The 139,755-nt window shown below is 56.8% G+C and overlaps 4 protein-coding genes and 1 pseudogene across 6 annotated transcripts in view; 1 reads left to right on the forward strand and 4 right to left on the reverse strand.

Annotated features, from left to right (window-relative positions):
* EEF2 (eukaryotic translation elongation factor 2) overlaps positions 1-1,691 on the reverse strand; it is an 18,385-nt gene extending 16,694 nt beyond the window's left edge. Inside the window, exon 1 of the mRNA XM_004059743.4 lies at positions 1,514-1,691. The gene's annotated coding sequence lies outside the window, so the exon portion shown is untranslated. The remainder of the gene's footprint in view (positions 1-1,513) is intronic.
* Positions 1,692-18,828: 17,137 nt separating this feature from the next.
* On the forward strand, positions 18,829-52,659 carry PIAS4 (protein inhibitor of activated STAT 4). The gene is made up of 11 exons (XM_055371267.2): positions 18,829-19,004; positions 23,745-24,171; positions 34,865-34,949; positions 39,195-39,236; positions 39,558-39,648; positions 39,768-39,896; positions 39,979-40,084; positions 44,138-44,211; positions 44,458-44,618; positions 50,647-50,777; positions 50,889-52,659. The coding sequence occupies exons 1-11, from the start codon at positions 18,978-18,980 to the stop codon at positions 51,146-51,148; spliced, it is 1,533 nt and encodes a 510-aa protein (XP_055227242.1). The 5' UTR covers positions 18,829-18,977; the 3' UTR covers positions 51,149-52,659.
* A 3,918-nt stretch (positions 52,660-56,577) lies between these two features.
* ZBTB7A (zinc finger and BTB domain containing 7A) lies at positions 56,578-80,694 on the reverse strand. 3 transcript variants are annotated; one of them, XM_055371250.2, is made up of 3 exons: positions 79,820-80,694; positions 67,109-68,385; positions 56,578-61,513 (listed from the first exon to the last, which is right to left on the reverse strand). In XM_055371250.2, the coding sequence occupies exons 2-3, from the start codon at positions 68,368-68,370 to the stop codon at positions 61,021-61,023; spliced, it is 1,755 nt and encodes a 584-aa protein (XP_055227225.1). In that variant the 5' UTR covers positions 68,371-68,385; positions 79,820-80,694; the 3' UTR covers positions 56,578-61,020. The 3 variants fall into 3 exon arrangements, with proteins under 3 accessions (XP_055227225.1, XP_055227224.1, XP_055227227.1); XM_055371249.2 differs by lacking the exon at positions 79,820-80,694 and adding an exon at positions 78,569-79,031; XM_055371252.2 differs by lacking the exon at positions 79,820-80,694 and adding an exon at positions 77,387-78,547.
* A 24,086-nt stretch (positions 80,695-104,780) lies between these two features.
* Positions 104,781-138,771, reverse strand: MAP2K2 (mitogen-activated protein kinase kinase 2). The gene is made up of 11 exons (XM_004059746.4): positions 138,393-138,771; positions 131,994-132,204; positions 125,059-125,205; positions 116,910-116,987; positions 115,761-115,812; positions 115,551-115,675; positions 113,700-113,913; positions 111,765-111,829; positions 109,867-109,928; positions 108,911-108,956; positions 104,781-105,168 (listed from the first exon to the last, which is right to left on the reverse strand). The coding sequence occupies exons 1-11, from the start codon at positions 138,482-138,484 to the stop codon at positions 105,058-105,060; spliced, it is 1,203 nt and encodes a 400-aa protein (XP_004059794.1). The 5' UTR covers positions 138,485-138,771; the 3' UTR covers positions 104,781-105,057.
* LOC109024231 (uncharacterized) lies at positions 108,963-109,855 on the reverse strand (annotated as a pseudogene).
* Positions 138,772-139,755: the final 984 nt, after the last annotated feature.

The following is a 139,755-nucleotide window of genomic DNA, read 5'->3' on the forward strand; positions in this document are numbered from 1 at the left end:
AGGGAGACCCCAGCTCCCAGGATTCTCCTCCTCTCTCCCTCCCTACTCAGGGTGTGAATTTCAATGTGCACAGCCTCCTGGGACCTCCGCAGGGCAGAGGATCAAGAGACACACAATCTCTTGGAGGTCCTTGGAATCCCCTAACCCAGGGGGTCTCGGCCAAGGTCGATCCTGCCTCCCCAGGGGACACTGGCAATGTCTGGGGACATTTGTGCTTGCCCTGGCAGAATGGGTGCTGTTCAGCACCCTGCTCCAGATGGCCCCACCCAAGAGAATTATCTAGCCCAATTGTCAATAGTGCTGTGCTTTAGTAGCGCTGAACATAATTGTTTAAAATTATGAAATGCAGAAACTATTTCAGAGTTGCTACGCAGGTTGTATTCATTCATTCCACACATACTTATAGAGCACTTTGTTTCTGCCAGGCATTAACTGAGGGACTGGGGACACAGACCTGGTGGGGCTGACATTCTAGTGAAGGTGACAGCAGGGAGGTGATGGGGCAGGTTGTGCACGGCCTTGTGGGCCTCAGGGAAGACGCGCTTTTATCCAGAGGAAGGTGGGAGCCATAGAGGGCGGTGGGCAGAGAAGGGACAGGGTTTGACTCAGGTGCTCACACACGCCCTCTGCTGGCTGCTTTGGGGAGAACAGACTGTAGGTGGGAAGGGCTGAAATCAGCTGAAAAAAAGCGGCAGGTTCCCGCAGCTCAGGGTACCTTAGGGCACTGGAAACCCACTGTGTGAGCAGCTTGCACCTGGGCCCTTTGCACTGCCCCATGGGACTTGGAGGACTTGGGGAACAGATGCCAACATGATGTTCATTTGGCCTGCTGTGGTGTGAGTTTGTTTGTTTAGACAGAGTCTCGCTCTGTCGCCAGGCTGGAGGGCAGTGGCACAATCTCAGCTCACTGCAACTTCAACCTCCTGGGTTCAGGCGATTCTCCTGAATCAGCCTCCCAAGTAGCTGGGATTGGGGCCGGCTAATTTTGTATTTTTAGGAGAGATGGGGTTTCTCCGTGTTGGTCAGGCTGGTCTCGAACTCCCGAACTCAGGTAATCTCCCCGCCTCAGCCTCCCAAAGTGCTGGGCTTAGAGGCGTGAGTCACCGCACCCTTCGGAGTCTATCTTTTCAAATCTCTTGGGTATATGCCCAGGAGTGGGATTGCTGCCTTGTTAATGTTTCTCAAACAGCCGGGAGCGGTGGCTCACGCCTGTAATCCCAGCACTTTGGGAGACCGAGGAGGGCGGATCACAATGTCAGGAGTTAAGACAACAGCCTGGCCAGCATGGTGAAGCCCCGTCTCTACTAAAAATACACAAATTAGCTGGGCATGGTGGCGCGCCTGTAGTCCCAGCTACTTGGGAGGCTAAGGTAGGAGAATCGCTTGTCCCCGGGAGGCAGAGGTTGCAATGCGCCTAGATCGCGCCACTGCACTCCAGCCTGGACGACAGAGCGAGACTCCGTCTCAAAAAAAAAAAAAAAAAAAAGAAAAAGAAGATAATTGAAACAATTACCCTCCCAGGTAGAAAGTCCCTGCTGATGGGGTGCATCTGTTCAGCAGCGGTGTTGAGAGCTCAAGCTCTTTTTAACGCTTTGCCTCGCTGTCTCCAAAGTATTGCCTTCATCCTCATAGTCCAAAGCGTCCACCATCACATTCACGTTTCGGCCAATAGGAAGAAGGAAAGAGAAAAACAGGAAAAGAGTTTACATGCCACTCCTGCTATTGGTCAGAAGGTGTCACGTGACCATACTCAGCTGCAAGGGTTGGTGGGAAATGTAGTCTTTTTTTCTGGAAGGCCATGTGTTCGGCTTAAAATTGTCTTTTTTTCTTTTTCTTTATTTCTTTTTTCTTTTCTTTTTTTTTTTTAGACGGAGTTTTTCTCTCTTGTTGCCCAGGCTGAAGTACAGTGACGAGATCTCGGCTCACTGCAACCTCCGACTCCCGGGTTCAAGCGATTCTCCTGCCTCAGCCTCCTGAGTAGCTGGGATTACAGGCGCACACCACCACGCCCAGCTAATTTTTTAGAGACGGGGTTTCATCATTTTAGCCAGGCTGGTATCGAACTCCTGACCTCAGATGATCCACCTGCCTCGGCCTCCCAAAGTGCAGGGATTACCAGCGTGAGCCACCACGCCCAGCCTTTTTCTTTCCTTCCTTCCTTCCCTCCTTCCCTCCTTCCTTCCTTCCTTCTCTTCCTTTCTTCCTTCGTTCCGTCCTTCCTTCCTTTTTTTGTTCCTTCTCTCCTTTCTTCCTTTTTTTTCTTTCCTTACTTGTTGTTTCTTTTTTCTTTTCTTTTTGTTTTTCTGAGACACAGTCTTACTGTGTCACCCAAGCTGCAGGGTGCAGTGGTGCATTCATAGCTCATTCTAGCTTTGAACTCCTGCGTTCAAGCAATCCTTCTGTCTCAGCCTCCATATTGGCAGGCATGCACCACCACATCCAGGTAATTTTTAAATTTTTTAGAGTTAGAATCTCACTATGTCCCCGAGGCTGGTTTTGAGCTCCTAACCTCCAGGAACCCTCCTGCCTCTGTCGATTTCTTTTATTTTATTTTTTGTAGAGACAGGGTCTTGCTGTGTTGCCCAAGCTGGTCTTGAACTCCTGGGTCCAAGGGATCCTCCCACTTCACCTTCCCAAGGTGCCGGATGACAGGCATGAACCATCACACTCAGCCAGTTTTTTTGTTTTCCTTTTCACAAAGCACCAAAGAAGAAGCACAGTTGTGTTGTTTGTTGTTTTTTTGTTTGTTTGGGGGTTTTTGGGTTTTTTTGAGATGGGGTTTTGCTCTTGCTGCCCAGGCTGGGGTGCAATGGCGCGATCTCGGCTCACAACAACTTCTTCCTGGGTTCAAGCGATTCTCCTGCCTCAGCCTCCCAAGTAGCTGAGATTACAGGCATGTGCCACCGCGCCCAGCTAATTTTTTATTTTTTGTAGAAACGGGGTTTTTCCATGTTGATCAGGCTGGTCTCAAACTCCGGACCTCAGGTGATCCACCTGCCTCGGCCTCCCTAAGTGCTGGGAATACAGGCATGAGCCAATGCACCGGGCCTAATTTTTGTATTTTTAGTAGAGACGGGGTTTCACCATGTTGGCCAGGATGGTCTCAATCTCTTGACCTTGTGATTCGCCTGCCTTGGGCTCCCAAAGTGCTGGGATTACAGGCGTGAGCCACTGCTCCCGGCCTTTTTTTTTTTTTTTTTTAATTGAGATAGCGTAATCTCAGCTCACTGCAACCTCCCTTTCCCAGGCTCAAGCGATTCTCCTGCCTCAGCCTGTTGAGTAGCTGGAATTACAGGTGGCCGCCACCACGCCTGGCTAATTTTTGTATTTTTAGTAGAGATGTGGTTTTGCCATGTCAGCCAGGCTGGCCTTGAACTCCTGACTTCAGGAGATGGGCCCACCTTGGCCTCCCAATGTGTTGGGATTACAGGCGTCAGCCACCATACCCGGCCTTTTTTTTTTTTTTTTTTTTTTTTTTTTTTGAGATGAAGTCTCACTCTTGTACCCCAGGCTGGGGTGTAATGGCATGATCTCGGCTCACTGCAACCTCTGTCTCCTAGAATCAAACGATTCTCCTGCCTCAGCCTCCCAAGTAGCTGGGATTACAGGCGCCTGCCACCACACCCAGCTAATTTTTGTATTTTTAGTAAGGACAGGGTTTTATCATGTTGGCCAGGCTGGTCTCGAACTCCTAACCTCAGGTGATCCGCCTGCCTCGGCCTCCCAAAGTGCTGGGATTATAGGCGTAAGCACCGCACCTGGCCAGTTTTCATCTTTAAACTTTTTTTCTTCTTTCAACTTATTTTAAGCTCTGGGGTACATGTACAGGATGTGTAGGTTTGTCATACAGGTAAATGTGTGCCATGATTGTTTGCTGCACAGATCAACCCATCACCTAGGTATTAAGCCCCACATCCCTTAACTATTCATCCTGATGCTCTCCCCGCCCCCACCCCAAAGTCCTAAAATTTTTTTTTTTTTTTTTTTTTTGAGAAGGAGTCTTGCTTTGTCGCCCAGGCTGGAGTGCAGTGGCGCCATCTCAGCTCACTGCAAGCTCCGCCTCCTGGGTTCACGCCATTCTCCTGCCTCAGCCTCCCGAGCAGCTGGGACGACAGGCGCCCGCCACCACACCTGGCTAATTTTTTTTATTTTTAGTAGAGACGGGGTTTCACCATGTTAGCCAGGATGGTCTCGATCTCCTGACCTCTTGATCCACCCGCTTTGGTCTCCCAAAGTGCTGGGATTACAGGTGTGAGCCACCACGCCCGGCCAATTTTTTATTTTTTGTAGAGACAGGGCCTCCCTACGTTGCCCAGGTTAGTCTTAAACTCCTGGACTTCAGCAATCCTCCAGCCTCAGCTGCCCAAAGTAAGGGTATACAGGTGTGAGCCACTGGGCCTGGCCAACATTTCTTATTCTGAAATAATTGTAGATTCAAAGGGAGCTGCACATATAGGACAAACAGGTCCTACGTGCCTGTCACCAAGCTTCCCTCAGTGGTCACATCTTATGTACAACATCCGAACAAGAAATATGACATTAGTACAATGTGTGTATACATTTCCAAGTTATTGTAGCTGGACACTGTGGCTCATACCTGGAACCCAGCACTTTGGGAGGCCAAGGAAGGAGGATCCCTTAAAACCAGGAGTTTGAGACCAGCCTGGGCAACATACTGAGACCCTATCTCTAAAAAAAAAGAAAATTAGCTGGGGGTGGTGGCACATGCCTGCAGTCTCACCTCCTAGGGAGGCTTGAGCCCAGGAGGTCAGGGCTGCAATGAGCTATGATCATGTCACTGCACTCCAGCCTGGGCGACAGAGCGTGACTCTGTGAAAACAAAAACAAAGGCTGGGTGCAGTGGCTCACATCTGTAATCCCAGCACTTTGGGAGGCTGGGGCGGGTGGATCACCTGAGGTCAGGGGTTTGAGACCAGCCTGGCCAACATGGTGAAACCCCATCTCTACTAAAAATACAAAAATTGGCCACGCGTGGTGGTGGGCACCTGTAATCCCAGCTACACGGGAGGCTGAGGCAGGAGAAGCGCTTGAACCCGGGAGGCGGAAGTTGCAGTGAGCCGAGATCACGCCACTGCACTCCAGCCTGGGCAACCAGAGCAAAAGTTTGTCTCAAAACGTATGTATAAATAAATAAAACAAAAACATACAGAACTATTTCATCACCACAAAGATCACTCTTCTGTTACCTCCCTATTGTCACAACTATTCCCCTCCCCATGGCCCTGCCCTGATCCCTGGAAACAACTGACCTGTGTTCCAGCTCTATAATCCTGTCATTTCAAGAACCTTTTTGTTGTTGTTCTTGTTGTCGTTGTTTCCAGACGGAGTCTCACTCTGTCGCCCAGGCTGGAGTGCAGTGGTGCAATCTCAACTCACTGCAACGTCTGCCTCCCGGGTTCAAGTGATTCTCCTGCCTCAGCCTCCCGAGTAACTGAAATTACAGATACCCGCCACCACATCCAGCTAATTTTTGTATTTTTAGTAGAGACAGGCTTTCATCATGTTGGCCAGGCTAGTTTTGAACTCCTAGCCTCGAGTGATCCACCCGCCTTGGCCTCCCAAAGTGCTGAGATTATAGGCGTGAGCCACTGTGCCCAGCCCAGATTGGCTTTTGCCCCCCACTCAGCAGAATGCCCTTGAGACTCTCTTGTCCTTTCCAAATGAATGGCAATATAATAATATTTCACAATTCTTCAGGGCTTACTGTGTACCAGACACTGAGCTAAATGCTTTATGGCCCTACAATCACCCTGTAAAATAGATACAATTTGTGGTGCCCAGCCTGCACGACTGTCCCAACGAATCTGCCCTCCTGACATCCAGGTATGACCTGCTCACATTGAACAGGGCTGAACTTTATAGGATGTTTTGAAAATGGGAGTGTGCTGTTTCAGGTTAGGCTATACAAGACATCATGGCAGGTCCCAGTAGCTCACATCGTAATCCCAGCCTTTTGGAAAAGGGGAGGATTGCTCGAGGCTAGCAGTTTAAGCCCAGATTTGGCAACATAGGGAGACCCCGTATCTACCAAAAAACCTTTTTTTTTTTTTTTTTTTTTTTTTTGAGACAGTGTCTCACTCTGCAGCCAGGCTGGAGTGCAGTGGCACAATCTTGGCTCACTGCAACCTCTGCCTCCCAGGTTCAAGTGATTCTCTTGCCTCAGCCTCCCGAGTAGCTGGGACTACTGGTGACCAGAACCATGCCCAGCTATTTTTTTTTTTTTTTTGTATTTTTAGTAGAGATGGGGTTTCGCCATGTTGGCCAGGATGGTCTCGATGTCTTGACCTCGTGATCCACCCGCCTCAGCCTCCCAAAGTGGTGGGATTACAGGTGTGAGCCACCGCGCCCGGCTCTCCAGAAACCTTTTTTAATAAGCTGGGCATGATGGTGCACCCCTGTAGTCTCAACTACTTGGGAGGCTGAGGCAGGAGGGTCACCTGAGCCCAGGACTTTTTTTTTTTTTTTTTTTTTTTGAGACGGAGTCTCGCTGTCGCCAGGCTGGAGTGCAGTGGCACAATCTCAGCTGACTGCAACCCTCCACCTTCTAGGTTAAAGCAATTCTCCTCATCTCTACAAAAACTGCAAAAAAATTAGCTGGGCATGGTGGCGTGTGGCTATAAAACCAGCTACTCAGGAGGCTGAGGTGGGAGGATTGCTTGAGCCTAGGAGGCGGAGGTTGCAGAGAGCCAAGATTGTGCCACTGCACTCCAGCCTGGGTGATAGAGTGAGACTCAGTCTCAAAAAGAAAAAAAAATAGTAGGCGGGTGGTTATTCCTATGAAAGAGACTTCTGTGTCCCTGAGAAAATGCCCTGAGGGTGGGGTGGTGGGAGAGAGAACAAATTCCTTAACTCCCAATTCAATTATTTACTTATCTTTAGACAGCATCTCACTGTTACCCAGGCTGGAGTGCACTGGTGTGATCATAGCTCACTGCAGCCTCGACCTCCCAGGCTCAAGCAGTTCTCTCACCTCAGCCTCCCGATTAGCTGGGACTACAAGTTCACGCCACCATATCTGGGTTTTTTGTTGGTTTTTTTTAAATTGAGATGGAGTCTCGCTCTGTTGCCCAGGCTGGAGTGCAGTGGCGCCATCTCGGCTCACTGCAAGCTCCGTCTCCCGGGTTCACACCATTCTCCTGCCACAGCCTCCCCAGCATCTGGGACTACAGGCACCTGCCACCACGCCCGGCTAATTTTTTTGTATTTTTAGTAGAGACAGGGTTTCACTGTGTTAGCCAGGATGGTCTCAATCTCCTGACCTTGTGATCCGCCCGCCTCGGCCTCCCAAAGTGCTGGGATTACAGGTGTGAGTCACCGTGCCCGGCCATACCTGGGTATTTTTAAGATTGTTGAAGAGATGGGGTCTGACTATGTTGCCCAGGCTGGTCTTGAACTCCTGAGCTCAAGCAATCCTCCTGCCTCAGCCTCCTAAAGTGCTGGGATTCTAGGCCTAAGCCCCGGCGCCCAACCTATCCCCCAATTAGATTATATTTGTTTATACAATCTGTTTTATTTATTTATTTACTTATTTATTTTATTTTTTTGAGATGGAGTCTCGCGTGTTGCCCAGGCTGGAGTGCAGCAGCACGATCTCAGCTCACTGCAACCTCTGCCTTTCGGGTTAAAGCGATTCTCCTGTCTCAGCCTCCTGAGTAGCTGGAATTACAGGTGTGTGCCACTATGCTCAGCTAATTTTTGTATTTTTAGTGGAGACAGGAGTTTCACCATGTTGCATGGGCTGGTCTCAAACTTCTGACCTCAGGTGATCCTCCTGCCTCGGCCTCCCAAAATGCTGGGATTACAGGAGTGAGCCACTGTGCCTGGCCTACAATCTGTTTTAGAGCCAGAAAATGCAATCAATTGTGATAATACATTGCTATGTTTTGAAATACATATATACAAACGTGCACACAACTTTATTTAAATTTAAGATGCTTTTAATATTCAGCTAACACCAAATTCACAATTTGATAAGTTTTTTTTTTTTTTTGTAAAGATGGAGTCTCCTTCTGTCACCGAGGCTGGAGTGCAGTGTCGTCATCTCGGCTCACTGCAACCTCCGTCTCCCAGGTTCAAGAGATTCTCCTGCCTCAGCATCCTGAGTAGCTGGGATTACAGGTGCGTGCCACCACGCCCCGGTGATTTTTTTTGTATTTCTAGTAGAGACGGGGTTTCACCATGTTGGCCAGGCTGGTCTCGAACTCCTGACCTCGTGATCGACCCGCCTCAGCCTCCTAAAGTGCTGGGATTACAAGCGTGAGCCACCGCACCCAGCTCACAGGTATTTTTGCCCAGGAAACAACCCCATTTATTTAAGTGCAAAACGGGAGTAACTATCTGTATCTATATCTACCTCTCTCCATCTATCTCTATGTATCTTACATAACAGTGGAGGTGGTTTGTGAATTTTGTCAGAATTGCAAAGGATCTGATTTAGAACTGATGAATTCTGTCCTAAAACAGGCTGTAAAGCTTTAAATTGGTCGTGCGGGGATTTTCCATAGCCTCCCTCTCCTCTTTCTTGTCTGTCTACCTCCCATCAGTGTCTGAACATGTTCTGTATTTAGCCTTTTTTTTTTTTTTTTTTTTTTGAGATGGAGTCTCCCTCTGTTGCCCAGGCTGGAGTACAGTGGTGCCATCTCGGCTCACTGCAAGCTCCACCTTCCGGGTTCAAGTGATTCTCCTGCCTCAGCCTCCCAAGTAGCTGGGACTACAGGCGTGTGCCACCACGCCCAGCTAATTTTTGTGTTTTTGGTAGAGATGGGTTTTCACCATCTTGGCCAGGCTGGTCTCGAACTCTGGGCCTCAGGTGATCCGCCCATGTCAGCCTCCCAAAGTGCTGGGATTACAGGCGTGACCCACCACGCCTGGACCTTTAATTAGCTTTTGATTTTGTTCGTTGTTGATCTCCCTCCTGGAATGCCAATTCCACAAGGACAGGGAATTTTGCCTGTTGTGGTCACCACTGTGTCTGAGCATCTCTAACAAAGACTAGCAAGCTACAGCCCTCAGCCCTCAGCCCTAATCTTTTTTTTTTTTTTTTTTTGAGACGGAGTCTCACTCTGTAACTAGGCTGGAGTTCAGTGGCACCATCTCGGCTCACTGCAAGGTCCGCCTCCGGGGTTCACGCCGTTTTCCTGCCTCAGCCTCCCGAGTAGCTGGGACTACAGGCACCCGCCACCACGCCCGGCTAATTTTTTGTATTTTTAGTAGAGACGGGGTTTCACCATGTTAGCCAGGATGGTCTCGATCTCCTGATCTCGTGATCTGCCTGCCTCGGCCTCCCAAAGTGCTGGGATTACAGGCATGAGCCACTGCGCCCAACGTATTATTATTATTATTATTATTATTATTATTATTATTACTTTTGAGACAGAGTCTCTCTCTGTCACCCAGGCTGGAGTGCAGTGGCACAATCACGGTTCGCTGCTGCCTGGAACTCCCGGGCTCAAGCCATCCACCTGAGTAGGTAAGACTGTAGGCGTGCACCACCATGCCTAGTTAATTTTTTATTTTTTGCAGAGAGAGGATCTCATTATGTTGCTCAGTCTGGTGTAGAAATCCTGTGTTCAAGCAGTCCTCCTGCCTGGATCTCCAAAAGTGCTGGGATTACAGGCCAGACTCACAGCACCCGGCCTTCTTTCTCTTTTAAATGTTCAAACAAAAGCATAATAATATGACATGTGAAAATACATAAGATTGAAATTTCTGTGTTTATGAAGTTTTACTAGCATACAGGCCTGGCTCAGTGGTTCACACCCGTAATCCCAGCATTTTGGGAGGTCCAGGAGGGCAGATCACTTGAGGTCAGGAGTTCAAGACCAGCCTGGCCGGGGGCAGCCCCCGCCCGGCCAGCCGCCCCGTCCGGGAGGTGGGGGGCGCCTCTGCCCGGCCGCCCCGTCTGGGAAGTGAGGAGCCCCTCTGCCCGGCCGCCACCCCGTCTGGGAGGTATACCCAGCAGCTCATTGAGAGCGGGCCATGATGATGATGGTGGTTTTGTCGAATAGAAAAAGGGGGAAATGTGGGGAAAAGAAAGAGAGGTCAGATTGTTACGGTGTCTGTGTGGAAAGAAGTGGACATGGGAGACTCCATTTTGTTCTGTACTGAGAAAAATTTTTCTGCCTTGGGATGCTGTTAATCTATAACCTTACCCCCAACCCCGTGCTCTCTGAAACATGTGCTGTGTCCACTCAGGGTTAAATGGATTAAGGGCGGTGCAAGATGTGCTTTGTTAAACAGATGCTTGAAGGCAGCATGCTCCTTAAGAGTCGTCACCACTCCCTAATCGCAAGTACCCAGGGACACAAAACACTGCGGAAGGCCGCAGGGTCCTCTGCCTAGGAAAGCCAGAGACCCTTGTTCACATGTTTATCTGCTGACCTTCCCTCCACTAGTGTCCTATGACCCTGCCAAATCCCCCTCTCCAAGAAACACCCAAGAATGATCAACGAATACTGAAAAAAAAAAAAAAAAAAAAAAAAGACCAGCCTGGCCGACATGGTGAAACCCCGTCTCTACTAAAAATACAAAAATTAGCTGGGCCTGGTGGTGTGCGCCTGTAGACTCAGCTACTCAGGAGGCTGAGGCAGGAAAATCGTTTGAACCCGGGAGGCGGAGGTTGCAGTGCACCGAGATCAGGCCCCTGCACTCCAGCTTGGGCAACAGAGCAAGACTTTGTCATAAATAAATAAATAAAATAAAGTTTTACTAGCACACAGCCATGCTCATTTGTTTTTCTTTTTTCTTTTCTTTTCTTTTTTTTTTTTTTTTGAGACGGAGCCTCATTCTGTCGGCCAGGCTGGAGTGCAGTGGTGTGATCTCAGCTCACCACAACCTCCGCCTCCCGGGTTCAGGCGATTCTCCTGCCTCAGCCTCCCAGGTAGCTGGGACTACAGGCATGCACCACCACGCCCTGCTAATTTTCATATTTTTAGTAGAGATGGGGTTTCACCATATTGGCCAGGCTGGTCTCAAACTCCTGACCTCATGGTCCGCCTGCCTTGGCCTCCCAAAGTGCTGGGATTACAGGCGTGAGCCACCGCTCCCGGCCAGCCATGCTCATGTTTATTTATAGTCTACGGTTTCTTTTGCCCTTAGATAGCAGAGTTGAGTAATTGCTCTAGACATTATATGTGGTCCAAAAGCAGAAAATAGTTATTTCCTGGATCTCTACAGAAAACGTTTGCAGATCCCTGAACCAAAACAGTGCCTTGTATACAGTAGGTGCTTGATAATACAGAAAGATTATTGTTTGCATGTCTTTTTAATTTTTTATTTTTGAGACAAGGTCTTGCTCTGTTGCCCTGGCTGGAGTGCAGTGCCACTATCACAACTCACTGCAGCCTCGACCTCCTGGGCTCAAGCAATCCTCCTGCCTTGGCCTCCCAAAGTGCTGGGATTATGAGCGTTAAGCCACTGTGCCTGGTCATTACTTGTATGTCTGATGTAAGAAGGGGAGGTATTTTAGCCTTTGGAGACAGCTGGATGCAGATTAAGACAGTGGTTTAGGCTGGGCATGGCAGCTCAAGCCCGTAATCTCAGCAGTTTGGGAGGTCAATGTAGGAAGATGGTTTGAGGCCAGGAGTTTGAGACCAGCCTAGGCAGCAGAGTAAAACTCCCCCTCCCAAATCTACAAACAAACAAACAAACAAACAAAAAAAAAAACAAAAAAAGGCCAGATGTGGTGGCTCATGCCTATAATCTCAGCATTTTGGGAGGCCAAGGCAGGTAGATCACTTGAGGTCAAGAGTTCGAGACCAGCCTGGCCAACATGGCAAAACCCCATCTCTATTAGAAATACAAAAATTAGCTGGGTGTGTTGGCACGAGCCTCTAATCCCAGCTACTCAGGAGGCTGAGGCAGGAGAACAGCTTGAACCCAGGAGGCGGAGGTTGCAGTGAGCCAAGATTGCACCCAGCCTGGGTGACGGAGTGAGACTCTGAATCCAAAAAAAAAAAAAAAAAAAAAAGATAGTGGCTTAGCCAATGCCTGGGCAGGTGTTCCCACCTGATACTGGCTTTCATCATCACAGAATGGGGGTTGATACAGACACAGCTAACATGGAAACACCTTATTCTGACAGTTTCTAGGACAGGGCTTAGCAATTTTTTTGTTGTTGTTGTTGAGATGGAGTCTTGCTCTGTTGCCCAGGCTGGAGTGCAGTGGTGCGATCTCAGCTCACTATAACCTCTGCCTTCAGGGTTCAAGAAATTCTCCTGCCTCAGCCTCCTGAGTAGCTGGGATTACAGGTGCCCACCATCACGCCCAGCTAATTTTTGTATTTTTAGTAGAAACGGGGTTTCACCATGTTGGCCAGGCTGTTCTCAAACTCCTGGCCTCTAGCAATCCGCCGGCCTCAGCCTCCCAAAGTGCTGGGATTACAGGTATGAGCCACTGCACCAGGCCACGGCTCAGCAATTTTAGGTACAGAGCATCCTGAGTCCCTCCTGATCCACCCTTCAGGTTCAACAATTGGCAACACATATATTCCATTTTGTTTTATTTTTCTCCCTCAATACTCTTCCCATTATTTCTTTTCTTTTTTTTTTTTTTTTTTTTTTGAGACAGAGTTTCGCTCTTGTTGCCCAGGCTGGAGTGCAATCTTGGCTCACCACAACCTCTGCGTCCCGGGTTCAAGCGATACTCCTGCCTCTGCCTCCTGAGTAGCTGGGATTACAGGCATGTGCCACTACGCCCAGCTAATTTTGTATTTTTAGTAGAGACAGGGTTTCTCCACGTTGGTCAGGCTGGTCTCAAACTCCTGACTTCAGGTGATTCGCCCGTCTCGGGCTCCCAAAGTGCTGGGATTACAGGCATGAGCCACAGTGGCCAGCCTCTTCCTGTTATTTCAATGCAAATCCTATACCATTTCTTCTGTAAATATGCTTGGCAGTTATTTGTAACTGATAAAGACTCTTCATTGATTTATTATAATTATTTTTGAGACAGGGTCTAGCTATCACTCAAGCCAGAGTACAGTGGTGCTATCATAGCTCACTGCAGCCTCAAAGTCCTGGGCTCCAGTGATCCTCCTGCCTCAGCCTCTGGAGTAGCTGGCACTAAAGGTATGTGCCTCCATGGCCAGCTAATTTAAGAAAAAATTTGGGGGGTCAGGCGCGGTGGCTCACGCCTGTAATCCCAGCACTTTGGGAGGCCGAGGCGGGCGGATCACGAGGTCAGGAGATTGAGACCATCCTGGCTAACACGGTGAAACCCCTTCTCTACTAAAAATACAAAAAATTAGCCAGGCGTGCTGGCAGGTGCCTGTAGTCCCAGCTACTCAGGAGGCTGAGGCAGGAGAATGGCGTGAACCCTGGAAGTGGAGCTTGCAGTGAGCCGAGATCGTGCCACCCAGCCTGGGCAACAGAGCAAGACTCTCTCAAAAAAAAAAAAAAAAAAAAATGGGGGGGAGCCGGGTGCAGTGGCTCACACCTGTAATCCCAGCACTTTGGGTGGCTGAGGCAGTCAGATCACCTGAGGTCCAGAGTTGGAGACCAGTCTGGCCAACATGGTGAAACCCCGTTTCTGCTAAAAATGCAAAAATTAGCCAGGTGTGGTAGCACACGGCTGTAGTCTCAGTTAGTTGGGAGGCTGAGGCAGAAGAATTGCTGGAACCGAGGAGACGGAGGTTGCAGTGAGCTGAGATCACGCCATTGCACTGCAGCCTGGGTGACAGAGCCAGACTCCATCTCAAAAAAAAAAAATAATAATAATTTTTTTATAGAGATGGGGATCTCGTGTTATTTTGCCCTAGCTGGTCTCAAACTCTTGGGCTTAAGCAATCCTCCTGCCTCAGCCTCCTAAAGGGCTGGGATTATAGGCTTGAAGCAGGCACCCAGCCCAAAACATATTTTAAAACACAGACACAGTACCATGATTACACAGAAACTTCAAACCACAAAGGTTGCAGGAATCTACAAGTGAGACAAAATTTCTCACAACTGCCAAGCACGCTGTCTCATGCCTGTAATCTCAGCACTTTTGGGAGATTGAGGCAGGTAGATCATTTAAGGTCAGGAGTTCAAGACCAGCCTGGGCAACATGGCGAAACCTAGTCTCTACTAAAAATACCAAAATTAGCTGAGTGTGGTGGCCCCCGCCTGTAATGGCAGCTACTCAGGAGGCTGAGGCACGAGAATTGCTTGAACCTGGGAAGCGGAGGTTGTAGTGAGCTGAGATCGCGCCACTGCACTCCAAACTCGGCAATAGAGCGAGACTCTGTCTCAAAAAAAAATAACAGAACCAAACACACACACAGAGGAAGGTGCATGTAAAAACAGGTGAAATCGAAATAATGTCTGCACTCGAGCTGATTCCATTATACTAACATCAACGCCCAGGTTTTGACAACACAACATGGCTATGTAAAACTTTTTTTGAATCTTTTTTTTTTTTTTTTTTTTGAGATGGAGTCTCGCTCTGTCACCCAGGCTGGAGTGCAATGGTGCAATCTCAGTTAACTGCAACCTCCGCCTCCTGGGTTCAAGCTTTTTGTTTGTTTGTTTGTTTGTTTGTTTTACATGGAGCGTTGCTCTTGTCATCTGGGCTGGAGTGTGATGGCACAATCTCGGCTCATTGCAACCTCTGTCTCCTGGGGTCAAGCGATTCTCCTGCCTCAGCCTCCTAAGTAGCTGAGCTTACAGGCTCCCGCCATCATGCCCAGCTAATTTTTGTATTTTTAGTAGAGACAGGAGTTTCACCATGTTGGCCAGGCTGGTCTCAAACTCCTGACCTCAGTTGATCCGCCTGCCTTGGCCTCCCAAAGTGCAGGGATTACAGGTGTGAGCCATGGAGCCCAGCCAGTTATAAAAATACTATCACTGGGGAAAGCTGGGAGAAAGGTGCACAAATCTCTCTGTACTATTTTTGCAACTTCTTGTGAATCTGAATCTTCACCAAAACAAATACAAATTATACTTAAAAACAAAACCTGGCCAGGTATGGTGGCTCACACCTGTAATCCCAGCACTTTGGGAGGCTGAGGCTGGCAGATCCCTTAAGGTCAGGAGTTCGAGACCAGCCTGGCCAACACGGTCAAACCTCGTCTCTACTAAAAATACCAAAAATTAGCCAGTGTGATATGTGCACCTGTAATCCCCACTGCCCGGGAGGCTGAGGCAGGAGAATCACTTGATCCTGATAGGTGGAGGTTGAAGTGAGCCAAGATCCCACCACTGCACTCCAGCCTGAGTGACAGAGACCCTGTCTCAAGAAAATTAATAAATAAAATAAAATTACAAAAATGAGCCGGGTATGGTGGCACACACCTGTAATCCCAGCTATTCGGGAGGCTGAAGCAGAAGAATCGCTTGAACCTGAGAGGCCGAGGTTGCGGTGAGTCGAGATCGCACCACCACACTCCAGCCTGGGTGACAGAGCAAGACCCTGTCTAAAACAAAACAAAACAAAACAAAAACAAAAAAACCCAATCCCCCGCAGAATCAGCAGGGCCGGAATGAAGGTAAGACTCATACGTGCAATGGCAGAGCTGGGGTTTTGCTGTCAATGGACAACATTTCAACAAATCTAAGGACCTTAACCGGTTTCATTGCAATTTGCTACACTTCATTCCATAAAATAGGATAACTGTTCCAATCAGTTGGGCAGAGGAGGTTGGCTCTACAGGAAGAGAGGGGTTGTAGAGAGCAAAATCAAAGAACAGGCTGGGTGGGGTGGCTCATGTCTGTAATCCCAGCACTTTGGGAGGATCCCCGAACTCAGAAGTTCGAGAGCAGCCTGGGCAATGTGGCAGAACCCCATCTCGACAAAAAATACAAAAATTAGCCAGGCGTGGTGGTGTGCACCTGTAGTCCCAGCTACTCAGGAGGCTGAGGTGGGAAGATCACCTGAGCCCGGGCGGTTGAGGCTGTAGTGAGCCATGACTGAGCCACTGCCCAACAACCTGGGAGACAGAAACCTATCTCAAAAGCAACAGCAACAGCAACAACAAAAACCCAACAGCAAAGAATGTGTTAACTCATTAGTTACCATCAGGTTGTTTCAGGCTAGTTTTTTTTTTTGTTTTTTTTTTTTTTGAGACGGAGTCTCCCTCTGTCGCCTAGGCTGGAGTGCAGTGGCGCGATCTCGGCTCACTGCAAGCTCCGACTTCCGGGTTCATGCCATTCTCCTGCCTCAGCTTCCCAAGTAGCTGGGACTAGAGGCGCCCGCCACCAAGCCCGGCTAATTTTTTGTATTTTTAGTAGAGACGGGGTTTCACTGTATTAGCCAGGGTGGTCTCGATCTCCTGACCTCGTGATCCGCCCGCCTTGGCCTCCCAAAGTGCTGGGATTACAGGCGTGAGCCACCACGCCTGGCCAGGCTAGTTTTTTTGTGTAAGGATTAAAGAAATTAAGCAGAGGGAATTTTAGGACATTGCCCACTGAAGGCTGAAACTGGCCTGTTTGGAAAATTGGCTGGCCGGGCGCGGTGTCTCACGCCTGTAATCCCAGCATTTGGGAGGCCGAGGCGGGCGGATCATCTAAGGTCGGAAGTTCGAGACCAGTCTGGCCAACATGGCGAAACCCCGTCTCTACTAAAAACACAAAAAAATTAGCCGGGTGTGGTGGCGGGCACCTGTAATCCCAGCTACTCGGGAGGCTGAGGCAGGAGAATCGCTTGAACCTAGAAGGCAGAGGCTGCAGTGAGCCGAGACTGCGCCATTGCATTTCAGCCTAGGCGACAAATGTGAGACTCCTCCTGGAAAGAAAGGGAGAGAGAGAGAGAGAAACAGAGAGAGAGAGACAGAACGAAAGAAAGAAAGGAAGGAAGGAAGGAAGGAAGGAAGGAAGGAAAGAAAGAAAGAAAGAAAGAAAGAAAGAAAGAAAGAAAGAAAGAAAGAAAGAAAGAAAAGAAAAGAAAAGAAAGAAAAAGAAAATGGGCTGATAGGGCTCCCTCCTGGTTTTCCCAAAGGTCAGATAACCACTTAGCTTCGTCATTGTGACTTAGAATCTGAGTGTGAGTAGCTGCGTTTTGTTTATTCCTGTGTCTTGGTGCCTAGCACAAGAGTTTAGTCTAAAACAACCGCCTCCTATAATTTTGTCGCCCAGGCTGGAGTGTAGTGGCATGATCAAAGCTCACTGCAGCCTCCAACTCCTGGGCTCAAGCGATCCTCCTGCCTCAGCCTCCTAAGTAGCTGGGACCACAGGCGCACACTCCTATGTCTGGCTCTTTACTTAAAATTTTGGTATTTCAGGCCGGGCGCGGTGGCTAACACCCATGATCCCAGCACTTTGGGAGGCCGAGGCTGGTGGATCACCTGAGGTCAGGAGTTCGTAGACCAGCTTGACCAACACAGTGAAACTCCATCTCTACTAAAAATACAAAAATCAGCTGAGCGTGGTGGCGCCCACCTGTAGTCCCAGCTACTCGGGAGGCTGAGGCAGGAGAATCACTTGAACCCGGGAGGCAGAGGATGCACCGAGCCGAAATTGCGCCACTGCACTCCAGCCTGGTGACAAAGCAAGACTCCATCTCAAAAAAAAAAAAAAAAAAAATTAGCTGTGTATGGTGGTGCATACCTGTAATCCCAGCTACTCGGGAGGCTGAGGCAGGGGAATCGCTTGAACCCAGGAGGCAGAGGTTGCAGTGAGTGGAGATCGCTCCATTGCACTCCAGCCTGGGCAACACAGCAAGACTCTCAAAAAAAAAAAAAAAAAAAAGGCCGGGCATGATGGCTCATGCCTGTAATCCTAGCACTTTGGGAGGTTGAAGCGGGCAGATCACTTGAGGTCAGGGGTTGCAGAAAAGCCTGGCCAAAAAAAAAATTAGCTGGGCGTGGTGGCAGTCGCCTGTAATCCCACCTACTTGGGAGGCTGAGGCAGGAGAATCCCTTGAACCCGGGAGATGGAGGTTGCAGTGAGCTGAGATCGCGCCATTGCACTCCAGCCTGGGCAACAAGAGTAAAACTCCGTCTCGAAAATAAATAAATAAATAACAATTTGGTATTTCATCCATCATGGACTCTTTTGCACTGATTTTTTTATGTTTAAAGTGTTGGACTAGCCAGGTGTGGTGACTCACGCCTATAATCCCAGCACTGTGGGAGGCCCAGACAGAAGGATCATTTAAGCCCAGACATTCGAGACCACCCTGGATAACATAGTGAGATCCTTGTCTCTACAAAAATAAAAATAAAAAATAAATTGCACTAAAATACTTGATTACTGAAGTTTGAAATCCACTTCTACGGGCACGAAGCCACTTAGCTCCAAAGCCAAGGAGCGCTTTGGAGAAGAGGTCCCAACTGGTGCAGATCGAAGGTTTCCCATGGGTGGGGAAGCAGGATGGGGGGGCGCCTGCAAAGAGGTGAGGGCTGTACGATCTCCGAGGAATTTGGGAGCAGGGGTCCCGCTTTTCTCCGCCGGGCGCCCCCAGCCAGCCGGTTGCCGAGCTCACGCCCCATCTGCACACCAGGACCCGGATGTGCAGCGCGCGGGGCGTCTGGGCCCGTGGAGCCTGCACCGCGCTGCGCTGCAAGGCGCCTCACTGTACGCACTGGCGGCCGTTGCGGCGGAGCAACCATCCCCTGCCCGACGCCGCCGGGAGTCTGGAGACGCACCTGGCGGCCGCCGCGCGCAGGAAGCCACGGCACCTAGCTGCATTGTTGTCGCTGCCACCGCCCCCTCTCGCCTTCCCTCCCTAGAGGCAACCCAGCACCCGTCCCCACCTGCGCAGGGCTAGTACCACTTTAAGGAGTCAGGCACCGCCAGGGGTAGGCGTGGTCGCCGCGAGCGAGAGGCGAAGGCGGGGGGGGGGGCCTGGTGTAGGACGGACCTGATTGGCCGGAGGCCCGGGCGGTGGCCGCGCGCGCCTGCGCAGGAGGCAGCAGCGCGCACCGGCGGCGGGAGGAGCGCGCGCGGGTGCTAATTGGCCCGGGCGGCGGCCCCGCCCGCGAGTGGTGAGCGGTCACGTGACGCGACGGCTGGGGGCTCCCGGCGCGGGGGACGCTGGTGGCCAAGATGGCGGCGGAGCTGGTGGAGGCCAAAGTGAGTGAGCGGTGGCGGCGCCGGCCGGGGCAAGTGGGCGAGAGGGCGGGGGCCGGGCCGCGGGTCGAGGTCTGCGCCTTCTGTCCGGGGCCCCACAGCGCGGCCGGCCCGCGGTTCGCCGTCCCGGCCCCCAGACCCCGACCCCCGGTCTCAGGGTGAGGGCGGGGGGCGGGGAGGCCGGGGGCGGGGCCCTCCTGCCTCACCCGGGTCTTCGCGCCGGGGGTCGCTCCCCCGGCTTCAGGCAGGGTCCCCCCACCCAGCCCGAGCCCTTAGGGTCCCGGTCCCTGAGCGCCAGGCCAGGGCCGCGCCTCCCGGTTGAGGCACCGTCCCGCCGGGATGCGGGACGTGTTGAGCTACTCGTTGCCCTCTTGGTTCCGAGCCGGGGTCCTTGCTCTTTGGCTGGTGTGTTGGGGGGAGTGTCTGCGCCTCCCCGCCCACAGGGCTCCAAGGACTGCTATCTGGGTCTCGTCCCCGCCCAACAGGCCAGGCTGGGGTTTGCGAGTCTCCTGCTCGGAAGGGTCCCCCGAGTCCTGGATAGTGTCCTGCCACCGTCCAGGTGGAGGAGTCAGGGCCCTGAGACCACCCCCAAGACACAGCACGTCCTCTTGGGGTCTGGAGTCCAGGCTCGGGCTTGAGCCCCTCTTCAGCTCCTGCATTGGTCCCAGAACCCCGCCCCCTTCCCGACACCGTCTCTCACACGCCGGACTGGGCGCTTGGGGGAAGGCTGGGCCCTCCCTTTCCCTCCCCATAGGATGGAGTCCGGACCACTCTTCTTGGTCACAGACCTTCCTTATTCTCCTTTTTTTTATCTTAAATCCTGGACTGTGCTTTGGTCCTACCTCGTTCCTCTCGGGACAGAATCTGAGGTTACTGATTCTGCTTCAGGGGGCTCTAAACCTCACCTGTGCAGCATCAGATACTGTCCTCAAACCTTGGCTGCTTCTCCTATTTTCTGCTCTTGAGCGAGTCTACTTCTTAGGTCAGACACCCACCCTCCCCCTACACAGCCCCCAGAACTTTTATGCACCCCAACTTTGGTTTCTAAGGTCCCCTCTCTTTCTGCCTATTCTCTTTTGTTGATCTCTGGAGGGTCCCCACTGGGTCCAAGGCTGGCCTCTTTAGAACAACTGCTGCTGCTGCTCTATTATACTCTGGGTCCTGTCCAGGTGCCATGTCCCATAGATACCATCTCCTAGCTTGGAACCACTTTTAATCATCCTGGGATTGAGCTCAGAGTACCCCATTCCAGGGGATGTACCTTCTTGTAGGTGCCTACCTAGAGCTGAAGGTCTAAAACCCTTAGAAGTGCCCGCAAGGCCACGGCTTCCGGGGAGGTTAGGGGACCTCTCCCTCCCCCATCCCCTTTCACATCTTCCGTCCCCACGGTCCTGAGCTGTACGTATTTTCTTCTCCGTCCTCTCACATTACCCCCTGGGATCTGAAAACACAGCACTCAGGGCTCTGTGATTATAGCATATACCTCTCTTCGCCTCCCAACCCTACACCCCTGCGCACACTTCTGCCCCTCTCTAGAGTTTTGAAAAGTGGAGACTCGCCCTGGAGATGTGGAGGCCTGAACTCTGTAAACCCAAAGTGGCAGGCTCTGGGCTTGAAGTGTCCTGGAGTCCTGAAATGTAACCTCCCGTTTCGGGGCTTGGAGCTGTGACCCTGGACCCCACCCCCCACCCTGGCTGAGGGCAGGGTCTGCACTCTTTTGTACCATCCAGGCCTTGAAATATGATCTGATGAACTTTCCTTGACCCTCTGGTGGCTGGGCCCCCCCACCCCAATTAAATCAAGTTGACCCTTCTTTCAGGTTCTCTAAACCGTGAGCCTCCATTCAAGGGGGCCTGGACCCTGGGGAACCTTCTTTCTCCTTGAGTCTGTTGCTACCCCTCCAAGTACCTTAAATGTGATTGAAACATCCCCTTCTTTACAGGGGCCTTCCCCAGCCTGTCATATTCATGGCTGCAGATTCTGTCTTTTGGGGTGCATCACAGACTGCTCGGAGGGGCGAATGTTGGGGGTTTGTTGGTGAACCTTGAAATCTGAGACTCTCGGCTTGAGGCCTGCAGGCGGGTTTGGGGCAGGGGTGTCTGTGAGCTCCCTGAAATAGTCCACAGCGTTTCACACAGATCTCCGCTTTCCTGGAGAGAGGCGCCTTCCTGAGCTACCCCCGGTGCTCTGAGGGGCCTATGCTGGAGGAAAGGTTCAGCGCAGCTGCTGTGTCTCGGCTGATGTCTCCCCACGCGACTTCCAGGCAAGCCTGGAGTTGAAACTCTGGAAGCTGCCGGGGCCTGGCGCTGTTTATAAACACAGCTCTGACGGCAAGCAGGTCAGCTTGAAGCCAGGGCAGGAAGTGATCTTGGGGCATTTGGGGCTTCTTCCTGAATGCTTGTCCCCCCCGCACTCCCTCCAGTGTCAAGGGCAGGCTCCTCCGAGGTGGCAGCTGCCGGGAAATCTGAGTCGTGAACATGTGGCCACCTAAGGGGTGTGCTCCGGGAAGCGGGAGCTGCGGCTCCACTGTCCAGCCTGGGTGGGGCGGGGGCTCCCGGGGTGCGAGGATGTCAGCAGGTTCCCCAGCCCACCTGCCTTCGGCCAGTCTGCCAGTGTGAAGTGTCCACATGACATCGTCTCTCCCTGCTAAGGCTTTGGGCCGCTTCCAGAAGAAACATCTTGTCCGCAAGCCTTTTTGTTTTGTGCACAAGGTAGGAAGTCAGGCCAAGGGAGATGAGGCATTTTTGTTTTCAAAGCATCCCTGACTCTCAGGCCCAGCAGACCATGCAGGTCCCCATAGCCAGTGTGCTGGTGAGTGAGGGTCCCCCAGGCAGCGGACGGGAACACCCTTGGGAGGCCAGAGGCCGAGGGGCCGATGCCAGTCCCACACATGTACTAGGGAGGCTCTGGGCCAGCCGCTTCCCTCTGTGAGCCTCGGTTTCCTCACCTACACGATGGGTGTCATCATTGTGAAATTAGCGACTCAGGCCTTGCTGGTGCCTGGTAGGGAGCAGACGCTGGCATCCCAATTCTTTACAGTCACGGGGCCCCACAGCCCTGATATGGGAAGAGGCTTCTCCCAAGGCTCTTTGGGCAGGGCTGGGCCGCCTGCACGTGTGTCCCTGTCATTTTGAGCCTGGACAGCCTCTCTGTCTCCAACAGGACCCTGGCCCGATACAGCTGGAGGAAATCAGAGCTGACAGATGAGGACCCGACAGCGGGCCCCGGCTGCTGCAGCTTTGGTGCTGAAATGTGCGGCTAGGCTCCTGGTCTCACCCTGGGGCAGCCGGGAGCCGGAAGCCCCAGTGCCTCCTGGCACGGAGGCTGCAGTTTACACACCCCACTGGGACTGCCTCTGGCTTCGACCCTCGGGGTCCTTTGAGTGGAGTGTGAATGGTTTATTGGTTTCTTCGGGTACCCGCCAGCTTTCCTTAACACCCTTGACGCTTGAGCTTTCTCCCCATTCCTCCTGGAAGCTGCTGTTTCCCACCCCATCTCATTCATCCCAGGCCAGCTTCAGGGCTGAGGGTGGGTGGCCCCGAAACCCTGCCAGCCCATCCCTCGAGGACACCTGGCTTCTGCAGCCTGTTGAGGAGCCTTCCTTCCCCTTCAGGGTCCTACCCCTCATGGAGGCAGGCCACTGCCGCCTGGGTCACATCAAACACCCGGGTCAGCTGGGCTCTGCTGTTTGGTTTTGATTTCGCTGGAGAGGCCCGGCCAGGCGATGAGGGCCAGGTCCTGCCAAGCCTCATTTGTCGCTTTGACCCAGGTCCTGCAACAGCCCCTGTGGCTGCTGTCTTCCCCTTGGACTGGTCCCCCAGGGACTCAGGGCGACGTGTGGAGGTGTGTTTGGTGTGGAGGTGTGTTGGGTGTGGAGGTGTGTTGGGTGTGGAGGTGTGTTTGGTTGTCGTGAGCTGTGGGTGTTTAGCATCACACAGAGCCCAGGACGGCCCCAGTGTCCACAGGGCTGAGGGGGAGAAACCCCGCCTGGGATGATCAGCAGATGTTTCGGAGGCCCCCAGAGGCCCAGCCCTGTGTTGACATCCAGAGGGTAGTGTGGCAGCAAGAACCGCCCCTGGCTTCAGAGCCAGGCCTGGGTTCGAATCTTGGCGCTGCCACCTCTGAGCCGACAATTCCTCATTTGTGACAGAGCTCACACACCAGCCTAGCAGGGGTGTTTTAAGGATCAGAGTTAAATACATAATCACATGACCGGCTTGGTTCCCGGCAGGTGATTAGTACTAAGTAAACTGTGGCTACCGTTGGCGAGGCTGAAGGGAAAACATATCTGTGGCTGACATGGGTTGAGCGCCCGCCCAGCCAGCGCTTTATGTCATTATCCTCCCGACGAAGAGACTGAGGGTCAGAGAGGCATTTGGTGTTTGCTGGTAAGGCACTGGCAGAGGCTGTTTACAAGTAAAGCACAATTGCCAGTTCCTGCCCTGGGGATGCTTTCAGGCTGAAGACAGGGAAAGAGAACCTAAAATAGAAGGGGGGGCCTAGTCAGAGGCGCTTTTGCTGCGTTGGCGATGCTGGGGAAAGTTTGATGAGGAGGAGGGAGGAGGCAGGGCTTTGCTGGGAGGGGGCACCGTAGGGGCAGGGCACTCCACCAGCCCCAGCCAAGGCTGGCGCTTCCTGGCGAGTGGGTGTCTTTCACGGCCCCCACATCGGGGCCTGGCCTCCATGGAGTCCCCTGCCTCGCAGCTGTGTCCTCTGAGTGTGTGTGTGCTTGCTCCTCCTCAGAACATGGTGATGAGTTTTCGAGTCTCCGACCTTCAGATGCTCCTGGGTTTCGTGGGCCGGAGTAAGAGTGGACTGAAGCACGAGCTCGTCACCAGGGCCCTCCAGCTGGTGCAGTTTGACTGTAGCCCTGAGCTGTTCAAGAAGATCAAGGAGCTGTACGAGACCCGCTACGCCAAGAAGAACTCGGAGCCTGCCCCACAGCCGCACCGGCCCCTGGACCCCCTGACCATGCACTCCACCTACGACCGGGCCGGCGCTGTGCCCAGGACTCCGCTGGCAGGCCCCAATATTGACTACCCCGTGCTCTACGGAAAGTACTTAAACGGACTGGGGCGGTTGCCCGCCAAGACCCTCAAGCCAGAAGTCCGACTGGTGAAGCTGCCGTTCTTTAATATGCTGGACGAGCTGCTGAAGCCCACCGAATTAGGTGAGTGGTCACCCTGGGGAGGCTGCGACTGGAGGCTTCACCTAGGCCCCGTCGCCCAGCCCAGCCCAGCCACACAGCCCACTTCGAGTGATGTTCTCTGTGGCGCAGCCAGGGCGGGGAGCCACAGTGGCCAGGGGTGTCCTTCCTCGGAAGCAAAGGGACCATCTTTGATATTGGTCACCCCTTGCTGTGTTACAAGTTACCCCGAAATGGAGCCACTGGAAGCAGTGGGCGTCTGTTAGCTCTCAGGAACCTGTGAGCTGTGTTGCGGGGCATTGGGGCTTGGGGGCTCTCATGAGGCTCAGTCAGGCTGGAGCCACCTCATCTGGAGGCTCGACCAGGGCTGGAGCAGCCACATCCTTGTGTGGTGGCTGGCAGGCCTCAGCTCCTCGCCAGCTCTTGGCCACGGTCCCCAGGTCCTCATGGTGCGGACTCCTGCACGGGTTGCCTGGGCGTCCTCAGCCTGGTGGCTCCCTCACCCTAGGGTAGCGAGTGTGCACCTCCAAGCTGGGAGCTGGAGCCCTTTTTATAACCCAACTTCGGACACGCCTCTCCATCTCCCCCACAGAGTCCGTTGCTCACACAGACTCTGTGGCGCATGCAGGGACCACACCAGCCTGTGACTGCCAGGGCCAGGGGTGACCAGGGCCACCTGGGAGCCTGGTTTCCTTGCTTATTCCCCATGGAAAGGGGGCTGGCCAGTGGCATCCTTCCCCCAGGCTCTGGTTCCTCGCTGGCAGCCTGCAGGAGTGTCCTTGGTCAGTGGGCTCAGGTCACTGCCAGGCTGTGTGCACCGGGCGTGCTGGGGGTTCAGGGCGATCCCAGGCGGAGGAGAGGTGCTGGGCTCCACGCTTCTCTCTCTCGTGTCTTTGTCTGCAAGCACTGACTGAGCAGGAACTGTGTGTCAGGACCTCATAGCCCACAGCAGTGTGGACAGGCCCCTGGTGCCTCCCCGGCAGCCGTGGCCATTCAGGCTGCAGGTGGGCGTTGAGCCCAGTCTCTGCCTCAGCCATAGCCCTGAGCTCAGGGCCAGGGAGGCCTCAGCAGCCCCGGCCCCCAGGGCAGAGAGAGTGTGCAGCTTCTGGGACTCCCAGATACGGAGCAGAACGTCCTGGGCCTTTGCGGACCTGTGCCTTGAGGCGCTCAGATTTCACCAGGTCCTCTGTGTGCCTGGAGGTCTCTCCGTCTCTTCTTCCTGCCTCCCCTCCTCTGCCCCCACTCTTTCCTTCGCACAGTAAACGTCGGAGCGCCTGCTGGGTGGGTGCGTGATGGGCACCAGGCGTGGGCACGCAGCAGGGAACAGGACCAAGGCCACGAGGTTCAGAAGCCCTGTGCATGCCCCCTCCCACCCTGCTGACCCAGCAACCTGCCTGGCCCCTGCTGTGGCCTGAGGGCCTTTCTCTGGCACGCTTCAGTCCACTGGGTGCCAGCTGGCCCCCTTACCCCTGCCCAGGGAGGCAGCGTTGATGGGGGTAGGGGGAAGGGGAGCTGGCTGCCTTTCCTCTCCCACCTACAGCCCTGGGACTTAGTGAGGTTAGGCTGGAGGGGCTGTGCTTCCAGGTGAGGATGGAGGAAGTGGAGGAGGGAGGAAGGTGCTGTCGGTGGTTCCTGCGGCAGCTGAGGCTCCTCACTCCAGCCTGAGGCTCCGCCTTCCAAGTGAGGCTCCGCCTTCCAAGTGAGGCTCCACCTCCGCCTTTTTTCTCTTGCAGGAGGTGTCTAGCAGCAGCCTCCTGGGGAGCAGGTTGGCCCAGTGGCACCTGTCCTGGGGGACTCAGGGTCTTGGCCTGAGTTCCATCGGACTGACTTTCCCAGCCTTTGCTCTCTCATGAGGGAAGCTGTTCCCCCTGCCAGGTTCTTGGGCAGAGCTGGCTGTCTCTGAAGGTTGGGCCTTGGGAAGGACCTGCATCACAGGGAGGCTGGGCTTTCCTGGGAGCGGCAGGGCAGGCTTGGTCCAGGGCGGGGGACGGGGCTGACCAGCTTCCTTCCTGCACGGGGACCAGTAGCTCCGTCCCACAATACATCGCTGTGCCCTGAGCCACCAGGGACCCCGGTCACCTGATCTCCGGGAGAGCCTGCTCCCCTGTCTACACCAGTGTGACTGTGCTGGCGGCTCAGAACAAAGAGGCCATCCCCAGCCTGCCTCTCTCTCCCACTGGTTCCCTCTCCATCTCAGGCCACCAGGTGAACCTCCTTCCCGGGATTCCTGTGCTCTTGGGGGACCCCCTGGGGGCCACCTCGGTCCTCAGAGGTTTCCTGGAGCATAGACCCTGGCCCTGAAGCAGTGGTCCCCATGGTTTTAGGACCTGAGATGCCATCTGTCCGCCCTGACCCTGGGCTGTGTCCCTCCCCAGGGTGCACTCTGTGGTGCTGGCCTTGCCCGGGGGCCGCCTCCGGAGGACCCAGTTCCACTGGCTTCTCCCTCACTCCCGCCTCTGGCTGTGACCCACCGTCCAGTGTGAGGCCCACTGCTCTGGTCTGTTTCCCCGGAATAGCCGCCGGCCGGCTCCAGGATGGAGACTGCGCCAGGCGGACAGGAGCCATAAATCACGCGGCGCGGAATGCTGGGCTGGGGGAGGGGGTGACAGAGCCGCAGAGCAGGCTGCAGGGGCCTCAGGCTGTAGGTGATCGGCTCCAGTGGGAGGTGCTGTGTGTGGGGACGGGGCTGGCACCCAGAACAGTGCGGAGAACGGCCCAAGGTCGCACAGCGGCCTGCCTTCCCTCCTCCCGAGCCGACTGGCTCCTGCTCCTGAGCAGAGGCTCTGGCCTGGACCTCGTGTAGGCTGGGAACCCTGTCCTGCCTGTCAGCAAGGAAGCCGGCTCCACCCCTTTCCAGCCTGCGCCACCTGGGGAGTCCGGCTAGGGAGCCTGACCCTCCTGTCAGGGTACTTGGGAAGAGAGGCTGTCAGGAGATGTGGGACAGAAGGAAGGATACATGCTGGCCGGGCACAGAGCTGCTCCTCCAGGGCCTTGGCCCGCAGCGGGCACCCCGAGGAATCTGCCTGCCCGCCCATCTGCTGTGCAGAGTGGAGCCCCTGTCACCACGACTCCAGATGCCCCCAGAGGCAGATAGCCCTGGTACCAGCCAAGAGCCGCCAGTCTGGCATGTGCTGTGCTGTGTGTAGGCACCTGTGCCCTTCAGCCTCTGAAGCCCTTGGGCCAGCATTGCCCAAGCCACAGCAAGGTAGCGTGGTCCCTGCTCAGGTGCAGCACAGAAGTGCCAGGTGATAAGTCTCATGGCACACGGAGGGCTTTCAGGGGCAGCTGTCAGTAGCAGGAGCCATTTACTCTACATTTGTGAGGAGGTAGCAGTCAGGAAGGCTTCCTGGAGGCAGCAGCGTTTCAGTCCAGACCCGAGGGTGACTCTCAAGAAGCTAGGCAGAGAGGAGGGAGCAGGGGAGCGTATTCCAGGCAGAGGGCAGTGAGGGCAGAGGCCGATGGCCAGAGAGGGCTCATTCATGGGGCTGAATGGAGTTCATTGTGGCCAGAACGTGGTGCGCCCAGGAGGAGGGACGCAGTAGCCTGGGTGCGGGCGGCAGAGGCTGGAACCCGAGAATGGTGGGCCCGGGGAAGCCTGGGGGCTACCCTGCTTGCCCCGAGGGCTGCAGTGCCCCTGAGGTTCTGGTATGATTTTTGGGGTCAGTGAGGAAACTGAAGTGCAGGAGGCAAGTGGCCGTCTGCCTTCCACAGCCAGGCCTGCTGCCCGCCCAGGCCCACCATCTGTCCGTCTGCACACTGGGGGCCTGGATGGGCACGGAGCGTCCTGTGTCGCTGTCCCACGTGTGGGGTAGTCTGACCCACTCAGCCTGCTGGCACTTCCCATACCTGTGGTTGGGGAACAGGGGGACTCCGCCAGCTCTGCCCCAGGTCTTGGCCTTCAGGTTGAAGAGGAGGGATGGGCCCATCGCTACCAGATGGGGGGCTGCCGGCAGCCACCCCCATGTCCCGCTAGTCCTTCTCCCATCCCCTGTGGCCCCCTGCCCTGCCCAACCCAGCTCCCCAACCTGCCTGCTGGCCGCAGCCTCCTGCTCTGCTTCCTGCCCACTGGTCCCCCTCCCATGGCAGCCTGTGAATGTTCTCACTGATGGGTAGAGTGGTCGGCATCACCCCTGTGCCTAGCCAGGGGCACCTGTTCCCCGCCCCTCCAGGACAGTGCCCCCTGTGTCCCTCATACCTGACTGTGCTGCCTCTACTCTTGATCTGGGGGACCTGGGGTGGGGAATCAGTGCTGGTAGCTCTTAGCTGGACAGGGTGGGTCCGGGAGTTAGAGAACTTGTATGTGCTGGGGAGGGGACAGCCTGGGAAGGGGGCCAGCACATGGGCCAGCTGGAGGGGGAATGGTCCCATCCGATCAGCTTTTTTTTTTTTGAGATGGAGTCTGACTGTCGCCCGTGCTGGAGTGCAGTGGTGCGATCTTGGCTTACTACAGCCTCCTGGCTTCAAGCGATTCTCCTGCCTCAGCCTCCCAAGTAACTGAGATTACAGGCACGCACCACCACACCCAGTTAATTTTATGTACTTTTAGTAGAGGCAAGGTTTCACCATCTTGACCAGGCTAGTCTTGAACTCCTGACTTCAGGTGATCCACCCACCTTGGCCTCCCAAAGTGCTGGGGTTACAGGCGTGAGCCACTGCGCCCAGTCTAATTTTTTGTATTTTTAATGGAGACGGGGTTTCGTCATGTTGACCAGGCTTGTCTTGAATTCCTAACGTCAAGTGATCCACCTGCCTCAGCCTCCCAAAGTGCTGGGATTATAGGCGTGAGCCACCGGGCCCGGCCCCAATCAGCCTTTTAAAAACTCCCTGGGTTTCATTTCTATTTAAACTTGTACAATTATGCGCTTGTCCTAGAAAACTGGAGTCAATAGCAGAGCAGTCCGGCCGGCGCCCTGCTGCCCGAGTGGGCCGCCTCGGTACACCGGGCCGGTGCTTGCCGCCTTCTCCCTTTGCATGTGTGATTGTAGGAACGTGTGGCTGTGTCCTGGCTGCTATTTTATAACCACCCCCCGTACTGTGAGCATCTGCTCACAGTGTTAAATATTCATCGTCAGCAGCATCTCGTGAGGCTCCCTGGCAGCCTTGGGTGGAGCCAACGGCTGGGCCCTTCTTCTTGGGCTCTCGGATCGGGCCCAGGGGCTGCTTTTTGTGCCCGGGCTGGAGGGCCTGGCTGAGCACCTCGTCCCAGAACCGGCTCTGCCTGGCAGGGCCCCCGTGGTCACCTGATCTTGCACCTGGCCCCAAAGGTACATCTGGTTCAGTGGTGCCTGTGCCTTGGTCCCGTGGCCCTTGGATGCTGGGCAGCCCACGAAACCATCTCCCCCTCGGGGAACTTCATGCTTCAGTGGCCCAACAAGAAGGAGCAGCAGAGTGATGCAGGGAAACTGAGTCGCTCCTTAGGAGGAGAAGGTTTGGAGAAAAGTGAGGTGGCGGGGGGTGCGGTTTTTAAATTGGGGTGCTCAGCGAAGGCTTTCCTTCTGGTGACATTTGTACAAAGACAAATATAGGGCCATGAGGCTGGTCGGGGGAGGAAGGTTCCAGAAGAGGGAATGGCAGGTGCGGAGGCCCTGAGGCAGCATGGCTGGTGGGGCCCAAGCAGGAGGCCAGGGTGGTGGCCGTGTGTGCGCCGGGGTGTGTGTGGCCCTGAGCAGGGGTACTGAGGGTCAGGGGTCTCCTGCGGAGCCATCCCAGGGAGCTGGCTCTGGCTGCTGAGACCGGCAGAGCTGGGGGCAGTCGTCTGCACCGGGCGGGATTTGAAAACAGAGCTGACAGGACTGGCTGAGGGAGTGGATGTTTGCAGGACAGCAGAGACGGGGGCTTCATGGATGCCACCTGGGTTTCTGGCCCCAAACAGCTGACCCCGAGGGCAGAAGGGCAGGTTTGAGGGAGACCCCACAGCCCCTTCCCCAGCATAGGGGGGCCGGGTGTTTGGGGGGATCCGTGAGCGGCCTGGGGCCAGTGGCACAGCAGTGAGAGCACAGGGCACCTCCCAGGCCCCAAGCAGAGAAGCACAGCCCGGTCTCCCCCAGAGGGAGGAGCCCTCCCAGGGCAGGGACCCCAGAGTCTTGTTCTTCAGTGACTGGGCCCTGTCTGCCCCAGGCATGGGCTGGTAACAATCCCTGGCCAGCTGGGTGGCTCTCTTGCTGCCAGCTGGGGACCCATCTTTCTCGCCTACCTCCTCCTGAGACACTGAGGGGTGGGGTGTCCGTGTTTTCACCTCCGACCCAGCCTGGAAGCTCAAGGCCCAGCTCAGGTGTAGGCTCCCGTGCAGCCTCCCTGCCCCTGAACCATTGCTCCCCTGGCACTCAGGGCAGACCTGGGCGCATCTGCAGGTGGCCTGTGTGCCCCCCTCCCAATTAGGCGGCCTTCCTCAGGGGCCCAGCCGGGACTCCACAGCCCATCACCTCTGCAGAGACTGGCTGCGCCCTCAGCATATAAACGGGAACCGGCTGTGGCAGCCCCCTCTTCCTGAGAGCCAGCCACAGACCCGGCACCGGTCCCCGAAGAAACAGGTCATCATGGGCGGGACATGCAGGCTCAGGCCACAGAGGCCCTGGCAGGGCTGGGAGCCGAGCCCAGGGAGTCTGGCTTTTTTCTTTTTTTGAAATGGAGTCTCGCTGTCGCCCAGGCTGGAGCGCAGTGGCAGGATCTCAGCTCACTGCAAGCTCCGCCTCCCGGGTTCACGTTATTCTCCTGCCTCAGCCTCCCGAGTAGCTGGGACCACAGGCGCCTGCCACCACGCCCGGCTAATTTTTTGTATTTTTAGTAGAGACGGGGTTTCACCGTGTTAGCCAGGATGGTCTCCATCTCTTGACCTCGTGATCTGCCTGCCTCGGCCTCCCAGAGTGCTGGGATTACAGGCGTGAGCCACTGCACCCGGCTTCTCGTGGGTTTTAATTGAGAGAGTTCCAAGACAGTGCTGGTAGTTGAGGTGCGATCCCACGGCTCCGGTTCTTGTAAAGGCCCTGTCGTGGGTGCAGGCCACACCACTGTGTGCACTGCCGTCCTGGGAGCACCTGGGAGCACAGACATAGCCTGCGAAGCTGATGAGCTCCAGCCTTTGCCAGGGGCAGTTCGCCGTCCCTGTTCTAAAGGGCTTGCCTGTCATCTCGTCGTCTCGTCTCCCGGCCACTGCAAGGCTGCCATTGTGGCCAGATTCTCGCTCCCCCACGCTCCTCCGATATTTTTTACACTTATAAACAAATAGGTGTTTATTCAGATGCCTTCTCTCCATTTTCATTACACAAGTGATAGCAGGAGGTGCACGCTGCTCAGCGTTTTTGCTTTGTATCTAAATATATTTTTTAATGTAGACACAGTCTTGCTATGTTGCCCAGGCTGGTCTCGAACTTCTGAGCCCAAGCAGTCCTCTCACCTCAGCCTCCTGAGTAGTGGGAATGACAGCTGCACACCAGCACACCTGGCTCAGGCTTATTTAAAAACTTTTTTTAAAGACAAGGTCTCACTGTGTTGCCTGGGCTGGGCTCCAACTCCTGTGCTACAGCGATCCTCCCACCTTGGCCTCCTGAAGGGTTGGGATTACAGGCATGAGCCGCTGTGCCCGGCCTGCAAGTTTCTTTGAACGCATGTTTCCATGTATTGAGGGAAAATACTTTGGAGTGGGATTCCTGGGTGATAGGGTAGGTCTGTGCTTACCTTCATAAGGGTAGTTTCCCAGAGTGATGGTACTGTCTTATAACCCCACCAGCAGAGAGTTCTGATTGCTCTACACCTTTGCCACCTCTTAGAGTTGCCAGTCCTTTCATTTTAGCCATGCTGGTGGATGTGTAGAGAGGTATTTTATTTTATTTTACCTCATTTTATATTATTGATACAGAGCCTCACTCTGTCACCCAGGCTGGAGTGCAGTTACACAATCTCGGCTCACTGCAACCTCCGCCTTCTGGGTTTAAGCGATTCTCCTCAGCCTCCCGAGTAGCTGGGATTAGAGGCGTGTGTCACCATGCCTGGCTAATTTTTGTATTTTTAGTAGAGATGGGGTTACCATATTGTCCAGGCTGGTCTTGAACTCCTGACCTCAAGTGATCCACCTGCCTCGCCTCCACAGTGCTGGGATTCCAGGCATGAGCCACCACACCTGGCCTGGGTGTGTAGAGAGGATTTAAACCGGCCTTGGATTTCTACACAAATCGCAGGGGCTTGAAATACTGGCTGATATTTTGTGGAGGATTTTACATCTGTGTTCATGAGGGGTATTCATCGGTAATTTTCCTTCCTTGATGCTGAGTTGTGAGGTTTTGGTATCAGAGTTATGCTGGCTTTGTAAAATAAGAAGTATGCTTTCCTTCTCTGTTTGTTGAAAGAGTTTATGTACAGTTTATGTGGTTTTTTTCCAAAATGTTTTGTAGAATTCACCAATATGGACCTGCATTTTCTTTTTCTTTTTTTTTTTTTGAGATGGGGTCTGGTTCTGTTGCCCAGGCTGGAGTGCAGTGGTACGATCATGGCTCACTGCAGCCTCCACTTCCTGGGTTCAAGCAATCCTCCTGCCTCAGCCTCCAAAGTAGCTGGGACTACAGGTGGTGTGCACCTCCACACCTGGCTAATTTAAAAATTTTTTGTAGAGACAAGGTCTCACTTTGTTGCCCAGGCTGGCCTCAAACTCCTGGGCTCAAGCAGTCCACCCACCTCAGCCCCCAAAGTACTGGGATTACAGGCGTGAACCACCACGCCCAATCTGGACCTGCAGTTTTCAGAAAAGGTTTTAATTATGGATCCAAATTCCTTAACAGGTAAAGAGCTTTTCAAACTTCCTGTATCTTTTGGTACCCGTTTTGGTAATTTGCATCTTTGGGAGAATTTTTCTATGTCACTAAGTTGTCAGATTCATTGGCATAAAGTTTCACCTTTTATTCCCCTATTGAACCGAGAAGCTGTAGGGTCTGTACTATTGTTCTTTCATTTCTGATATTGGTAGTTTGTGTTCTCACTGTCTTTTTGTTGTTCAGCTAGAGTTTTGTTTTTTTTGTTGTTGTTGTTGTTTTTGTTTTTTTTTTTTTTTTTTTGAGACAGAGTCTCGCTCTGTAGCCCAGGCTGGAGTGCAGTGGCACGATCTTGGCTCACTGCAAGCTCTGCCTCCCTGCAAGCTCCGCCTCCCAGGTTCACGCCATTCTCCTGCCTCAGCCTCCCTAGTAGCTGGGACTGCAGGCGCCTGCCACTACGCCCAGCTAATTTTTTGTATTTTTAGTAGAGATGGGGTTTCACCGTGTTAGCCAGGATGGTCTCGATCTCCTGACCTCGTGATCCACCCCCCTCGCCCTCCCAAAGTGCTGGGATTACAGGCATGAGCCACCGCGCCCAGCCGTTTGTTTTTGTTTTTGTTTTTTTGGGTTTTTTTGGAAACAGTCTTGCTCTGTTGCCCAGGCAGTGGTGTGATCTCCACTCACTGCAACCTCTGCCTCTCAGCTTCAAACAATTCTCCTGCCTCAGCCTCCCAAGTAGCTGGGATTACAGGTGCCCGAACCACACCTGGCTATTTTTTTTTTTTTTTTGAGACACCACACTCTGCTGTTTTTTTTAAGAGATGCAGCAGCCAGGCGCCATGGCTCATACCTGTAATCCCACCACTTTGGGAGGCCGAGGTGGGCAGATCACCTGAGGTCGGGAGTTCAAGAGCAGCCTGGCCAACATGGAGAAACCCTACCTCTACTAAAAATAGAAAATTAGCCGGGTGTGGTGGCTCATGCCTGTAATCCCAGCTACTTTGGGAGGCTGAGGCAGGAGGATCACTTGAACCCAGGAGGTGGAGGTTGTGGTGAGCTGAGATTGTGCTATTGCAGTCCAGCCTGGGCAACAAGAGTGAAACAAAGTCTCAAAAAAAAAAAAAAAAAATGGGGCTGGCTGGGCACAGTGGCTCACGCCTGTAATCACAGCATTTTGAGAGTTTGAGATGGGCGGATCACCTGAGGTCACGAGTTCGAAACCAGCCTGGCCAACATGGCGAAATCCCATCTCTACTAAAAATACAAAAATTAGCCAGGCTTGGTGGCTATTCGGGAGGTTGAGGCAGGAGAATCGCTTAAACCCGGGAGACGGAGGTTGCGGTGAGCCGAGATCGTGCCATTGCACTCCAGCCTGGGCGACAGGGTAAGACTCCATCTCCAAAACAAAACAAAACAAAACAAAACAAACAAAAACCAATGTTTTCTGACTGCACCTCTGCTTGTCAGTCCAGTTGTAAGTAAGAGGGTAGGGCCCAGGCTTGTGAGCACCATGGCCTTCATCCCGTCAGTACCCCCCGCACCACCTCTGTCCCGGTGACGTGGCCACCCTGCAGGCACGAGGAGAGCAAGGGCCGGGTCCGGTTTGTGCTCAGGAGAGAGGAGGTATGGCAGTGTCCTGCTGGCCTGGCTGGGTCCAGCTCTCCCCGCCAGGCAGCTCGGCACTTTTCGGTTTTCCTAAGTAGACGCCTGCATCCCACAGGCTGCGAAGGTCACCCAGCTCTCTGAGTGGCCGTCAACAGGACACAGGCCGTGGTGAGCGGCCCCAAGAAGGGGATGGGTGGGAGTCCTCCCTCATCCTCCTTCCTGGGCGGCCCCCACCTCTGCCCCACATATCTGTCCAGCCAACTTCCCATTTCCTGTTTCCTGGTCTGAAGAGGTACAGGCTGGGAAAAGCGACTGGGCTCGGGGGACCTGCCAGGGACCAGACATGCCCCTGACCCCGTGTTTGTCTTCAGTCCCACAGAACAACGAGAAGCTTCAGGAGAGCCCGTGCATCTTCGCATTGACGCCAAGACAGGTGGAGTTGATCCGGAACTCCAGGTGTGCGGCACCTCCCCCAGCCCAGCACCCCGCCGCCCGCCCACCCACTTTCTCCTGGGCTCACTGGGGAGAGCCGGCAGCCACGTCCACTGCAGGCCTCGCTCGGGCTCAGTCCAGAACTGTGCTGCAAGGCAGTGGCCGGGTTTGCTGCCTTCCAGAAAACCCCATCCTGGGTCTCAGGTGCTGGGCTTTGTACCCACTGCCTGTGCCCTGCAGCCCGCTAGAGAGAGGCGGACTGTCTGTCCCGTTTTAACACGGTCTTGCCCTCCTGGGCCCATCCTGGGCATTGCAGGGAACAGAGGAGCATTCCTCGCCTCCACCCACGCCATGACAAGAACACGCCCCTGTTGTGACAACCACAGATGTCCCCAGACATTGTCCAGTGTCCCCTAGGGCAGGATAACCCGGGCGAGACCTCCCTGGGTTAGGGGATTCCACGTACCCCCAAGAGACTCTGCGTCCCATGATCCTCTGCCCCGCTGAGGTCCCAGAAGGCTGCATACATTGAAATCCACACCCTGAATTGGAGGGGGAGAAAGTAGGTGAATCCCAGGAGCTGGGGGTCCCCGGTTTGCACCTCCCGCCTTAGGAATTTATTCTGGTGTCCAGCATGAGCAGGAAATTCAGTCAGGTGTTTTTTTGTTTTTTGTTTTTTTGAGACTGAGTGTAGCTCTTGTTATCCAGGCTTCCAGGCTGGAGTGCAGTGGCGCGATTTGGGCTTCCTGCAACCTCCACCTGCTGGATTCAAGCAGTTCTCCTGCCTCAGCCCCCCAAGTAGCTGGGATTACAGGCGCTCACTACCACCCCCGGCTAATCTTGTATTTTTAGTAGAGACGGGGTTTTGCCATGTTGATCAGGCTGGTCTCGAACTCCTGACTCAGGTGATTCACCCACCTCAGCCTCCCAGAATGCTGGGATTACAGGCGTGAGCCACTGCGCCTGGCGGAAGTCAGGTTTTTTCCCAGTTATAATAATGAATACGGGGTTTCCGCCTCCACACCGTGGATAGTGAGGTGGGATGGTTCCTTCGGTGGGGCCATCCTGGGCACTGCAGGCTGCTGAGCAGCATCCCTGGCCTCCACCTGCTCTGTGCCAGGAACACCCCTAACTCTGACAACCACAGATGTCCCCAGACACAGCTTGGTGTCGCCTGGGGCAGGGTCGCCCTCAGATGAGGACGGTTGAACTGTAGCAGGTGAGGGGCCAGTGTGGCTGCCCTGCGCTCTGCTCCTCCCTCAGTCTCTCTGAGGCTGTCCTGCCTCCAGCTGAGACAGATTCCTGCTGGGCAGGCTAATGGTGGGTGCTGGGCCCTTAGGACAGGGGAGGCCATTTGCCCAGGTCACCCCTGAGTCCATGGCAGGGCTGGGCTGGGCGCCCCCATTTAATGCCCAGCTTCTCGTGCCCAGCCGCTTCAGACCCACTGCCCCCACCTGCTGTGGGGCCAGGTTCCTGGGGCCTCCCAGCCTGGCCCTCACACCTAGTAAGGGTTCAGATCCAGCCGAGCCAGGCTTGGCCATGGAGGCCTCTCTGCCTGGGTGACCGAAGGTGGCAACCTCGTCTTCCTCAGCCTCGTATTCCTTGTCTATGTACCTGGGTCAGCACAGCCTCCACCTGCACTGGGTCCCTGCTGCAGAGTACTCAGAGCCAGCCACGCAGTATAAAAAAATCAGTTTGGGCTGGGCACGGTGGCTCACAACTGTAATCCCAGCCCTTTGGGAGGCCGAGGCAGGTGGATCACGAGGTCAGAAGATTGAGACCATCTTGGCTAACACAGTGAAACCCCGTCTCTACCAAACATACAAAAAAATTAGCCGGGTGTGGTGGCGGGCGCCTGTAGTCCCAGCTACTCGGGAGACTGAGGCAGGAGAATGGCATGAACCCGGGAGGCGGAGCTTGCAGTGAGCCGAGATCCCGCCACTGCACTCCAGCCTGGGCAACAAAGGGAGACTCCGTCTCAAAAAAAAAAAAAAAAAAAAAAGTTTGGTTTTCTCCTCAGAAAGCTTCTGGACATTTCTTTTTCTTTTTCTTTTCTTTTTTTTTTTTTGAGATGAAGTCGCTCTGTCGCCAGGCTGGAGTGCAGTGGCGTGATGTCGGCTCACTGCAACTTCTGCCTCCCAGGTTCAAGCGATTCTCCTGACTCAGCCTCCCAAGTAGCTGGGACTACAGGTGCGCACCACCACGCCTGGCTAATTTTTGTATTTTTAGTAGAGACAGGGTTTCACCATGTTGGCCAGGATGATCTCAATCTCTTGACCTCGTGATCCACCCCACCTCTGCCTCCCAAAGTGCTGGGATTACAGGCGTGAGCCACCGTGCCCATCCCACATTTCTTTTTCTTATGTTGAGATATGATTCGCATACCATAGAATATACAGTTTTTAAGGGCGTCATCGAGTGGGTTCTCGTGGATCAGTAGGTATCGCAGCTCCCACCACTGCCTAGTCTCAGAGCAGTCGTGTCCATCCCCAGCAGCTGCCACCCTTCATCCACTGGCCCCCATGCATCCCCTCCTGTCTGTAAATGGGTCTGTCCTGGACATTTCATAGAAGTGGAATCACATACTATGTGGCTTTCGTTTATTATTATTATTTAAGATAGAATCTCACTCTGTCACCCAGGCTGGAGTGCAGTGTCACGATCTCAGCTCACTGCAATCTCCGCCTCCCAGGTTCAAGTGATTCTCTTGCCCCAGACTTCTGAGTAGCTAGGATTACAGGCGTGCACCACCACACTCAGCTAATATTTGTATTTTTTTTTTTTTTTTTTTTGAGACAGAGTCACACTCTGACGCCCAGGCTGGAGTGCAGTGTCACGATCTCAGCTCACTGCAATCTCCGCCTCCCAGGTTCAAGTGATTCTCTTGCCCCAGACTTCTGAGTAGCTAGGATTACAGGCGTGCACCACCACACTCAGCTAATATTTGTATTTTTTTTTTTTTTTTTTTTTTGAGACAGAGTCACACTCTGACGCCCAGGCTGGAGTGCAGTGGCACGATCTTGGCTCACTGCAAGCTCCGCCTCCTGGGTTCACGCCATTCTCCTGCCTCAGCCTCCCAAGTAGCTGGGACTACAGGTGCCCGCCACCACGCCTGGCTGATTTTTTTTTTTTTTTTTTGTATTTTTAGTAGAGACGGGGTTTCACCATGATAGCCAGGAGGGTCTCGATCTCCTGACCTCGTTATCCGCCTGCCTCGGCCTCCCAGAGTGCTGGGATTACAGGCGTGAGCCACTGCACCTGGCCTAATTTTTGTATTTTTGGTAGAGACGAGGTTTCAACATGTTGCCCAGGCTTGTCTCGAACTCCTGACCTCAGGTGACCCACCCACCTCCGCCACCCAAAGTGCTGGGGTTACTGGCGTGAGCCACCTGCCTTGTGTGTCCTTTCGTGTCTGGCATCTCTCACTGGGCGGGACGTCCTCACGGTGCACCTGTGCTGAGGCCTGGGTCTGAGCCTGGCTCCTTTCCGTGGCTGGGTCGCGTCCCGTGCATGTTGGTCCTTCCGTCTATGGAAGGACACTCAGGATGCTGCTAGTTTGTGGCTGTCATGGTCAGTTCTGCTGTGAACATCCACGGATGTGTCTTTGGGTAGATAGACTTTTTCCTCTTCTTCTGGGGGCGTTTCTTGTTAAAGTTTATCCTCAGGTGTTACTGGTTTTTTTTTTTTTTTTTTTGGAGAGTGTTTCTCTTTGTTACCCAGGCTGAAGTGCAGTGGTGCAATCATAGCTTGCAGCCTGTGCCTCCATGGGTTCAGACGATCCCCCTGCCTCAGCCTCCAAGCAGCTGGGACCACAGGTGTGCACCACCACGCCTGGATAATTTTTTGTATTTTTTGTAGAGACAGTTTCACCATGTTGCGCAGGCTGGTCTCGAATTCCTGGGCTCAAGAGCTCCGCCAGCCTTGACCTCCCAAACTGGGTGTTTTCTTGCCATTGTGAGCCGGCTGCTAGATTCCAGCATGCACGTTTTAGCTATGTTTCTTCGCAGGGAGAGGCACCTGGCTGCCCTCTCTGGTTCAGGGTTTTGCTGTGGATTCTGTTGCATTTTCCAGGGAGGCCAGCCCCTCTCCTGACCCCACAGCCACTCCTGTCTCACCCAGCCTGTACAAAAGAGTCCTGGGCCTCAGTTTCCCAGCTCTGGGGGAGGGAGCCTTGTGGTGTGGCGGTCTCCACCTTGTCGGGTGGGCTGGGGTCCCACCCTCCTCACTCAGCTCTCCTTTCCTTTCCTCTGGTTTGCTCCACACCCACAGGGAACTGCAGCCCGGAGTTAAAGCCGTGCAGGTCGTCCTGAGGTATGCCCAGGTGTGCCCGCGACCCCAGGGCTGGACCCCCAGCCACCCGCCCTTCCCCACCCCCGAGTCCTGGCCCAGGCCCTTCTCAGTCTCCCCTGCTAACAGCAGAGCCCAGCTCCCCTCACCTGCTGTCTATCCCTGTCTGGGGATACACCACCATCCGACCCCCACTCAGGCCACACCCGGGGGCCCCAATACCCCCCGTGTCATATCTCCAGTGCCCCCATCACTGCCGCCTGGCTACCACTCGTGTACCCCCACAGCAGCCTAGTCCCTCCTGTGCGCCCCCTCCCCGCCCCATGGTCCCTGTTGTCGTTGCAGAATCTGTTACTCAGACACCAGCTGCCCTCAGGAGGACCAGTACCCGCCCAACATCGCTGTGAAGGTCAACCACAGCTACTGCTCGGTCCCGGTGAGCATGCCCCGCCCCCGCGTCTGCTGCACGGGTTTGAGGGGCGTGGAGGGAGGGTGGGGGCCGTTGGATTTCCCAGCCGCTCTTGGCTCGAGGCTGAGCGGCCCATCTGCTTGCAGGGCTACTACCCCTCCAATAAGCCCGGGGTGGAGCCCAAGAGGCCGTGCCGTCCCATCAACCTCACCCACCTCATGTACCTGTCCTCGGCCACCAACCGCATCACCGTCACCTGGGGGAACTACGGCAAGGTGAGTGCGTGCCCGGGTGCCCACCCTGCCCCCCAACCCTGGCCCCATCCTGCCAGCCCTGACCCCGCCCTTCTGTCCCCAGAGCTACTCGGTGGCCCTGTACCTGGTGCGGCAGCTGACCTCATCAGAGCTGCTGCAGAGGCTGAAGACCATTGGGGTGAAGCACCCGGAGCTGTGCAAGGCACTGGGTGAGCAGCTCAGGCCACCTCGGCCGAAGGGTGCCAAGTCCACTCTGGAAACCCACCCTGTGCTAGGCGAAGCAGGGGGCCCTGCACCCGAAGGAGATCGATCAGGGGCCGCCTGTCACTCTGGGGGTCCATGGCCCCGCGGCTGTGGCTAGGGAGGTCTCTGGAGGATACAGATGGCAGAGGGGGCACTTGGCAGTGGGAGCTGCTGTGCGGAGGCCTGTGGGGTCACACCTCGTGTTGCTGGCCCCAGGCGCCCTAGCCCACAGGGGTCCAAGCGGCAGAAGAGCTGGAGCCTCATTCCGGGACAGCACAGAGGCCGGGAGGGGTGAGGGGAGCACAGAGGGAGCTGTGGTCTAAGCAGCCCCTTCTCGTTGACTCAGCGGGGCCGAGGGTGCTGCGGGACCTGGCGGGTCACGGACGGCCAGGGTCGTGGAGGCAGTTGCTGTGGGAGGAAGACGGGCGGCAGCGGTCTGACCTCACGTTGGTGAGGCCCCATTTAATCTTTTTTCTTTTTCTATTTTTTTTTTAGAGAGTCAGGGTGTCTGGGAGGTAGAGGTTGCAGTGAGCTGAGATTGCACCACTGCACTCCAGTCTGGGCTGCAGAGCGAGACTCCACCTCAAAAAAAAAAAAAAAGTGTCTCGGTGTATCGCCCAGGCTGCAGTGCAGTGGTGGGATCGTGGCTCACTGCAGCCTCTAACTCGGGCTCAAGCCATCCTCCTGCCTCAGCCTCCTGAGTAGCTTGGGACCACATGTGTTCACCACCACACCCAGCTAATTTTTTTTTTTTTTTTTGAGACAGAGTCTCACTCTGTTGCCCAGGCTGGAGTGCAATGGCACGATCTCGGCTCACTGAAACCTCCACCTCCTGGGTTCAAGCGATTCTTCTGCCTCAGCCTCCTGAGTAGCTGGGACTACAGGCATGTGCCACCATGCCCGGCTAATTTTTTGCATTTTTTAGTAGAGATGGGGTTTCACCGTGTTAGCCAGGATGGTCTCAAGCTCCTGACCTCGTGATCCGCTCGCCTCGGCCTCCCAAAGTGCTGGGATTACAGGCGTGAGCCACCACGCCCGGCCCCAACTAATTTTTTAATGTTTCGTAGAGATGGAATCTTGCTGTGTTGCCCAGGCTGGTCTTAAACTCCTGGGCTCAAGCAGTGCACCTGCCTCAATCTCCCAAAGTGCTGGGATTACAGTCTTGGCCACTTTTGCACCTGGTCTCTTTTGTACTTGTAACAATGAAAACAATTTTTTTTAAGTGACATGCAGAGCAATTTTAAAAGAAAGCCTGCCGGCAAGGCGCGGTGGCTCACACCTGTAATCCCAGCACTTTGGGAGGCCGAGGCAGGCGGATCACGGGGTCAGGAGAGCAACACCATCCTGGCTAATATGGTGAAACCCCATCTCTACTAAAAATACAAAAAATTAGCCAGGCGTGGTGGCAGACGCCTGTAGTCCCAGCTACTCGGGAGGCTGAGGCAGGAGAATGGCGTGAACCCAGGAGGCGGAGCTTGCAGTGAGCGGAGATCGTGCCACTGCACTCCAGCCTGGGTGAGAGTGTGAGACTCCATCTCAAAAAAAAAAAAAAAAAAAAGCCTGCCAAGACTGGTAGGCAAATCAGTCCTCACCCCGAGCAGCCGCGCAGCACAAAGCCAGCGTACAGCAGTTAGCCCTGCTTGGCGGCTGTGTGGCCTCAGAAAGTCGCTGGCCTTCTCTGGTGGCCACTGTCTTCAGGAGAATAGATCTGAGCCATCTTGAGGGCACCTTGGCATCTCTCTGGACCCCACATGCTTGGGGCCCAGGCCTCAGTGGGCTCTGCAGGCCTGTCCTATGGAGAGGCTAGGCCTAACCTGGAGTCCTTTGGAGCTGGGAGTGGGAGTCGGGCAGGTGGGTGAGGACTGGGACCACCTGCCAGGCTGAGGAGAGGGCGGTTCTGGGCCAGCCAGGTTTGCTCGCACCCCCTTCCCGAATGGTGGCTGTTTTCAGGTGGAATCTGGGCACCACCCCAGCCCCTTGGCAGAATGTGGCCCAGAGGGTCTTCCAGCTGCCCCTCCTAGCTGCCCAGGCCCCTGTGCCCAGGCCAGAGAGTTCCCCATGAGCACTGCCCTCCTGGCACAGCCAGGCCCAGGCCTCTGGTCCCTGTTCCTGACCACCAAAGGGCACCTCCTAGCCTGGGTGTCCAGAGCCTGGAGCAGTGCTGGCACTGCCAGGGGCCTGCGAGCCCCATCGTGTTGAAGCCTCCTGTGCACTCCAGCCCCCCAAGGAAAGATAGCCGGCAGCACCCCCTCTGCAGAGCAGGACGTGGAGGGTGAGGGGTCCCTCCACGGAATCCGGCATCCTTGGCCAGCCTCCTCCAGGCTCGGGGAGGGAGGGCCTGGCTATGTCCCCGTGTGACCAGTGGGGACACTGAGGCACAGAGTGGCAAAGTTAGGGTTCTGTGACCTGGGTTACCCCGCCCCACCTCCCTCTTCCCTCAAAGGGCCCTTTTTTCAACCTCCCCGACCTTCCCTGCCTGTGGGGACATGGCCAACTTGAGGGAGGAGGCTGGGGCCGGGCAGGCCTCTTCTAGGCCCACGGGGTGGGGGCCGGGCTTAACTCCTCAGTGACCAGAGCCCGCAGTGCTGGGGGCTGTGGGGTCAGGCTTCCTCTCCGAAGGGGTCTCCTGCTGCTTCCCACAGCCGGCCCCAGGCTCAGCCTCTCTCTCACTGGATTTCTTTCTTGCTGCACCTAGGAAGTCCTCACCTTTGCCTCACTTGAACCCTTCCTGCTGCGCACGTCTCTCCATACACAAAGGAGGGAGAGTTTGCTTTAAAATCAGATGGGCACCTGCATGCCCTCCTGGCTGCCCCTTTGCCAGGCTTGAGGGTCCACCCGGGCACCGGGTAGCCAGAGCTGGGATCCAGGGATGGAAACTCAGCTGAGGAGTGAGTGGCTGGGGCAGCCTTGGCTCAAGCAGGAGAGCTGCTGGGAGCCAGCACGTGGCTGCCACCATGTCCCCACGGGAGAAGGAAGAGCCCACTGCTCCACATACCGGCTGGGGGGGCTGGGTGGGGGTCAGGAAGGAGGAAGTGGCTCCCAAGCGGCCGGAGATAAGTGGTGTTTCAGGCCGATAAGGGGTGGTAGGGGCATTTCCAGGCGGAGGAACGTCAGGACAGCTGGGGGGAGTTGGGGAGCAGGCTGGCACCATCACTCTGGCCCCCAAGTCAGTTGGGCAGGTGGCTTCCTGGAGGAAGCAACACTGGTCCACCAGGCAGCTGAGGGCCAGGTGGTGGATGGAGAGGCCCTGTGGGTTGTGGGCCAGGGTGGTCGGCCCCACATGGCCCAGGGCTGGGGTCTCTCCTGAGCTACCCATGGATGGAGTTTACCCTGGGAGGGAGCCACATCCCAGAAGCCTCAGGAGGGCAGCCAGGGTCCCTGCGTGAGTTTCCTTCTGGCTGTGGGCCTGCTGCCTGTCGAGGGGAGGGCGGCGCCTGCCTCCAAGACTTCACGTTTCACATATGTTTCCCCATGTTCCGTGCAGCTTGCTGGCGGGCACCGTCTTTTCCTTTAAAGAAGCAGCTACACTCCTGTCTGCAGGCTGCCTTGGGGTGGTGCTGGGGCAGGGCGGCAGCCGCTTGCTGCCTCACAGCCAGGAGGCCCCAGGATCCGTCTCCCAAAGAGTCCCTGCCTCATTCCCCACTGTGGCCTTGGGGATGGTGCTTCGGTGACAGAATGAAGTCACAGCAATGACCCTGTCGGTGGCTGTGTTGCATGAAACTTGCCAGAAAAGTCCCATGGGTCATAGTCCACGCGGGGTGGGGGAGGCCACATAGGCCACCTCTGTGTGAGGGCTTCGGCTGGGTCTGTGCTGTGCCTAGGTTGTGGTCAAATCTAATGGTGGTTGCCACCCGGCTTTCTCTGATCCCTCGTGGCCCCGAGCCACACAGCGAAGCTTGGGACTCATCGTCGGGCCTGTTCTGGGAGGTGGACATCAGTGCTGGGAGAGAACTCGAATCACAGCCCCGTGCCCTGCTGTTCCCACCCTCCTGACGGTGTCTTCTGTTCACTCCCCACAGTCAAGGAGAAGCTGCGCCTTGATCCTGACAGCGAGATCGCCACCACCGGTGTGCGAGTGTCCCTCATCTGCCCGGTGAGTTGGGGCGCAGCCCCTTCCTCGGGGCCTCTCCTGCGGCCATACTTCCTCCCTGGCGGCCCTGGGCCTGGGGCGGCTTGGCTGGGCCGCGAGCCTGCGGGGGCAAGGCTGGTCTTCGTCCCCTCCATGTTCCTGAGGCATGAGTGATTGGAGCGAGCCACAGGATGGAGCTGGGGGTGAGGGGCACCGGGCAGGCGGGCACAACAGGAGGGGTGCCCTGCTCACGCAGCCCCTCCCCCACAGCTGGTGAAGATGCGGCTCTCCGTGCCCTGCCGGGCAGAGACCTGTGCCCACCTGCAGTGCTTCGACGCCGTCTTCTACCTGCAGATGAACGAGAAGAAGCCCACCTGGATGTGCCCCGTGTGTGACAAGCCAGCCCCCTATGACCAGCTCATCATCGACGGGTGAGCCCGGGGCCCCGGGGAGGGCGGCCAGAGCCGGACGGCCGTGGAGGTCTCGGTGGCACCCCGCTTCCTGCAGACCACATGGTGCCCCAGCAAGACACAGCAGTGGGGGCACATGGTCCTGGAGCTTTGGAAGCCCCGGGCTGCGAAAAGAGCCGGTTTCTTTCTCGTGGAACTTCTCAGAGCCTTTGCTATGCAGGTGACAGCCACGTAGCTTAGGTTGCAGAAGGTGGGGTCCGGTCCACCCCGCTCCGACGTGACCTCAGGCAAGTGTGACCCTGAGCTCCAGGAGTGTGGTTTTTGCCACAGAAAACTGTGCCAGGTCGTGCTTTCACACGGCGTTCACCCCAGGATGCGCAGCCTTGGGGGTGACCTCCTCGCAGAAAGGCAAAGGAGGTGGCGCCTCCTGGAGCACTCTGGCCACGCCATGCCCTTCCCTTCCTAGGTGGCACAGCTGTGGCCAGGCATTCCCCAGGCCACAGGGGACAGGAGGACAAGACCTTTCTCCCTGGTGGAAGGCTCTGCCCAGGGCTTAAGTTTCTAGAAACTGAGCCCCATTGTCTGTGGTGCCTGATGCGGCTCCTGCCCGGCGCCGACCCCGCCCACCTCATCCCCAGAGCCGCCGGCAGGGCGGGAGGCCACAGTGGCACAAGCTGGTGCCCTCACAGGCGGGAGCAGGCCCTGCCTGTGGGGGTGGGCCGGGTCCCCAGCCCTCGGGCATGGCCTCAGCGGACTGTGCAGGTGAAGGCAGGGCTGGCCTGCCTTTGGGGTTGTAGATTTCATCCCCAGGTGGACCTCCGGTTCATGCACTTGTCCCCATCCCAGGAGACAGACCTGTGAGCGTCCTCAGTTTACAGACGAGGAAACAGGCTCAGAGGAGGCAACCAGCAGCTGGAGCTACCCCGGCTCACAGGGGGCCAGGCTGAGACTTGAACCCAGCCTGAGTCTGGGTCCCCTCTGTGGAGGGCTGGGTGGCCACCCCCTTGCATCCCAGCTTCGGGTAGAGAGAGGAGTCCTTTGGGCCGGGCACGTGGGCTGCCTGAATGGCCGCTCTGTTCCCAGCCTGACAGCTGTGCAGCCGGGTGCCCGCCTTCCCCCACAGGCCCAGAGTGGGGCTTGGGCTTGGGGTGGCGGCAGCTCTCACAGCTCCAGGGCCACCAGGGCTGGGGCAGGCAGCTGTGTCCCACGCAGGCCTTGGCCTCAGCAGCCCGTGGGACTCGGTGTAGCCAGGGAGGCTTCCTGGAGGAGGGGTCCTTGGTTCATACTTTGTTCCATGAGCCCTATCGCCTCTCTGTCCCTGGCTCTGAGCTGGGTGACCCCAGGGTCCCCAAAAGAGCCCCGTCCCAGACCCTGCCTTCAGAGTCTTGTTCTTGGCCAGGGGAGCGGATAGAGGAGCAGAGCCAGACATAAACGTTCCCGTTGCTGTGCGTGTCTTGGGGAGGAGGAAGAGAAGCTGTGGGGTGGGGCTTTGGAGGGTGAAAAGCAGTTTTGCAAGCAGGGAAGTGGGCAGGCAGGGCTGTGCTACGCCTGGGGCGGCCCTGGCACGGTGGGCTCCGAGCATCGCCTCAGAGAGAGCTCGGCGGGGCGGAGGGGCTGGCCTGGGTAAGAGCCTCAGAAAGGGTGGCCCCGAGCGGGACGAGGGCTCTCCTGTGTGATGAGAACGATGCTGCTGCGGGTGCCTGGGAGCAGCTGTAGCCTTGACAGTAACGGGCCAGCCTGGGCCCTGCATGGACCCGTGGGGCAGGGGGCCTCTCCTCAGACGCCCCCCAGCCACTGCACCCTTCCCTTCCTGCGGGTGGGGAGACTGAGGCCCTTTGGCCAAGACGGGTTGGGGAGCAGAACCAGGGCCTGCCTCCAATTGGCCTTGTGGCCTCAGGGAACTCATTCCCTTCCCGAGCCTCTGTTTCTGCATTTGTAAAATGGGGCTGGTAGGACCTCGGAGTAAAAAGGCCGGACACAGTGGGGGTGCTCTGGAGAGGCTGTGGCTGGGATGGGCGTGGGGAGCCCGCACTCTGCTCCCATTGCTACCCTCACAGCCTCTGCAGGGGCTTTGAGCAGCCAGCACCTTCACTCCAGGCTGTTTCCTGATCTGGTGGGCACACAGTGCAATGTGAAAGCAGGTGTGCATGCACACCCACACCCACATGCCCACACATCGATAGTCCACACCGTCACACACACCCGCACACATCCATACAGTCCACACCGTCACACCTGCACACATCCATACAGTCCACACCATAACACACACCCAGCCACACACATCCATACAGTCCACACCATAAAACAAACACCCACACACATCCATATAGTCCACACCATAACACACACACATCCATACAGTCCACACCGTCACACCCGCACACATCCATACAGTCCACACCATAACACACCCGCACGCATCCATACAGTCCACACCATCACACGCACACACCCATACAGTCCACACCATAACACACCCGCACGCATCCATACAGTCCACACCATCACACACACACACCCATACAGTCCACACCATAACACCCGCACACATCCATACAGTCCACACGGTCACACCCGCACACATCCATACAGTCCACACCATAACAAACACACAGCCACACACATCCATACAGTCCACACCATAACACACAGCCACACACATCCATACAGTCCACACCATAACACACACACACACATCCATACAGTCCACACCATAACACACACACCCACACACATCCATACAGTCCACACCATAACACACACACACACACGCATCCATACAGTCCACACCATAACACACACACATCCATACAGTCCACACCGTCACACACATCCATACAGTCCACACCATAACACACACACACATCCATACAGTCCACACCATAACACACACACATCCATACAGTCCACACCATAACACACACACATCCATACAGTCTGCACCATAACACACACACACATCCATACAGTCCACACCATAACACACCCCCACACACATCCAGTCCACACCATAACACACACACCTGCACACATCCATACAGTCCACACCATCTCACACACACATCCATACAGTCCACACCATAACACACACACACCCGCACACATCCATACAGTCCACACCATAACACACACACACCTGCACACATCCACAGTCCACACGTCTCACACACACATCCATACAGTCCACACCATAACACACACACACCCGCACACATCCATACAGTCCACACCGTCACACACACCCACACATCCACAGTCCACACCATAACACACCCGCACACATCCATACAGTGCACACGTCACACCCACACACCCACACATCCATACAGTCCACACCATAACACACACACATCCATACAGTCCACACCATAACACACACACACCCACACACATCCACAGTCCACACTGTAACACGCACACACATACATCCATACAGTCCACACCATGACACAGCCGCACACATCCATACAGTCCACACCATAACACACACACCATACAGTCCACACCATAACACACACACACCTGCACATATCCGTATAGTCCACACCGTCACACACACACACATCCATACAGTCCACACCGTCACACACACACACATCCATACAGTCCACACCATAACACACCTGCACACATCCATACAGTCCACACCATAACACACACACACATCCATACAGTCCACACCATCACACACACATCCATACAGTCCACACCATCACACACACACATCCATACAGTCCACACCATCACACACACATCCATACAGTCCACACCATCACACACACATCCATACAGTCCACACCATCACACACATACATCCATACAGTCCACAGTCACAGACACCCACACATCCATAGTCCACACCATCACACACACACATCCATACAGTCCACACCATCACACACACATCCATACAGTCCACACCATCACACACACATCCAGACAGTCCACACCATCACACACACACATCCAGACAGTCCACACCATCACACACACATCCATACAGTCCACACCATCACACACACACATCCATACAGTCCACACCATCACACACACATCCAGACAGTCCACACCATCACACACACACATCCATACAGTCCACACCATCACACACACATCCAGACAGTCCACACCATCACACACACACATCCATACAGTTCACACCATCACACGCACACATCCATACAGTCCACACCATAACATGCACACATCCATACAGTCCACACCGTCACACACACCCACACATCCATACAGTGCACACCATCACACACACACATCCATACAGTCCACACCATAACATACACACACACCCGCACACATCCACAGTCCACAGCGTCACCCACAGCCACACACATCCATACAGTCCACACCGTCACACACACCCACACATCCATACAGTCCACACCATCACACACACATCCATACAGTCCACACCATCACACACACATCCATACAGTCCACACCATCACACACACACATCCATACAGTCCACACCGTCACACACACATCCATACAGTCCACACCATAACACACACACATCCATACAGTCCACACCGTCACAGACACCCGCACATCCATACAGTCCACACCATCACACACACATCCATACAGTCCACACCATCACACACACACATCCATACAGTCCACACTGTCACACACACCCACACATCCATACAGTCCACACCATCACACACACACATCCATACAGTCCACACCATCACACACACATCCAGTCCACACCATCACACACACATCCATACAGTCCACACCATCACACACACATATCCATACAGTCCACACCGTCACACACACATCCATAGTCCACACCATCACACGCACACATCCATACAGTCCACACCATCACACGCACATATCCATACAGTCCACACCATCACACGCACACATCCATACAGTCCACACCATCACACGCACACATCCATACAGTCCACACCATCGCACGCACACATCCATACGGTCCACACCGTCGCACACACACATCCATACAGTCCACACCGTTGCACACACACTCATCTATACAGTCCACACCGCCACACACACACATCCATACAGTCCACACTGTCACACACACACATCCGTACAGTCCACACCGTCACACACTCATCTATACAGTCCACACCATCACACACACACATCCATACCGTCCACACCATCACACATCCATACAGTCCACAGTCATACACACACACACATCTGTACAGTCCACACCTTCACACATCCATAGTCCACACCGTCACACACACACACATCTATACACTCCACACCGTCACACATCCATACAGTCCACACCGTCATACACACACACATCTATACAGTCCACACCTTCACACATCCATACGGTCCACACCGTCATACACACAATCTATACAGTCCACACCATCACACATCCATACAGTCCACACCGTCATACACACACACATCTATACAGTCCACACCGTCACATGCACACATCTATACAGTCAACACTGTCACACATCCGTACGGTCCACACCGTCACACACACACACCCACACCCGCATGCCCACACGTCCATACAGTCCACATTTACGTATGCCCATATGCGTCCATTCACACGTGTACACATGCTCACACACATTCATAGACTCCACACATGCACACGTGCGCACACACGCACATGCTCGCACACATGCACAGATACACTCACGTCCACACACGCTCAAACATGCGTGCACACCCGGAGGTGCCCAGAGGGGCAGGGTGGGGTGGACCCCTGCAGCCGCCACACCCCCTGCTCTTGTGGGTAGTTGGGGGCCACTGGGTATGTGTGTCCATGCCCCGTCCCCCCGGCAGTGCCATGCACTGCAGACCTGGCTGGGGCTCAGCACCTGCAGGGGCCTGAGGGCAGGGGAGGGAATGCGGGGTCCCTGGACCCCTGCGGTCACGGTGGTGAGGCTGCTCTTGCAGAGAGAAGTGGGGAGTGCTTGGCTGCATCCGGGAGGGATGGAGGGCTGGGGAGTTGGGGGGGGTGGGGCACCTCCAGCCCCGGCGTCAGCTGTCCGCCTCGCCCCAGGCTCCTCTCGAAGATCCTGAGCGAGTGTGAGGACGCCGACGAGATCGAGTACCTGGTGGACGGCTCGTGGTGCCCGATCCGCGCCGAAAAGGAGCGCAGCTGCAGCCCGCAGGGCGCCATCCTCGTGCTGGGTGAGTGCCTCGCCCCACCAGCCGCGCAGTCCGCAGCCAGGGCCGCCTCAGTTTCCCCATTTATCAGTGGTTGCATCCTAAGTACCTGCACCCTGTCCCTGTCGCCCACAGGCCCCTCGGACGCCAGTGGGCTCCTGCCCGCCCCCAGCGTCAACGGGAGCGGTGCCCTGGGCAGCACGGGTGGCGGCGGCCCGGTGGGCAGCGTGGAGAATGGGAAGCCGGGCGCCGATGTGGTGGACCTCACGCTGGACAGCTCATCGTCCTCGGAGGAGGAGGAGGAGGAGGAAGAGGAGGAGGAAGACGAGGACGAAGAGGGGCCCCGGCCCAAGCGCCGCTGCCCCTTCCAGAAGGGCCTGGTGCCGGCCTGCTGACCCCGGCCACACACTCGACTTTCCTGGTGCTCACCACGCAGAGGGGCACGGGCCAGCCTCGGGCGCAGAGGGAGGAGTGACCTTTCTTTTTCTTTTTATTGTCGTTCATTTTGTTTTTCCACCCTTTTGCCTGGCTCCTGGCACCTGTACCTCTGGACTCTCCTATCGGGGGATTAAAAAAAAAAGTAAAATGACAAAAAAAGATACAAAAAAGAAAAATGAAACAAAAAAGTCAAACTCTTAAAAACAAGGCCGACCACCCACACAGCCGCCTCCCCGGCTGGAGTCCGAGCCGGGAAGGGGTAGTGGGCGGGAGGGACCAGGACGCCGCCCCGCGCCCTTCCCTCCGGATGCCCCGCCGCCCGCCGCCCTCTTCCCACGACCATTCCAGCCAGTGCGCAGGGACCCGGGCGGCGGGCGGTGGGGCGCAGCCCCTCTCTGGCGACCACTTTGACGTTTGTCTCTTCCTTTGCTTTTTCTCTGCAAATGCATCCTCGCCCAGAGACCCTCACGCGCCGAGCAGCGAGCGTTTTAGCCGAGAAGCCATGGAGTGGGTTGGGGCGGGGAGGGGCGGTGGGGTGGGGGGATGGGTGGGCAGGATGGGGGCACAGTGGGCGGCTGGGGAGGGCTTAGCCACAGATGTGTTGTATTTTTGGAAAGTGCAATAATTTGGTATTTTGAAGACCCGGCGTGTGGCCAGGAACCCCCGGGGAAGGCGGGGGCCCAGGGTGCGGCACCGTGTGGCGTGGGGGGGTCTCAGTTTTCTAGCCAGCTACCTCGGTAATTCCAATTCAGGTGAACTTCCCTACGGAACAGCACAGATGTCCACAGATGTCCACAGCTGCCGCCGCCGCCGCCGCCACCATACCCCGGTCCTTGGGGCATGGGGTGCGGTCACTTCCCAAGGGGCAGCAGGGACCCCGGCCACCCCGGCTCTCGGTTTGGGTTGATTCCTCTCCTTTTTGCTCTTGGTTTTCCGACGGGTATGAGGCTGGCCCGGCACCCTGTCCCCCGGGAGCCTCACTCTTCCAGCAGGACCAGACCAGGGGCCTCCTTCCTGTCCCCAGGCGTTCCCGGCCCCTCGCAGGCCCCGCCCGTGCCCTTGGCCTCAGGGTCCAACAACTGGGGGAGCTACCAGGGCTCTGCCTCCAGGAGCCCACAGCTGGGCACCCCCCTTGCCCCCCAGGAGACCGGGGCGCAGGCGGGGCACCGGCCTCACCTGGTTCTCCAACACCGCTGCCTGCGGTCTGTTTTGCTTTTGTCCTCCCCAGCCCAGAATTTTCCTTTGTATAAACAGAACTCCTAGTCAGGAAGCAATATCATTTCAGGTCTAAAGAAAGGGACGTGCATCTGGCCGAGGGCAGTTCAGTCTCACTGCAGAGCCCGCAGCCCGCTGCGCAGCTCGGCCCCTCCCGCCCGCACGGGCAGCTGAAGGCCGCTGTTTTCTAATATTTGTATTCTAATTTAATTGTTTTTAAAAAATGCAAATAAAAAAGGTCGAGGTGAAGCCACCCAGGCGTCCGCTTTTCTGTGCCCTGTGTCTCTTAAGTGTGTACCCTGTAGTCGGGGGGCGGGGTTGGGGGAAGGACAGAAACTCAGCCTCACCCACATCTCTCTTTCTTGGTTATTGCCTCAGCTTCAGAATTCAAACGGTGCTGCTCATGGTCAAATGAGGCAGATTTTTATTTATTTATTTATTTTTAATAGAGACAGGGAGTCTAGCTGTGTTGCCCAAGCTGGTCTTGAACTCTGGGCTTCAAGTGATCCTCCTGCCTCAACCTCCCAAAGTGCTAGGATTACAGGCATGAGCCACCATGCCTGACCTGAATGAGGCCAGTTTTACTGTGTACTGTACTGCCTGGGCCTGGTGTCCACCACGCTGGGAGAATGGGAGAAGGGGCTTGGGCTGTACACGGAATTCAGGTCCCAGGATCGTCCATGTCTCTGGGTGGCCAAGACGATACACAAACATTTTGCTTTTGTAAGGTGAAAAAAAAAGGGCCAGGTGCAGTGGCTCACGCTTGTAATCCCAGCACTTTGGGAGGCTGAGGTGGGTGGATCACCTGAGGTCAGGAGATCGAGACCATCCTGGCTAACACAGTGAAACCCCATCTCTACTAAAAATACAAAAAGCCGGGTGTGGTGGCGGGTGCCTGTAGTCCCAGCTACTCGGGAGGCTGAGGCAGGAGAATCGCTTGAACCCGGGAGGCGGAGGTTGCAGTGAGCTGAGATCACGCCATTGCACTCCAGCCTGGGCGACAGAGCGAGACTCCGTCTCAAAAAAATATATATACAGACAACCAATGAGCACATGAAGAGATGTTAGGGATGTGAGTCAAATGCACGGTGAGATACCTGTCACCCCCACCAGGACAGCTAGCATCAAAAACAGCAGCGAGGGTCAGGGAAGCTGCAGTCCACATGGCTGGGAGGATAACGTGGTGCAGCCCCTTGGAAACAGTTGAGGCTAAATGTGGAGTTAGCGTGGGACCTGCAATGCCAGCCCTAGACGTGTCCCCAAGGTAAGTGAACACATCCGTCCACACAAACGTGTTCACGGACGTGCACAGCAGCCAAATGTGGCAATGACCCGTGTCCAACCGGGCAGTGAATCAGTGCAGCGTGGCCATCCACACTGCAGAATGACAACCATGGAAAGGAGCGAGGCTCTAACACAGGCCCCCAGCACAGACGAACTCTGAGGACGCCATGCTTAGTGAGAGACATCAGACACCAAAGGCCACGAGGCGTGTGATCCCATTTCTGTGAAATGTCCAGAACAGGCCAATCCACAGAGACAGGAAGGGGATTCACGGGTGCTGGAGAGTGGAGAAGGGGATTGAGAGTGATCACAAATGGATATGGGGCATCCTTTGGGCTGGATAGAATGTTCTGGAATTAGTGGTGACAGGTGCATAATTTTTTAAGGGAATTTTTTGTTTGTTTGTTTGAGACAGTCTCGCTCTGTCGCCCAGGCTGGAGTGCAGTGGCGGAATCTCAGCTCATTGTAAGCTCTGCCTCCCGGGTTCACGCCATTCTCCTGCCTCAGCCTCCCAAGTAGCTGGGACTACAGGCGCCCGCCACCACGCCCGGCTAATTTTTTGTATTTTTAGTAGAGATGGGGGTTTCACCGTGTTAGCCAGGATGGTCTCGATCTCCTGACCTCCTGATCTGCCCACCTCAGCCTCCCAAAGTGTTGGGATTACAGGCGTGAGCCACCATGCCCGGCTTTTTTTTTTTTTTTTTTTTTTCTGACATGGAGTCTTGCCCTGTTGCCCAGGCTGGAGTGCAGTGGCACCATCTTGGCTTTCTGTAACCTTCACCTCCCAGGTTTAACTGATTCTTCTGCTACAGCTTCCTGAGTAGCTGGGACTATAGGCGTGCACCACCATGCCCAGCTAATTTTTGTATTTTTACTAGAGACGGGGTTTCACCATGTTGGCCAGGATGGTCTCAATCTCCTGACCTCGTGATCCACCTGCCTTGGCCTCCCAAAATGCTGGGAGCATTACAGGCATGAGCCGCCGCACCTGGCCTTAAAGGGCAATTATATGGTGTGTGAATTACATTTATTTTCATTTCTGAGAAAGGGTCTCACTGTCACCCAGGCTGGAGTGCAGTGGTGCAATCATAGCTCACTGCAGCCTCGACCTCCTGGGCTCAAGCAATACTTCCACCTCAGCCTCCAGAGTAGCTGGGACCACAGGTGTGCACCATCACACTCGGCTAATTTTTGTATTTCTTGCATAGACGTGGCTTCACCTTGTTTTTCTGGCTGGTCTTGAACTCCTGGGCTCAAGTGATCCTCCCTTCTTGGCCTCCCAAAGTGCTGGGATTTCAGGCATGAGCCACCGCGCCTGGCCTTGAAGGGAAATTGTATGGTATGTGAATTACATTTTTGTATTTTTATTTTTGAGACAGGGTCTCACTCTATCGCCCAGGCTGGAGTGCAGTGGTGCAATCATAGCTCACTGCAGCCTCAACCTCTTGAGCTCAAGCAATCCTCCTGCCTCAGCCTCCAGAGTAGCTGAGACCACAGGCGTGCACCACCACACCTGGCTAATTTTTGTATTTTTTGCAGAGAAGTGGTTTCACCTTGTTTTTCTGGCTGGTCTCGAACTCCTGGGCTCAAGCAATCCTCCCTCCTCAGCCTCCCAAAGTGCTGGGATTACAGGCATGAGCCACCACTTCCGGCCCTCTCTGAAGCACAGAGGTTAGGAAGCACCTAACCCTGGCTTGTGGTCCTGAGGCTGCGGCTCCTTCAGCTTCCCAACGTGGGACCTCTGAGCAGAGGCCTCAGTGTGCCCTGAGGGTCCACGGTGCAGGGGGCTCAGGACACGGCTGTAGAACCGCTGACCCCCAACCCTGCTCCAGCGCGTGTCGGGGACTTGGGCACGAATCCTGGCTGCAGCAGGTTCATGGGTGGCCTCGCACAGGTATGGGGCTTTAGCATGGGGTCCACACAAGGACCCGGAGGCCCTCAGACTTCGTGGTGTGGCCTCTGTGGTGTTTCCTGGCAAGGGCTGGGCCAGGCTTTGTTGACTTCCTGTGGCTACTAGGAAGAGCCCAATCCACAGAGGAGGAGCTGGGGTTCTGAGTGGACCCAGTGCCCGGCTCAGTGCAGCCACTGGTGCCTCACTGTGCCATCTGCTTCTATGAGTGCCTCATCTATCCCTTGGGTCTGGCCCCATCCCCACCTTTGCTGGCCTGGACAGATTCCTTGGACATGGGCCGAGTCTGGTTGGAGGACAGGAGGAAGGAGGAGGCCCTCCCTCAGAGACCCTACCCAGAGGTAGGGGCTGCAGCTAGCTGAGGCTTCCAGCTCCAGATCCTGGCTCATATCCCTGGGGCCTGGCATGGGGCAGTACCCTGGGGTCCTCTAGCAGAGTCGGGTGGCCCCCAGGTGAGGCTAACCCGCCTGGGGTCTCGGGAAAGCCTGGAGTCAGTGGTGCCCAGGGCCCAGCCCTGGATTCTGCTGACAACTCGCCCCGCCGGTTCTCCCTGCTGCCCCTCTGGCCTTATCCTGTGCCAGCTGCCTGCCCGCGCCAGGGGCTGTGGGTCACCTTCCCCGCAAGAGGGGCCTCTGGACCTGGGCACTCCTCGGACACTCACCCCCACCCCGGTGCTCTGGGTCACCGTCCACACCCGGCCTCTCCGCCATGCGACAGACGGACCCCAGAGAGATGGGCCTGGCTTCCAAGGCCGGGCAGGAAGAGCAGGAAGGGTTGGGGACCTGGGGCTTCTCTCCTTGGGACCCAGGATCCGGTCACCCTGGGCCCAAAGGTGTGGTGTGGACGAGGCGCTCAACCCACCCAGTCTCTTCAGGGCCAAAAGGGGAAAAGGGGGACCCCCCAAGCCCCCCATCCCCGCTCCCCAGCCTCCCCCGAACAAAACACAGAGAACATCAAATGAGGCGACTGAGGCGGCAGCGGTCGTAACAGGCTGCGTTTAGTGGTTCTTTTTTTTTTTATGTACAAGAAAAATGAATTTTTTTGTTTTTTCATCTTTTGTGTTTTTGTTTGTTTTTTATTACTTTTAAAGCTTCTCCCTCCCCACTCCCAAAAAGTGCATTTTTATCAGTTTTTTTTTTTTTTAAATCTCCCACACTTTATAAAGACTCTCAATACAGTCTCTGGAATGTCTATCTGTGCTCTGTACCCTGAGGGCGCCGCCCCGCCCCCCATTCACCAGGCCTGGCCCCTCCAAAGTCCAAGGCACCTCGATTCTGGGCCTGGGGTGGGGTGGGGGCGGGACCTGGGCATCGGATCCTGGTCCACAGCCTCCAGGCAGCCCCGGCGAGGGATGGGGGTCTCCCTGGCCCCCTCCACCCCCTGGCCCCGTCCCCCCCACACCCCTGTAAATCTATGTATTTAATGCGAGCTAGTCTTAACTCTGAGGTTGTAGCTCCTGGGGCCCCCCCAGCCTCCAGGCCCCTGACCCGTCCTGCGCCAGCCACCCACCCCCCCCCCCCCCCCACCTCCGGGAAGGCTGCTTCAACTTAAATAACTTTTTAAAATAAAACTGCAAATATAAATATCTTTCTTTCTCAAAAAATAGGATTCTTGCTTTTTTTTGTTGGTTTTTAATATTTTTTTTTCTTCTGTTTTTCCTTTCATTCTCTCTGTCTTGCCTCCAACCATTCTGGTTGCCGGGCGGGAGGGGGCACCCCGAGGCCCCTGCCTCAGTGTCACCGCCTGTGAGGTGACCGCTCCTGCCACGGCCCCGGGGTCTGAATCGTGCAAAGACCCCCGTCCCCCACCTTCCCTGCAGCCGCCCACTTCCAGGGGAAGACCCTGGAAGAGGCTGGGGGACCCCCCTCAGAAGGAAGCAAAAAGACAGTGACAGGACTGCATGGCCACAATGGTGGGGGGGCAGACTTTGGTATCGCCCGCTCGAGCCTGGCTGGCTGCAGGCCCACACCCATGCCAGGCCGGGCCTGCTCCGGCATTTTACATTCACTGGTTTATAATTTTTTTTTTCATTTTTAAAAACTTTTTTGACTTTTTTTTTTTTTTTCCTTAATCTCAAAAGGCGGGGGGCGTCGGGGGGCAGAGGCAGGTAGCAGCAACAGCTAGTAGCAAAGATGCTTCTCTCTCTCTCCTGGGCCCGGCAGGCTGGGGGCCACTGCAGACGGGGGCTCTAGCCCGGCCACCTCCCCGGCCCCCGGGCGCCCCCGCCTGAAGCCCCCCAACCCCAGCCTGGACCTCACTCCCGCTCTCTTGCACACACGCACACACGCGTCCACGCAACTTCACCATGAGAATGGAAATAACAATTTCGCATTGTTTTTCTTTTTTTTTTTCTTTTTTTTTTGTACCAGGCAGTTAAAAAAAAAAAACACCCCAAAAAAAGAAAACACAAAAAACCCCAAACAACCAAACAAAAAAGCTTTGAGCTGTGTCCTTTCATATGGAGTCAACACGACCCTCCTCAAATATCATTTTTTTTTTGTTTGTTTGTTTCCTGAAACGCGAGAATTCAGCAGGTATCTTTGGCAACACTTTATCACGACCTTAATTTAAAGAATAAAAATAAAATCGATTCACGTCTATATACAGTATGTGATTGCGCGGAGTCTAGGGAGGGCGGGGCTGGGCTGGGGGGGTCCCGGCTCTGGGCCCATGCAGAGGCTGTGGCCCCCAGGACGGGCGGGTAGTTAAGGCAAAGTGGGCGGGCAGGACAGGCGAAGCTGAGTGCGGAGCTAGGAACGAGGGTTTAGTGCAATCCCCGAGGTCTGTGTAAGCGTCGCGGTGGGCCGCAGCCCTTGTTCCTACGGAAATCCCAGAGGGCTCCACCCCCCAAGTCCGGTCGCCCCCACTGGCTAGGACGACAGCTGTGATTTTAGAGTTGGTTTTATTGCGAGGGGGTGCATGGATAGGGGAAGGTGGAAAGAGGGCTCACCCCTCAGGGGGCCTCTCTGGGAGCTGGGGAGGGGTGTCCCTGGCCTGGGTGTTCAAGCTCCCCGCTCAGCCACGACAGATGGTTTTCTCTCCAGAACAGCTCGCCCTGTGACACTGGGGTGTGAACGCAGCCGGGGTGCTGTCACCCAGCCCCAGGGGAGAGGGGGGATCCTGAGACATTTGGAGGGGGCTGACAGGCTTAAGGGGGGGTGGGAAGGAAAGAGAACCAAAACCATCCTGTAGAAACAATATGAAAATTGCCTTCTTAAAAAGCTTCCCTTTAACAATGAAAGAAAAAGAGACGAGAAGATGTGTGTGTCACAGAAAAGGGGGTATGGGGGGGTCGGGGGCAGGGAGACACCCCCCCCCAGTTGGGCATTGACAAGAAGTCTCAGTGCAGCAGAGCGTCTATTTTCGGGGTCCCATGCTAGGCATTGCATATGCAAAAGGGGTGAGGGCGTCCTGGCATCTGGCGACATAGTCTCCCCAACCCCGGCCCCTGTCCGTGGCCTGTGGCTCGGTCAACACCGGGCCTTGTGGGAGCCAGAGGTTGGGGGGAGGCAGGTCCCAGTCCCCCTGGATTACAGTCAGTGCCTTTGAGTAAAAAGAGGGGTGCCTGGGGTGGGGATGGGGGCGGTGGTTCTAAGGCCCTGGAGGTGGGGGGCCCCTGTCACCCACCTCAACAGGGCAGGCGCATCCAAGGTCCAGCTCCTTGGTGGCCATGTGGGAGGACAGGCGTGTTGGGGGATTGGGGGGTGCCGGATGGGGATCGGGGTGCTCCGGCTGGAAGGCCCATCCCTGAGCTAGGGAGGAGGAAGGAGAGACCCCGTGGACAGAAGCGGGTGCTAAGACCTCTTCACGTCAGAACCAAAAAAGGGGACAGAAAGGGGGAGCGGGGGGAACACAGCACGAACACCCCACAGTCCTGCCTTCGAGGCTGACGTCTGGGGGTGAAGCACAAACACCTTGGGGCGTCTCCCAGGTCCCCTGCGATGGCTTCCTCCTGAACCCCCCTTCTCGCTTTTTGGGGAACAGAAGTGGATTCTACGTTTGTGGTGGGTTTTTTTTTTTATTATTTTGTACAAAAATAAATCGACTTTTAGGAATTTCTTCTGCTCTCGCTCTCTCTCTCGCTCTCTCTCTCTCGCTCGCTTTTTTTTTTTGTCTTTTCAACTTTTCATAGAAGTTGGTTGTAACTTGTAAACATGTTTTTAAATTAAGAATTAAGATAAAGTGTAGTACCCGTTCCGTTACAAAGTGCCAAGACTTCTAATGTGGTTGGTTGCCTTTTTTTTTTTTTCCTTCCTTTCATTTTGTAAAACCTTTTTTTTTTCTAGTTTGTTTTATTGCTTTTGTGACATTGGAATTTGTGGATTTTCTCTCTCTCCCCCCATCCCTGCCATCACCAGACCCTGGGGTTCCTCTGATCATGACTCTGTTTATCCCACACTGTTGCCTGCTCCTCTGAGGAAAAGTATATTATTTATATATATATATATATATATCTATATATAAATTTTGTTTTTAAGGAGGAAAGAGAAAAAAAAAATCTAAAAAGTGCTTTAAAAATTTGGGAGAGGGGGCTCAGGGGAGAGGACGAAGACAGAAGTTTTGAATCTCCAAACGTGGGGGTCTAGGTGGACCGGGCGGGGGTGGGGGGGCGCCCTGAGGGGTGGTCCCTGGGGGTCCCGCCGGTTGTAAGTGCCGTGAAGGAAGGCGGCAGGAGCACCCCCAGGAGCCATCCTGGCGCCCCACCGGGAACCCCAGTCCGATCTCCTTTCTCCAGGCCTAGAAATAAATAGGTTTGTGTCTCAGTGGCCAGGAGATGTGGGGTGGGCGACAGGGGGAGGCCGCAGGCAGGGTTGGAGGCGAGGAGGCCATTGGGGAGATGGAGAGGGAGACCCCTCCCTTAGTAAGTGCCCTGAGGAAGGAGGGTGCGGGTCGGGGGACGGGGGCCCATTTTAACGTCCGCTCAGAGCAGACAGAAATCATTTAAGGTCTTGTCTGAAAGACTCATAGAAACCAGCGAGGGGAGGAAATTAAAAGCCCACCCCAGTCCCCCCCCAGCGCCCCCACGTCTACCCTCCCCCTAGCCCAGGGCCTCGGATCGGGCCCCAGGCCCCATGCCGGGTGCCCAGGGGGCTGTGCGGGGTCTCGGATTCCTTGTGTCCTACAAAAAACCCCAAACCAAGCCCCGAAACCCAGCGATGGGGTGGTGGGGGGAAGGGGAGCCAGGGAGGGCTGGGGCCCCTGCGGAGGGAGAAAAACGTCAGAAAGGAGGGAAATCTGAGAAAGCGCTACCCTAGATTCTGTGACGCGTCATATATATATATCTGTATATATATATATAGATATAGATATCTGTATATAGATAGATTTTCTTTTTTTGTGTTTTTGGGGGGGTGGTGGGTGATTTTTTTTCTCTCTCTCTGTCTCTCTCTTTCTCGGGTTTCTGTTTTCTCTTTTTGGTTTTTAGGCGAGTCCGGCTGTGAAGCTACCGTCGGTGGCGGCCCCGGGGCCACCTCCGCTGTCACCTCCTCCACCGGCGCCCGCTACATTCAACCGGCCCAAGCCGTCGGGGCTGGCCACGTCCTCGTCCTCGTCCTCGTCCTTAAAGTGCTTCTCCTGGCCGTTGCGCCGGGCGTCGGGGGAGCTGGGCTGGGCGGGGGCGCCGGGGGTCGCGGTGGCCCCCGGGCTGGGGTCGGGCGCCCCGCCCCGGACGCGGGGCTTGCGGCCGCGGCGCGAGGGGACGCCGTTGCAGCCGTCTTTCTTGAGGTGTCTGTGCAGGTGGTCGGAGCGGACGAAGGTCTTGCAGCAGCTGTCGCACTGGTAGGGGCGCAGGCCCGTGTGCACGCGCATGTGGTTCTTCAGGTCGTAGTTGTGGGCAAAGGCGGCGCCGCACTGCTGGCACAGGTACGGCTTCTCGCCCGTGTGCTTCCGCATGTGCACCTTCAGCTTGTCCTGCCTGTGGACGGGGCACGGGGCAGGCACGGTCAGTGGGGCCGGGGATCCCCGATCCCCGCCCAGGGACCCTCACGGACGCGGCAGGCCCTGGATCATCACCCTTGCAGAACACGGACCGTGCACCAGAGGTTTCGGTGCCCCGATGGGGACAGTCCCTCGAAAAACGAGACGAGTGGGGGCGATTTCGCATTCTGAACATCTAAAGAGGGCCTCGGATCCCGAGTGCTGTGTGGCCTTGGGAAAACGCTAAGCCTCTCTGAACCCCGTTTCCTTTCCTTAACTTTTTAAGAGACAAGGTCTAGGCCAGGCGCAGAGGCTCAGGCCTGTAATCCCAGCACTTTGGGAGGCCGAGGCGGGCGGATCACTCGAGGCCAGGAGTTCGAGACCAGCCTGATCAACACGGTGAAACCCTGTCTCTACTAAAAAAAAAAAAAAAAAAAAAAAAGTACAAAAATTAGCCGGGCATGGTGGCAGGCGCCTGTAATGCTAGCTATTAGGAAGGCTGAGGCAGGAGGATCACTTGAATCTGGGAGGTGGAGGTTGCAGCGAAACTCCGTCTCAAAAAAAAAAATTTGCTTTTTAAGAGCGAAACTCCATCTCAAAAAAAAAAATTTGCCAGGCCTGGTGGCGCAGGCCTATAATCCCAGCTACTTGGGAGGTGGAGGTTGCAGTGAGCCAAGATCACGCCACTGCCCTCCAGCCTCAGTGACAGAATGAGACTGTCTCCAAAAAAAAAGAGAGAGGCAGGGTCTGGCTTTCTCCCCCAGGCTGGAGGGCAGTGGCGTGATCACGGTTCCCTGCAGCCTCGAACTCCTGGGCTCAAGCCATCGTCCTGCCTCATCCTCCAGAGTAGCACACGCACCACCACACCCTATTAAATAGCTATTAAACTATATGTGTGTGTATGTATATATATATATATGTAAGTTTGAGAGATGGTGGTCGAGCTACGTTACCCAGGCTAATCTCCAACTCCTGGGCTCAAGTGATCCTCTTGCCTTGGCCTCTCAAAGCTCTAGGATTACAGGTGTGAGCCACTGCGCCCGCCATGAACCCCTTTCCCTACCGCAGAAGGAGACAGTGGGCTTCTGCCACTCCATCCTGCCCCTACCCCTGGGGTAGGATGAGGCCAGCCAGTGCCTGGTGCCTTCATTCATGCCACAGACCTTTGCCGAGTGCCCGCTGAGGGCCAGGCCCTGTTCCAGGTGCTGAAAATACCGCAGGGAACAAGACAGGCAAACATCCCTGCCCTCTCGAGGCTGGCGGCGGCCGAGGTGTTTGGTGACAGATAGGGTGACCAACTGTTCTGGTTTTAGCACTGAAAGTCCTGCATCCTGGGAAACCCCTCTGTCCAGGACAAAGTGGGGCAGTTGGTCACCCTAGTAACCAAGTCCCCACCCCACGGCACCCAGGACTGCCCACTCTCCCCTCACTTCAGCGTCACTCCCCTATCTGGGCTCCACCTTGACGTGCAAAGCACAAGCTACGCTGGGGCCTTTGCATGTGCTGTTCCTGCAGTCCGGGGCACTTTCTTTTTTCCTCCTGGATCTTCACAGTCAAATTTGGGCTCAAATGTCACCTCCTTCCCCAGCCCTGTCTCCATCCTCCTGCCATCACCACCTGATTCTTCTATTGTTTTTTTTTCTGAGACCGAGTCTCACTCTATCTTCCAGGCTTGAGCGCAGTGGTGTGGTCTCGGCTCACTGCAACTTCCGTCTCCCGGGTTCAATCAATTCTTCTGCCTCAGCCTCCCAAGTAGCTGGGATTACAGGCCCTCTGCCACCACACCTGGCTCATTTTTGTATTTTTAGTAGAGACGGGGTTTCACCATGTTGGCCGGGCTGGTCTCGAACTCCTGACCTCAGGTGATCCACCCGCCTCAGCCTCCCAAAACGCTGGGATTAGAGGCGTGCACCACCACACCTGGCTGATTTTTGTATTTTTAACAGAGACAGGGTTTTCACCATGTTGGCTGGGCTGGTCTTGAACTCCTGACCTCAAGTGATCCGCCTGCCTCGGCCTCCCAAAGTGCTGGGATTACAGGCGTGAGCCACCGCACCCGGCCAGTCCCTCTTGTTTCTGTTGATTTCCTTGTTTCTCCTCTGTCTCCCTGATTGGATCGTGAGCCCTGAGAAGGCAGGGGTCGGGTGTGACTCGAGGGCCCCTCCCTGCCCGTCTCGCCCCATGGGGGCAGCGTGGACCCAGCTTAGCCTGGAGCCTCTAGCCTACAAAGCCGGTCACCATATCAGTGGGGTGCCTGTGGCCTAGGTGGCTCCTGAACCCTTGGAATGTGGCCACTCTGAACTGATGTGCGCTGGAAGTGCAAAAGGTACCCCAGCTTTTGAAGACTTGATATGCAAAAGGTGATGTAAAATGGCTCAATGAGGATCGTGCACATTGACTACACATGGAAATGCATCTACTGAGTTAGGTAAAATGTTTCAAGTCACTTTCACCAACTCCCTTTGACTTTTTTTGAACGGGGCTGTCAGAAAATGTAAAAATATGTAAGTGGCTTGCTGGCCGGGCATGGTGGCTCACACCTGTAACCCCAGCGCTTTGGGAGGCTAAGGCGGGCAGATCACCTGAGGTCAGGAGTTTGAGACCAGCCTGGCCAACGTGGTGAAACCCCGTCTCTACTAAAAATACAAAAATTAGCCGGCATGGTGGTGGGCGCTTATAATCCCAGCTACTTGGGAAGCTGAGGCAGGAGAATCGCTTGAACCTGGGAGGTGGAGGTTGCAGTGAGCTGAGATTGTGCCACTGCACTCCAGCCTGGGCAACAGAGCAAGACTCGTCTCAAAAAAAAAAAAAAAAAAGTAGGTGTCTTGCCTATTCCCATTGAGTGATGCCAATCTATAGCAATAAAGTGTACTCCTTCCTGGGATCCAGAGGGCAGGAGGGAGCCCTGGGTCTCAAGAGCCCTGGCTAGAACCTGACCTACTCCTTGCTGCTGCCTGTTGTGCCCCACATCTGAGCCACCTCGGGTTTCTTCCTTCTCATACTCAATAGACTGAAGACTTCTTTAGTGTGGGGACTGGCAAACTCCTATTCATCCCTCAAAGCCCTACCTTGAATGCCCCTCTACCTTTCCTAATTCCCAAAGACCTGGCTCCCCTCTGGGTTCCTCCAGCCCTAAGTCCCTCCCTTTGGCACCAGGTACAGAGCTGGTGTCCCTAACTTTAACCCCTCCTTGGCTCTGTTGCCCTGAGGGTCAAGGCCTGGCCCTTTGCAACCAGACCCCTACCTTATCTCTAGCCTTGCTGCCCCACTGAAGCCAACAGAACATGGTAACTTGCTAACAGAACCTGGCCTAACCAGGTCTGTTACCAGCCTCCAGGCCTCTGGTTTACTGATCACCTTCTGCAAAGCCCACGGCAAGGTCTCCGGGCTGCCTTGCCCAGATCTGGCACAGGGCTGGGGTCACAGAGGGGATGGCAGCCACTAGGTTTTTCTAGAACTGTGCAGAGACTCTCCAGATGAGCCTGGGAGGCCCAGAGAGAGGAAGGGACTTGCCTGGGGCTGCACAGCAGGCCAGAGGGCCACGCAGAGGCGGGGTGGGGGCGGAGGTATCCCTAGTTTCATCACCCCGAGCCCCAGCCTGGGTAATTATAGCCCCGGCCACCACAGGCCCCACTTACTCAACGCCCTGCTGTGACTCAGAGGGGCCTCGGGCTCCCAGGCTTTTGGAGGGTGGGGGTGCTGGTGTCCTGGCTGGGGGGGACCAGAGCACGGGGTGGGGGAAAAGAGGAAGCAGGTGGGTCTAAACTGGGGTGGGAGGAAGAGGTCTCAACAATTGTCCCTCTCTAAGCCTCAGTTTCTCTGACTGAGGGGATCAGCCCCGGGTCGGGTGGGATAGCCAGCAGTGCCCGAGTCAGAATGAAACCGGGCCTGTGGCCTGCGGCCAGGGAGGCAGGGTGGGGGTCACCACCTTCGCTCAGCCTGGTCCCCTCTGCAGACCCCAGTTCTCTGCACCCCACCAAGCTGCTCTTCCTGAGCTCAGAGACGAACCCACAGTGACCCCTGCCTGGAGGAAGAGGGGTCCCCCGAGACCTCCAGTACCCCAACCTCACCAAGGAGGGACAACCACCAGCTACACTGCCTGCCTCCCAAAGTGCCCTTTGCCCCCTGCCTGGCACTCCTGGGCGCCGGAGTCCAGGCCGCACCTTCCTCTCCTGGCCTGCTGGGGAGGGGGCCGGGGTGCTGGGGAGGGGTCAGTCCCAGTTCCTGTCCCCACGGGGTGGGGCTGGGAAGCTGGGACAATGGCCTCTTTCTTCAGCCTCGGTGGGCGTGGCTGGGGGAACCCCAGGGCGGGCGGGGGGCAGGGGGTGGTGCTGAGTCACCCAGCCTGGCCAGGTCCCTGCCTGCCAGCCCCCTGCCCCCACCGCTACAGCCCGCCCTGGATCTACGAGGCCCAGCCAGCCACCTCTGGACTCCTGAGACCGAATTGCAAACTGCCCGGGCCTGGCCTTGAACTCCTGCTGTTTAGGGACCAAGCCCCGTGGCTCCCAGGGGGGCACAGTGATCTCTGAAGCTGAGCTGGCCTCAGGGCCTCTGCACTGGCTGTTCCCTCTGCCTGGAACGCCCTTTCCCACAGCTGCTCCTCCCCGCCTTCAGGTTCCGGCAAGGCCTGTCCCCCGCGCCTAGAACAGGCCTGGCACCAGCAGACGCTTCATAAATGTTGGCTGATTGAAGCAAATTACCCAGGCTCACGGGAAACTCAGAAACCGCTCCACGGCCTGGGCTCTCCCTCCCTAAGCCTGAGGGCCTGTCACCCTCTCCCAAAGCAGAAAAAGAAAAAAATCCAAAAGTGCAGAAGAGAAGAACCAGCCCTCCAGGAAGGAAGAACGACTGTGCCTTCCCGCCGACCTCCCGCAGCTCAACCCTGTCCGGCACGCTTTGCATATGATGTGGCTGTCATCTTATGTCTGGCCTGTGCTGTCACCCACCGGGATGTCCACACACAAGGGCAGGGCCTGGTCTAGGTTCTTAACAACCACGTGGGTCAGGGAAGCGTTCGTTGGCTTTGGGCCCAAGAGGTGGGGTGTGTCTGTTTGCGTGTGTGTGCATATATGTGTGTCTGTGGGTGCATGTTTCCATGCATGTGCGTGTATGTCTGTGCATGTACGTGTCTGTGTGCATGTGCCTGCATGCATGTCTGGGTGTGCGTGTGCATCTGTGTGCGTGTCTGGGTGTGCGTGTGCGTGCATGCATGTGTATGTGATGTGTATGTGGTGTGCATCTGTGTCTGCATGTGTGTCTGTGTAGCATGTCTGTGTGTGCATGTGTATGTGGTGTGCGTGTGTGCGTATGCGTCTGTGTGTGCATGTGTACGTGGCATACGCGTCTGTGCATGTGTGTGCATGTGCGTATACATGTCTGTGCAAGTGCGTGTATGTGTGTCTGCGTGTGTGTGGATGTGTAGGTGACGTGCATGTGTCTGTGCGTGTACGTGTCTGTGTGCACGTGCGTGTATGTGTCTGTGCGTCTGCGTGCATGTGTGCGTGCGGTGCAGGGAGAGAGGCGGGAGGGGTCGTGAGTGGCGGATGCTGGGGCAGAGAGCAGGACGGCGCCTCCCCCGCGGCGGGCAGCTCACCTGGTGAAGCGGACCTTGCAGATGTTGCACTCGTAGGGCTTCTCGCCCGTGTGGGTGCGGATGTGTCGCGGCAGCTTGCCGGCGCCCTGGATGACCTTCTCGCAGATGGGGCACTTCTGGAAGGCCTTGGCTCGGATCTTCTTCTCCACCTTCTGCGACCAGGCCGGGTAGACGTCGCCGTCGTGGGCGCCGCTGAAGTACTTCAGGTAGTAGTCCATGACGCCCTTGTCGTCGGCCCGCGACTCCTCGTCGCTGTCCCCCGCCGCGGCCCCCGCCCGGCCCACCGATGACATCATCTGCTGCAGCAGCGTGCTGGCCGCCAGCCCGTCCACGTCGGGCCCGTCCCCGTCCTCGCCATCGGCCGCTCCCGACAGGAAGCCCGGAGAGTCGCCCGGCTCGGGGGCCGCCTCCGACAGCGAGGCGGCCTCCTCCTCTCCGCCCCGGCCGTAGTGGCCGTTCTGCGTGGCGGCCGGCGGGGCCACCGGCGGCGGAAAGAGACCCCCGGTGGGGGCGTCCTCATCCCGCTCTGGCCACAGACCCGGGTTGCTGTCGCCCTCGTCCCCGTCCCCCGTCGGGGGCCGCTCGGCCGGGGGGCCCGGCCCATAGAAGTCTAAGCCGTTGCAGTCGCCCGCGGCCACGGCGGCCACAGCGGCGGCCACGGCCTCCTTGGTGGCATCCAGGTCATCATCGGACGCCCCGAAGGCGGACCACGGGAAGCTGGCGGCGGCGGCGGCGGCCGCGGGGGGCAGGCTGTTCATGGGGTTGCTCTGGAAGAACTCGAGGTACTCCTTGGCGCGGAGGAGGTTGCGCTGATCAATTTGATCTACAAGGTCCAGCTGCCCGGCGTCGGCGCCCGCGTCGGCCGCCAGGATCTGCCGGTCCAGGAGGTCGGCGCACACGTGGCTCACGGCGGGGATCTCCAGCAGGCGGGCGGCGCTGAGGATGTCACCCACGTTGGCTGTGCTGACGGTGAGCGTGGCCGTGTAGGCGAAGTCCATGAGCGCGGTGAGCGCCTCGGCGCTGACGAAGTCGATCTCGTACACGTTCTGCTGGTCCACCACGGCGCCCGACGTGAACAGCTTCTTGAAGTACTGGCTGCAGGCGGCCAGCACCGAGCGGTGCGTGGGGAACTCGCGGCCCTCCACCAGGATCACCACGTCGCACAGCAGGCCCTGCGTCCGCTGCTCGTTCAGCCCACTCAGGATGTCGCTGCTGTGGTCGGGGAACGGGATCCCGATGGGGCCGTCCACGCCGCCGGCCATCTTCCGCGCCGAGACCTGCAGCAGTAGGGAAGGAGAGGGCGCTCGTGAGTGGGGGTGCGGGGGTTCCTGTGCCCACTGACAAGGGCCCGAGGCCCTTGAGAAGCAGTGCTCCACCCTGCTCCCCCAGCCTCACATTCCCACCTGCACGTGAAGGCGGTCAGATGTCGCGCCTTTCCAGCCCCAGCTTCCCCAGCTGTGCACCAAAGTGATACATGCCCTGCCTCCAGCCTCTTTTCTTTTTTGTGTGTCTTTAATATAGAGACAGGCTATCACCATGTTGGCCAGGCTGGTCTCAAACCCCTGGCCTCGGCCTGACGCGGTGGCTCACGCCTGTAATCCCAGCACTTTGGGAGGCCGAGACGGGCGGATCATGAGGTCAGGGGATGGAGACCATCCTGGCTAACACAGTGAAACCCCGTCTCTACTAAAAAATACAAAAAATTAGCCGGGCGTGGTGGCGGGGGCCTGTAGTTCCAGCTACTCGGGAGGCTGAGGCAGGAGAATGGCATGAACCCAGGAGGCAGAGCTTGCAGTGAGCTGAGATCATGCCACTGCACTCCAGCCTGGGCAACAGAGCAAGACTCCATCTCAAAAAAACAAAAGAAAACAAATCAAAAAACCCTGGCCTCAAATGATCCAACCGCCCCTGCCTCCCAAGGTGCTAAGATTACAGGCATGAACCACGGCACCCGGCCAAGACTGTTTTCCATCTGTGCATGAGGATAGCCAGATGTCCCGGCTCCCCAGCCTCAGTTTCCCCAGCTGTTCCCAAGTGCAGTCAAATGTCCTATCCTCTAGCCTCAGTTTCCCCAGCTGTGCATGAGAATGGTCAGATGTCCTGCCTCCCCCAGCCTGTTTCCCCAGCTGTACACAAAAGCAATCAGATGTCATGTCCCCAGCCTCAGTTTCCCCAGCTGTACAGGAAGGCAATCAGGTGTCCCACTCCCAACCTGTTTCCCATCTGTACACAAGGGCAGCCAGATGTCCTGCCCCCAGCCTCAATTTCCCCAGCTGTGCATGAGGACAGTCAGGTTTCCTGCCCATCAGCCTCAGTTTCCCTAGCTGTGCCCAAGAGCAGTCAGATGCCCTGTTCTGTCTCATCAGCATGAGATTAGGCCGGCAAAACCCACACTGGACTCTTAAATGTCACAAGCACACTAGCACCACCCCTCCGAGGAGGGCCCCCGGGAATGCCTATTGAAAGGGCACTTTGAGGCCGGGCTCGGTGCTCACGCCTGTAATTCTAGCATTTTGGGGAGGCTGAGGTGGGCAGATCACTTGAGGTCAGGAGTTCAAGACCAGCGACCAGCCTGGCCAACATGGTGAAACCCTGTCTCTACTAAAAATACAAAAATTAGGCTGGGTGTGGTGGCTCACACCTGTAATCCCAGCACTTTGGGAGGCCGAGGCGGGCAGATCACCAGGTCAGGAGATCGAGACCATCCTGGCTGACACAGTGAAACTCTGTCTCTACTAAAAATACAAAAATAGATGGGCGTGATGGCACGTGCCTGTAATCCCAGCTACTCGGGAGGCTGAGGCGGGAGAATCGCTTGAACCTGGGAGGTGGAGGTTGCAGTGAGCCGAGATTGCACCACTGCACTCCTGCCTGGGCCACAGAGCGAGACTCCGTCTTTAAAAAAAAAATCAGCTAGGCGTGGTGGCGCGTGCCTGTAATCCCAGCTACTCAGGACGCTGAGGCAGAAGAATCGCTTGAACCCGGGAGGCGAAGGTTGTGGTGAACCTGGATGGAGCCACTGTACTCCAGCCTGGGCAACACAGCGAGACTCGGTCTGAAAAAAAAAAAAAAAAGGAAAAAGAAAAAGAAAAAAAAAAGGGCTGGGCACTGTGGCTCACATCTGTAATCCCAACACTTTGGGAAGCCAAGGCAAGCGGATCACCTAAGGTCTGGAGTTCAAGACCAGCCTGACCAACATGGTGAAATCTCGTCTCTACTAAAAAAACAAAATTAGCCAGGTGTGGTGGCACATGCCTGTAATCCCAGCTACTCGGGAGGCTGAGGCAGGAGAATCGCTTGAACCCGGGAGGCGGAGGTTGCGGTGAGATTGCGCCATTGTACTCCAGCCTGGGCAACAAGAGCGAAACTCCGTCTTGGAAAAATAAATAAATAAGGAAAGGGCACTCTGAGGTGCTACAGGAGGACGCAGTAGCTCGAGAGAAGTGCCCTGATCTGAGCCATTTTCCTGTTGGTCTGAGCACGGGCTTCGGCCGATACAGAGGGGAGGCCACGCAGTGACCTTCACAAAACACCTACTTTGGCCAGGCACGGTGGCTCACGCCTGTAATCCCAGCACTTTGAGAGGCCAAGGTGGGTGGATCATGAGGTCAAGAGATTGAGACCATCCTGGGCAACATGGTGAAACCCCATTTCTAACAAAAAATTAGCTGGGCCTGGTGGGGCGGGCCTATAGTCCCAGCTACTCGGGAGGCTGAGGCAGGAGAATCACTTGAACCAGGAGGTGGAGGCTGCAGTGAGCCACCTAGATCACGCCACAGCACTCCAGTCTGGTGACAGAGCGAGACTCGTCTCCAAAAAAAAAAAAAAACAACAACACATAACACCTACTTCCCGCCAGTTCCACCCGAACCCCACCAGCAGCACCCACTCCGTCGTGAGCTGAGGCCACTTGCCCGAGGCCTCACCATGAGGACACAGTTGCGTCCAAACTCAAACCCAGAGTGGACCTAAGAGCCGAACCCTTGGCCTCCCCAACCCTGACTCCTGCCTCCTGGTCGGGCCTGGTTCTTTTCAGGGGGCTCTGAGTCAGCAGGAAGGGGTGTGGCAGCCCAGGCACGGGGACCCAGTGCCGAAACCCAGCTGAGGTCAAGGCCACCGTGGGTGTGCCCCGTCCGGGCAGGGCCAGTGACTCCGCAGGCTAAACCCCTTCCTGCCCCTCAGAGCCCCCAGCATAGGGCTCAGCCCTGGCTGTGAGTAAGAGAGACCGGGCTACAGCCCGGGAGGAGCAGGGAGCCGGGGGAACCCCTGTCCACCTCCTGCCTGCCCACAGGACTGCCTGGCAGCCCCTCCCCAACTCTCAGCCACCCCAGCTGAGCTGTTCAGCCCCAGCCAAGGCCTTGGCCCTCTCTGGGCCTCAGTCTCCCTATCTGTCAAATGGGCAGAGGTTTCGGGCAGTGCCGGGCCCTGGGGGGACTGTGTCTGTCCCACCCCTTTCTCCCCCTCCCTTTTTTCCGCCTTCCCCTCGGCTGTGACTCATCCACCCACTCGGAGCTTGTGCAACCCTCTGGCCCCTGTCCCCACCCCTCCGCCCTCTCCTGGGAGCCCCTGGCTGCCCCGAGTCACCCAGCACAACTCACATTCCTCCAGGCCGGCCAGTGGCTCTCGGGCCAGAGCCCCTGGGCAAGGCCCCTGGGGAGAGGGCCTGAGCCGGGCCTTCCATGGCCTCCTCCGAAGGCCTCCTCCTGGCCACCAGACCCTCCTGTCCCCCAGCCCGGCAGCTCAGGCAGGCTCTGACGCCGACGGGCTTGAGCCAGGCCCCACAAGGGAGGCATGGTGTCGGTCCAGCCGGACCCAAAGCCCAGGGCCCTCAGCGCGGGGCCTGAGCTGCCAGGCGACATAGAGGCCTTTGTGAGCTTTCTCAGTGCCACCACGCTCCCCAGGCCCCTCCACCCGCCTTCCTTCCCTCCTTCCAGCCTCGGCCCAGGGCCCAGCTGCTCAGCACCCCCGTCCACTCTAAGGCCTGTGGTGGGGCGGTGGGCTCAGATGTGGCTGCTGGGAGCAGGGAGGGTAGGAGGGGAGCGACCCCACCCAAGGCTCGGCCCTGGGAAGCCTCCGAGGAGTCCCCTTTGGTGGTGTCCACCCCCTGCCACCATCTGCCGTCTGGCCCTGGGCCGCGGGGAGCGTGTGAGCAGATGGAGCTCCGGATCAGATGGGCCCGGGCCCTCCTACCCACCCCAGCATGGGGGGAGACCTCTGACCCAGGCCACCAACGCCCCAAGATGGCCATCCCTGGCCTGCTGGGCCGCTCCTCCCCTCGGGTGACCAGGGTCCCCGCTCTGGAGTGGCTGGGAGGTGTCTTTCCTGGGGCCTAGAGGATGGGCCCAAAATAATCCAGCGACCTCCTGCAGGTCCCCGCCAGTGTGAAGATCCCAGTTCCAGGTTGGGTCTGGGGGTCCCAGTCTCTGCCCTCTCCAGCCTGGGACCCTCTCTTGGGCCCCTATTCCCCCCTAAATATCACTGAGGCCCTCCCTCAAAGCAGCGAGGCCTGGGGTGATGTCAGCCAAGGAAAGCCCCCGTGAGAGGACTGTGGCTGCGTTTTACAGAGAACGCCGGGGCCCAGAGAGGGCTGCAGTCCTGGCCTAAGGATGCCCGGCAGGGCTGACTCCCAGGGGCTGGGGGCCAGGAAATGATGGAGGGGCCGGTCCCCCCACCCACCCAGGGCAAGGCCCTGCCCTCGCCCTGGAAGCTAAACTCGCTCTGAGACAACTGACCCACGCCCTCACTCCAGGAACACAAGCCACCTGCCAGCCACGCCCTGCGCCAATGCCCCCACCTAGGCCTCCTGGAGGCCTCCCCTAAGGAAAGGGCCGAAGACCCTGCCTCCGAGGTGGGAGAGGGGAAGCCAGGCCCAGCCAGAGCACCCCCGGGGGGGGCCACAAAGTCTTGGCAATAAAAAGTCCCCGAGTGCTGAAGCCCCACTGTGCGCCCGACACACGGTACACGCCTCCGGAGGTGGCGGTTTTGTTCCCCTCCTCCAGGAAGCCCCGGCCCCACGCCAGCCAGGTCCCCACCCCTGCCGGCCAGGGTCCCCTGGGCTCGGCCCACACCCACCCGGGGCCCCATCTTTCATCACAGCTCCTCCCCCGCGCTGGCCTCCGTGGGATTTCCGGGGCTGCTTGGTGCTGACTCGGCGGCCGAGGGGCAGGCCCTGGCAGGCCCCTCCTGGGCTGGAGGTGGGGCGCCCTCCTCCCCCCGGGCCACTCCCAGGCCCCTAAGCCCAACCCTCCCAGGGTGGCGCACAGTAGGGGCGCAGCAAACCGCCAGATAAACCAGAGACAGCCCACGCCCGGGCCCACCCAGCTGGCTGCCAGGCATACCCAGAAGCAGGGGGCTGTGCAGCCTGCCGGTCCCACCTCCCATCTAACCTAAGGGTCACTTGCTGTAGTGTTTGTCGAGAGCCACGGCACCCGGGCCGCATTTCGGCTCCCTCTGTGCTCCCAAACTAACTGGGCACCTTCACTTCGTCTTCCCCAGGTCCCTGAGAGGCTCAGAGAGGTGAGGCGGCCCAGTCGAGGTCACACAGCAGCCCTCTGATCTGGGCAGCTGCCACTTCCCAGCTGCGGGGGATGTGTCGTGAGCTCGGAAGCACCCTGACGTGGCTCAGGGAGCAGCAGATGTCGCCCAGGAAGGACCCCGGCATCCCAAGAAGGGCGCCCCAGCACGGGGAGCATCAGGAACTGAGGCCTGGAGGTGGGCGACCGGGGAAGGGGGACCGGCAGAGAGGAGACTGCATCGCTAGTGCAGGGTGTAGGAGCCAGGGGCCTCCCCAAGGTCACACGACAAGGTGAGGGCTGGGCAGGTAACTGCCACCCGCCACCTTCCCGAAGGCCACTTCCTGGAGCAGGGGGCCGTCTAATGACGGGATCAGGGCCCCCACCCAATCCTCTGCCCAGGGAGAGCAGGGAAGGAGGCCAAAGGGACCTCTCACCCCTCCTTACGTGCTGTGCAGAGCAGCTCGGGTTCAAGCCTCGGCTCCCCCACCTCCAAGCTGTGTGACCTTGGGCAAGATGCGAGACCTCTCTGAGCCTCTGTCTCCTGGGGGATGGGGGTCGTGACAGTGGAAAGGGGCCCCCCACTGTGGTCAGGGTCCCGCTCACATCCATTCAGCAAACTTAGCCCAGGGACCTAATGTGCACCAGAGCCAGTCCCCAAAACACATTGCCAGGCTGTTCACCACCCCTCACGGATGGGAACTTTGCTCCTGAATGCTATTCCGGGAATTCAGTCCCCTCCTCACCTACCCAGGGAGTGAGTGGTGGGGTCTGAGGAGGAAGCTGGAAGGGGAGATCAGGCCCAGAGAGGGTGGGCGGCCGGCCCAAGGTCACACTGTAAGCCTGGTGTGCAGGTGCGGCTGCCAGGCCCGCACCCGGCAGCCCCCGCCCCCTCCCCGCCCAGCGGCCTGTGTTGCAAGGTTGGTCCCGACGGGTAACCCCGCCCTGACCTGGTGCCAAGCCCCGCCTGGCCCAGTCCTCGGCCTGGGTTTAATGGGACAGGAATGCAGTGTCCCGATCGGGGGGCACCAACGGCCTGGGGTGGCTGCCAGCTGCCAGCCCGCCCCCTGCCCGCCTGCCCTCGCCCGCAGGCCTCCCTCTGGGCCAGACATGGAGCAAACAGGCCCTCGGCCATTTTACGTGTCCATTTATTGCCCTAAATGGGGAGGGGCTTCCTGCCCGGGCCTTAAAGGGCCAGAGGCAGGAAGGCCGTGGAGGCCCAGTGGGAAGTGTGACAGTGGGGATGGGGGCAGCGATGAGGAGGCCAGGGGGATCCCATCTGACGCCCAACTCATGGGTGGGACTGAGGCCCACCCTGTTCCCACACTCTGAGATGTCATGGGCCAGGAAGCCCAGACTACAGCCCGAGCCCAGGTTCCAAGAGGAAGCTTCATGACGACAGTGGAGGGGCTGAGCTTCCCGTCACTGGGGGCAAGCAAGGCCAGACTCTCGGAAGCCCATCCTTGTCCACCCTGCCATCAGCCCAGGCTGCACCTGCTTAGCTGAGATGCCTGTGAGAGGCCGGGGTGACCTCTCTCTCCCTCCCGAGGGAGGCCTGCTTGTCACCTGGAGATACCTGCCCCACCCCCACCCTCTCCTGAGCAGGTGGAAGGCTCAGCCTGGGAGCCCGGCGGCCTGCAGAATCCAGCCAGATCCTTCTCTCAGGCATCCTGATAGGTGGGATGGGCCTTGTTTTCCAGTCAAACCAGAAAGGCGTGGGTGGCGACACTTCCACCGAGTGGCCGTCCACAGCCTGCTGGGGGGACAGATGGAGGGGCTGGTCCTTTGGCCACGCTCCTCCCGAGTGCCGGATTCTCTGAGGGGCGCCTTCTGCGCTTTGGGGCTCTGGACTCGGCGCTCGGGGCCCAAGGGCCAGAGTCGCTCCTCGGAGCAGCTGGGGGAGGCTGGGCCTTGATAATCGCCCCAGAGACCCACGGTACGTGACGGCACCCACAGCACTGGAAGGCAGGATCTGTGTCTGTGCCCCATTTTGCAAACGGGGAACGGGATCAGAGAGGGGGAGCAGCTTGGCCAGGGTCGCGCAGCAGAACTGGAATTTGAGCACGGGCCGTCTGTCTGGCTCTGGCCTGCCTAACTAGTCCTCCCACGGCTCCTTCCATCCCCTTTCCTGGCCCCCGGATACCAGCAGGAGATGAAATCCCCCTACCCTGGGGGCTGAGAGGAAGGACAGCTTATCCTCATACCCTCAGAGCTGCCTTGCAAGGGAGCTCTCACACAGGAGCCTGGGGCAGGGCTGGAGTCCAGCTGACACGGACAGCTCAGGGAGGGGCCTCTGCCCCTCCAGCTCTCAAGACTGCTCCCCAAGGGCCTGACACAGTGCACAGTAGTCGCTCAACAAGCATTCCCAATGACCCACTGAGCGAACCCTCGAGACAACACTCTAGGGCTGATGACCATCTCCCCACTGTCTGGATGGGAAGACTGAGGCTGGCAGAGGGGGAGTCACTGCTGGGGTGGACCCAAGGGCTGGGCTAGGACTGGACCATGCTCACCCCCACCCAAGGCTCACCCCCACCCAAGCTCGTTCCTCTTGTCCTTGTTGCCCAGGGCTACTGCAGGGCGGTTTATGGTCTGGCAGGTGACAGGTGGGGGTGCAGGTGTCTCACGCAGCTCTGACCCACGCCCCACACTCAGGTCTCTGCCATGCCCTGAGCTGACCTGGGAGTTTCCGCCACGGAGGAGAAAAGAAAAGACAACACGGGTGGCTTTGCAGGCAGCAGCTGGGGGACCCTCCACAGCCCCAGGCACACAGCGCGCCCCGGCTGCAGGGGTCACGGGGCTCATCCAAGGTCACAGAGCAAGCGTGCCAGCATTCCAACCCTTGAGGAGCCCTCCTTGGAGCATCTGGGCTGCAGTGGGCTGGCTCTGGGGAGGTGACCTCGGTCTCCTCTGGTCATAAAACCCAGAGCCCTGCCCGCCTCTGAGGACCAAGGTGAGACGAGTTTGTGGCTCGGCAGGATTGGAGAGGGGCCTCGTATCCACGTGCGCCAGCAAGGGCCTGCCCGGTGAGGCAGGGAGGCAAGAGGGCTGTGGCTCGTGCTGTGTGACCTTGGGAGCCATGCTGACCCTCTCTGAGCCTCAATGTCATCTTCGGACACAGGGTTTAATAAGCCTCGGTGACACTCCATTTGCAGGCAGGTGCCTGCAGTTGAGCCTCTACTGCCAACCTCCGGCCCTGCTTAAAGACAAGTGGGCAGGCGCCCCTGGGCCACCACACAGGGGGAAGGGACTTTGGACAGGCCCCGAGCTGGAAGGATGGAGCACAGGGGGCAGCTCTGACCCCACCTGAGTGACCTTGGGCCGCTCTCTGCTTCCCCCTACGCTTCAGTCTCCCCTGCCCAGTACCGGCACCTGCTCCGAGGCTTGCTCTAACCTCCGGAGTTTCCAAGCTCACATTTGACCTCCCCTCCCGGCCTTAGTTTCCTCCTCATATGGCAACGGGGATCTGCCACCAGGTGGACCCAGCTATAGCTCAGAGGGACTCAAGGAAAGAAAAGGAAAAAACAAACAAACAAACAAACACCCAGCAGGGATTTGTGATCGCCCCAGGAACCTTCCCGACCAGGCCCCAGGCTGGGCTCTGCCTCGGCCGCGCCTCAGTCTCCCGCACAGAGCAAAGGACCCATCCACTGCCTGCGGCCGACCGCGGGCCTCTGCCGATGCGTGGCTGCCCGCCCGGGCCCAGGTGCTGACTGGCCGCCACGCAGCCAATCGGAACTGAATAATAAATACCCCCCGGACTGACCCACGAATTAAAATTTCAGTGTCCCGGTTGGCTCTTCTTTCCTTCCTTAGACTTCGCTTTTCCAGCGGCCGGCTCCTGCCCCCCCTTCTCCCCCAGGCTCTGTCTCCACAGCGATGGCTGGTGGTAAACAGAGGCCCCGGCCCCGCCGATAGGTGCTCTCGGGGCCCCATGGGGGGTGGCCCTCGAGGACAAACGCCCCCGGCCTGAAGCCCTCAGGCCCTGGCAGCAGCAGGGCTGGGCTTAGGCCTGGCCTGGCCTGGGCCCCTGCCCCAGCCTGGCCTCCCCGGGACCTCTCCCAGACCAGCTTGCCAATAGGAAGTGATCGGCCGGTGGTGGGGAGGCACCCCCAGTGTGGGAGCGGCACGCTCAGGGTTACGCCCTGGTCCAGTTCTGAGGTTGGGGCGGGGGGGACTGACACGGAATCCCGACGCCCTCTCCGGAGGCAGCTGGCAGGGAGGTGGGGGGCCCACCAAGCCCGCCACCCATGGGTGAGCCAGGTGGGTGCCGCGGGTGGCAGGGGCACCAGCACCTCTGTGACTTCCGCCACCTGACTGGGGGGAGAGGAGTTGCTGCCTCCCCCCGCCTCGCCGCCAACTCCTGGCTGCATTCCGCCAACATTTAGTGGGCGCCGACTGGGTGTCCGGGCCCGGGTGGACAGCAACCTCCCGCCGCGGCCCACCGTGCGCCCCCGCCAGCAAGCCCGGGCAGCGCCTCCCAGAACCCGCAGAGGCCCGGGCCCTGGGGGGCACCCGCTCCTCCGCTCCGCTCAGCCCCAAGCCAGGCTCCCAGGCCGGGGGGGCTGGGTCTCCCGCCCGGGAGGTAGGGAGCGGGAGGGAGGGGGCCGGATCCCACCAGCTCCCCCCTCCCCTGCCCGGGCTCAGGCTTCGCACGTGGTGGTGGTGGCGTCAAGGGGAAGGGGGGGGGTCCGGGCCAGAGGAGACGGGGTCACGCGCTTTGGGGGCGCGGACGGCGGGGACTGGGGTGCTCTCTCCGCCCCCTCCCGCGGGTCGGAGCCGGACGGCCGTCCGGGCAGGGCGAGGGGCCAGGCCGGGCCCCCCACCCGGGGCTGAGTCAGGCCCGGGCGGGGGCAGGAAGCGGCCCCCTCCCCCGCCCCGGCCGCAGCGCGCGGCCCCCGCCCGGCCCGCGGTCTCCCGCCGCCTCGCCCGCGCGGGGGGCTCCTACCTCCTTCCCGGGGCAGCGGCGAGGGGGCCCGGCCCCGGCGGCGGCGGTGGCGGCGGCTGCGGCTGGGCTGGCTCCCTCCGAGGGGCCGGGAGGCGGCAGTGAGCCTGGCCCCGCGCCACCCCCCGCCGCCGGCGGCCAATCCCCACCCGGGCTGGGGGGAGGGCGATGCAAATTACCCCGGATCTGGGTCCGCCCGCCCGCCTCCCCCACGCCCGGGCCCGGCCTGCGCTAGGCCGCGCATCCCCGGGCTCGCCTGCACCGCGCGGCCGCCCGGGCCGCCGCCCTCCCCGGGGAGCGCGGGGAGGGTGACCCCCCCCCACGGGCGGGGGGCCGAGGGGAGGGGGGCTGGGGACGGTTACACAACCAGGCGGGGAGGGGCCCCGGGGCGGGGAGGGGGCCGGCCCGCGGGCCGCGCAGCCGGAAGCCGGGACCGCCACCGGCCCCTGGCGAGGGGAGCCCGGCTCCAGGCCCCGCCCCCGGGCCGGCTGGCCCCGCCCCCGCGCCGCGCCGCGCTATCGGCCCGCGCCCATTGGCTCTCCGGCCCGCCGCTCACCGCCCCTCCTCCGCACCGCCCCTACCCGCGGGCCGCGGCGGGCTGTCGGCGCGGGGCACCCTGGGACTTGTAGTCCAAGCCGCTTGCCACCTGCCGGCTGCAAACGGCGGAGGGACTACGACGCCCAGAGGTCCCTGCGGCCCTGCCCGCCCACCCGGACACCCCACCCCTTCCCCCTCCTTTCCAAAGCCCCCCTCCCTGTTTTTTCAGCCCCCTCCCCCCCATCCCCCATGGAGCTCAATCCTGGCCAACTCCAACGTATGCACGCAGCACCGAATAGGCCCCCGGGGGGCGAGAGCGCCCCTCGTCTTCAGCTGGAAACTTAGCAGGCGACGCGCCCCCCTATCTCCCCACGCCGGCTCCCCCCACCCTCAATGCAGCCCTGCTTCCCCTCCCCCGCTCCCCGCGCGCCTGGGAGCCCCGAAAAGCCATGCACCCGGGTTGGGGGGGGCTGGCGCACAAGCTCATGCACTTAGCCCCCAATCCCCCCTTCCCGGGCGGCGCCCCCTCCCCGCGCTCGGGATCCAGGGCGCCTCCAGCCTCCGGGCAGCTGCCAACCACCCCTTCCTCTGAAACTTGGGGGAACGTCCCCGGCTCCCCGGATCTCCCCTTCCCGAGGGGGCAGCGGTGGCCGCAGCGACCCCCGCCCGTCCCCGCCCTGCACCCCGTGCCGGGGGCCGCGCCGGGCGCTGACTTACCTCGCGGGGCCGGGCCGGGGCGCGCGGGGCCGGGGCCCGGAGTTGGGACTGGGCTCCCTCGGCCGCTCGCCTCCGGGGTCCGCGGCGCTCGCTCTGCCCGCGTCGCGCTGCCCTGGTCGCTCCCTCGCGCGGCGGCGGCGGCGTCACTGCCCCTACAGTAACTGTACAGTACAGCCAAAGCCCCGTATGATGCTCGCGACTCCCTTCCTGGTTTCTCCGAGGGCAAGAGGGGTCCTCCCTTGTCTTAAAGGTGCCGCAGCCGCCGGCCCCCCCACGCCCAGCCCGCCCCCCCCCAGCCTGGCCTCGGAGGCCAGAACAGGCTCGGCAGGTCCCCTCTTGCCACGTCTCTGCCCTCCCGTGGGGCTTCGCCCGCTGCGCCGGGGAGACCGGGCTGTTATTAGGTTTTGTCAAGTGGGGGGGGGTCCGGCCCGCCCCGGCGCGCCCCCCCGCCTCTGACCTCTCCGCCCCGCCGCGCGGCGCCGTGCCAGCTTGCCAGCTTATCTGGCCCCAGAGCTCCCCGGGGCGCGGGGGGAGCGGGCCCCCCGGGGTGGAGGGGGGGTGGGGGCCTCCAGATAAACAGGCCCCCAGCCTCTGCGCAGGGGCGGGGTGCGGGGGGGCGCGGGCTGTGCCCCCGACGCCCGGGGCGTGGCAGGATGGCAGCGGGGGCGGGGAGCGCGGTGCGCACAGCGAGGAGCGACGCGGGCGTGTGGGTCGCGCGGCCCGGGCTGCCGGGGGTGGGTTGGGGGCGAGGCGGTGGGGACCCCCCCGCAAGGCCAGGCCCTGGGCCTCCCCGGGCCTCAGTGGGACTTGCCGCGCCAGGGACCCCGGGGGGTGGCCTTGCCAAGGACGGCCCGGGTCCGCGGGGCTCCCGGGTCCCTAAATGAAACCACCAACCTGCCCTCCCTCGATTATATAAAGGAGTCGCCTCCACCCCGCTGCGCTAGGGGCGTCAGCGGGGGAAGGGGTTGGCGAGGGGCGGGGAGGGCGGTTGTTTTCCCGGCTTCGCGAGTTCCCCCACCCGGCTGCGGGCCGCGGGGCGGGACGGGGACCGGGCCCTGGACGCCTGGTCCGCGCGGGCCGCTCCTTGGCACAAGGGGGTCTGCATGGCTCGCGAGGGGCGGAGGTGGGGAGTGGGGAGGCGTTGGTTCAGCGCGACTTTTTTTTTTTCCCCTGTCCGTTTCTCCCACTTCCTCCCCGGTCGTGGGAGAGGTCCGGCGGGGGACAGGGAAGGGGGAGCAGGGCACGAGTGGTGAGAACGTCCTGGCCCGGCCCGGGGAGGGCTGGCTGGTGCGACCGGGCGCCTGGGGGGGGGCTCCAGGACTCAGTTTCCCCTTCCTCATTCCTCCAGACAGAGAGAATACTGACAGCTGCTTTAGCTGCCGTTTAGTGAGCGCTTATCCAGTGGGTGACCCTGTTCCGGGGCTCAGTGTGCCTTCATTCTAACACCTAATCCCAGGGTCATTATTATGTTTTATTATTATCTGGCATTCTTAGCACCAACACCACCTGACAGCGGGAACCACCACCGGCCTGGGTGTAGTGTACCCAGCCTGTCCTCTGACTTCAAAGCCTCTCCTGCGAGAGACACAGTTTATGGCTTCTTCGCACAATTTATTAAAAGCGCCTTTCAACACCCAAACGGGTTGGATTGGCTTTTGTAACAATAATCTGGCTACGAGGGGAAACCCGGGAGGGCCCCCCGGAGGGGAAGTGGACTGTCTCAGGACTCGCAGCCTGAAACCAGCCGGGTAGGTGGGAAGGGACCCAGGGAGGGGCCGCGTGGATCTAGGGCGAGGGTGTCATCCAGGGACTTTGCTCCAAGGACCCTGCCTGGGATAGAAATCCTTCTTCCTTCAACCACCGGCCATCAGCCTGGGGACCAGGAGGCCACGCTGAAGCACGATTCTTCCCAGATCCCAATGTTGTGTTTGGATTTCTGCAAATGATGCCCAGACGTTTTTTTTGTTTGGTTTTTTGTTTTTTGTTTTAGACAGACTTGCTCTGTCGCCCAGCCTGGAGTGCAATGGCACGATCTTGGCTTACTGCAATCTCCGCCTCCCGGGTTCAAGCGATTCCCCTGCCTCAGCCTCCTGAGTAGCTGGGATTACAGGCACCTGCCACCACGCCCGGCTAATTTTTTTTTTTTTTTTTTTTTTTTGTATTTTTAGTAGAGACAGAGATTCGCCATGTTGGCCAGCCTGGTCTCAAACTCTTGACTTCAGATGATCCACCCACCTTGGCCTCCCAAAGTGCTGGCATTACAGGCGTGAGCCACCGTGGCTGGCCTTGTTTTTTTTTTGTTTGTTTGTTTTGTTTTTTGTTTTTTTTAATAGAGATTTGGTGGGGCCGTGGAGGGGTCTTGCTATGTTTCCCAGGTCTCAAACTCCTGGGCTTCAGTGTTCCTCCCACCTGAGCCTCCCACAGTGCTGAGATGACAGGCGTGAACCATCGTGCCAGCGAGACGCCCAGGCTCTAAGCTCTACATGGTCTAACTTCCCCCACACCAGGAGCAGCAGGTGACTCAGTTTCCCCTCTTGTACCGCCAGCCTCAGTTCTGATCCTGCAGGAAAAGGATCGAGAAAGCCCCAGTCGGATTCTCCATGGTGAGAACCTGACTCAGAGGGGCAGGGGCTCATCTATGAGACGGGCATGGACCCTAATCCTCATCGCAGCCCTGAGAAGAAGCAGAGACCACAATTTCCACCATACAGTTGGGGAAACTGAGGCCCAGAGATGGACAAGGAGCAAGGATGTTAAGTCCAGCATTCGCGTGTCTCTGGACGCTGCCAGGGGGACCAAAGGGAGGTCCTTCAGGAAGTGCCAGGATGTGGCACACCCCAAACCACGCCCCCCGCCCCTGTCATGAAAACAGAACGAAGGGGACCCAAAGCTTCCTCCTGACCTCTGCCCTTCACTTCCTTTTTCCTCCCCCAACCAAAAAAAGAAAAAAAAAAAAGAGTTGATACTATTGAAAACCTCATAAAGTATAAAAGATTGGGTTGCTGTGTGATCTTGGGCAGGTTGCTTAACCTCTCTGATCCTCAGACTCCTTTGGAGAGAAGAATCGATGCAACTTCCTAGTGTTGTGACAAGGGAGAAATGAGACGGTGCATGGAACGCTGAGACAGCACAACCCCTGCACCAGGGAGGTCTTCATTACATGATAAGTGTGATTATATTATTAATGTTTGAGCCACGCCTATTATTTTTGTCTCTGTGTAGCCAGGGGTTTTCTGTTTGTCTGTTTGTTTGTTTGTTTATTTGTTTGTGAGACAGAGGTTCACTCTTATTGCCCAGGCTGGAGTGTAATGGCACGATCTCGGCTCACCACAACCTCTGCCTCCCAGGTTCAAGCGATTTTCCTGCCTCAACCTCCCGAGTAGCTGGGATTACAGGCATACGCCACCACATCCGGCTATTTTTTTTTTTTTTTTTTTTTTGAGACAAGTCTCACTCTATTGCCCAGGCTGGAGTGCAATGGCACGATCTCGGCTCACTGCAACCTCCGCCTCCCTGGTTCAAATGATTCTCCTGCCTCAGCCTCCTGAGTAGCTGGGATTACAGCCGCGCACCACCATGCCCAGCTAATTTTGCATTTTTATAGAGACGGGGTTTGACTATGTGGGCAAGGCTAGTCTCAAACTCCTGACCTCATGATCCGCCCGCCTCGGCCTCCCAAAGTGCTGGGATTACAGGCATAAGCCACCGTGCCCGGCCTCTAATTTTGTATTTTTAGTAGAGACGGGGTTTCTCCATGTTATTCAGGCTGGTCTTGAACTCCCGACCTCAGCTGATCCGCCCGCCTCGGCCTCCCAAAGTGCTGGGATTACAGGCGTGAGCCACCGCGCCCGGCTGTAGCCAGGGTTATTATCCTTGGTGGATAGATGTAGACAGGGGACCAGGGAGGAGGAGTAACTTAGCAAAGACACAAAGAGAGTGACTGGGGGGACTTGAGTTTCAGTTACGTTGACTAGACTGTGCTGTGAAGTCATGTAATATTTTATTTTATATTTATTTATTTATTTATTTTGATACGGAGTCTCGCTCTGTTGCCCAGGCTGGAGTGCAGTGCCGCGATCTCAGCTCACTGCAACCTTCACCTCCCGGGTTCAAGCAATTCTTGTGCCTCAGCCTCCCAAGTAGCTGGGACTACAGGTGCACGCCACCATGCACAGCTAATTTTTGTATTTTTACTGGAGATGGAGTTTCACCATATTGGCCAAGCTGGTCTCAAATCCCTGACCTTGTGATCCACTCACCTCGGCCTCCCAAAGTGCTGGGATTACAGGCGTGAGCCACCGCGCCTGGCCCCATCTCCATTTTTTAAAAATAAATGAATAATAATAATAATGAAATAGAATGTTTATTTTATTTTATTTTATTTTATTTTTTTGAGGTGGAGTCTTGCTCTGTCGCCCAGGCTGGAGTGCAGTGGCGCGATCTCGGCTCACTGCAAGCTCCGCCTCCGGGGTTCACACCATTCTCCTGCCTCAGCCTCCCGTGTAGCTGGGACTACAGGCGTCCGCCACCAAGCCCGGCTAATTTTTTTTGTATTTTTAGTAGAGACGGGGTTTCACCGTGTTAGCCAGGATGGTCTCGATCTCCTGACCTCGTGATCCACCCACCTCGGCCTCCCAAAGTGCTGGGATTACAGGGGTGAGCCACCGCGCCCGGCCGAAATAGAATGTTTATAACAGCATAATTCACAACAGCCAAAAGGTGGAAACAATTCCAGTGTCTGTTGCTATTATTATTTTCTTTTTTTTTTTTTTTTTGAGACAGAATCTCCTGTGTCACCCAGGCTGGAGTGCAGTGGCACAAGCTCAGCTCACTGCAACCTCCATCTCCCAGGTTCAAGTGATTCTCCTGCCTCAGCCTCCCAAGTAGCTGGGATTACAGGCACCTGCCACCATGCCTGGCTAATTTTTGTATTTTTAGTAGAGACGAGGTTTCACCATGTTGGCCAGGCTGGTCTCAAACTCCTGACCTCAGGTGATCCACCCATCTCAGCTTCCCTAAGTGCTGGGATTACAGGCATGAGCCACTGCGCCCAGCTTCCATTATTAGATCAATGGATAAACACAGCATACGACATCCACACAGCGGAATATGACTCAGCCATGAAAAGGAGCAAAGCTCTGATGCAGGCCACAGTGTGGATGCACCTTGAGGACATCACACTCAGTGAGAGAAGCAAGACACAAAAGTCCAAACTGTGTGATCCCATTTCTCTGAAATGTCCTGAACAGGCCAATCCACGGAGATACAAAGTGGATGCATGGTTGTCAGAGGCTGGGGAGGGGAATGGGGGTGACTGCTATTGGACATGAGGTTTATTTTGGTGATGATGAGAATGTTCTGAAATTATATAGAAGTAATGGTTCCATAACTCTTTCAATATTCTAGAAACAACTGTGCTTTTTATTTTTCATTTTTATTTTTATTTATTTTCTTTCTGACGGAGTCTCGCACTGTTGCCTGGGCTGGAGTGCAATGGCACGATCTTGGCTCACCGCAACCTCCGCCTCCCGGGTTCAAGCAATTCTCCTGCCTCAGCGTCCTGAGTAGCTGGGATTACGGGTGCCCGCCACAATGTCCCACTAATTTTTTGTATTTTTAGTAGAGACGAGATTTCACTATGTTGGCCAGACTGGTCTCGAACACTTGACCTTGGGAACCGCCCACCTCGGCTTCCCAAAGTGCTGGGATTACAGGCGTGAGCCACCGTGCCCGGCCTTGTGCTTTATTTATTTATTTATTTATTTAGAGACAGAGTCATACTCTGTCTCCCAGGCTGGAGTGCAGTGGCGCAATCTTGGCTCACTGCAACCTCTGCCTCCCAGGTTCAAGCAATTCTGCCTCAGCCTCCCAAGTAGCTGGGACTACAGGCACACACCATCATGCCCGGCTAATTTTTGTATTTTTAGTAGAGATGAGGTATCACCATATTGGTCAGGCTGGTCTTGAACTTCTGACCTTGTGATCCATCCGCCTTGGCCTTCCAAAGTGCTAGGATTACAAGTGTGAGCTGCCGCGCCTGACCTATTATTTATTTATTTATTTAGAGACAGAGTTTTGATTTTGTCACCCAGGCTAGAGTACAACGGCGTGATCTTGGCTCACCGCAACCTCCACCTGCCGGGTTCAAGCCATTCTCCTGCCTCAACCTCCCGAGTAGCTGGGATTACAGGCACCCACCACTACACCGGGCTCATTTTGTATTTTTAGTAGAGACGGGGTTTCTCCCTGTTGGTCAGGCTAGTCTCGAACTTCTGACCACAGATGTTCCACCTACCTCAGCCTCCCAAAGTGCTGGGATTACAGGCGTGAGCCACCGTGCCCGGCCTAATTACTTTTCTTTTTATTTTGTAGATAGAGACAGAGTCTGGCTATGTTGCCTAGGCTGGTCTCAAACTCCTGGGCTCAAGTGATCCACCCGCCTTGGCCTCCCAATGTGCTGGGATTGTAGGCATGAGCCACCATGCCCGGCCATGCCTTCCTGTCTTATTTATTCACTGGACAAAAATGGACCATGTGCTTTCCATGGGCCAAGTCCCTGCTCTCCAGCGTACAGGCTAGAGGAGGCTAAAGATAGTAAGAAAGAAGACAAATGAATACAAGGATTCCAGACATCATGAGTGCAATGAGAAAAGCAAGCCATAGGAATGGAAATACCAGGACCAGTCCTGGGGAATTGTTTTTTGTTTGTTTGTTTTTGAGACGGAGTCTCGCTCTGTCGCCCAGCCTGGAGTGCAATGGTGCAACCTTATCTCAGCTCACTGCAACCTCCACCTCCCGGGTTCAAGTGATTCTCCTGTCTCAGCCTCTGAGTAGCTGGGATTACAGGTGCATGCCACCACCCCCAGCAAATTTTTGTATTTTTTGTAGAGACGGGGTTTCACCATGTTGTCCATGCTGGTCTCGAACTTTTGACCTCAGGTGATCCACTGCCTTGGCCTCCCAGAGTGCTGGGATTACAAGCGTGAGCCACCATACCTGGCCAGGGAATTTCTTTCTTTTTTGTTTTTTTTTTTGCATAATTAGGAACCAAGCACAGTGGTGCATGCCTATAGTCCCAGCTATGTGGGAGGCTGAGGCAGGAGGATCACTTGAGCCCAGGAATTGGTGGCTGCAGTGAGCTATGATTGTGTCCGTCAGTATCCTCTGCACTCCAGCCTGGGCAACAGAGCCAGACTCCATCTCTAAAATTTAAAATAATAATAATAGGCCGGGCATGGTGGCTCCCACCTGTAATCCCAGCATTTTGGGAGGCTGAGGCGGGTGGATCACCTGAGGTCAGGAGTTTGAGACCAGCCTGACCAACATGGTGAAACCCCATCTCTACTAAAAACACAAAATTAGCCAGACGTGGTGGCGCACGCCTGTAATCCCAGCTACTCGGGAGGCTGGGGCAGGAGAATCACTTGAACCCGGGAGGTGGTGAGCCATGATCGTGCCATTGCACTCCAGCCTGGGCAACAAGAGCAAAACTCTGTCTGAATTTAAAAAAAAAAAAAAAAAAAGGGCCGGGCACGGTGGCTCACGCCTGTAATCCCAGCACTTTGGGAGGCCGAGGCGGGTGGATCACGAGGTCAGGAGATCCAGACCATCCTGGCTAACACGGTGAAACCCCGTCTCTACTAAATATACAAAAAATTAGCTACACATAGTGGTGGGTGCCTGTAGCCCCAGCTACTCAGGAGGCTGAGGCAGGAGAATGGTGTGAACCCAGGGGGCGGAGCTTGCAGTGAGCCGAGATCCCGCCATCGCACTCCAGCCTGGGCGACAGAGCGAGACTCCGTCTCAAAAAAAAAAAAAGAGCGAGACTCCGTCTCAAAAAAAAAGAGAAAGAAATGCTAGAATGGATCTACAAATAGAAGGAAGACGACGTGACGATACACAATGAATTTGTTTTCTTGTGGACAAGAATCATTGCAATTATTATTAGTTTTCTACAACTTACGGGGTTGTGAAATAACTCAAAGATAGCAAAAGACACAGAGATCCCACAGAATCAGACAAAACCGACTTGTGCCTAGAGGCTATTTTATTTTTTAAATAGTCCTGAAGGGCCGACACGGTGGCTCACGTCTGTAATCCCAGCATCTTGGGAGGCCAAAGCTAAAGGATCGCTTGAGCCCAGGAGGTCAAGATCAGCCTGGGCAACATAGTGAGACCCTGTCTCTACCAAAAAAAAAAAAAAAAAAAACAAAGATCATGAAGATGATTTCTTCAAAGGAAGTGATGTTTGAGCAGAGATCTTTTCTTTCTTTCTTTCTTTCTTTTATTTTGGAGACAGAGTCTTGCTCTGTCACCAGGCTGGAGGGCAGTGGCACGATCTCAGCTCACTCCAACCTCCGCCTCCCGGGTTCAAGAGATTCTCTTGCCTCAGCCTCCCGAGTAGCTGGGATTGCAGGCTCCTGCCACCACGCCTGGCTGCTCTTTGTATTTTTAGTAGAGACAGGGTTTCACCATGTTGGTCAGGCTGGTCTCGAACTCCTGACCTCATGTGATCCACCCACGTTGGCCTCCCAAAGTGTTAGGATTACAGGGGTGAGCCACTGCGCCCGGCCATGAGCAGAGATCTTAATGAAGATAGAATCAGCTGAAGACCTCCGTATGTTTCCTAGGTGAGAGGAACAGCCAAGGTGCCCAGAGTGGCTGCAGTTGGGAGCCAGAGGGCACCCAGTGGGGACTTGTGGCCGTGGTGCAGGCTGTGGACTTTATTTAAAGTGTTCTGAATTCAGCCATGAAAAGGAAGGAGGCTCTGACTCAGGCCACCGTGTGGATAAACCCTGAGGACCTCACAGTCAGTGAGGGAAGTCAGACACAAAAAGCCACACAGCGTGTGATCCCATTTCTATGAAATGTCCAGGACAGGCCAAGCCACAGAGGCAGGAAGGGGATGCGTGGGTGCCGGGGCCGGGAGGGGCATGGGTAGTGACTGCCGATGGGGATGGGGCTTCCTTTCTGTGGTGATAGGTTCTGCAACTAGATAGTGGTGATAGTTGCACAAGTCTGTGAATGTATTGAGAATGACTGAATCGCACCCTTTAAAAAGGGCAGGCTCAAGGCTGGGCGCGGTGGCTCACGCCTGTAATCCCAGCACTTTGGGAGGCCGAGGCGAGCAGATCACGAGGTCAGGAGTTCGAGATCAGCCTGACCGACATCATGAAACCCCGTCTCTACTAAAAATACAAAAAAAAAATTAGCCGGGTGTGGTGACGTGGGCCTGTAATCCCAGCTACTCAGGAGGCTGAGGCAGGAGAATGGCTTGAACCTGGGAGGCGGAGGTTGCAGTGAGCCGAGATTGCGCCACTCCACTCCAGCCGGGGCAACAGAGTGAGACTCTGTCTCAAAAAAAAAAAAAAAAAAAAAAAAGGACAAACTCACGCCTGGAATCCCAGCACTTTGGGAAGTCGAGGCAGCCAGATCACCTGAGGTCAGGAGTTCAAGACCAGCCTGACCAACATGACGACACCCCATCTCCACTAAAAATACAAAAATCAGCCAGGCATGGTGATGGGTGCCTGTAATCCCAGCTACTTGGGAGGCTGAGAGGCAGGAGAATCACTTGAACCTGGGAGGCAGAGGTTGGAGTGAGCCAAGATCATGCCATTGCACTCCAGCCTGGGCAACAAGAGCGAAATTCTGTCTCAAAAAAATAATAAATAAATAAATAAATAAATAATAAAAGGTAAATATTCTGGTATGTGAATTACATCTCAATTTATTCATTTATTTATTATTTTATTTTTTGAGACTGAGTCTCATTCTGTCACCCAGGCTGGAGTGCAGTGGTGTGATCTCGGCTCACTGCAACTTCCACCTCCCGGGTTCAGGTGATTCTCCTGCCTCAGCCTCCTGAGTAACTGGCATTACAGGTGTGTGCCACCACACCTGGCTAACTTTTGTATTTTTACTACAGATGTGGTCTTACCGTGTTGACCATACTGGTTTCGAACTCCTGAGCTCAGGTGATCCACCTGCTTCGGCCTCCCAAAGTGCTGAGATCACAGGCATGAGCCACCGTGCCCGGCCTGGGAGAAATACTTTCTGAGCTGCTGATTTCTCCATGGCCTCTGAATTCATAGCAGTTGGGGAGATGGTGCCTGGGTATTTTCACCTGGGCAGCTGCTAAGAGGTGACTTCGATTTGTTCCAGAAGGCAGAAGCCTTGGTAGCTATGCTGGGACTGGATCCGTCTCCACCACACCACTCAGAATTCCCATCTGCAATAGGTCCCTTCTGCCCCGTTTTTACCCAGCCCAGTCCCCTCTCTGCATCTGAGCGGCAGCCTCTTGCCCCACCCCCTCTCTTCCAGACCGGGTGGCTGCCTCCCAGGCACCTCTCAGGACCTGGCCACAGAGCTCCAAAGCCCAGGGCCTGCTGCCTTTTGGGTCATGGCTCAGGGCCCCGTCTCTACCTCTCTCTGTGGCCCAGTACCCTTTAGCTCAGGAGGTCTCATCTGGAGTGACTCTGCCTCCTTCCGGGCGATACTGGGTGATATCTGGAGACATTTTTAGGTGTTGTGATTGGGGAGGGGGTGGATGGAGGCCAGGGACACAGCTCAGCACCCTGCAGTGCTCAGGACGGACCCACCCCAGAGGTTGATCCGGTCCCATAGTGTCCACCGCACCGAGGGGCCGAAATTCTAGCCTGGGTCTAACTTCAGTCTTGCTCGCTGTGGAAGGCACCCACACACTTCTCTCCTCTCTGTGCTCTGCGGAGAAGAAAAGCCACTGGCCAGTGACCTCTGGACAAGGCAGGACTTCAGCCATCCACTGCCCTCCACCACCACTCCTGGGGTCAACCCCCTACAGGCACCCCCTTGTCCAAAGCAGACAGTCCCTACTCTGGGATAAGGGGGGACCCTGGCCCCAGGCTTTACCCACTTTGGGGTGATTCCTGGACCCTGGAGATGAACCCCAAGGGTCACCCTAACCCCACGGGACCTCCCAACAATGGACAAGGCCAGTCTGTTCTCTCCCCCCAGCCCCCAGTTGTGCAGAATCCTCAACATGGCACCCCCAGTGTGGAGCTGAAGACTCCAGACTTCAGGGGTGGGGGCGGGGCTGTGGGAGGGGAGATCATGGCTGCGGTTCTGGTCCAGCCAGACCTCCTGGGTTTGTTCTTTTTTTAAGAACCACCGCAATTTAAAGAGCGGAGTCCTCCCTCCCTGCAGCCCACCTGCCACGTGGGCTGGCCCCTGTTCCCCTCTCCTTCTCTCCGTCTCTGCCTGCCGGGCTTGGGCTGCGGGGGCCGGAGCTTCCGTTTCACTTTGGTATCACCGGTTTCACTTTCAGGGCTGGGGACAGAGAGAGGAGAGAGGGACAGAGAGAGGGACAGAGCCGGGGAGGGTGGCCTTGTTAAGTCGGGGGCCGGGGAGGGGTCCACCACCTGCCGCTCCTTTTCCTGACCTTCTTCTGGCCTGGGCGGGGGGGAGGGGGGGGTCCTGGAAGTCAAGGTCATGGGGTCAAAGTCAAGTTCTCCCTGTGTGACCTTGGGTGGGAGAAGCAACTTCCCACTATCCCTGAGCCTCCTTTCCTGAACCCCCCAGTTACCCAAAAGTGGGGCTAAGAATCACGTACACCCCATCCGGCGCTGGGAAGTTCAAAGGTTCCTCCAGCACCGCGGACCATCCCATAATGTCCCCGTGGGAGGGGGCGGGGCCAACTCCCAGGCAGAACAGGATGTCGGCCGCTCCTTTGGCCAGGGAGAGACCCTTGGCCCAGAAACCACCGGGAAGGAGGCTCCGGGCTGCCCAAGTCCCGAGCCCGGGATGAGCCACTGTCCCCCAGAACCCCCAGCGGAGGCTGGAGCTCTGTCCGCTAGCAGATCCAGGCTGGAAATTCAGTTGGGCATGGCCTTGTCCCACCTCACCTCCATCCCCACCCCACCCTCAGGTCCTTCCTGCTTGGTGGGGGCCTGGGGCTTGAGCCACTCACTCAAGAGCAGGGACTGGGACCCACTGACCTCCCTGTCCCCAGCACCCCCACAAGGCCCAGTCAAGGTGGGGCAGGTGCTTGGTGCTGGTCAGACAGGATAGGGGAGTGACTATTTGCATGTCAATATCAATAACATATCTCAGTAGAGATAGGTGGTTAGTCTGTGTCAAAATGTGAGAGGGTGGTAGTTTTCTTTTTTTTTTTTTTTTAACAGCTTTATTGAGATATAATTCACATGCCGTGCAATTCACCCATTTAGAGTATATAGTTCAGTGGTTTTTTGTTTTTCTTTTTTCTTTTTTTGGAGACACAGTCTCACTCTGGAGTACAGCAGAGCAGTCTCGGCTCACTGCAGCCTCCACCTCCCAGGTTCAACTGATTCTCGTGTCTCAGCCTCCAGAGCAGCTGGGACTACAGGCGCCCACCACCATGCCCGGCTAATTTTTGCATTTTAGTAGAGACAGTGTTTCACCATGTTGCCCAGGCTGGTCTTGAACTCCTGCGTTCAGGCAGTCTGCCCACCTCGGCCTCCCAAAGTGCTGGGATTACAGGCATGAGTCACCTCACCCAGCCTCAGTGGTTTTTAGCATAGTCACTTGGCTGGGCTGGATGGCTCACACCTATAATTGCAGCACCTTAGGAGGCGAAGAGGGGCGGATCACTTGAGGTCAGGAGTTCAAGACCAGCCTGGCCAACGTGGTGAAACTCCGTCTCTACTAAAAATATAAAACTTAGCCAGGCATGGTGGCTTGCACCTGTAATCCCAGCTACTCCGGAGGCTGAGGTGGGAGAATTGCTTGAATCCAGGAGGCAGAGGTTGCAGTGAGCCAAGATCGTGCCACTGCACTCCAGCCTGGGCAAGAGAGCCAGACTCCATCTCAAAATATAAACATTAAAAATTAAGAAAAATAAAAATTAGCCTCTTCATTGTAAAACGGGAATAATAAAAAGAGAGAAAATAAATAAATAAATATTAACCAGCCGTGGTGGCAGGCACCTGTAATTCCAGCTACTTGGGAGGCTGAGGCAGGAGAATCACTTGAATCTGGGAAGTGGAGGTTGCAGTGAGCTGAGATCACACCACTGCACTCCAGCCTGGGCAACAGACTGAGACCCTGTCTAAAATAATAATAATAATAATAAAATGGATAGAAAGACAGCACCAGCTGGCTGAGGTGCTGAGGGGATCCACCTGGGCTGGCAGCTCTGTGCTCCTGGAAAAGCCCCTTCTCCACCCCAGACAGGGCAGGAACCCAGGACTTCCAAACAGGAGGCTTAGGGAGGCTGCTGGAACCTTAGAAACCCACATTAGCAGTCCAGCGTGGTGGCTCACGCCTGTCATCCCAGCAATTTGGGAGGCCGAGGCAGATGGATCATGAGGTCAGGAGTTCAAGACTAGCCTGGCCAACATGGTGCAACCCCAGCTCTACTGAAAATACAAAAATTAGCCGGACGTGGTGGCAGGCGCCTGTAGTCCCAGCTACTCGGGAGGCTGAGGCAGGAGAATGGCGTGAACCAGGGAGGCGGAGCTTGCAGCGAGCTGAGATTGCGCCACTGCACTCCAGCCTGGGCAACAGAGACTCTTGTCTCAAAAACAAAAAATAAATAAATAAAAAGGGAAACCCACATTAGCATTTACAGGTGTCGCCCTGCGGAGGCCCAGAGAGGTACAGAGACAAGTGGACTGGGTACACAATGGCCCTTCCCCTTTAATGATGGGGAGAGGGGGCATGGCGCGGTGACTGACACTTGTAACCCCAGCACTTTGGGAGACCGAGGCAGGAGGATGGAGGATCCCTTGAGCCCAGGACTTGGAGACCAGCCTGGCCACGTGACGAAACCCTGACTCTACAAAAAAAAAAAAAAAAAAATTAGTCAGGCATGGTGGTGTGTGCCTGTCATCCCAGCTACTCAGGAGGCTGAGACAGGAGGTTCACCTGAGCAGGAGGCTGCAGTGAGAGGTGATCGTGCCGCCACTGCCCTCCAGCCTGGGTGACAGAGTGAGATCCTGTCTCAAAAAAACAAACGAACAAATTATGGGGAGGGAAGGGGAAAGGGAGAGGGGATGGGGAGGGGAAAGGAGGGAGGAGGTGGAGGGAGAGAGGGAGGGGTGGGGAGGGAAGGGGGAGGGGGAAGAGAGGAGGAGGAGAAGGGGGAGGGGATGGGGAGGGCAGGAGGAATGGAGAGGTGGAGGGGAAGAGGTGGGAGGGAAAGAGCAGGGAGGGGAAGACAGGGAGGGGAGATGAAGGGAAGGGGAGGGAGAGAGGGAGGGGTGGGGACAGGAAGGTGAAAGGGAAAAGAGGGGAGGAGGGGGCCGGGCATGGTGGCTCACGCCTGTAATCCCAGCACTTTGGGAGGCTGAGGCAGGCAGATCACAAGGTCAGGAGATCGAGACCATCCTGGCTAACACAGTGAAACCCCGTCTCTACTAAAAGTACAAAAGTTAGCTGGGCGTGGTGGTGCGTGCCTGTAATCCCAGCTACTCGGGAGGCTGAGGCGGAAGAATCGCTTGAACCTGGGAGGTGGAGGTTTTAGTGAGCTGAGATTGTGCCACTGCACTCCAGCCTGGGCGACAAAGCTAGACTCTGTCTCAGAAAAAAAAAAAAAAAAGGTATGGAGAGTGTAGAGTGGATACCTGCAAGTGTCAGCTAGGGCTCCAGTCTAATCTCCCTTCCAGGGTTCCACATTCAGGATCTCCTCTTTCCTCAGCCCACCTGGCTCTGGCACTAGGATCTTATGAAATCCCAGGGAGCTCCCTCCTGTGTCTGTGATCATTGCTCCTCCTCCCTTCTCCTCGATGCTCCTCCTCCCTTCTCCCTCCTCCTCGATGCTCCTCCTCCTTCCTCCCTCCTCCTCCTTCTTGCTCCTCCCTCCCCTTTCTTGCTCCTCCTCCCTCCGCCTCCCCACCCCTCCTCCCTCCTCCCTTCTCTTCATTCCTACCTCCTACTCACCCCTCCTCCTTGCCTCTCCTCCCTCCTCCCTGCTCTTCTCTGCTCCTCCTTCCTCCCTCCTACTCCCCCTTCTCCTCCTTGCCTCTCCTCCCTCCTCCCTGCTCTACCCTGCTCCTTCTTCCTCCCTCCTACTCCCCCTTCTCCTCCTTGCCTCTCCTCCCTCCTCCCTGCTCTACCCTGCTCCTTCTTCCTCCCTCCTACTACTCCCTCCTCGCCTCTCCTCCCTCCTCCCTGCCCCTCCTCCCTGCTCTTCCTTCCTTCCTCCTCCTTCTTGCTCTTTCTTCCTCCCTACTCACCCCTGCTCCTCCTCCCTCCTCTTCCCTACTCCTTCTCCCTCCCCCTACTCTTCCCTGTTCCTCCTCCTTCCTCCTCTCTGCCCCTCCTCCCTCCTCCTCCATGCCCCTCCTCCCTCCTACCTGCCCCTCCTCCCTCCTTCCTCCTCCAAGAGCCCAGGGAGCCCAGTGTCCGTGGGGACAGAGCTGCAAAGGCCTGACAGGAAGGGTCTCCCGAGGCCTGAGAAACTGTGTGAGCTTGGTATTCTGGGAGGAAGGGGGACCCAGGACAGCCACTCAGGGCCCAGCCTTTGTCTCTGCACAGAGCTCAAACTGGCTTGAGGGAGGAGGGGAAGGCGACCTGGACGGCGGTGTTCCTGGGAGTGCGAGTTCCAGATAGTTCTAGATACTGACGGAAGTTGCGGCAACATCTGCATTTGAACCTGCCACTGCTCCAGGCCTGGTGACCTCCAGCCTTTAACCTTTGTGTGCAGTGAGCCTTACTCCAAGAGGCAACCAGCCACCAGCCACCAGCCACACTCAGGGGGCCCAGTAGGGACCCCGTGCCATGGAGGGCCCTCAATGCCATCTTGGCAGCAATGCCACAGCTCAGGAGGTTGTGCCAGGGGCTTTCAAAGCTGCCCCCCTTAGCCGGGAGCAGTGGCTTACGCCAGTAATCCCAGCACTTTGGGAGGCCGAGGCGGGCAGATCACGAGGTCAGGAGATCCAGACCATCCTGGCTAACACGGTGAAACCCCGTCTCTACTAAAAAATACAAAAAAATTAGCCGGGTGTGGCGGCAGGCACCTGTAGTCCCCCTACTGGGGAGGCTGAGGCAGGAGATTGGCATGAACCTGGGAGGCAGAGCTTGCAGTGAGCCGAGATTGCGCCACTGCACTCCAGCCTGGGTGACAGAGCGAGACTCCATCTCAAAAAAAAAAAAAAAAAAAAAAAAGCTGCCCCCCTTTCTTGCCTGGAGGGAGGAAGGGATCTCAGCTTCATGGCCATATTTTGAAACTCCTTGCTCCCAGCCCGCGCCCCCCAGCCAGGCTGGTCCTCTCCAAGGGCCCCTGTCACCCAGTCCTGCCACCCAGCCTTTGCTGACACAGTTGCCCATGTTGGCCCCGCCACGCCACTGTTGGGAATGTCCTCTCCAGCCCTCAGTTGTGGATTCCCCTCCTTCCCAGGACTTCTCCTCTAGGTGCTGGCTAAATTTGCCTTTAGCCCTTAGGGCGGCTATAAATTATAATTTCTGGGCCTGAGCGAGCGCCGTGGGGAGGCTGCAGGCTCCCCAACGATGGACAGGGGCTCTTATCTTTTAGGATCCCACAGAGCACTGCAGAAGAGCCCCAAATATTTGTGGGTCACGAAGGCAGTGTCCTATCAGGGGAGAGAGCAGGATGGTGGGACCACAGGATCGTCCATGTCTTCCCTGGGGGAGGTTCGAGTCACCTTCAGAAGGTCACCTAACTTGCAGGGACTCCGCTGCCGCAGAGGTTGTGTGGGGAGAGGCAAACCTGGTCAGCCTGTTTTGTGGGGTGCAAACAGAAGGGATGTGGGCCTCCTCGGAAGTCTGCAGAGAGGATTCGCTCCTCCGTGGACACTTCTCTCTTTTCTTTTTTTTTGAGACGGAGTCTCACTCTGTGGCCCAGGCTGGAGTGCAGTGGCACAATCTCGGTTCACTGCAAGCTCCACCTCCCGGGTTCACGCCATTCTCCTGCCTCCCGAGTAGCTGGGACTACAGGCGCCTGCCACCATGCCCGGCTAATTTTTTGTATTTTTAGTAGAGACGGGGTTTCACCGTGTTAGCCAGGATGGTCTCGATCTCCTGACCTCGTGATCCGCCCGCCTTGGCCTCCCAAAGTGCTGAGATTACAGGCATGAGCCACCGCGCCCAGCCGGATGCTTCTCTCTTAGTCTATGATGAGGTCCCTTTTTTTTTTTTTTTTTTTTGAGACGGAGTTTCGCTCTTGTTGCCCAGGCTGGAGTGCAATGGTGTGATCTCGGCTCACTGCAACCTCCACCTCCCAGGTTCAAGCTATTCTCCTGCCTCAGCCTCCCAAGTAGCTGGGATTACAGGCACCCGCCACCACAAGCGGATAATTTTTTGTTGTTGTTTTTGTATTTTTAGTAGAGACGGGGTTTCACCATTGTTGGTCAGGCTGATCTTGAACTCCTAATCTCAGGTGATCCACCTGCCTCGGCCTCCCAAAGTGCTGGGATTACAGGCGTAAGCCACTGCGCCCAGCCTGTGATGAGTTCCTTTGCAAATAGGGAAACTGAGGCTCTCAGAGGGGATTCTATCTTCCCCAAGGTCACAGGCCCAAGGACAGCAGAAATATCGTCAGGCCTGTGGCCTGATGTTCAAACAGGAGGCCCTGGCTGGCCGCAGTGACTCACGCCTGTAATCCCAGCACATTGGGATCAGAAGGATTGCTTGGGGCCAGGAGTTCCAGGAGTTTCAGGCCAGCCTGGGCAATATGGTGAGACCCCATCTCTACGAGAAAGTTTCAAAAAATTAGCTGGGCATGGTGGCGCATGCTTGCAGTCCCAGTTACTCAGGAGGCTGAGGCAGGAGAATCGCTGGAACCTGGGAGGCGGAGGCTGAAGTGAGCTATGATGGCGCCACTGCCCTCCAGCCTGGGCAACAGAGTGAGACCCTGCCTCAAGCAAAAACATAAACAAAACAGGAGGCCCTGCTCTCCTGAGGGGCTGGTGGTGAGTCACTGGTAGATGGGAGAGAGCTGGGGTCAGGGTCCCAGCTGGGGGGTGGGTCCTCACCTGTGCTGCCCTCCAGGGGGCCTCTCTGCAGGCCTCTGTCCCTCCCCTGGGAAGCCTGGCAGAAACCTGAGACTGGGCCTCCAGTTCCAGGTCACCACTGGGCCCAGGCCTCTCCTGTCCGCCTGCCAGGGACTACGGAACAGGTAACTCCTGCGCCACCCTAAACCCACCTGGCCTGTTGCTCCAGGTGCGGCCTGGAGGCCCCGGGGCCTGCACACCTGGTCAGCTCAGAGGCCAGGAAGGGGAGCGGAGGGAGGGGTGGGGCCGCCGGCCGCTGCTGGTTTCGTTTTGAGCCGGGCCCCTTCTTCCTCCCTCCCTCCCACTCCTCGCCAGACCCCTGCATTCTGGGAAAGGCTGTGACAACTTCCTCTGAACTCTCCTTAACCTGCCCTGGAGCCCAGGGCCTCCAGGAGGCTGAGTTCCGCCTGCGGGACCTGAGGCTTCCTGCAGGTCACACACCTCCACCCCTGGCCACGTGGCCCTAGACCGCCCACCTTCTAGAAGCTTCTTTATGTGCTGCCCCATCATGTCCCCACCCCGGGTGCAGCTGTCCCCTGCCTGCACCCCCTCCACCCTGTGTCCCAGACTCTGCACACAGGAAACCGCCCTGGCCCCAGGGAGGGCTGCCTGAGACCCCCGCCTCCACCCCGCACCGGGGACAGCTGGGCTGGATGGTTCTCTGGAGGTGGGGCTGCCTTGGGCACTGCAGGGTGCTGGGTGACATCTCTGGCCTCCATCCATTCCATGGCAGGGGCACCCCCTGTCTCGACAACCACAGACATCTGGGAGTTTCCAAGCCTCCCCTGGGTGGGGGGACAGAATTGTTCCTGCTAAGATCCAGTGGATTAAAAGACATCTGTGAGGGGACAGAAATGACTGAGTTTTGTGCCAGCCGGTCAGGCAGTCCCTGGCAGACAAAATTCCCAAGTATTTGCATCCAAAAACACAAAACAAAACATAACAAAACCACCCGGCGTGGTGGCTCACACCTGTCATCCCAGCACTTTGGGAGGCCGAGGCGGTCAGATCATTTAAGTCAGGGGTTCGAGACCAGCCTGGCCAACATGGTGAAACCCTGTCTCTACTGAAAATACAAAAATTAGCCGGGTGTGGTGGCACATGCCTGTAATCCCAGCTACTCAGGAGACTGGGGCGGGAGAATCGCTTGAACCCGGGAGGTGGAGGTTGTGGTGAGCCGAGATCACGCCACTGCCCTCCAGCCTGGGCAGCAGAGTGAGACTCCGTCTCAAAAAAAAAAAAAAAAGAAAAAAACCTAAATATTTCATATTGATTCCAAGGTGAAACAGGAATATTTTGGCTCTGCTGGGTGAAATATACTATGAAATCATCTGTTCTTTTCTTCTATTTTGTTTATTAATATTTATTTATTTATTTATTTATTTATTTATTTATTTATTTATTTATTGAGATGGAGTCTGTCTCCCTCTGTTGCCAGGCTGGAGTGCAGGGGCGCGGGGCAGAACAGGTAACTCCTGCGCTCCTGCCTCGGCCTCCCAAGTAGTTGGGATTACAGGTGCCCACAACCATGCCCAGCTAATTTTTGTATTTTTTGTAGAGATGGGCTTTCATCATGTTGGCCAGGCTGGTCTTGAACTCTTAACCTCAGGTGATCACCCACCTTGGCCTCCCAAAGTGCTGGGATTACAGGCATGAGCCGCTGCACCAGAATGGTATTTATTTTTTTTGAGACACAGTCTCACTCTGTCACCCAGGCTGGAGGGCAGTGGCATGATATTGGCTCACTGCAGCCTCTGCCTCCTGGGTTTAAGCGAACAGGCCGGCTAATTTTTGTTTGTTTGTTTGTTTTGAGACAGAGTCTTGCTCTGTCGCCCAAGCTGGAGGGCAGTGGCACGATCTTGGCTCACTGCAGCCTTCGTCTCCTGGGTTTAAGTGAACACGCTGGCTAATTTATGTTTGTTTGTTTTGAGATGGAGTCTCGCTCTGTTGCCCAGGCTGGGGTGCAGTGGCACGATCTCAGCTCACTGCAAGCTCCACCTCCCAGGTTCAAGGGATTCTCCTGCCTCAGCCTCCCCAGTAGCTGGGGAGCCAGGCGCCCGCCACCATGCCTGGCTAATTTTTGTATTTTTAGTAGAGATGGGATTTCACCATGTTGCCCAGGCTGGTCTCGAACTCCTGACCTCAAGTGATCCTCCCGCCTTGGCCTCCCAATGTGCTGGGATTATAGGCGTGGGCCACTGTGCCCAGCCTTTTCTATTTAAAATGTTTTAACAGGGAAATTCTGCTAAAACTGGGAAATGTACATTTCGTCTGGGGTGGAATGTGCACATTGGGTTGGGGTGGCAGGGATGGAGACAGGATGGGGACGCTATGGCGTGGTGACCCGCGTGGACTCTCACCCTCTGGGCGGCTGGTTGCTTCTCCGGCCTCATTTCATTTGATGACCTTTCCACTTGCCCCACCCCGAGGCGGTTGTTGCAGGAGGAGAAGGAAGTATGTGCCTGTCCCAGGGCCGGCCTGGGTCCCACCTGGGGAGAATTCCACAGGATGAAGCGAGCAGGCAGTCGCCTGTGACCCCAGCTTCATAAATCAAATATTTTAGCAAATCCTGCCCGGCACACAGCCTGGGGCACTTGCATGGAGCCAGTGACTTTTTGGTGTGTCCAGGGACAGACTGCACTATGGAGAGGGATGTCAGGGCTGCCCATGCTCTCCGGAGGCAGAAGCCAGCACATATGACCAAATCAAGCGCTGTTTATTTACGATGAAAATACCGAGCTGGGGGGTGGGCGCGGTGGCTCACGCCTGTAATCTCAGCACTTTGGGAGGCCGAGGCGGGTGGACGGCTTGAGGTCAGGAGTTTGAGACCAGCCTGGGCACCATGGTGAAACCCTGTCTCTACTAAAACACAAAAATTAGCTGGGTGTGGTGGGCACCTGTAGTCCCAGCTACTCGGGAGGCTGACACACGAGAATCAGTTGAACCGGGAAGTGAAGGTTGCAGTGAGCTGAGATTGTGACACTGCACTCCAGGCTGGGCGACAGAGCAATACTCTGTCTGGAAAAAAAAATACCGAGCTGGGAAACAGCCGACAAAACGCTGTAGGAGTCTTCTTGGGGCCACAGGTGGTGTGCCCCAGGTCCACGTGGGCCTCAGACATGGGGGCAGGGCTATCATGTTGTCGGGAAGTTTTTGTTTTTTTTTTGAGACAGAGTCTCGCTCTGTCGCCCAGGCTGGAGTGCAATGGTGCGATCTCGGCTCACTGCAACATCCGCCTCCTGGGTTTAAGCGATTCTCCTGCCTCAGCATCCTGAGTAGCTGGGACTACAAGCATGCTACCATGCCTGGCTAGTTTTTGTATTTTTAGTAGAGACAGGGTTTCACCATGTTGGCCAGGCTGGTCTCGAACTTCTGACCTCGTGAATCCGCCCCTCTTGGTCTCCCAAAGTGCTGGGATTACAGGCATAAGCCACCGTTTCCGGCCTATCTGGAGGTTTTTAATAACCACAGAAAACCTCAACATGTCTGTGTAAAACCTTCCAATGTCAAGGAGTGAGCTGCCCCAGGGCCCCCCAAGGCCTGGCTTTCAGTGACACTCCCTTCACCCTAGAGCCTCGCAAACGTTATTTATTATTTATTTTTTATTATTTTTTTGAGACGGAGTCTCGCTGTCTCGCCCAGGCTGGAGTGCAGTGACACAGTCTCAGCTCACTGTAAGCTCCGCCTCCCAGGTTCACACCATTCTCCTGCCTCAGCCTCCCGAGTAGCCGGGACTACAGGCGCCCGCCACCACACCTGGCTAATTTTTTGTATTTTTAGTGGAGACAGGGTTTCACTGTGTCAGCCAGGATGGTGTCGATCTCCTGACCTCGTGATCTGCCTGCCTCGGCCTCCGAAAGTTCTGGGATTACAGGTGTGAGCCACTGCGCCCGGCACGTTATTTATTTTTTAAGAGAGTCTTGCTCTGTCGCCCAGGCTGGAGTGTAGTGGCGCAATCTCAGCTCACTGCAACCTCTGCCTTCTGAGTTCAAGCGATTCTCCTGCCTCAGCCTCCCATGTAGCTGGGATCATAGGTGGCTGGCAGCACATCCACCTAATTTTTTTTTTTTTTTTAGACGGAGTCTGGCTCTGTCACCCAGGCTCAAGTGCAGTGGCATGATCTTGGCTCACTGCAAGCTCTGCCTCTTGGGTTCAACGCCATTCTCCTGCCTCACCCTCCCCAGTAGCTGGGACTACTGGCATCCACCACCAAGCTCGACTAACTTTTTTTTGTATTTTTAGTAGAGACGGGGTTTCGCCGTGTTGGCCGGGCTGGTCTCGAACTCCTGACCTCAGGTGATCCACCTGCCTTGGCCTCCCAAAGTGCTGGGATTACAGGCGTGAGCCACCACACCTGGCCAAGCCCCACAACCTTTTTCTTTGAGACAGAGTCTGGCTGTGTCATCTAGGCTGGAGTACAGTGGGGCAATCTCGGCTCACTGCAACCTCTGCCTCCCAGGTTCAAGCAATTCTCCGGCCTCAGCCTCCCGAGTAGCTGGGATTATAGGTGCCTGCCACCACGCCCAGTTAATTTTTGTATTTTTTGGTAGAGATGGGGTTTCACTATGTTGGCCAGGCTGGTCTTGAACTCCTGACCTCAGGTGATCTGCCCACCTTGGCCTCAAAGTCCTGGGATTATAGGCGTAAACCACCCAGACTGTGCCCTGCAAACTTTAAAATGCTGCATGTTTTACAGGAAAGGGTCTGGCCCCGGGAGGCAGGGAAATCCTACCCCCTGGACTTCAGCGTGTCCATGGCCAGGGCAAAACGGGGCATCCCCAGGTGTGTAGCCACCTTTGGGAGCACCCGGGATCCCTTCCCAGGCCTCCACAGTGGAGGAAATGAGGCAACGAGTCCAAAGGACAGCAGGCAGGAGGGGGCTCTCGGATGAGGCGGCGGCTGGGTCTGGGAGGTTTCTTGGGGGAGCAGGAGTTGAGAGATCTAGAAACCGCCGGGGTGGACGCACTCTTGCCACATCTACAAAGTAGTTTCTAGAAGTCTGACCCTGAAGCGAGGCGGGGAAGACAGGCAAGACCACGGCTTCTCTCCCGTCCTTCCCTCTGGAGTGCCGTGGGGCTCCAATGAAGCTGCAGGATGGCCGTGCACACCACAGGGATCCTGGCGCGGGGTCCGTCCCCACCTAGCCCAGACTGCCCCTGCTCCCCTGGGACCCCGTGTCCTTTCACTCCTTGCCAATGGCAGGGGGTGGCCGGGACCCTGGGGTTTCCAGGACCGGCCGAGGTCCCGCCGGTTTGGAGCACAGGCAGCCAACACATTCCTCCCGGCCCTCCCGGCAATCCTGAGGGTCCTGGTTACCCACAGGGTGGCACCTTCAACACTTTTTTTTTTCTCCTATTTTTTATTTTTTGGGGCCACACTCTGTCGCCCAGGCTGGAGTGTGATGGTGAGATCTGGGCTCACTGCAACCTCCACGTCCCCAGGCTCAGGTGATTCTCCTGCCTCAGCCTCCTGAGTAGCTGGGACTACAGTTGTGCACTACCATGCCCGGCCAATTTTTTTTTTTTTTTGTAGAGATAGGGTTTTACTATATTGCTCGGGCTGGTCTTGAACTCCTGGGCTCAAGTGATTTCTTGCCTCGGACTCCCGAAGTGTTTAGATTACAGGTGTGAGCTGCCAAGCCTGGCTTTTTTTTTTTTTTTTAAAGTCATGTGAGACTTTAGGGCAAAACATGAAGGAGGAGAGCAGCCTGGGGAGCTGTTTGCAGGAGGTGTCAACTCATCTCTTCTTTGGTGTCTGCAGAAAAAAAAAAAAGCCACACAAGACTAGAAGGGTCACCCTAAGAAGAAAAGGACAATCCAGCAGTTCCCACAGAACCACAAGCCCCTACCTTCTGCTTTGTTTCCTCCAGAAACACAGTGCCAGCCACCCTTCCCCTACAATTCGCCCGCAGATAAGCATCAGCTTGCTGGTAGTCTCCAGGAAGTACTGAAGGGGGAGGCTCACAGCCTCAAGAGCTTTAGAGAGCTCAGAGGGACCCTAGAACAGCCCAGCTGCCCACCACATCTAGCCCAGGGGTGGCCTCCTCTATCCGAGCACACAGCCCTGAAGGTAGGAAGGCTGGGCTTTGGATCTCAGACAACCGGAGAAGCAGGCGATGGGCCTCCGGGAACCCCGAAGACCCCAGGACAAGCCCTCACCGTTTCATCTGAGGCCCACTGCGGCGGGAACAGTTCAAAGGCCCGAAAGTGTCACATGCCCTGGTGGTCACTTCTGATTTGTTGGGCAAGGAGGTGACAGAACCACCCGCCCTGGGCTGGGCCTGCTGCGGACGCAGGGGGAGTGCAGGGCGCGTCTCGGGACCTGCTGGGGTTTCCAACCAAACCGACAGCTTGGAAAGCCAGTGCTTCCTTTCTGTGGGGCTGAGTCTCAGCTCAGCTGCCACTGCTGGGAGCCCCCGCTCCCTGAAGCGCGGGGACAGGGAGAGGATGGTGCCACGCTGGGGAAGAGGCAGGGGCGGCCTTCCCGCGGAGGCTACGTGACAGGAGCAGTGTAGAGGAAGTGGTTTCCATCACGGAAGGCCGAAGCTCTGCCTTCCACAGGGGCAGAGATGGTGGCGGGGAGGACACAGAGGGAAGCCAGGTGGCATTTCCATTCTTTTTTTCCGGTAGCCTTGCTCTGTCACCCATGCCGGAGCGCACTGGCACCATCGAGGTTCACTGCAGCCTCAATCCCCTGGGTTCAAGTGATCCTCCCGCCTTAGCCTCCCAAAGCACTGGAATGACAGGCATGAGCCGCCGCCCGCGGCCTCACTCTCCTTCCTTTTGGTGAGAGCCGCCATCGCCTGGGGGCTCACTGCAGGTCTTCATCCCTTGACCCAAAGGGAGAGGCGGGCTCTCCCTAAGGGAGGGCCCTGCGCCCTCCAGCCTCCGCGCCCGGCGATGCGGGTCAGCTCAGGGATGCCCTCTCCGTGCTGGGCTGAAGCAAAGCCCAGCACCCAACGCCGAACGGAAGAAAGAAGCAGGATGGCGCGGTTTGCTTTTTTTCTCCCTGTTTTGTTTTGTAACTTAAGGAAGCAGAGCCTCTGAGACCACACACAGCAGCGTCGCCCGTCCCCAGAGGCACCCCGGCCGGGACGGGCAGGAGAGGAGACCCCCGTTCCCGCATGCGCAGTCGCCCCGCCACGGTGCTCTCCGCAGGGGTGAGGCAGGAGGGTGGGTGGAGGCGCCAGCCTGTCCTCAGCTGGAAGGGCGGGGCATGGACAGGGACGGTGGGCAGGTCACCAGCGGGACGCAGGGAGCCCGGCCACTGTCACACGGCGGTGCGCGTGGGTGTGCCGGGCTGGTTCAGCCGCAGGGTTTTACACAACCAGCCGGCAAAATCCACTTCTTCCACCTCGGACCGCTTGATGAAGGTGTGGTTCTGCAAGGAAAGGGGAGCCGTGAGCACCCGGGCCTGGAGTCACAGTAGGACGGGGAGGGCCAGCGTCTGCCCAGCCCTGGCAGATGGTACGGGACAGAAAGCAAAAAACAGAGGAGACCCTCCCTTCCCCGCAGGAAGATGCACTCGGGGTAGGAGAGGGAAAGACACCCAGAAAGGGGCAGCGGCGTGTGCCAGGCCTGGGAGGGGTCTCAGGATGCTGTGCTCCGCCTGGGGCGGGGACACCACCAGCACGGCAGCCTGCACTCCCAGGGGAGGGTCTATGCTCGCGCAAGCCCAGGGTCCTCCGGCCGCGGTGGACACTGGGGCCGGATCATTCTCTGGCGTGGGGCCATCCTGGGCACTGCAGGGTACTGAGCAGCGTCCCTGGCCTCCACCCACTCCATGCCAGGGGCTTCCCCAAGTCGTGACACCACAATGTCCTCAGCCATTGCCAGGGTCCCCCGGAGCAGGACAGCCCAGGCAAGAACAGGCTGTTCCACAGAACTCCGTGAAGAGCATTGTACAGGCACCGTTCCACTCGCCAGCACATGAGGCTCCAGAGCCCCTGGACTGTGGCTCCCATGGCTTGAGAACAAAAGCCTCAATTTTATTTCAGTTTAACAAATTAATTAAATACTTTTACTTTAATTTTTTTTTTTTTAGATGGAGTTTCACTCTTGTTGCCCAGGCTGGAGTGCAGTGGCGTGATCTTAGCTCACTGCAACCTCCGCCTCCCGGGTTCAAGCGATTCTCCTGCCTCACCCTCCCCAGTAACTGGGATTACAGGCATGTGCCACCACACTCAGCTAATTTTTGTATTTTTGGTAGAGACGGGGATTCACCATGTTGGCCAGGTTGGTCTCGAACTCCTGAACTCAAATGATCCTCCTGCCTCGGCTTCCCGAAGTGCTGGGATTATAGGTATGAGCCACTGCAACTGGCCTTAATTTTTATTTTTTGAGACAGTCTTGCTCTGTCGCATAGGCTGGAGTGCAGTGGTATGATCTCAGCTCACTGTAACCTCTGCCTCCCAGGTTCAAGCAATTCTCCTGCCTCAGCCTCCCAAGTAGCTGGGATTACAGGTGCGTGCTACCATGCCCAGCTAATTTTTGTATTTTTAGTTGAGACCGGGTTTTTCCATGTTGCCCAGGCTGGTCTCGAAATCCTGTCCTCAAATGATCCGCTCGCCTCGGCCTCCCAAAGTACTGGGATCACAGGCGTGAGCCGCTGTGCCCGGCCCCACTGAACACACTTCAACAGCCACGTGCGACCGGCGGTTCCTGTACAGGACGGCACAACAGGAGAAGCCTCTTGGTTGGAAGGGCTGGGGGAGGAGGGCGGGTGCCCTTGGGGAAGAGGCTGTGCTGGGCCACCCCATGGCGGGTGAGTAGAGGCCTTTGGGGTTCCCAGGAGGGTGGTGTCCAGGACCTTGGGCCCCTGAATGCTGCCTCTTTTGCAGCTGGAGGCAGGCCAGGGTGCCTATCTTCCTAAAAGTCGGTGTAGGTATGGGTGAAAAACCAACCAACTTGATAGGACACATCTCGGCTAGGTCCAGGATACCCAACAGGGGAGCATTTTTAAGAAGCTGGTTCAAAAATGGCTATTTCGGCCAGGTGCAGTGGCTCATGCTTATAATCTCAGCACTCTGGGAGACCTAGGTGGGTGGATCACAAGTTCGAGACCGGCCTGGTCAACATGGTGAAACCCTATCTCTACTAAAAACACAAAAATTAGCCGGGTGTGGAGGCACGAGCCTGTAATCCCAGCTACTCGAGAGGCTGAGGCAGGAGAACTGCTTGAACCTGGAAGACGGAGTTTGCAGTGAGCCGAGATTGCACCACTGCACTCCAGCCTGGGCAACAGAGCAAGACTCCGTCTGAAGGAAAAAAAAAGTTATTTCAACATTAGTACCCCTCTCTTTTTATTTATTTATTTATTTTGGAGAGGCACAGTCTCACCATGTTGCCCAGGCTGGCCTTGAACTCCTGGCCTCAGAGAGCCATCTCCCTATGGCACTAGGATTCCAAGTGCCCACCACAATGCCCAGCCTGCCTCATTAAAAAAGAAAAAAAGTCACACATGCCAGGTGCAGTGGCTTACACCTGTAATCCCAGCCCTCTGGGAGGCCAAGGTGGGAGAATCATTTGAGCCCAGGAGTTTGAGACCAGCCTGGACAATTAGCAAGACCCTGTCTCTATAAAAAAACTAGCTGGGCAGGTCGGGCACGGTGGCTCACGCCTGTAATCCCAGCACTTTGCGAGGCTGAGGCAGGCAGATCGCCTGAGGTCAGGAGTTCGAGACCAGCCTGGCCAACACGGGGAAACCCCATCTCTACTAAAAATACAAAAATTAGCTGGGCATGGTGGCAGGCACCTGTAATCCCAGCTACTTAGGAGGCTGAGGAGGTTAAGGCAGGAGAATTCCCTGAACCTGGGAGGCGGAGGTTGCAGTGAGCCGAGATCGTACCACTGCACTCCAACCTGGGTGACAAGAGTGAGACTTCATCTTTGCAGGGGAAAAAAAAACCCACACACAAAAACTAGCTGGGCTTGGTGGCACACATCAGTAGCCCCAGCTGCTCAGGAGGCTGAGTGGGAGGATCACTTGAGCATGGGAGTTGGGGCTACAGTGAGCTACAATCGCACCACTGCATTCCAGCCTGGGGGACAGAGCAAGGCTGTATCTCAAAAATTTTTTTGACCAGGTGTGGTGGCTCACATCTGTAATCTCTGCACTTTGGGAGGCTGAGGCAGGTGGATTACCTGAGGTCAGGAGTTTGAGGCCAGCCTGGACAACATGGTGAAAGCCTGTTTCTACTAAAAATACAAAAATTAGCCGGGTGTGGTGGCGGGTGCCTGTAATCGTAGCTACTTGGGAGGCTGACTGGAGAATTGTGTAAGCCTGGGAGGCTGAGACTGCAGTGAGCTGAGATTGCTTCACTGCACTCCAGTCTGGGCAACAGAGTGAGACTCTGTCCGACTCTCAAGAAAAAAACAAAACTGAAAGCCACATTCCAGTATTAGAAGGCACCCGGTTGGGTGTCTGTAGCTGGCATCTCTTCTTTTCTTACAGGCACAGAAAGTAACGGGCTGTCTAGTGGGGTGGCATCTCCAATCCGCCAATCAGCTGTCGAGGGGTTTGAAGGTCGCTGACGGTGGCTGTGGTATGGGAAAGCACTCGGGATGCAGGCTGGGCTGAGGGCAGGAGGATGATGCCCGGGGCCCTCCTCTGAGGGTGTAGTCCCCGCTGGGGAGGCGAGTTTTGGTGAACAGCTGGGCTTCCGAGGATATCAGAGGATGGGGGTTTAAGGGGACACCGAAGTACACACGGCCTCAGGGGACCTGCTTGCCAGTGTGCAGAACAGGGACAGTCACCCTCTAGTTTGCAGGGTAAGGAGCTTGGGGGGATGAGAGCTGCCTCCAGCCTCTCATGAGGGCAAAGAAGCCCGGGGTCCCGTCCTGTGGGTGCGGGACCAGCACCAGGCAGGAGCGGCGGAGCTCAGAGCCCAGAGCTGTTCCCACGCACACACCCTCTGCTCCCTGCAGCCAGCCCAGGATGGCTTCTCTCATGGATGAGGGAGACCCACAGAGGATCCTCGGCGTGGCCCGGCACACCCGGCCTGCCCACATCCTGGTCGCAGGTGCTGGCTCCCCGGGCAGGGCCAGGCCCAGCAGCCTTATTTCCTGGGGCCTGGGTGGCAGCCTGCACCCTCCCGGTCCCAGAACCCACTGGCATCACTCACTGTGAGCATCTTCAGGTCCGCCCGCTCCGCTGGGTTCTTGATGAGGCTGGGGGTTCCAAGAGGCAGGACCGGGAGGCGGTGGGGGAGACAAGACAGGGCAGTCAGTTGGTGGCCCCAGGGCACCTGCGTTTGGGCCGTGGTCGGAGGGGACCTGGATCTCTCCGACCAGAGAGAGATCTCTCAGACCAGAGAGAGTGGCACAGAGCTGGCTGCTCTGCTCTGCCTCCTGGCAGAGGACGAGGGATCCACCTCTGCACTTTGGTGCCAGGGGCAAGACACCCCCCGGGGGGAGGGTGAGAGGGAAAGAGGGTGGGAAACCCCGCCTGGTGGGTCAGAAGCCTGGACGCAACCCCAGCTAACTGTCTAATAAAACCCCAGGCCCGGAGCAACATCGCCGGAGCGCACGCCAAGGGCCCGGGGCAACTCCGGCACCAGGAGTGCGGTGCCGTTCCACGGCGTCCCGAGCTCACACACACGGACCGGCCCTATGGGCAGCGGGGTGTCTGCAGCTCCTTCCCCGTGGTCTGCCGCACATGCCTGTGAGGCCCACGCCACAGGTGCTGCTGGGTGCTTGGGGGCAGGAGAATGGAGTGGGGCTGGCGACCCTCCCGGAACCTGCGGGCGGATCCCGGGGAGCCCACAGTCAGCACACCAGGGGTCCGGGGACCAGACAGAGGCTTCTCCTGCTGCAGACAGTGAGGCGGGGACACCGTCATGTCCACAGGGCCTGCAATCCTGCTTCACCCCTGGGCTCAGGGACAGGATGGCATGGCAGCCGGGAGCTGCAGCCTCACAGCTCTGGGAAAGGGAATCTGGCTTCCCGTTGGGCTGAGTCCTGCCCGACGCTGCACTGGGATTCTGGATGGGCAGGCTGGGCCATGGGCCCCACCCAGGACCCGGAAGGAGTGGCACATCTGGGTCCCGGCCAGGGGTGTGGGCAGCCCGGCTCCACCTACCATTTATTGACAAACTCCTGGAAGTCGGGGGTGAACACACCGTTGGGCAGCTTAGGAGGCGGCTGTGGAGGAGAAAAGAGGGTGGGGTCAGCCCTGGGCATCCTCAGGGACCCTTGGCTGCGGCCCTCCCTACCCCTCACTGTCCTGTCCGGTCGCCCACCCTGCAGGCCTGGCCGACACCACATGCCAACTGGGCTGCACCCTGTCAGAGCTGGCCTTCTCCCGAAAGCTCTCGTTTGAGAGTCATGGCTGGTTAGAGGGAAAGAGTGGGGTGCGTCTCCCTTTTATCAACAGGACAATCTCTCGAGTGTCGTCACTTGCTTCCTTCCCCAGTGTCACTGGCTGAAGGATGAGCTTTGGGACTGGGCCCCACAGAGGGACAGCTGGGTCCAAAGTTATTTTGTTTTGAGACAGTCTCGCTCTGTTGCCCAGGCTGGAGTGCAATGGCGTGATCTTGGCTCACTGCAGCCTCCACCTCCAGGGTTCAAGGGATTCTCCAGCCTCAGCCTCCTGAGTAGCTGGGATGACAGGTGCCCACCACTGCGCCTGGCTAATTTTTATATTTTTAGTAGAGACGGTATTTCACCAGGTTGGCCAGGCTGGTCTCGAACTCCTGACCTCAGGTGATCCACCCACTGTGGCCTCCCAAAGTGCTGGAATTACACACCTGAGCCACCGTGCCCGGCCAAACTGGGTCCACAGTTTTAAGCCCAAGCACTGGGGAGCCTGGCCCGACACACTTCCCCGGAGCGGGAGTGGCCGTGTAAGCGGTGCCAGCAGGGCAGGGGCAGGCCTTTCCCGCGCAGGGGCAGGGGCGGGAAGAGGTGGGGGAGCAGTGGGGGGATGTGCTCACTGGGCGTGGGTTTGGCTGCTAGGTGCAGGGAGAGCTGGGTCACCCGGGCCACCCCACCTGGCTCCGTCATCATCTCGCCACCCAACCCCAGGCGTAGCCCAGTCTGCAGGCAGCTCAAATGCCCGTTTCTCTGCCCCAGCTCCAAAGGGCCACCAAAGACACAGAAACCCACAGAAGGCCCAGGGAGGTGGCCCGGCCTGGTCACATGGCAAACAGGACCTTGGGGTGCAGTCCTGTGCCTTCCTGACAGCTGCAGGCCTGGAAGGAGGCCACGTCCCTCCTTGTGCCTTGTTTTACTCATCGGGGCGGTGGAAACCATCCTGTGGCTCACTGGGTTGTTATGGGGACTGACGGAGCAGGAGCCACCCCGGGACCTACAGGTCCTTCTAGGCTCTCTGGGCCTCCTTCCAAGAGGCAAGGGCCATTCCTGTACCTTTCTCTGTGGAAGCGGGGTGATTTATGAGTCCACGCCCACGGGCGCCAAGACGCTCTGATGCAGAGACACTGGGCCACCGCTCAAGGGGCAGGCTGGCTCCTCGGCCTGAGCCCAGGGCTGCTGGCACACACCTCCCTCTGGACTCAGGGTGAGAGGCTGCGGTGGGAATTCTGGGTTTGTCTTCATAAAAAACAATGCCCTTGGGAAGGAGCTGGGCTCGTGCAGCACAGTAGAAGATGGGAGACGCGACACACGTGGAATTGGTTCAAGAATTGCTTGAACCTAGGAGGCGGAGGTTGCAGTGAGCCGAGATCAAGCCACTGCACTACAAAGCTAGACAATGTCTCAAAAAAAAAAAAAAAATTAGCTGGGTGTGGTGGTGCGCACCTGTAATCCCAGCTACTCGGGAGGCTGAGGCACGAGAATCACATGAGCTTGGGAAGTGGAGGTTGCAGTGAGCCGAGAAGGCACCACTGTACTCCAGCCTTGGTGACTCTTGCTCTGGTCAGAGAGAGACTCTGCCTAAAACAAAACAAAACAAAACAAAAAAAAAAAAAAAGAAAGAAGAAAGAAAAGGAAGAGAAAAGCCAAAAGGCATCAAGCACAAACCTCGTTCACAATATAGTCCAGGAGTTCAAAGATGGCCATGGCGGGCCGGCTATCCATCCCGTGACCTGCACAGGGAGAGAGATGGAGGTGAGATGGGCCGATGGCCACCTCACTTCTGCTGGGGGTTGGGCTCCCAGGGGGCTGATCACCACCGGATGCCCTCCTCCCCATGCCAGCCTAAATTGGAGACGGGTGTGCAGAGGCACTGGACAAAGCTCCCCTGCCTGACTCTGGGTTCCATTCCCTGGGACAGCTACTCCTTGCCTGAGCCTCTAGTGAATTAAAAAAAAAGGCAAAAGGAACAAGAACATTTTTTGAGAAGTCACACATTTGGCTCTGTGAGGCTTGCCGGACGTGCCAAAGTCATCACCCCTCCTCTCTGGAGGGCAGGGGGAGGGACGGTGCTGACCGCAGGCAAGGACAGCCGCGTGACCTTGCATGGAGCTGCTGGCGGTGATGGGGGCAGGCCCCAAGTGCCACTCAGGACAGGAGACCGGCTAGGGGTGGCTGACCCCTGTCTGAGAACCAGCTGGCCAGGCCTGGGCTTGGCAGCTGGACTTTCGCCTTCTGCCCGTCCTGAAATGGGCAGGCGGGCTGGGGCCCTGGGCTGGGGGCAGGGCTGGGGATGGTATACCACCTGAGTTGGGACTGGGAGAGGCTGAGGCTAGGCCTGAGGATAAGGACCTGGGGGCCTCTCCCTGGGATGAGATCAAGACATCCCAGCAGTCTGGCTGGAGGGGAGGAGGTGGGCTTGCCAGTGCTGTGAAAATCTCCTTCTCACAGCCCCGATCCATCCGGGTAGGACCACAAAACGTGGCCTGTTCGTGTCATAAAATACTACTCAGCCTTTCAAAAGGACCCAGGCTCTGACACGCACCATGGCGTGGATGACCCTTGAGGACACTGCGCTCTGGGAGAGAAGCCACACACAAAACACAGAAGGCCACACAAGTGTGTGACCCCATTTCTGTGAAATGCCCAGGACAGGCCAGTCCAGAGGCAGGAAGGGGATGGAGAGTGACAGCTGATGGGGACAGGGTTTCCTCCTGGGGAGCTGAGAAGGTTCTGGAATTAGAGGTGATGGGGTGCAGCACTGTGACTGAAAACCACTGAAGTGCTCACCTGAAACGAGTGGGCTGTGGGGTGTGCGCTTTGTAGCTCAGAAACATGCTTTAAAACCAACCATAGTCCGCTACAGGGTCCTCTGGGGTCTGACGCCACCAACTCTCCCTGATGTCTGACTTTAAAAAAATCACAGGACCCTCCTGTGATTCTGCACCAAGCAGGGCCCGCCCCCGGCTCTTCCCTCAGGCGGTGGAAGTGTCCGCTCGGCCCTCTCTGACTGGCGTCAGGGAGCTCCCGCTCCCGAGGTGCCCGCCCTAAGCGCCGGATTGTCCTCTGCGAGCCCAGCTGTCCCTGGGGCCTGAGCCCTCCCGCCCCCTCCCGGGCTGTGTCCCCTCCTGTGTGTGTTGGGGCCAGAGCCAACAGGCCACTGAGGGCCATGCCAAGTCAGATCTCCACTTCAGGACTCCCTGGAAGGCTTGGCCCGCAGCACAGGAGCGTGTCACCTGCAGAATCCAGGCTCTGTGGCGGCCAATTCCTTCCACTTTTCTGTACGTTTGAATGCTTTCAGGATAAAATGTTGGAAAATCCAACTGCCCAGGGGCTTGGTGGCAAAGCTGTGCTCCCAGATCCCTCCAGCTGGCAACAACAGGTGCAGCTGCCCTGGACAGAACAGGTTTGGGGTGCTCACTGCTTCCAGCTCTGTCCCCGGAAACCCCAGGACCATGGGAGGACTGCTGACCACAGTCAGCACCATCCAGGGGGACAGGTGGTGCGACAGGGGCAGAGGGGAGGCAGCTGCTGACCCTGGCACAGCAGGCCCTGCGCAGGACACTGCGCGTCCAGACCGGAAGTTGCAGACTCAGGCCGTACCGCTGACGGGGCGCCCGGGGGGCCTCGGCCGAGGCGAGATGCTGTGAGGCTCTCCTTCTTCCCCGTCGACCACGGGCCGGCCAAAGATGGCCTCCAGCTCTTTGGCGTCGGGCGGGGGGATGGGGTACCTTCCGACGGCCAGCTCCACCAGGGACAGGCCCATGCTCCAGATGTCCGACTGCACCGAGTAATGTGTGCCCTGCAACCGCTCCGGCTATAGCAGAGCCAGGGAGGAAAGAGCCCAGAGGGGCGAGGATGGCAGCTGGAACCCGGGAGGCTTGCCCCGTTACAGCCCCCGTCACCCTCTCCATGGCTAATGAGCGCAGCAATGGATACAGAGCTGTTATGCAATTCTACCTCCCGGCTCACCCACCCAGGGCCTCCCTGCGGCCCTTGCTGAAGAGGCTTCCAGCCCGAGGCCTGGAGCTGGTGTTGACCGCAGCTCTTGAAGAGCCTGCAATGCTCAGCACTTTTGGGAATGGATGATGGGCCCCAGGAAGCAGGGGCCTCCTCCTCCACAGCTAACATCTCAGAGGCTGCTCCAAGGCTCAATTTGGCAGGTTGCTGAATCCCCAGTCGTTTCCTAAAAGACCCCAGATTCCAGTTCCTTGGTCCAGAAATTAACTAAGGGCCGGGTGCGGTGGCCCATGCCTGTAATCCCAGCACTTTGGGAGGTTGAGGTGGAAGCCCAGGAGTTAAGACTAGGCTAGCCAATATGGCGAGACCCCATCTCTACTAAAAACATTTTTTTAAAAGTTAGCCAAGGCTGCCGGGCGCGGTGGCTCATGCCTGTAATCCCAGCACTTTGGGAGGCCGAGGCGGGCGGATCACGAGGTCAGGAAATTGAGACCATCCTGGCTAACACGGTGAAACCCCGTCTCTACTAAAAACACAAAAAATTAGCCGGGCGTGGTGGCGGGCGCCTGTAGTCCCGGCTACTCGGGAGGCTGAGGCAGGAGAATGGTGTGAATCCGGGAGGCGGAGCTTGCAGTGAGCTGAGATGGTGCCACTGCACTCCAGCCTGGGTGAGAGTGTGAGACTGTGTCTCAAAAAAAAAAAAAAAAAAAAAAAAAAAAAAAAAAAAAAAACAACAAAAACAAAAACCAAATTACCCAGCTGTGGGGGCACATGCCTGTAGCCCCAGCTGCTTGGAAGGCTGAGGCAGGAGAATTGCTCCCGGGTGGGAGGCAGAGGTTGCAATGAGCCAAGATTGTGCCATTGCACTCCAGCCTGGGTGACAGAGCAAGACTCTATCTCAAAAAAAAAAAAAAAAAAGAAAGAAACCTGGTAGGCATTGCTAGAGACAAAAACCTAAGAGAGAATTCCAACAGGAAGGGGAGATCTGGCCGGGCGTGGTGGCTCAGGCTCACTGCTAGTGGAATCCCAGCACTTTGGGAGGCTGAGGAAAGAAGGTCACTTGAGCCCAGGAGTTCATGGGCAGCCTGGGCAATACAGTGAGACCCCGTGTCTACAAAAGATTAATAAATTAACAAATAAAAAATAAAGAGCAAGGGGAATCCGAAAAGCAGGCTCCCAGGAGGCACCAGCTTTAGACGTGCCTTGTGGCAAGTGGGGAGAGCTGATGAAGGGGAGGGTGCAGCTGGGGTGGGACTGTCCCGGGGGTGCTAACAGCCATGTAGGAGTGTGTGCCCACGAAATAGTTGGGAAAGCCTCGTGGGAGGCGGGGAGAGCTGCGCAGGAGAACTGGGAGGGACAGCTGCGCAGGAGACCTGAGGGGGAGAGCTGGCTGGCAGAGCTGGGTGGGGAGAGCTTGGGGGAGAGCAGCAGGGAGGAGAGCTGGTGGGGAGAGCCGGGGCGGAGAGCTGGAGGGGAGAGCCAGCGGGGACTCACAGCCATGTAGGAGCGCGTGCCCACGAAGGAGTTGGCCATGGAGTCGATGAGCTGGCCGCTCACTCCGAAGTCACACAGCTTGATCTCCCCTCTAGAGTTCACGAGGATGTTGGAGGGCTTCACATCTGGGGGCGGCAGGCTGCGGGTGAGGGGCGCCCAACAGTTGCCTGCCGGCCCCCGGGGCTCTGGGGAGGGCAGGCTGGGCCTTACCTCGGTGCATGATCTGGTGCTTCTCTCGGAGGTACGCCAAGCCCCGGAGAACCTGCAGGGGAGTGCGGAGGGAGTCACGGGACAAGGCTGCCAGGGCTTAGCTCCTGACCGAGCCCGGGGGTCAGAGCTGAGCAGTCAGAGCTGGAGCGAGGGGGCTGCGGCAGGAACCGTTTCAAGCCGTGAGGAGCTCGCTGGGGTGGAGCAAGCGAGGCCAGAGACGAGACAGTGCTGACAGCCCTGTGCTGGTGGGTGCAAGTCAACCCTGGTTCCCACATGGCCGCAGTGCCGCCGATGCCACTACTGCCTTTGATTCAGAGCACATGGCTGAGCCCCAGGGAAGCTGAGACGGTGGCCCACGGCCCGGGAGTAGGCTGGGCTGCCGAGTTTGCCCACATCAGCCTGAAAGGCAGCATCTGGGGTCCCAGGGACTGTGCTAAGGGCCCCCAGATGGGACGGGCTAAGGGTGCCCGGGAAGGACGATGTTTCCCCCAGGCCCGCCCTGGAAGCAGCATCCCGAGAAGTGAAGCAAGCAGCACAGGCAGTGTGATGGCAGCTTTCAACTGTGAAACGCGTGTCTGGCAGCACGCATCCTCTGTCTTAATCCAACACTGGTAAGGGCAGGCGGGACTCGGCCCCTGCTATGGACAAGGTGCAAGCTCCTAGAAGCAACACGCACGGTCTGCTGAAACCACACGGCTCTACGGAGCAGCTATGCTGGAGACCGGGCAGCAGAGATGCCCTTGGCCCCGGTGACATTTCTAACAGCAAGGGCGAGTGTGTCTGGAGGTCCTGGCGTCCCACATCCCACCCCAGAATCTCCCTTTCAACAAGCTCCTGTCCCCTGCAACGTGCCAGCTGCCAACATCCCCCTGCCACGAGGGGCAGAGGGGACCAGCGTGGCAAACAGAGGATACTAAGAGTGAAGAGGGACCTATAACGTCTTCACTTGGCAGATGGTGACCTCAGGCCCCAAAAGGGACGTCACTTGTTCAAGCTCCACAGCAGGTGGGCACAGCCTTGGCCACTCTCTTTCTGCAGGGGCCACCCTAACCCCCACCACACTGTGAGTGGCTCCCAGAACCCTGGCCGTGTGGAAGAGGTCAGTGCAGAGTGTGGTGGGGGCGCGAGGTGGGTCTGCGGTGGACTCACCGCGATGCTGACTTTCCCCAGGATCTCCTCGGGAATCCTCTTGGCCTCTTTCAGCACCTGGTCCAGGGAGCCGCCATCCTAGAGGGCACACAAGGAGTGAGTGCAGGCTCTGCACAGGTGGCCGGGAAGCCACGGATGTGTCCCCCTACTCCCGGCGAGGGGGTGGTCTGCCTCCTGACGGGAAGCAGGGGCCGGAGCCCAACTCCACCCATGGGCCAAGGGCAGGGGGTCTTCTGGCAGTTCTGCCTTTGGGTCTGAACACCCACGAACAAGGTGGGGAAGGAACAGGGCCCAGGGGGCCCCCGCCTCCCATCCCATCCTCGAATCAGTTGCGTGACTCGGCCCTCCTGAGGTCGCCACGGCAGAGGCTCTGCTCCGGGCCAGCCCAAGCCATGGCCGGGGGCTCAGCCAGCTGTGGAGCCCGCGCTCCCTGCAGCCTACGTGGTGGGCTTGTCTGTGCGCCACGGGAGGCGGCCAGGCTGGAGACCAGCTTCTTGGGCCTGGGTCCTCTTCCCAGCACACGAAGGGAAGGGGAGGGTGAGGGCACGGAGGAGACGCGGGCGCTGCCCTGTGTGGGAGGAGGCGGCGGGTCGCTGTGTGCCCGTCCAGACCCCCACGGGGGCTCCCTCGCCAAGCCCTGCGGCTCCACTGCTGGACGTCTGCCCTGCGCCTGTCCCTGCCACCTAGGGCAGAAAGGCCAGGCCGAGTAGGACCAGGTGCCAGGGGGTGCATGGACTGCAGGAGGGATCCCAGTGAGGCCAGCCCAGGTGACGGTAACCTCGGCCCCTCCCCACAGCCTGTGGTCTCCTCGCCACTGTGCCGGGCATCCTGCGGAGGGCCTGGAAACGAGTCATCATGGGTAGGCTGGTCCCCGGGTGTGGCCCCACATCCATGTCATAAATGATGAAACAGAAATTCCATGTCTTGCCCAAGGCTGCCTGGCAACAAACCTGGGGACCAAAACCCCCAAATGCCAAAACCCCAGGCACTGGGAGCCACCCAAGGTGCCTCTTCAGAGGCAGAGGCTCCGGACACACCTGCCAGGCCACCCCCAGGACAGCAAGGGTGACAGGCCGAGTTCCCACTGCCACCGTCTGGTGTGCGTCTCTTCTGTGCTCAGCAGAGAGGAAAGTGGAACTGAGGCTAGAGAGGGCGGGCTGGGGGAGCCTGGAGAGGGTGGGCTGGGGAGCCTGGAGAGGCTGGCTGGGGAGCCTGGATTTCCCCACCATGCTGCTCCAGGACTCCTGCAAAAGCCCAGCCTTCCCTGGGATGGCTTTCATTCACATGGGTGGGAGGAGCTGGGGGAGAAATCCTGGGACTCAGGGGTGCCCGGGTTGCCGCTCTCTGGCCACTTCTGCCCAGCTAGGCTTGGAGAGAAAGGCCGAAGGCAGTTCTAGAAAACCCAACACGCTTTGAGACCTCTAGAGCACACACGTGACTCCATCCACCAGCTCCAGGCTGAAGACGCAGACACACAGGGTGAGAGGGCAGGTATGGCCAGGGCTCAGACAGCCCAGGAGGAGGTGCCAGGACGGGAGCTCCAGTGAGCCAGGGCCAGGTGGAAGCTGCTTCTATTCTCAGTTTTTATCAATCTACCTTAAAAGAATTACTTAAAATGAGGCCAGACATGGGATGGGAGCGGTGACTCACGCCTGTAATGCCAGGACTTCGGGAGGCTGAGGCAGGCGGATCACTTGAGGTCAGGAGTTTGAGACCAGCCTGGCCAATATGGTAAAACCCCATCTCCACTAAAAATAAAAAAAATTAGCTGGGCGTGGTGGTGGGTGCCTGTAATCTCAGCTACTCGGGAGGCTGAGGCAGGAAGATCACCTGGGAGGCAGAGGTTGCTGTGAGTCGAGATCGTGCCACTTCTCTCCAGCCTGGGCGAGAGAGCAAGACTCCTCAATTAAAAAAAAAAAAAAGCCGCACGTGGTGGCGCACACCTATAATCCTACCACTTTGGGAGGCCAAGGCAAAAAGAATGCTTGAGCTGAGGAGTTTGAGACCATCCTGAGCCACACAGTGAGACCCCATACCAAAATTAGCTGGGCGTGGTGGCGCACGCCTGTAGTCCCAGCTACTCAGAAGGCTGAGGTGGGAGGATCCGTTGAACCTGGGAGGTCAAGGTTGCAGTGAGCCAAGATCGCACCACTGCACTCCAGCCTGGGTGACAGAGCAAGACCCTGTCTCAAAAAAACAAAAACCAGAAAGAGACCAACGACTCGAAAGAGGCAGGGTGGCGAAAAACAAACAGACGCAACAAACGCAACCCTAAAACCCTAAAACCCCTGCTCCCCAGCACAGCTCCTCCCGTCTTCGTTTCTCCTGGGGTCGCAATCAATGTTTGTTTAGTGAGAGAATTCAAAGAGCCTCTCCCCGGAGATGAGGGCGGGCGGAGCGCTGTGCTGCAGCCTCAGGAGCTGGCGGAAGACGCCTCGCAGGAGCATCGCGCTCTCTGCAGCCGCCTTTCTCCACTGTGACATCGGGGCCAGGTCACTCTCTGGGGTGGGGCCGACCTGGGCACTGCAGGGTGCTGAGTAGCGTCCCTGGCCTCCATCCACTCCACGCCAGGGGCATCCCCCAGTCGTGACAACCACACACATCCCCAGACAGTGCCAGGTGTCTCCTGGGAGGGAGAACTGCCCCTGGTTGAGAAGGGCTGGTCTCCAGCTATAAAGACCAAAGTCTGGCAGGGTAAGCAATTTGTCTGAGTCACAGAGACAGGATGTGGTGCAGGGGGTACTGCAGCTGTGTACTGCTGACCCCAAATCTCACTCTGTGCATGACCATACACGTCTACCGTGTGTGTGTGTGTGTGTGTGTGTGTGTGTGTGTGTGTGTGTGATGTTTAAAATGGTCTTGTAACTGTAATTTTGTTACGTAGGTAGTAGGTGAACACATTTTTCTTTCTTTCTTTTTTTTTTTTTCCTGAGGCGGAGTCTCACTCCGTTGCCCAGGCGGGGGTGCAGTGGCACCATCTTGGCTCACTGCAAGCTCCGCCTCCTGGGTTCACGCCATTCTCCTGCCTCAGCCTCCTGAGTAGCTGGGACTACAGGTGCCCGCCACCACGCCCTGCTAATTTTTTGTATTTTTAGTAGAGACGGGGTTTCACCGTGTTAGCCAGGATGGTCTCGATCTCCTGACCTCGTGATCCACCCGCCTCGGCCTCCCAAAGTGCTGGGATTACAGGCGGGAGCCACCGCGCCCGGCGAACACATTTTTCTTATAAAAAATTCAAATGAGGATAAATAACCCGGACGCCCCATCACTTCCACCATTCCCCCCTCAAGTGTGACTTATATTGTTCCAGATCTTTCTTTGTCTCTCTCTTTCTTTCTTTCAGGCAGGGGTCGCCCAGACTGCAGCATAGTGCTGTGATCTTGGCTCACTGCAGCCTCCACCTCCTTGGTTCAGGCAGTCCTCCCACCTCAGCTTCCCAAGTAGCTGGGAGTACAGGCGCGCCACCATGTCCTGCTAATTTTTTGTAGAGACGGGGGTTCTTCATGTTGCCCAGGCTGCTCTCGAAGTCCTGGCTGAAGAGGGCCTCCCACTTCAGCCTCCCAAAGTGCTGGGATCACAGGAGTGAGCACCTGGCCCCCACATCTTGCTGTGTATTTGGAAACACAGACTCGGGACTCACTCTCTTGCCCAGGCTGTAGAGCCGTGGCTCAATCATAGCTCACTGCAGCCTCGACCTACTGGGCCATTTGATTCTCCCAAAGCACTGGGATTAAAGCATGCTTGCCCAGCCAGAGTTTAAAATAACATCGAAATGGGGTCATGTCTGTAATCCCAGCACTTTGGGAGGCCAAGGCAGGAGGGTCACTTGTGGCCAAGAGTTCAAGACCAGTCTGGGCAATATGGAGAGACCCTATCTCTACACAAATATGCAAATAAATTAGCTGTGCATGGTGGCTCACGCCTGTGGTCTCAACTACTTGGGAGGCTGACGTGGGAGGACAGCACCAGTGCACTCCAGGCTGGACAACTCAGCAAGACCCTGACTTGAAAATACAATAAACAAATGAATGGGCCAATGCTATGTTTATTTTCTTTTTCTTTTATTTTGAAATGGAGTCTTGCTGTCGCCAGGCTGGAGTGCAGTGGCATGATCTCGGCTCACTGCAACCTCCGCCTCCCGGGTGCATGTGATTCTCCTGCCTCAGCCTCCTGAGTAGCTGGGACTACAGGCGTGCGCCACCATGCCCAGCTAATTCTGTATTTTTAGTATAGATGGGGTTTCACCATGTTGGCCAGGATGGTCTTGAACTCTTGACCTCGTGATCCGCCTGCCTTGGCCTCCCAAAGTGCTGGGATTACAAACGTGAGCCACTGCGCCCAGCCCATGCTATGTTTATTTTCTACAACCACCTCTCCACTACATGAATAGTGTTGTACTGTGGGGATACTCCCATTCAGTACACCATTGTGGATTTCACTTTGCCACTGCAAAGCAGCCAAATATCATTCTTTAATCGCTCCCTTACTGATGGACATGTCCAGTTTCCATTACAGCAGAACAAGACGGACATTCTTCAGCAGATAGGACGAAACCCCCAGAAAGGCCAAGGGGCACCTCTACGAGGTCCGTAAGCACTGGCTCTCCTTTCCCCATCCCATGAGGCCTCACTGTCCACTGGGTTCTTGCCCTGAGTTATCCAGTAATAGGTTCAGACCCCAGGGAAGCAGCCAGCCCCACTGTTCCTAAGTTCCAGTCACCAACAAGTGCTTGCCATTTTATATAAATACATCACTGGGCACGGTGGCTCACCCCTGTAATCCCAGCACTTTGGGAGGCTGAGGCGGGAGAATCGTTTGAGCCCAGGAGTTCAAGATTAGCCTGGGAAACATAGTGCCACCCCATATCTACAAAAAAACTTGCCAGGCGCGGTGGCTCACGCCTGTAATCCCAGCACTTTGGGAGGCAGAGGCAGGCGGATCACGAGGTCAGGAGATCGAGACCATCCTGGCTAACACAGCGAAACCCCGTCTCTACTAAAAATACAAAAAATTAGCCGGGCGTGGTGGCGGGCGCCTGGAGTCCCAGCTACTCGGGAGGCTGAGGCGGGAGAATGGCGTGAACCTGGGAGGTGGAGCTTGCAGTGAGCCAAGATTGTGCCACTGCACTCCAGCCTGGGCGACAGAGCTAGACTCCATCTCAAAAAAAAAAAAAAAAAAAAAAAAAAAACTTAAAAAGCTACTCAAGCGTGCTGGTGCACCTGTAGTCCCGGCTACCTGGAAGGTTGAGGCAGGAGGATCGTTTGAGCCCAAGAGGTGGAGGCTGCAGTGAGCTAGGATCATGCCACTGCACTCCAACCTGGGTGACAGAGAGAGACCTTGTACCCCCTACCCCCCCTAAAAAAAGAAAGAAAAAAATGCAAAATAAAGATGACATAGAAATATGGGGAAACAGCATAGAAATACAGGGAAATGGCTGCAGCAGCCATGCACGGATGCAACACCCGTGCATGCCAGCTGCCATCCTGGGAGGAGCTCACACAGTCCTCACCCCAGCAGGGACTACGACCTCCCTCAGCTTCACAGCAGAAGCGGCAAGAGTCCTGTCCCGAACCCGTGGTAAGGGTGAGCGGTGGGGCCGAGACCTGATCTGGACGCCCATCCTCAGCCCCGGTGCTAAGCTGCCCCTTTGCCTCACTGGGGTAGCCTGGGAGGGAATGAATCAGGTGCTGGGCAGGCCCTTCCGTGGAAACCTATGGGCACTCAGGTGAATTCCGAGAGCATCGTTCAGCATGGAAAGAATTCACAGGGCCGGCCAGGATGGCAGGGATGGCCCCCTTGGATGACTTTACTTCCAAGGATGCTGCCCTGTCAGGGCTCACCCAATGCTTTAAAAATCAACGTGCTACACGTTGTTTTTGTTTGTTTGTTTGTTTTGAGATGGAGTCTCGCTCTGTCGCCCAGGCTGGAGTGCAGTGGCACGATCTCAGCTCACTGCAAGCTCTGTCTCCAGGGTTCACGCCATTCCCCTGCCTCAGCCTCCCAAGTAGCTGGGACTACAGGCACCCGCCACCATACCTGGCTAATTTTTTTTGTATTTTTTTTTTTAGTAGAGACGGGGTTTCACCACGTTAGCCAAGCTAGAATGGTCTCGATCTCCTGAACTCGTGATCCACTCCCAAAGTGCTGGGATTACAAGTGTGAGCCACCGCCCCTGGCTAGACAACCTCAGAACTTTTAAAGGATGCACTCCATAACACAGAAACAGCACGGCCTGTGTCCCCCTCCTGCAGCCTGGTGGTCTGTGTGGTGTCCCCTGGGGTGCCAGCACCCACTCTGGGAACCCCCATTTTAAATTCACCAAGAATAGAGGTTGGGGGCGGGTTGCCACACTGTCCCCTTTCTGCATGGGAGGAAGGGGGCTCGAGAACTGAGTCAGCCACACAAAACGAGGATGGACAGAACTCCTGACTAGCGAGGGTGCCTGCCGGGCGCGAGGAGGAGGGGGAAGACGAGGAAGACGAGGAGGAGGAATAGGGAGCACATGACAGAGGGGCTGCCTCAGACCACAAAGCGCTTCCTCATCCTTTCCTCGCCCTTTGATGCCGCCGGCACCATGACTCTGCGAGCAGCGGGGCAGACGCCAGGTCTCCTTCACAGGCGGGAAAGGGGCTCCAAGGCGGGTGCTGCCTTGCTTGGGTCACATGGCTATGTGGGGGCCTTGCTCAAATTCACTTCCTGCCTTCATTGCAAAACTGTCAAAGGGGATCGCACGTTTGCAGGGTGTCACCCAAGCATTCTGGTTTTGCAAAGGACGCTGTGCGGCGGGCTGTCTGATACCTGATGAGCTCGGTGTGGCGGGATCGGCAGCATTTCCTCCGGGGTTTTGAGCTCTGGCCACTTCTCCTTTTGTTCCGCCCAATCTCACCCACTTCTGGGCTTCAAGGCCAGAGTGTCTTAACAAGGGGGCACGTCGGAGTCAATGAAGGGGGTGCCTGTACCCCACCCTAGAGACTGTGGTCCCACAGATCTGAGCTGGGGGAGGCACAGGCCTGCCTTGACAAGCTCAGACTGCCACACTTTCCTGAGAAGGCCATTTAAAAACAGTCATCAGCTTTGTTTTGTTTTGAGACAGCATCTCACTCTGCTGCCCGGGCTGGAGTGCAGTGGCGTGACCAAAGCTCACTGTAGCCTCAACCTCCTGGGCTCAAGTGATCTTCCCACCTCAGCCTCTCATGTAGCTGGTGCTATTTTTATCCCCATTTTTAAATGTTGTTAACAATTTTAAAACAGGCACGTGCCACCATACTCACCTAATATTTTAAATTATAGAGATGGTTTCTCACTATGTTGCCCAGGCTGGTATCGAACTCCTGGGCTTAAATGATCCTCCCACCTCAGCCTCCCAAAATGCTAGGATTACAGGCATGAGCCACCGTGCCCGGCCTAATAGGGATCAGTTTTTAATTGCATCTACCCTGGAACCCAGCAATTCCCTCACACGGCTTACCTCACAGGTTTGCCTGCGAGTCAGTGCCACGTTATTTGAGATAGGGCAGAGACTGGAAACAACCTACGTACCCCCCAAAACGGGAGTGTTTTCCCTCTCTGCTGTCATAAGGACACCCGGGATACAGCAAGAGAAAAAGCAAAGCTGGGAGGAACACATGAGTGCTTAAAAAACAAAATCACTGGCTGGGCGCAGTGGCTCACACCTGTAATCCCAGCACTTTGGGAGGTCGAGGCAGGTGGATCACCTGAGGTCAGGAGTTTGAGACCAGCCTGGCCAACATGGTGAAACCCCGTCTCTACTAAAAATACAAAAATTAGCCAGGCGTGGTGGTGGGCGCCTGTAATCCCAGCTACTCGGGAGGCTGAGTCAGAAGTAGCACTTGAATCTGGGAGGTGGAGGTTGCAGTGAGCCGAGATTGCGCCACTACTAGATTCTAGCCTGAGTGACAGAGTGAGACTGCCTCTCAAAAAAACAAAAAGAAAACAAAACAAAACCAAAGGCATCTATATATACATACTTGTATGGCATCGACTGCCTTGAGAAGGATCCCCTGGAAGCCAGCGCACTGCTGCCTCTGAGGAAAGGGGCCATGAGGGGGTCTTCCTTCTCCCCAACATGCTCTGTTCCGTGGAGGCCCGCCCCTGCCCCTGCCCCTGCCCCTGCCCCGGACACACTCACCATGTGTTCCATGCAGATGCTGATCTCCCCGTCACTGTAGAAGGCCCCGTAGAAGCCCACGATGTACGGCGAGTTGCATTCGTGCAGGACCTGCAGCTCGCGGATGATCTGGTTCCGGATGGCCGGCTTGATCTCAAGGTGGATCAGCTGCCAGGGGAGAGGGGCGAGACTGGCTTAGGGGGTGCCCGAAAACGGGATGAAGGCATTTGGGGCCTCTGCTCTGCAGGTGTTCGCAACAGTGGTCAAGACCAACTCAGTACCCCCTCCGCAATTCCACCCCTAGGTGTCCGCCTAGGAGAAGAGGACACATACGTCCACACAGAAACGTGTCCCAAGCGCTCACAGCAGCACGACTCACAGCAGGCAAGGGTGGAAAGAACCCAGGCGTCCACCCAGGGCAGAACAGGCCAACCCAGCACAGCCCACCCCTCACCGAAACAGGACTCAGCCGTAAAGAGGAACCAGGCCAAGACCCCGGCCACAGCGTGGGTGAACCCTGAGGATGTCACGCTTAGTGCGAGCTGCCAGACACAAAAGGCCACCTAGTATGTGATCCCATTTCTGTGAAATGTCCAGGACAGGCTGATCCAGAGACAGGAAGGGGATGCGTGGGTGCCGGGGGCTGGAGGAGGGGATGGGGGTGACTGCTGATGTGGACAGGGTTCTTTTTGGGGTGATGGAATACTGTAAAATTGACTGTGGTGATGAGGACGATGTCGTGAATATCCTACAGTCCACTGAGTCACATACTTTCAAAGGTGACACTGTAAGGTATGTGAATTACACCTCAATAAACCTGTTTTCAAAAAAGACCAATTAAGCAAACACTTAATTCCCACTCAGTTGTAGTGGGAGCTGTGTGAAAGCATTTTTCCCCATCAAATCAGACTTTGACAAAGTGCTTCCCTTTCCCAGGAGGGAGGCAGGGCAATGGCTCCCCTCCAGGCCTCTCTCCACTTGGGGTGGGTCTATCCCGAGCCCCTTCCCACCCTCAAGCTGGAGACACCCCGTGGAGACGTTAGCCACACAGAGCCGCGGGTGCCCCTGAGAATTCTCCCTCTCCTTCAACCCAAGTTCAAGACGGCAGGGGAAATCTTCATCAAGTTGACCCCGGTGCCACTTTAAAAAGGCAAGAAGCCAAAGATCCGCTCAAGAGATGCAGAAAGAAGGCCTGGTGTGTGCCTCACGCCTGTAATCCCGCACTCCGGGAGGCTGAGGTGGGCGGACTGCTTGAGGTCAGGAGTTCAAGACCAGCCGGACCAACATGGTGAAACCCTGTCTCTACTAAAAATACAAAATTAGCCGGGTGTGGTGGCAGGCACCTGTAATCCCAGCTACTCAGGAGGCTGAGGCAGGAGAATCACTTGAACCCAGGAGGCAGAGGTTGCAGTGAGCCGAGATCGCACCATTGCACTCCAGCCTGGGGGACAAGAGCGAGACTTTGTCTCAAAAAAAACCCAAAAAAACAAAACAACAACAAAAAAACACCACGGGCAACCCCTAACCCCATGGACAAGCCCCAGAAGAGCCAGGACCCCCAGCACGGCAAGGAGCAGCCTGAGGCTTTGGGACGGCACCCTGGAGAATCACAGCGTCCCGCTCCAGCCACTGCAATAAGACAAGAAAAAGACATGGTTTCCACTCATCTGCCACGGAGGCAAAGCCAGGCCCCGGTGCAGTCAGTGAAGGGGCGGCCAAGCACGGAGACGACTCCTTCCTGGAGGAGACCTGGGGTCAGGACGGGAACAGGAATGGGTAAGACCACCTTGATGTGGCAAAAAGTCCACCAAGGAGAATCAACCCAGGTGCCTGGGGAGCAGCAACAAGGAGGTGACACTGGGGCTGGGCCTTGAGGAAGGACAGAGTCACCATGAGGAGGAGATGGGGGAGGGTGTTCCAGGCAGAGGGACAAAGAGCCGCCTGTCAGCGGGTACAGAGGCATGAAGGAGCCCTTGCTGCGTTCGGGGCAGCAGGAGGCTGACCGTGGCCACAGCACAGGGCGTGTGTGGGGAGTACCCCCTGCTCTATGCCTGTGACCTTGAGAAGCATGGCAGGGCCCGGGGCACGGTGCCCACCTTCCCCCGCCCGGCTGCTCCTCGGGCTAAGCGTCTCCCACCTTGACCGCAGCCCTGGCACTGCCTGCCCCTGCCTGCCCGCCCCTGCCTGCCCCTGTAGCTCTGGCTTCTCCCCTCAGGCCAGCCTGCAGAATCCAGCTCCAGCCGGTGGCCCCTGGGCTACTCCACTCCCTCATGGTGATCCCACAGGCCCCAGGGCCACCCCAGCACCCCAGGATGCTCTCCCCTCCAGCCAGGCTGTAACTGAGAGGTGCTGGTGCTCACTCCCGTTGCACAAGGGCCTGGTACTGAAGCTCGGATATTCACGTGGAGGTTGGGAGATTTACTCGAAAAGGCCACATTTGTTTTCACACCAAGCCCTTGAAGCTTGGTGCGTGTTTTCCATGTTCAGCACATCCGGACTGACCGCATTTTAAGAGCCTGGTAGCCACATCTGAACGGGGGCTGCTGTCTTGGACGGCTCAGTTCCTGACCAAAAACTTCAAAGGATCCACAGATGGGTAACAAGAAGCAGGAAAGAGCGCGCGTTCGGCTGGTCGTCGCAAGTCGTAATTTAGGAGAGGAAGTGGCGGATGGGCTACTGGGAGGAATCCCAGAGGCCTTGGAACCCAGGAGCTCCTAACGTGAAATGAGGCCGTCGGAAGCGAGAGGCCTTCTGGAAGGCTGTAGTAAATAGCAGATGCGAGGGAGGCCACTCTGCACAGGGCGGCTGCGGCGTGATCTCAGTTTTAATGGTTCTGTAATACCTGGGGCCTGTCGAGCGAGCATTCCAGATGAACGGGCAGCCACCACTGAGGGTGTGCGAGGGGAAAGGCAGACAGACAGACAGATAGACAGGAGGGGAGGGGGCGTTCCTGAGCACCTGCACCCTCTAAAGTTCACCCTGACAAGCCCGGGGGATGGGTGTACTGCCCCCACTGGTGCTGACTGAGCAAGCTCAGGTTCGGAGCCTCGGAGCCATGTTCCCAGCGGCATTAGCTGCTAAGTCAGGACTGGGGCTGCCCCGGGGAACACTGGAGCCCGTATTCTTTCCAGGACACCACAGCCCAGGCCGTGCCAGCTCTAATAGCTGATTAAATGCGGATGGTGTCAGGGTGTTAAAACTGAAGGCCAGACCTGGCTCGGAGGTGGAGACGGTTGCTACAGAAGAATGAGGAATTTGAGCCGGGGGGGGGGGGGGTTGGGGGATTCGGAGTAGGAAAAGAGAGGAAGGAGCTTCACTGAGTGTCAGCGAGAGCAGGAGGGGGAGAGGAGGACCAGGCCGCCCCCCGGCCGCCACCCCGCAGGACTGGAATCATCTCAGCAACGTCGTAAATCACGGATCAGAAACTGACAGCTCCCGAGCTGGATGTAGCCAACAGTCACGTGCGGCCCACGCTGCGCTTCCAAACATCCTGAATTAGCTGTTGTCAAAAATTGGAAGAGAGCCGGGGCAGTGGCTCACATCTGTAATTCCAGTGCTTTGGGAGGCTGAGGCGGGAGGATCGCTTCAGGCCAGGAGTTCAACACTGGGCAACGTAGCAAGCCTTCATCTCTACAAGAGATTTTAAAAATTAACACACAGGCTGGGAGCGGTGGCCAGCTAGGGGACCGTAGTGCAGTGGATCTGGAGACTCAGCCCTGGCAGCTGCTCCCAAGTCCGAGCAGATCCAAGAGGGTTCGAATCCAATTCAGGCACTGACCCCACACAGCCTTGGTTTCTTCAACTGTAAAACAGGGCTGCTGCTCAATTTTAATGAGAACACTCGTCAAAGGTGTTGGCAGCGGCTTCGACTCAGGTCGTCACTTGTGAGACAGCAGCTGGTACTATGAGGTGGCCTTGGGCAGGCCGTGTGACCGCCACCCTGGAAGTAAGCTACGGCAGAGTGGAGGAACTCAGAGGCGAGAACAAACCCTCTCATCTCTGCTATGAGCATGGACAATTCACAGAAGCCCCACACGCGCAACAAGCAGCAAGTTCTTCACCTATCTCCCCGGCCCAGGTAACGCAGGGACGCTGCTCCAATGGGAAAGGGGTCAGAGGCCACGGTCAAGCCAAAAAGACATTTACAACCCAGCATGACCTCAAATACCAAGACTGGGCCAGGCGCAATGGCTCACGCCTGTAATCCCAGCAATCTGGGAGGCCAAGATGGGTGGATTCCTTGAGGTCAGGAGTTTGAGACCAGCCTGGCCAACATGGTGAAACCCCGTCTCTACTAAAAATACAAACATTAGCCAGGCATGGTGGTGCGCGCCTGTAATCCCAGCCACTCAGGAGGCTAAGGGAGGAGAATCGCTTGAACCTGTGAGGTGGAGGCTGCAGTGAGCCGAGATTGTGCCACTGCACTCCAGTCTGGGTGACAGAGCGAGACTCTGTCTCAAAAAAATAAATAAATAAAAATAAGTAAATAAATAAGATGAAATGAAAGGAGCCCTCGCAGCCCTACCTGCATAGCAGCCGGAGCTGCTGAGCCCACAAGCTCAATGCATCCTCTCCCACCCGAGTTTTCGGGCACTTTAAAGAAAACCTAATTTTGAAAGAATTATAGAAGCACAGGAAGTTGCAAAAATAGTAACGAGAGTCCCGTGCGCCCTTTCCCCGCCTCCCCCAAGGTGACTGACATCTTACATGACGGAAGGACAGTACCGACACCCAGAGCCGTACTGGTGGACTGGGACATCCCCACCCACCAGACCACAGAACCTGCCCAGCCACGCCTGCCCTCAGGTTTAAAGGCCCCGATCTCCCTTTCCCTGCTACAGTAAAGCTGCAGGTGGGCCCGGCTTCACCTGCGCCTGTCAGCAGGAGCGGGAGCTGCTGATACAGCAAGCATTGGGTTCATGTCCACTGCCCAGCCCATCAGGGACCACTGGAGGCTCCCCGAGAAGCCTGAGGGTCCCTCGCACACACGGGGACTGGCACTGTCTCAAGGCCCTGCTGTGGCTGTGTGAACCACACGCTTGCCTTTTTCCTCCCAGTGCTTCGGGCGGAGGCGGACCTGAGCCTTCCAAGGCTGCTCCGGTTTGGAAGAGGCTGCCTGCAGTACGGGGACAGAAATAGCAAGTCCGCGGCTGCAGACTTCAGGAGGGAGGGAGGGCAGCACTCTAGAGGCCAGAAGACAGAGCTGCAGAGCTAAATCCCCGCCGGAGCTGAGCCGCTGCTCCCGAGGAAGGCAGGGCCCTCAAGCAATGCTGCCACCTGCGCAGACCCACGGGACTAGGTGCAGTCAGGTTCCCCCAGTTTGGGGAACTACAGGATGGTGGGCTTCCAGGAAGAGGCAGTGTTCTAGGTCTGAAAGAACACCGGTGAGGAGCTGAACACCCTGTCAACACTAAGTCCCCTACTTCTGTGTTTAAGAGCCACTGTCCCCAAGTGGTCACATCCTCCCTGTATCCCCTGGGCACTATTCTCAAACACAGAGCACAGAGGCTGCATCATGGCCCAGGAGCCCGGGATGACTAAGCGTGGGGGCCGTCAGCACCAGGGCTTGCAGATTCTCAAAGGGTGGGTGACAGTCAGCTTTGTGTGTCTCCTCGGTGAGACCACGGTGCCCAGTTGTCAAACGCCAGTCTAGAGGTTGCTGGGAAGGTATGTTTTTAAGATGTGATTAACCTTTAAATCGGCAGACTCTGAGCAAAGCAGATTACTCCACCCCAGGGTGGGTGAGTCTCAGCCAATCAGCTGAAGGCCTTCAGGGAAAAGCCTGCCCAGGCACGGTGGCTCATGCCTGTAATCCTAGCACTTTGGGAGGCCGAGGCAAGAGGATCACTTGAGGTCAGGAGTTCGAGACCAGCCTGGCCAACACGGTGAACCCCATCTCTACTAAAAAAACAAAAATTAACTGGGTGTGGTGGCATGCACCTGTAATCCCAGCTACTCAGGAGGCTGAGGCAGGAGAACCCCTTGAACCCAGGAGGTAGAGGTTGCAGTGAGCCAAGATCACACCACTGCACTCCAGCCAATTCCTTAGAATAAATCTCTCTCTACACATACACTCAAGTATCATTAAGGACAGGGATACACTGAGAAATCCCTCTCTGGGCGATGTCGTCACTGTGCAAACACCGGAAAGCCCATTCCACACCCAGGCTCCCATGCTCTGTACAGCGCGGTGCTGAGCTGCTATCTGTTTATTTAAATATAGAGAACCGAAGCAGGCGGATCACCTGGGGTCAAGAGTTCCAGACCAGCCTGGCCAACATGGCGAAACCCTGCCTCTACTAAAAATACAAAAAAATGAGCTGGGCCTGGTGGTGTGTGCCTGTAATCCCAGCTACTCGGGAGGCTGAGGCAAGAGAATCCTTGAACCCAGGAGGCGGAGGTTGCAGTGAGCCAAGATCGTGCCACTGCACTCCAGCCTGGGCAACAGAGCAAGACCCCGTCTCAAAAAGTAAAAATAAAAATAAAAATAAACATACAGAAGGCACAGCAAAAACATGGCCTGATCATCTTACGTCGCCACCATCGCATAGGCGGTCTGTCGCTGGCTGAGCCATCGCCCTGAGGTGGCTGTACACACAAGCGCAAACACACACACACGCTCCATCTTCATCGCTTGTTTCTCTGGAGAACCATAACACACTGGCATTTCTGAAACCCCCACGTGCTAGCTTTCTGGGAATATGGATGTCAAGTGCCCTCCAGGGCAGAAAGTAGTCACTGGAGGGCACAGCTGTGTGTGGCTGGTGTGGCTGGCACGGCTCCCATCTGCCCAGAAGCTGGGCCCTTTCTCAGGACCTAGAGTCCCTGGCGGGGATGAGGGACAGAGCCTGGAGCTAATCAGAATGCAGAGACCCGGCTGCCTTCCCAACCTGCCTCCTGTTTCCAGGGGGACCTTCCCCACCACTCCCCAACCTCCCCGACCCCGCAGTGCTCACCTTCCTGGCCATGATGAGGCCCGAGGGTCTGTGCTGGACTTTGGTGACCACCCCGCCGTTGCCTGCGCCCAGCTCTGAGATCCTTTCGAAGTCATCGTCTTTGAGTTCACCGACCTTGGCTTTCTGGGTGAGAAAGGCTTCCAGCCGCTTCTTCTGCTGCTCGTCAAGTTCCAGCTCCTCCAGCTTCTTCTGCAGGTCCACCAGGTTTGCCCTGCAGAGACCCCCCAGGGCAGGGGTTAGCTACCTAGGGAGACTCCATCTGGCCGTTTGCCATGTGGCCGTGGTGCACCGGCCCCCAGGAGGACACAGACTGGATTCCTGCACTTGAGGGGTTCATGGTGTAGAAGGAAAGGATCCATGCTGTGTACCCCCACAGACACACCAATGACCAGAATCCAGGGCAGCTCCCCAGGAACTGAGGACGCTGCCTTGATCCTGTCTCAACAAGTCTAGCAGACCTCAGGACCTCAAGGATAAGCTGCAGCTCAAAGGACCCAGGAGGCCTCCGTCTTTTTTTTTTCTTTTTCTTTTTTTTTTGAGACGGAGTCTCCCTCTGTTGCTCAGGCTGGAATGCAGTGGCGCGATCTCGGCTCCCTGCAACCTTGGCCTCCCGGGTTCAAGAGATTCTCCTGCCTCAGCCTCCCAAGTAGCTGAGATTACAGGCTCCCGCCACCATGCCCGGTTAATTTTTGTATTTTCAGTAGAGACAGGGTTTCACCATGTTGGTCAGGCTGGTCTCCAACTCCTGACATTGAGTGATCCGCCTGCCTCAGCCTCTCAAAGTGCTGGGATTATAGGCGTGAGCCATTGCACGCGGCCAGGAGGCCTCCTTCCTAACGCACGAGCTCCGGACCATGTCGGGAGGAGACGAGGAAGCTGGGATCGGGTGAACAGAGCCTGGGCCAAGATGTCTGTCTTTGCAGGAGATAGAGGAACAAGCGTTCTGAGCAGCCTCAGAGCACAGAATGAGAACCAAGAGTAGAGGGCAGAAGGCTCAGCACAAAAGCTGCATCAGGTAGGCACAGTGGTGCACGTTTGCAGTCCCAGCTACTTGGGAGGCTGAGGCATGAGAACTGCTTGAACCCGGGAGGGGGAGGTTGCAGTGAACTGAGATCTTGCCATTGCCCTCCAGCCTGGGCAGCAGAGGGAGGCTCTGTCTCAAAACAAAACAAACCAAAAAACCAAAAAAACAAAAAATAAGCATGACCAGCCTGGGCAACAAAGTGAGACCTATAGCCGAGCATGGTGGCTCATGCCTGTAGTTCTAGTTACTCAGGAGGCTGAGCCCAGGAGGTCGAGGCTGCAGTGAGCCATGATCGTGACGATGTACTCCAGCCTGGGTGACAGAGCAAGACCTTGTTTCTACACAATAAAAAATTTCTAACAATTTAAACAAGCAAGTACATTGCACTTTATTGGGTGATTCAAGGAATCTTCAGAGGAAATTTCGACAGTAAGCTATTTTCACAAATGCCTTGACTCGGAACCAGATCCTGGAGTAACAGACAACTTCTCTGTAACAGACAACTAAGCGCAATGCACACAAGAACCCACTGCTGTGCACAAGCAATGGAATGTAAACCATGCGCACAAATTAAAATCTTCTAGTACCTGCGTTTAAAAAGAACAGGTGAACTCATTTCATTTCTTTAGAGACAGGGTCTTGCTCTGCCTCCCAGGCTGGGGTGCAGTGGCACGATTACAGCTCACTGCAGCCTCCAACTCCTGTCCTCAAGTGATCCTCCCACCTCAGCCTTCCTAGTAGCTAGGATCACAGGTGTGAGCCATCATGTCTGGCTATTTTTAATTAATTAATTTTTATTATTATTATTTTCTGAGACAAAGTCTCATTCTGTCACCCAGGCTGGAGTAATATAGTGTGATCTTGGCTCACTGCAACCTCCACCTCACGGGTTCAAGCAATTCTCCTGCCTCAGCCTCCCAAGTAGCTGGAATTACAAGCACCCGCCACCATGCCCAGCTAGTTTTTGTATTTTTAGTAGAGACAAGGTTTCGCCATGTTGGTCAGGCTGCTCTTGAATTCCTGGGTTCAAGCCACCTGCCCACCTTGGCCTCCCAAAGTGCTGGGATTACAGACATAAGCCACTGCACCTGGCTGAAATTAATTTTAATAACACATTTGATTTAACCCATCAAAAATGTTATCATTTTCAACGTACAACCAGTATGAAAAATGAATGAATGTTTCACACTGTTTCCGTCTTAAGCCTTTGAAATCTACAATGGCATTATTGCGCCTATGCTCTCCTGGGTTCGGGCAATTCTCGTTTTATGTGTTGCCTGTAGCCAGGGGCTATTCAACCAGGCAGTGCAGCTTTAAACGGCTCTCTGGAAGAACAGGCCACCTCCAGAGGTCCCAATTCAGGAAGGAGCTAAAGCCAAGGTGGACAGCCATAGAGGGGACTGAAGCAGGGAATGAAGGCGTGGACTGCTCCTTCCATCTGGAAACTTCCAATCCCAAAGTTCGACCACTGTTCGCCTACAGCTGGAAGTGGCGTAAGCCACGGGGCACACAGGCCAGAACCGAGGCGATGGCGCTGGAGCTGGTGCTGCAAAGAGCTTGCCGGAAGGCAGGGGCCTGGGCACCGCTTCCTGGGCTGGACAAACACCATCTCATTCCATTCTCACCATCGTCCCCGTAGGCCCAGGCAGGAGGGAACAGACTCACAGGGGTGGGGGAACCTGCCCGAGGTAACAACACCTGCCTGAGATCAGGACAACCCCTGCTCATCTTAGTGTCCCCCATGAGGAGAAACAGGGCCCTAGTAGGTGCTCACTGAGTAGCTGCTGAACAAGGACCCAGAAGAAGCAGGAATGGCGAGACCCTGGGTGTGGGACAGAAGGTAAGGAGGGGAACATGAATGAATGAATGAATAACATGAATGAATAAATGAATATTTATTTTTTTGAGACAGTCTTGCTCTGTCGCCCAGGCTGGAGTGCACTGGCACGATCTCAGCTCACTGTAACCTCTGCCTCCTGGGTCCAAGCGATTCTCCTGCCTCAGCCTCCTGAGTAGCTGGGATTACAGGTGTGCATCACCACGCTCAGCTAATTTTTTTGGCATTTTTAATAGAGACGGGGTTTTGCCATGTTGGCCAGGTTGGTCTTGAACTCTGGGCCTCAAGTAATCCACCCACCTTGGCCTCCCAAAGGGCTGGGATTACAGGCGTGAGCCACCGCGCCCAGCCATGAATGAACACTTCTGATGGCAGACTTGGAAGGTCTCAAGTACTGCTCAAAACACTGAAAATGCATTCTGGAGTCAGCTGACTAATCCATCTTAAATTTACTGGCAACCCAACTGTGATTATTAAACAAAACAAAACAAAACCTTGGCGTCCCTACAGCCAGCTTCCTCTCCTGGGGGAATCCTTCAAGAGATGGGAATCAAACCCCACACGGAAGAGAATGTGAAGGGCGAGTTCTGTGCAGAGAATGAGGAACGGGTCCCCGTGTCTGGCTGTGCCCGTGTTGACTTGCACACATTGGCATCAAGAGTCTTCATCTGGGTCACAGAAGGCCGACCCCCGAGCGGGAGAGGCCACCAGACATGCCACAGTCCCTGACACCTGGTTCTCGAGGGGTCACACCGCAGGCACGGCACCCGGACCCCAGCCAAGGGCCCCGGGGATCGCCCTGCCCTGCCTCGGCCTGCAGAACGGGAGTGCAGAGATCACCCTGGCATGACCCCACCAGTGTGTGCCCCCAACACCCAGTCCCCTCCCTCATCCTGGAGCAGTGCGATTCTGCCAGCATGCCACCCGGACCCCAGCATACCCCTTTCTCAGATCCCTTCACCCAGGCCTCTGGTCGCCCTCCACCTCCTCAAAGCTTCTGCACTGGGTCAGCCCCTCACAAGGGTTTTCCGGTCCACTCGCTTCAGAATCTGCACCTCTGCTTTCAGGGGCCAGCAGGGTCCCCTGATCCCCACGCCTCCTCGTTCCTCACACTCTGGCTTCCCTGTCTCCTCACACTTCCAGCTTCAGGGACTCCACACACTGGGCACCGCCACAAGCAGGAGATGCCCTCTCAGAGATGCCCATCTTGACATCTTGACCTCCCTGGGACCCCATCCTGACCCCCTCAGAACCCCAACATGAGACCCCTAGGACCCCCTGCTCTGACCTCCCAGAACCCCCACAACATGACCCCCCGAGGACCCCCTAACCTGACCCCCCCCAGAATCCCCCAACATGATCCCCCAGGACCCAACCTGACCCCCCCCCCCACAACATGAACCCCCTGGAACCCCTGTCCTGATCCCACTAGACCTCCCCCAGCAGAAACCCCTCCATCTGGAACCCGCTAGAACTCCCATCCTGACCCCGCTAAAGGCCCCCCATGTCCTGACACCCCTAAGACACCCCCTTGTCCTCAGATACCCCAGAACTCCCACCCTGACCCCCCCTAGAGTCCCCCGATCCTGACCTTTCTAGGGTCTCCCACCCCATCGTGACCCCCTAGGACACCCCACTCCCACATCCTGACCCTTCTGGGAGCCCCCTGTCCTCCCCTCTCTTCCCTTTTCCCTGGTTGTCTATGGACCTCCTCACCCCATCCTCTCCCCTAAGGGACCCCCCTGCCCCACCTTGGCACCCTAGGTGCCCTCTTCATCCCATGCCAACCTCATTACTCAGGGACTCATTCCCCAAAAGGACCGCTCCCCGCCCCCCAAGACCTCTCAGCCTGTCCTCCCCACCCGGGCGCTGCACTCTCAACCTGTGGCTCAGGGACCCTCCCACCCCATCTCTCCCCCATAGGGACCCTCCCACCCCATCTCTCCCCCACAGGGACCCTCCCACCCCATCTCTCCCCCATAGGGACCCTCCCACCCCATCTCTCCCCCACAGGGACCCTCCCACCCCATCTCTCCCCCACAGGGACCCCCTCACCCCATCTCTCCCCCATAGGGACCCCCTCACCCCATCTCTCCCTCATAGGGACCCTCCCACCCCATCTCTCCCCCATAGGGACCCCCTCACCCCATCTCTCCCCCATAGGTACCCTCCCACCCCATCTTTCCCCCATAGGGACCCCCTCACCCCATCTCTCCCCCAAGGGACTCGCTTCACTATCATTTCAATATGCAGAACACCCCTCGCCTATCCTTCCCCCTACAGGCACCCACCGACACATCCTCTCCTCCCAGGGACCCCCTCAACCCCATCTCACAATTCAGGGGCCCTGCACCCCATCTTCTCTCTGCAAGGACATCTCCTTGGCCTGATCTCACGACTTAGGGATTCCAAACCCCATCTTTTCCCCAAAGGGATCTCCCCTCACTCCAATCTCATTACTCAGGGACCCCACCATCTCCCCGATTTCACTATTCAGGGACCGTTCACCCCATTTCACTACTCAGAGACCCACCACCATTCTGCTACTCAGTGACTCCATGCCCTGTCTTTTCCCACAGGGACCTCCCTTGGCCCTATCTCATTATTGAGGGACCCTCACCCCGTCTTTTCCTACCAGGGACCCTACCCCATCTCAGTCTCATTACTCAGGGACCCCTCACCCCATCCTCTCCCCTCTGGAGCCCCCTTGCCCAAATTTCCTCCTCAGGGGCTGCCTGACCTCCCCACACCCCATCCTCTCCTCTCAGGAATGCCCTGCACCCCGATTTCCCTACTCAGGGTCTCCCCTCACCCTCATCTCATGACTACGGCAACCTTTACTCCGTCCTTTCCTCTTAGGAACCCTTCACACTCATTTCACTATTCAAGGACCCCACACTGTGTTCTCTCTTCTTAGAGATACCCCTCACCCCGATCTCACTGCTTGGGGAGCCTCATCCTGTTCTCTCCTTGGGGACACCCCTCATTCCGATTTTCCTACTGAGGGACTCCCCTCACCCCAGCCTCACTGTTCAGAAGCCCACACCCCATCTTCTGCACTGCAGGGACCTCCCCTCACTCAACCTCGCTGCTCGGACCCCTGTCCCCATCCTCTCCTCTTAGAGACATCCTTCACCCCAACTTCACTACTCAGAGACTCCCGTTATCCCAATTCCACTCTTCAGGAACCCCACACCCCATCTTTTCCACCACAAGGACCTCCCCTCGCCCAGTCTCACTGCTCAAAGACCCCCCTGCCCCGTGCACCCTTCGCCCCGTCCTCCGAGGGCCCCCTGCCCCGTCCTCCCCCGAGGGTCCCCTGAACCTCGCGCCCCATCCTCCTTCGAAGGCCCCCTGCACCCCTCGCCCTGTCCTCCCCTCGAGAACCCCCGGCCCCGTGCACCACTCACCCCGTCCTCCCCCGTGACCCCCCTGCCTCGTGCACTCCTCGCGAACCCCCTGTCCCCTCGCCCCGTCCTTCCCCGAGGGCTCCCTGCCCCGTGCACCCCAAGCCTCCAGCTGACCCCTGCCCACTCACTCGGAGGCGCCCTCGCTGGTAGGGGATGGGCCCTCGGCGATGGTAGGGTTGATGGTGAGCGCCGGCAGCACCGGCTTCCTCCGGGCCAGCATCGGGGCTCCGCGGGCCGGCGGCGGCGGCGCCTCTAGCCGGGGCCCATAGGGGGCGGGCCGGGAGCGGTCGGCGCCTACGCGAGCCCGGGGCTGCGGCCGCGGCCCAGGCCGGCGTCGGGGCGGCCGAGGGCGGGCGGCGCTGCTGGCCTGGGCCGAGGGTAGCCGAGGGGCGCTGGGGCTGAGGCGAGCGAGCTGCCACCGCTGCCGAGGCCCGAGGAAGGCTGACGCCGCAGCCCGAGTCCAAGAGGCAGGGGGAGGGGAGGGGCGGCCACAAGATCGCGGACCGGCTTTTCGCGATAACGGGATCGGGAGCCGCGATGGACCCCACCCCCAGCCGCCGCGCCTGCGCAGCAGCACAAGGCCGCCTTTCGGAGGGGAAAGGGGCGGAGACCGACGCGAGGCGGGGCCGGGACCGGGCGCCGTCGCTTGCCTTACCACGGCGCGTGTGCGCAAGCGCTTGGGGCATGAGGCGCGGGAGCAGGGGAGGAGACGGAGGGAGGAAGGCTGGGGTGATGGTCGTGCACAGGTGGGCAGGGTAGCCAGACTCCTGAGAGCCTGTGGTGCCCCAGGCTGGGGCTGAGAGAACCCGTAAGACCCCAGAACAGTGGACGAGACCCACCCAGAGTCCATTTAATCTTTTTGGCAAGCGTGGACACACGCCCCTAGCCCCCACCGCCTTAGAGTGTCAGTTACTCCCCCTCCTTCATCAGAACAAGGCCACTCTAAAACATTTTTAAAATTTATTTTAATTGACAAATAAAATTGCATATATTACTATGCGCATGTTGAAACATTTTTATTATAAAATACACATAACATAAAACTTGTCATTTTAACCATTTCTAAATGCACAGCTCAACGGCATTAAGCAACCACCACCACCACCGCCTCCAGAAATTTCTCATCTTCCGAAACTGAAACACTGTCCCCTATGAAACCTCACTCCCTATCCCCCTCCCCAGCCCCTGGAACCCAACGTCGTACTTCCTGTGAATCTGATGATTCTAGGGACTTCATATGAGTAGGATCACACAGGTTTTGTCCCTTTGTGGCTGGCATATTTCACTGAGGGCCACGTCCTCAAGGTGCCTGTTGTAGCTGTGTTAGATCCACGTTGTAACCTGTGTTAGAATTCACCCACTTGACTACTCTGGGCATATTTGCAATCGGGTAGCCCTGCTCCAAAAAGGAGCAGAAAAAAAAAAAAAAGAAAAATTTCCCTTTTTTTTTTTTTGAGACGGAGTCTCGCTCTGTCACCCAGGCTGGAGTGC

This window comes from Gorilla gorilla, chromosome 20 (assembly GCF_029281585.2).
Source record: "Gorilla gorilla gorilla isolate KB3781 chromosome 20, NHGRI_mGorGor1-v2.1_pri, whole genome shotgun sequence".
Lineage (NCBI taxonomy): Eukaryota > Metazoa > Chordata > Mammalia > Primates > Hominidae > Gorilla > Gorilla gorilla.

Coding starts and splice junctions, on each gene's coding strand:
- PIAS4 (XM_055371267.2), top strand. CDS start 18,978: ATGGCGGCGGAGCTGGTGGAGGCCAAA. Junction 40,085..44,137: donor GGAGCTGTGCAAGGCACTGG/GTGAGCAGCTCA, acceptor CACTCCCCACAG/TCAAGGAGAAGCTGCGCCTT. Junction 44,619..50,646: donor GACCAGCTCATCATCGACGG/GTGAGCCCGGGG, acceptor GCCTCGCCCCAG/GCTCCTCTCGAAGATCCTGA.
- ZBTB7A (XM_055371250.2), bottom strand. CDS start 68,370: ATGGCCGGCGGCGTGGACGGCCCCATCGGGATCCCGTTCCCCGACCAC. Junction 61,514..67,108: donor TGCAAGGTCCGCTTCACCAG/GTGAGCTGCCCG, acceptor CCCCGTCCACAG/GCAGGACAAGCTGAAGGTGC.
- MAP2K2 (XM_004059746.4), bottom strand. CDS start 138,484: ATGCTGGCCCGGAGGAAGCCGGTGCTGCCGGCGCTCACCATCAACCCT. Junction 111,830..113,699: donor CCCCGGGCGCCCCGTCAGCG/GTACGGCCTGAG, acceptor CTCCCTGTGCAG/GTCACGGGATGGATAGCCGG. Junction 105,169..108,910: donor CGGACCTGAAGATGCTCACA/GTGAGTGATGCC, acceptor CTTTCCTTGCAG/AACCACACCTTCATCAAGCG.